The sequence below is a fragment of the Nothoprocta perdicaria genome, unplaced genomic scaffold, assembly GCF_003342845.1.
Source record: "Nothoprocta perdicaria isolate Ctin4 unplaced genomic scaffold, notPer1 scaffold_20, whole genome shotgun sequence".
Classification (NCBI taxonomy): Eukaryota; Metazoa; Chordata; class Aves; order Tinamiformes; family Tinamidae; genus Nothoprocta; species Nothoprocta perdicaria.
The window spans coordinates 3296732-3440910 of NW_020455205.1; the positions used below are offsets into that span (position 1 = coordinate 3296732).

The 144179-nt window shown below is 40.0% G+C and overlaps 3 long non-coding RNA genes across 3 annotated transcripts; all 3 read right to left on the bottom strand.

Annotated features, from left to right (window-relative positions):
• Positions 1 to 5528: 5528 nt before the first annotated feature.
• On the bottom strand, positions 5529 to 65162 carry LOC112946245. Its single transcript, XR_003249189.1, has 5 exons — positions 65125 to 65162; positions 58446 to 58548; positions 40607 to 40757; positions 6099 to 6156; positions 5529 to 5562 (listed from the first exon to the last, which is right to left on the bottom strand). It is a non-coding gene; the product is annotated as an uncharacterized LOC112946245 (long non-coding RNA).
• A 13767-nt stretch (positions 65163 to 78929) lies between these two features.
• Positions 78930 to 85564, bottom strand: LOC112946110. The gene is made up of 3 exons (XR_003249154.1): positions 85403 to 85564; positions 85221 to 85308; positions 78930 to 78976 (listed from the first exon to the last, which is right to left on the bottom strand). It is a non-coding gene; the product is annotated as an uncharacterized LOC112946110 (long non-coding RNA).
• Positions 85565 to 102517: 16953 nt separating this feature from the next.
• On the bottom strand, positions 102518 to 128233 carry LOC112946200. Its single transcript, XR_003249181.1, has 4 exons — positions 128181 to 128233; positions 121596 to 121740; positions 120218 to 120283; positions 102518 to 102540 (listed from the first exon to the last, which is right to left on the bottom strand). It is a non-coding gene; the product is annotated as an uncharacterized LOC112946200 (long non-coding RNA).
• Positions 128234 to 144179: the final 15946 nt, after the last annotated feature.

Genomic DNA, 144179 nt, shown 5'->3' on the forward strand with positions numbered 1-144179 from the left:
GCAAGCTCAGCCTATGTGCTGTATTCCTCCTGATCACCTCACCCTGCTCCCACCTCTTGCACGTTTCCTTTTTAAGAAAAGCTTAATTTAATAGAAAGTTAAGTCAGTGATCTCTATTTTTTAAATTTTATGTGGGTATTTTCCTTATGCAATTGCTTTTCTAGTCGGCACAATGGGGATAGCACACTCTTGTTTACAAATTTCAAAAAATAAGAAAAAAAAAAAAAAAAAAAAAAAAAAAAAAAAAAAAAAAGAGAAAAACAACTCTGAACACCATTCTCTGCATCCCCACTCTCCCCTCCGGCACCCTGCAGTAGACCTGAGCACCATGACCAGGAGGCTGGACTGCAGTGTTGCGCTTTCCAGCAGGTCATGGTTTGTAAACTCTGAACAAAGAGTGATCAGTACAGAACTGCACTGTGCAACCTGTACTGTGCTCATAAAATAAATTAATGAACAAATAAATATTCCCTGATAGATGAGGCAGCCAGGAAAGATCCCACAAGTTCCTCCCTAGCCCTCTTCCCGCAGGTAGGCTGAGCAGCAGCCAGTGCCTATGCGCACTCCCACACACAAACCTGCCAGGACACCTTGGGCCTCCTCTGCTTTCTTTAGCCTTTCCTGCCTGGAAAGAGCAAGTGAAACGTGAAGGCAAAACCCGACTCGGAAGCCCTGTTGATGCCAGGTGTTTCTGTGCCCTGTGCAGGAGCGTGGCCCCTGCTCGCAGCTCGTCATCAGTGCAGCAGCAGCAGGAGTGCAGGGCTGCCCGTGTCGAGTGCGTGCAGCCCCCCAGCCCCCTCGCTGACACCCGCAGGGATCACTGCATGGCCTGGGCACCCTCAGCTCCATGAAGATACCAGCAAAAGCCTTGTGCACACATCCCAGGAAAGCCAGACCTTCTGTCACCTGCGGCTCGCGTTCCCTCTCTCGAGCCTTTTGGCAGGCACAAGCTCTCTGTCTGTGCTCTGTCTGGTGATACAACCATTAAGTCCAAACTCTAGGCTGTACTGCTTTTGCCACAAATACAATAGATTCATCAACAGGCTGAAAAGTTGCCCTCTTTTTCACGTAAAAGAGAGCTGCATTTTCACCTGGCTGTTAACTGCTCTTTAAAAATACATCCTATGAAGTAATACTTAAGGTCAATGAGTGAAAACAGGCAAGAGTCCCTGGTGGTGCAAAGCAACTGAGCTCACTTTTGCCATTCAGAGGTCTTTGGCACACTACTGATTCCGAGGGGCAAGGGGTGATCTAGTCCATTAGGGCCCTGTATACTCTATTGTATATATCTATATCTATATTGTATATATTGTATATATTGTATATATATTGTATATATTGTATATATATTGTATGTATATTCTATACTGTATTCCACAGTTCCCAATAACACACAGTTTACCTAATGCCTCAAATTCTCCTCAGAGTTCAAAGAAATCCTCTATCTGGCTAGCACCAAGCACACACCCTTCTTTCTTTGTACCTTCATCTATCAGAATATGGGCTGTAGCAAATCTGGACTCCATATTTTCCAGACCAAAGTTTGAGTATTGTTACTTATGATGGGACAAACTGAAAAATCCATACAGATCACTAAACTCATGAGGCAATAACAAATTCTCACTCAGTGCTGAGTAACTCACCAAAAAAGTTTTCATAGCTATACCTCTCTTTCCAAAATATTTTTTTAATAACAGATTTATGTGAAAAAAAGGAAAAAAATCAGTCATACAAGTGGCAAAGTTGGTTTCTATTTCCTCTTGCCCGCCCACCTTAATTCCTCATATAAATACAGGCTTGCAGTAACTTCCCTAGTCAGGTACGTCATTCAGAACAGATACTTGCCTGAACTAATACTGGGGTAGATCAAGTAAAGATTTTTAAGGATTAATAGCTCTTGTTTATTGCTTAGTTCTCTGATCATGTGAAAATGACTTTTATGATTAAAGCCTTTCTTCCCCCATATATACATCCCTGCATATATATATTTGATGTTCTTTTCCTTATTGTGTTTTCTTCCAGATTTTACCATAGCAATCTGGGCACCCATCCAAAATTTGTAAATGAAAACCTCCTCATGCAGCACAGCATCAGCACCACATACCAGCAGCTAAAATGGTCCCTCTCCCAACCTCTTTTTCTCTCTCTCTCTCTGTCCTCAATCCAAACCTGGGAACATCCCGTCACCAGGCTGCTCCTCACAGGCTCCCAGGGATACAGTTGGGCAGGAGGTCCCAGCTGCTCGCACCAAGGAGCACCTAGGCTGGCCCCAGGAAGGGAAGGGGTTCCCTTGGAAAAGCAACCGGGAGGATTGTCGGGGCCGCCGGCTTCGCCCCGCGCAAACCGGCTGCCCGTGGAAACAGCGGGCCTTGCTGCGCGGGGGTCAAATGCAGAATTATGTGGCAGCTTGATAAGCTACAGTACACTAATTTATTGGCTATTTCAAAAAATGTAGAGGAAATTTTATTAGGGATTACTTTGCTTTCCTGAAAACTTTTTATAATTAAAAACATCTGGAAGACATTTCAATATATCATAAACAAGAGGAAATCCAAAGCACGTGACTTCTAAGAAAATGATGCAAATACCTTTCTGTGCCAAAATTTACAGTAATCTGTTTTTCTTATTTTGTTAAAGGATGGAGGGAGAATTGATGGAGGAAGAGGCAACAATGAAGAAACTATTAGTATGGAGAAATACAAAATATGCTATATCAGGAACCATACCTTAATGGAAAATAATTATGTTTATTTAAAACTGCAAAGCTATTAAAATAGATCTTTCTTCCCTCCCCCTGCCTGAATTAATCAGTAACCTGAGAAAATATCCTCCTGGAGTGGATAAATGATTACATCAATACAGCCAATACTAGAAGGCTATCAGTAAGAAAGAAGCAAAGAGATAAGAAAATATTGTGGATGATTCTAGGTGAAGGAAACTACTGTTTTAATCTACTGAGTATTCTACTTCTTAATGGAGATCACTAAAAAATTCAGACTATGATGACAGTTTTTTAAAAAAATAAAAACCAAACCAAAACACCAACACAGTTCAACACTGTTGACATTACTAAATGTCTTAGTCTGAGTAATCCATTAACTTATAAAATAGAGTAAGATTTATGGGCTCTTAAAACAAACATAGTCAAAGAGCTTTACACAAAATCCCCCGACAGTTAAAAAAAATAGCCCAACAATTAATAACTAAGTTTCACAGTAATTAAATAAAACATGGGGAAAACTGTGAAAATTTTTATTATGAAATCAAAAAGTCATAAGAAACTTAAAACTGGTGTTGGGTTCACTGTAGACATAGAAATAAAACACTGAATTGTTCCAGAGCTCAAGGTATTTTGTATCTAGAAGTCTGGTTCAGTGCCTGGGGAACAACCATACAGGTAATGCTGGTCTGCAGGTATAAGGTCCCCCAAACTCTCTGTCATTCCCATTAGAATTTCAATCAAAGCCCACAGGTGGTTTTGTCCAAATCTATTGCTTGAGAGAATGAAGCTGTTCTGATACGGAAAAACCTTTTCCTTTTGCTTTCTAGAGCAGAATAGGAGTGAAATGGCTCACAGGCCTCCATGTCAAAATGGCAGGAGAGGTAATGACAAACCTGGTCTAAGGGACATGGTGTTTGCTCTTGTTTTGGACCAGTCCAAAGCCAATTAAGAACTCAAAGCTACAGGCTGCTAGGGCTGTGGCATATGTGATTCATCAGCTCTTTCCCAGAAGAGGCTGCTAGATATCTGCTAGAGCAGAACCAGAGGACCTGCACGGACTTCTTGTTACTGGGTTTGCTTCATTCCATGGCAGTTCACTGCCATTCATTCAGAGGGACACCAAAATGTCCTTTATTGTGGGGGCCTTAAAATAGGCTTTAGAAAGCCAAGTAACCTTACGCATGTGGAGCAGAGTAATGGCTAATCGCTTGTAATCTAGCTGCACTATCTGCAACACTGTAAAGTCAGCTCGTGTGAGACCACTGATATTTTATTGACCCTTTCTTATCAGTCTTACTGGTCTTAAAATAGTGAAAAAGGCCATCATTTATTTATTTTTTTTTAGATTACTGTCATGAGGTACCTGAACAAGTCTTCTATGTGTTACAGTGATTTTTGCAAATCTTACCTTTCAGTGTTAATTTTTCAGTCTTCTTCACAAACTCAGGTATTACTCTTTGCACTGGCTACACTCACATCACATTTTAGAGTTTTTTTTTCCCCCCAGTACTACTTACTTTACTTAAAATCAATGTTAAAGTCCTTCTTAAGAAGACAATGGCAATTTCAAGAACAATAATCCATCCAGCTCAAAGAAAGTCCTAACTAGATAATTTTAATATATCAAATTTTAGCATTTAGAGAGAATACAGTGCTTGTTGGTGAGCCTTACCATATAATTCAGGGAGGACCAGATGAACTATGTTCTCACAATCTGAGAGTCCTTCAGTTTGTTAAAATAACTTGAGGCTAAGTGTTTGTGGCAATTAATGTCTGAGGTGTACTAAGCGCAAAGAAGGCCTAAGTCGATTGAGTGCTCCAAGACTGCAATGCTGATCATGCACCATAACAAAGAATATAGTTCATTGTGTTCTCCTCATATTTTGAACAGAAATTACTTAGAAATGAGGGGAAAAATGTTCTATTAAAGAGTACATACTTGATTCATTGCTGTGTAAAAACTGTGGTAACATTTTGACTTTTTATCCTTTAATAAGTATTTTGTGGACCATGCCTGACTTCTGGTAATATTCTTATCAATTCAAAAATCAGGCATTGATCCCTCCGGTGTTTTCACTGATGAATAATACCTAAACTAAACTTTGCATAAAATCAAGCATGCTTGTATTTAAATGAACAAGTTTCATCTCACAGGTTGCCTGCAAAGAAAGACAGTGATGATTTACAGCTGTGATTGTGGTTGGTCATTGAAATCACCTCATGCTGTATCCGTTCTCTGGTTACATAACTGAACCTGGAGAATTCTGAATGACAAGAATGAATATAGAAAAATGAATGTTCTTCTTCATCATTATGGCTGAAGTTTGAATGAACTGATCCTTAATAGGGAGTAAATAAACCTCTACCCAAACAAAAACTGTTCATGCAGATACTGGCAAATAGTGAGCATAGGGGGGTACCTATTTTCTTGACCCAAACAACAGTTCTGACAAATATTCAGACACAATGTTTGAGCAATATTCAACCAGCTCTGTCACACAGTATCTTTTGTGTAACAGAAAAAACTTGTTAACATTTTCCTGTGAGAAACCTGAGTTTGCAAGGATATTATATTTTCATGGCATTATCGCAAATTGACTCCCTTTATCCAAAGCAAATTAAACATTTGTTTCCTGGAGTACAATACTGCAATGAAAGAACAATTCAAATAGCTTAATCAATAACTTTTTAATTTTAGGACTTGTCAACTTACCCTTTCTGTTTCAGTTTTCTTCCTTCTAGCATCAATGATGACTGATTGGAGGGAAACATAAATGGCTGAAACTCTCTGATTTTGCAACCCAGATGGAAAATACAGCGTCATTTGGGAAATCTCTCCTCTGCAGACAAGTATAAAAAAGTTCCAATGTGTTACTGCAACAGGTGAAACAATCTTCTGGCCCACTAATACCTGTCAGGGACATAGCTGCACTGGCCTTTTGTACATCCTGGCACAGAAGCCAGTGCTGGGAAAAAGAGGATCTATAGCACCAACAAGGCCTGATAGCTCCTACTCTGCTGCCTCAAGTTCCTCTGACAAGCCCAGAATGGCTACTATTTTTTTTTTCTGTTTGTTTTGTTTTGCTTTTTTACTAAAATGATTAACTGCTCATGCTGACAGCCACTGCCCCTGGGCAGCACTGACATGAGTCTTGCAATAGGGAGTAATATTTGGTGGAGAGTAGCAGGAGAGAGACACAACAGTTTCTGCCACTTTAGCCAATTTTGTAAGAGGTCATCCTGTATGATCTCAACTGACGTACTCTTTATTGTGAGATGGGAGGCAGGGTGTTTTCATAGATGCTGCTCCTTGTAATACGCGTTTTCATTCTGCAGTGAGGTCTCAGAACAAGAGGGAGCTCGAGCGTGCGCTTACCTAACCCAGTCCCCGGTGTCCGGGCATCACAGCGAATCCGACTGAAGTTCTGATGAGTCTAAAATAAACAAACAAATACATAAATGAAGAGACCCTGTATAATTACTGAAATACAGCATGGTAGTTTTTAACACTTCAGTGACAGGTGATCTACAGGAAAAAATACTTAAGGCTGAATGCTAAAACTAACAGTTTTATTTAACAATGGTATTCTCTCTTAATGAGATAAGAATAACACTTGTACCCAGCAAGGTAGGACTGCAACCAGATCCTGCCCTATACATATGGTTTTCCTGACAGCTGATCAGTTCATTTGAACTCTTCAGGAGTGCAGCCAGGTTGTGGTGCTTTAGCATCTTCTGTTTATTTCTTCCACCAGGCTCTCCCTCCTCCCAGAGCGGTGTCTCGCATGCCCTCCCCATACTGCCTCCTCATTTAATCACGCACCAGAAACCTCCTTCCGCCCTCCCACCGCACTGCACTGACTCCAATTTTCTCATTCACAGAGGAGGCTGTTCCCTCCTCCCTGCTTTAATTATGACTTGGCATTAAAAATAAAATAATAACAACAACAACAAAGGCTCATTCTTCCTGAGACTTAAGTTATTGATGCTCTGGCCCTGGAGAAACATACACACTTTTATTTGAAGTCATTTTCAACATTTTGTTTCCACCAAAAATAGGCGTTTAAGTAAATGAGAGCTGGGAATGCACCTTCTGCGTCTGGCTGGCGGGCTGGCCCCCTTGGAGCCTTGCCGTGGGTGAGTAACTGAGAGACGGCCACTCATGCATGCAGGAGAGAGCCCTAATTAATTGGATTGGAACTGCAGAATGGTCCTTGATGTGGGGAAGGCACATTCCACACTTGTACCCCGTAAAGAATGTGACATTTTTGTGGAAGTGTTGAAGAGTGGGTCCAGGAGCCATCAGATGGATGAGACTTCATTAAATAGGTACAGCAGGGAACCCCTAGTCCTGGGTCTCACACAGACTTTCCCCACTCATCCATTTAATTAACTCTCAATCTGTATCTATGGTTCTAGAACAATTCTATTTAATTTTTATGTTACGTGTAATTTATAGTACAGAATAAATAGTTTGCGAGAGGTGGAGCCATGAATAGTTGGAAACAGGTTTTCCATGTCCAAATCAAGCTGCCACAGAAATCATTTCTCATTTCTGCCAAACTTAAGGGTTTTTTTTTTGCTTCAGTCTTTAAAAATGTTGTTAAAAAATCCCAAATTATCCAGGAAAGTTGATCAGGTTTCAATAAAATAGTGACCTCATTGTTAGCAACTGCTTATTTCAACTTTTTCATGAAATAGCTCCTTTTTACATTATAAGCATTACATACAAAATAAAAATATATGGCTTCAAAATTCTGTTTAATGATACTTATTATAAAAATAAATTAAAAGGCATTTGGGGCCCTCTCTTATTTCCTCATAAAGTGCACTTTGCCTCTATTTAAAATATACTCATTCTGTGAAGAAATCAGTCTCAGAAATGTCACTTGCACTTTGCTACATAGTATAGGAAGGAAGAAATAACCTCTTACAGGTAACTTCATCTATTCCTAACAATAAACCACACTGTTTTGTGGCAGCAAGTATTTTAGAAAACAATTACACATGCAATAATTTAATTTTTTTTCCCTTCAAAAAATGTTTCCCCTGTAAGCTCACTGGTTCTTTTCTTTTGGGTTTCTTTTAAAGATCCCTGAAGCAACTCATCATATGTGACAACCCTTCATTTTGTGCCCCCTTACCCTATTTCAAGGCTAGAATCCATGTTTGTGCTCTTGCATTATGCCATCCATAGTCAACGAGAGCTTTTTAAGGAACTTGCAATCAAGACTGAAGTGCAAACAGCAGGTTCACTGCACCTATCTCCTTAGGGACAGTGGCCTAGGCAATATCTTTTTTTTCCCTCCTGTCATCAAAGACATTTCACTGTGGAGATCTTCAGCGTGTAGATTCTTTTCCTTTGAGGCTATTGAGTTTTATGAAACTGTTCCGCATATTCAGAAAAAGATTTAGAAAATAAAAATATATGTAGTAAGTAGAAAAAGGTTTAAGGTGCAGGCGAATTTTTGGCAGGTTCATCTCTCTCTCCTTTTTCCGTTCAATGCCTTAATTTTTAGCCCAGTGGAACCAGAACATCATTACCCATGAAGATGAGGATCGAGTCTTTATCCCTACAAATGTCACATCACAGCTACTCAAACAGCCTGGTCTGAATATTACTCATGTTATGTATTGCTACCTGGTTTGAAGCCTTGAATGGTTAGCACCCAGAAAAGCCAGATAAAGCTGTAATATGCAGTGACACTAATCGTCTAAAATAAAGAATTGTTAAAAACAAGGAAAAAGGCAAGAATTTCTCTTTTGTCCTTTTTTCCCAGTTGTTTTTAACCTACTATTTTGTCACCCTCTGAAGGTTCAAATGCTGCATCTGAGGAGCAGCTTTGAAAACCTAGCTGTTAGTATAGCTAACCTTGTATATGTAACCCCACCTTATATAGATTATGTAAACATGTTGGTTCTACAAGTTTGAGCTGGAAATCTGCAAGCTGTCTCATGAGACTTTCAGTCATTGGTTGGGTGGAAAAATTTTGCACGTCGAGCCTTTCTTGTGGTAGTCTGGCATTTCATGTTCAGGTCCAGGCAGAACCGGGATGTTGCGAAAATGAAGGAAAAAAAAGAATGACAAAGAATGTCTCTGGAAATCTTTTAAGCACCAAGGCAATACTCAGGTCTGAGGCACTGCAAGTGGGTTGTTCTTTCATTATCTGCCAGACCTTAAAGAAAAAAATCCCCAAAGTTTCCTTGCCTACTTCTTCAATGCCTCATATGAAAAAAAAATCCATATTGTATGTCATATATACATACAGCAGTGAGGCAAACAGTAATTGGTGTTGCCAATGGATACTCACAGATAGCAGGAGCAATACTCTCATCTAATTGATAATAGCCCTAAGTTATTAGTGTATTGCTTTCCAACTGAAGGAACACCATGGATAAAAATGTACTATTACTTATTTTTATTCTAAGGCCATTTTAAATCTAAATTTCATGGTGAAAGCGGCCTGTCTTCTTAAGAATCGGAACAAGCTCCATTCTCGTTTCTTTTTAATAGATGAACGTGAGGGTAAGAAAAAGCATCTAAAGAAACAATGTATATAACAAATTAGAATACAAGTAGATTGATATGCTTTCAAGATGGTGATATAGCAGTCCGTGCTGAGTTTACAGTGCCTGTGGTTTATTGCATGTGCCATAATTACTTCAGCTTAGAGCTGAATTGACTTTGAAAATCCAGAAACAGTTACTGTGACTATAAAAAGTGAGACTTTGATTTTAGTGAATCTGTTCCAAGAGGGAGAAGTTAAATTTAAAAATGAAATTTCAATTTGCATGCTGTTTTCTGGGGCAGATCCAAGAAAAATGGTTCTTTGATTCAGCCAACTATTTTGCTACATTCCTAGGCTTGATGTCAAAATCTCAGATCAGCAACCATGTAGGGAGAAATTTATACGTTACACAGATAAGAAAAGCGTAAGAAGCTTCCACAGAAGAAGGTGAAGGAATTTTCTGTGGAAAAGGCTTATTTATGCAATTAGTAGTTGAGTTAATAAGACCTTATATTAGAACAGTGTTCTAAAGACACACAAGATTGCTAAGTTCATTAGAAGTATAAACGCAGAGCCAGCGAGGGCAGTTACATACGAACAAAAGGTCCCTGTTCAGCCATGGCCAAGGGACTTGCACAAGGACTAGGGCTGCACAAGGAGCGCGGCAGCACGCGCGGAAGAGGGAAGTCCATGTCCTAGCACTCTCTGAACTACACTTTCGACTGCGCTTACCAGAGGAACCCGCCATACTTTGCAGGGCTCAAGTGAACAAGGTTATGCAAACATTTCCAACTTCAAAGGCTTTGGGTCAGAAGAACAAAATAAGAAAAAAAAAACCACTAGATTCACCAAAACAGGTGGTTTTTTTTTTTTTTTTTTTTTTCCCCCGTGGAGGGAGATGATACTATTCTAAATGCAGATTGGCAAAAATACGGTCATCTCCTGCCTTAGACATGCACAAAATAGCACACAAGACCACCTGATTTCTAAGACCTGGACAATTAGGACCCTTCAGTGGTTGACATGCTCCTTCCTTCACAGTCCTGTCAGAAGCACATTATACCATTCCAAGAAGTTCTGTAAGGTGTTATGGATGCCCCTGCCTTTTTTTCTTTTTTTAATGTGATTTGTATTTTCCTGCTTGAGCAGGAAGGTTGGACTAGATGATCTCTAGAGGTCCCTTCCAAGCTTAACCATTCCATGATTCTGTGATTCTGTATTTAACTGATTTTTCATGATCTCATAAAATTTTTGCCTGCAATGCGGGAGAAAATTTATATTATCAGCACTGCAGTTGTGCTTGGTCTGCGGCTAAAGGTCTGATCCTGTTTATTAGCTGGACTGTGTTTCCTGGATGAATAAATAACCTTCTTGATCTACAAACGAACACAGAAAAATACCAATGGTGCAAAATTCTGATTGAACAAGCATTGAGGAGAAGAAGCTATATTCTAGTATATATAAATCCAGTGCTGACTTGGTGGACTGAAGAGCCTTTCTGTTGTATACTGGGACAAGTTCAGGGACATGGATGAAAAGGCTATTTCTGTACACTGTGTTTTGGAGTCCTCAGTGCATCTGAGGATTGGAAGGCTCAGAGAGGTTTGTTCCATATTGAGGGAGTCAGCCATAAAATCGTTTGGCCACGAGCCCCATCTCTTGTGTACTGAGAGGGTTTTGAGCAGCCACAGCGTCCTACACAGACGTAGGAGGAACATCTGCGTTCAGGTAGACCAGTGTTGTTCAGGCAATCAATGTTGTCCTTTTCTCATGGCCAGTTTGGGCCTACACTGTCATTTTAATTGTTAACTGGCTTCAGTTTCAGCAATTCTCCTTGTACAACAGTACAGCTTTCTGTCATCTCTCGAGGCATCTTCATCTCTTGCCTCCTTGAAGGAGGAGCTGCCCAACTCATTTACTCCCTCTTCCTTGGTCTTTTCCTTCCAGGTCTTCAAGTTAACAAGATAAATGGCACGTATCACCACATTTTTCAAGGCTCACTAGAGACTAAATATTACTGACCTAGCTCACTTTTCCTCCAAAGCATTAAAGACTTGCTAGAGTCCATTACAGGCCCATGAGAGTCCTGAGAGAAAATTTTGAGGGAGCTGCAATTGTGAATAGAATTTAATTCATGTCTGCAATGCAGTTGAACAACTACACATCTTACTTACCGAGCAACTTTTAACAAAGTAAATGGCAACAATATCAATTTTATTTTCTAAAACATTCGACTTTGTTGAGTAATACTGTTTTCCTTTTCCTGTTATGGGCTACATACACAATAAGGAACTATATATTTCAGTCTCTGAAATGAATGATGGGATGGCAGTATTAGTGATAACATGCCTCGATTCGAAAACCAAAAATAATTTTGCTATATAAATAACATTTTTTAGCTTGCACAGATTTCTATACTTTATTAATCTATTCATTTGTATCTGTATATGCTAACAAAAAAGCTTTCACAGTACAATGCATGCAGATTCGTGGAAATTCAGATTTATTTACAAGAAATCAGAAATATATTATTCTTACTAACTTAAACTGAAAGTCTTCATTTAAGTGACTTAATCACACTCAGAAAGCACATAATAAAATAATGACCTCTATTATAGATCATAAATAGCAATCAAATCTCTACAAAATAATGATCAAACCAGATAATAACTCTGATTACATTCACAATCCTGTGCTTCTCCTCTGTTTTATTTCTGGAGTGTGAAACAAAAATTGACTTATGAGAAGATGCTGGGCCAACAACACAGGGGAGCCGAAGTAAAGTGAAGAATACCAATGAAGGCTGGAGGAATTTGCACTGGGGCAGCCCTCCTCTTCTGCCAGAGTCCCAGTGTGTGCACAATCACACCGATTCGGAGCCCCTGACACACAACACCTAGACAAATACACTGAGACTTACTTCTTAGTCACTTACTCAAGTTAGGCACCACTTGCATATTGCCCCTGAATCCAACACACAGGTTCTAAGTCCAAATTAGTATATCTCATCTTACAAGAGGTCAGGAAATAAATGAGAATTAAACTGTTGTACTAAATTTCCAACCTTTAGAAGGAAAATTAGCAGCGGCTTCTTGTGCTAACAAAACCTGCTCCATTCCCCACTGGCTTCCTTCCAGAGGAGAGTGTCATAGAAGGGCCTATCACCATGCACAGAGCCCTCAGCAAACCTGCATAGATCTGTTTTCATTCCCACATTTGAAAACTAGAAATCTAACTGAAAGCCAAATGCTGACTAGTAATGCCATGAAAATAAAGGCCCTGAGAATACATTTTGTTGGCAGAATGGTGCTTGTGGGGGCCAGGTACCTATTTAAAATCCACTGCCTGTAATAAATACAGCTGCAGAAATGACTAGGGCTTGCAGGTGACAGAGAGCAAAGAGAACACATACAGAAAGGTGGAACAGATGAAAACAGAAGGCAGAGAGGCAGAGAAGAAAGTCATCAGAGGCCACACTATTAGAAGAAACTTTAAGATTTGAATGTAATGGCAAAAGTGAAACAAAGGGGAATTTTCTTTATATTTTCAAGAGCTGTGATTCCACCAGCAACCCACGGTCCAGGCAGAAGGAAATAGAACCTGATGACACTTACAGATAGAGAGCAAGGTAGTGCAGTGCCTTTTCAGCCCTCTTGCTATCAATCTGGACAGCATCTTATTTGCTAAAGATATATGCACACATCGTATAATGAAGCACAATGTAAGAAATAACCCGGTAAGTCCTTTATCACTCTCTGAGCAAACTAGCTCCAATTCAGTATGGATTTCTCGGCCTACAGTGCCTACATTTACACACACACATAGAGCTAGATGTAAGACGAAAAAGAAAAGTGATTTTGGTTTTGGAGCACTGCACTGTCTGGCAAAGATCAGTGGCACTCTGGGCTGCTCTAGAGAGAGTGTTGCCAGCAGGGAGATCCTTGCCCTCTCCTTAGCACTAGTGAGACCCAGCTGGAGGGTTGTGTCCAATTCTGGACTTTCCAGTACCGGAGAGACATGGGCCAACTGGAGTGAGTGCAGTAACAGGCCACGAAGATGTTTAAAGGAGTGAAGCGCCACAGGGTCAGTGATGCCAACTGGCAGGATGACAGGATGACAAGACCTGTATACGAAAATACTTCTTTAATGCGAGGGTGGTCGAATACTGGAACAGATTGCCCAGTGGAGATATCCTTAGAGATATTCAAAATCTGAGTGGACACAGTCCTGGGCAACCTGCTCTAACTGACCCTGCTTGAGCAGGATGGTTGTCAACAAGAGAATATCCAGAGGGCCCTTCCAGCCTCAGTTATTCTGTGATTCACGACAACCAGCCCCTGCACCAGCACTGGAATCCTACGCACTGTCTTTTTGTGCTCACAACAGCAGCAACCCCTAAAAGTGAACGCTACGTCATTTCTTGGAACAGCTCAATGTATCATAAGTAGGTCTGGAATGTCATAAAGACTTGGGAGGATGTTGTTAATGCCCAGGAAGGGGCCCTGGGCAATGAGAGGCTGTGTGGTGGACTCAATGTATCCACAGATATTCAGGGAAGCAGTCGCCAGTGGGGAGGAGCCAGCTAATTCTCTGAGAAGAGTTTACAGACGACTATGCAGGAGCCATAATTGCAGACTGTTCCCACCCCATATAACATTTCAGCAATTAAGTTCCACTAGCAAATGCTAATTGAGAGGTCCTTAATAATTTAATAAATACTAAGTAATAATTTAATAGCTTACTTTGTTTAAAAATATCTGTATGCACTACACTAACACCACAAACATTGCCCATTTTCTTGCTAGTGCTGTTCTTTGGGAGAGAACTCAACAAAGCAGCTATGCTGTACTCTAGTATCTGCTACTGAAGTAACACTAGAAGTTGCAGCTTTATGGGTTCACCCTAAAAAGTAACCACACATATTGATTCTGAGTATAAATATTGTCATATAGCATAATTCTATTGAGTTACCTTTTAAAACTCTGTCAAAATAAATTTGGCAATTTAAGTTTCTCAGAAATTGAGCAAGATGCCTTATTAGCCACATTTGTTTTTACTGGAAAATCAAATAAACAAATAAAAATGCAACAGATTCCTCACATTCTACAGTAGCTTTTTCTGTATCAAACTGCCAGTACCTCAGGGCAGAGACTGCTTTATGTTACATGTACATGTAACACAGCACATATGCACAGCCCTCAGATAATATTAGTAATAAAATAATAACAGAAACAGAAAATCTTAACATGAATTCAGCAAAACAATCTGAAAGAAGAAAATAAAAATATATTAATCAGATACAAAACAAACCCAGTTCAGTGGGAGCCTGGAGTTGGGCTAAGAGTTGGGCTAGATCTTCTCCTGGTCATACACCAACCTATCAAACGTGCTGTTGAAGGTATTATCCTTCCCTCTATGAATGAGACATCAGTGTTAGCTTTTGTAGCAAAGATCCTGCAGAAATGGGTCACACTCCTGAATGGTTTTTCAAATGCTGTTTCACATACCGAGCGGATCTGTTTTTCCTCATACTTTGAGGCCTGGGAAAGCATGGGATATGCTTCTCTGTGAACTGATCCAATCCCCAGCTATGCAGAGCTAACGGGAAGCTCTTCCCTATAGAGGCACGAGGGTGAAAGGCTCCTGTCTGCTTTCACTCTGGTCCTTAGAAGCCGGCACAGTAACTGAGGACCTTCCAAATGGTTTTTCTGCACTGTAGGAGCTGGGCAATTTGGGAATTAGTCAATAAGAGTGCATGCAAGAGAACACTGAGGGTTTGGTGGAAGTGCTCTTAGAAATGTACTTGAGGAACGGCCTATGTTTGGTGTGATGATGAAAAACTAATGTTTGGATGTCAGGGAAGGAAAAGGGCTAATGATAAATTGCCACACTCTGAAGAACAGTTGGGTGCAGACCCACAGGGACTGCGGACAAAACCTCCTTATCTGCAAGTCTCTATCCAGACGGTAGAAGGCTGCAAAATTTCTCCAGCATGAGGAAGGTTAAGGGCAGGAGGAGGCAGGACTAAGCCCATGCACGAGCCAAGGGCACAGATTCAGAGCCGCCCGTGTGGAGGAGCTAGGCATGGAGCCAGGCTAGGAAACGGCCCGTTTCTGATAAGCAGGACAGCATTTATCAAGGTAGGCACATAGCTGGTGGCAATCAGCAGACACATGGGCAATGTGGGCAGGCTCCGGAGCGCATCGAGCAGGGACTCGACCTTGCCTCCTCACTGGGGAGCTCTAGCTTGGCCACACGCACTCAGCGCTGGCCAAATGCATGGAGAAAAATCAGGGCCTGCAGCGGTGACGGGGAGGACGCCGCGGTGCTCCCACCTGGGGCCCTGCCACACGCAGCTCCCTGCACGGCCGGGCGCTTGGCTTTCGGGGCCACAACATGTCACCCAGCCCCACAGCACATGCCCACCCGGGAGAAAGCCCTTGCAGTTAGTCCCGCAAGCCCACACGGTTTCAGGCCTCATACCCTGAAGCATCAAGTCACAGGAGAGCCTAAGTAATAGCTCACAGTGAGGGAGATTTGGGGCTTATTTTCCTGAGGGACACCAACGGTCTTGAGAGAGGCACTGTACTTTATCTGGTCACATGAGAAAGCTGGAAAAAGCATCTACATTTTCCAGACCACAGGACCTGCATGAGGTCATTTAACGTTTTGATCCTTTGAACATTACTGCTCTTGGCTCAGTTTGGGTACTGCGTCTTTCCAAGGGCCACTAATTGATTTGGCTCTGCACAGGATGAACAAGCAGTGTGACAACTAAAAAATTGTTTTTTGTGTAGAATGCTGCATTTGTGAGGAATGAGTATTATACCTCTTTTTCCACAAATTTCTCTACCAGGCTCTAATTAAATAGGCCATACAAGCGATAGGTAGGTTGCCTTGTTCAGAAGCAAGTAGTTCATCCAAGCAACAAATCTGTGGTACGGCAGCTTGGCATTTACCTCTAGCCTAGAAATTTGTACCAATTATCTTGCCATTAGTGGAACATGGTACATCACAGATTGCATACTTCAGGCATATAATTTCAAGGGCAGGAAAGGCATATCAAAAACATCCTTTTCTAATTCTGTAGATGAGGGTTTGTTTACACAATCTTATACCATTTCAGATGAACAGAGGCAAGATCAGGAGAAAAAAATAGCTTTCCTATAGATAATGTGTGCCTCAGCAGGCCTATTTCTTAAGGCTTATATTAATGTCAATACAAGTTTTAAGGGATTACCCATAGGATACTCTTGAAAATAAGATGTCACATTTCAATGAATTTAACCCAAGGCACAAATTTTTAAGTGCAGACTGTAAATATTAAATAAATTTGTCTACTCCCTTGTAGCTGTTGCTTATTGTTTGAGAAATATTTCAACTTAAAAACTAAAAACTGTGAAAATTTTGGCATGTGCCAAAAGAATTTTAGAATTTTGACATAAACTGTGATCTAATTAAACAATAAGACCTGACAAAACAGTCACCACTGTCTGATAATGACCTCCTGGGGCAGTTAAACATACCAAAGCAAAGCAGAACAGACTGAGAAGGTCAGCAGCAGCACGAAGAAACCTTTTACAAGAAGTCTAATCATTCTTATAGCTCTCACTTTCTTTTTTTATTTTTCTTCTATTTAAAAAATAAAATGAAACAGGCATATAGAATTATAGAAAAGACATTGTTCTGAATTATTTGCAAGGACAAAATCCCCTAAAATGTAACTGTATGGTCTGATAAATAGTCCTAGTCTCCCTGGCACATTACATTGCAAATTTCATTAAAGCATAATTATTGTTCTCACCCAGGATAATGGATACCAACATACTGGGGATAAAAAGAATGTGATAGAGAGAGACTGTAAAAGGTATTTATATTATCCCCAGCATATATATCCTCCTAACATGGAGACCATAATATCTGCAACCCTGCATCCTCTGAAAGGTGTAGGCAAAGGTTCAAGCTCACAGGGTGGAATGGGCTTCTCTACATGTTCTGCTCTGAGAAGAGTTTTTTTTGCATGTAATTGTTTACCTAGGAAAAAAACATACTTCCATGGGCACCATCCTTTCCACACAAACAAAACTAGAGCAGTTTCTAAGTCACTGAATTAATGCAGGCGGATGTTTATATTATTTCTCGTTGATAATGCTGTTAAGCAACTGGAAACAAGGCACAGCCAGCAGCTCCTCATGACTAAGTGTCTCTCGAATGGAGCAGCAGTGGAGCCTTTGCTCTTTGTTGTTTCTTTGAAAGACCACAAGTTGAGAAAAAATGCGACATGCAACATACTCAGAGGAATCCCAACAAATTAATCTACAAACCTGGTTTCTGAAGTCAATTAAAGTATTACACATAACACCAAAAAGTACGTCCCCACAGAAAAGGCAGGACCACATTCTAGTAGAGTCTCTTTCCAATTTGGAGAAAAAATCTTCACAAATAAATCTATGTGCATACATTGAAAGTGCATGTAACTTGCTGTTCTGTAATATCCCAGCAGCACTGCAATTATTACAGTAATCTTATTACATTTAGTCCCTCTAAGGATTGCTGTCCATGGGTACCAGAAAATGAATCCCAATATACTGTTTTTTCTTCTGCTAATTAAGAATATCAGAGTACATCATATGCAAAAAATGATCCTATTTGCTTTGTCTTTGTAAAAAGGACTCATTCACCCTGCTTGTCCTCTAAAACATTCTGATTTGTTTTTTAGTTTTTAAGCAGCTAATGCTGTCTTTACCTGCTGACTTCCAATGGGATTTCTGCACGGTTTAGTCTAATTACTCTTGACGCTGGACCTCTCATAGTATGAACTACTTCAAAGGACAGAACTGGAAAAGGGATTGCTGCTTCTAAAAAGCACAATATCAAGGAGACAAGATAGCATATTGTTCTCCTGATATGATGGACAAATCATAGAGAAAATCTATTAGAATGATGCATGGCATAAATTTTAATATAAAACACCAGCAGCGGTGCATTTCTTTTCTTGGAAAAGCTTTGAAATTGCACGGTCTCTGTTTTGTCCAAATTTATTGCTAAAGCCTCTAGTTGAAAAGTTCACCAATGAACAGAATCAAAGTAATCAGATTTTTACATTAGAAGAACTAGTAAAATCGTGGTTCACAGCTATGATTTCTTAATGAAGCACCAGTACTTGTAAATGAATATCATTTCCTGCCTCAAGGCTCCCCTGTGTCTTAAGCACAGTGCCCGTTTATCCATCAGCATTGACCAGATACTGCTGCATTATGAACTGCTTTTTGGAAGCAACAGAAAGCAGGTCCATTTTTAAGACGTTATGCAGCACGTAGTTCATTATATTTTTTCTGGTCAAAGGAATTTTTCCATAAATATACCAAAATACCCCAATCAAAACATAGTTTTGGTTCCCGGAGCAAACTTTTTTCCTGATCAACAATTGCTGCTTTATTATTAATCCAAACAAATATATATATATAAAAGTAATATTATGATATTTGGATTATAAGCAGCAGACTGGCAGTCAGTCAGCAGTATGGACCAGAGAATATTGGTGCATTTGTCTGACTAAAAGCCACCTAAGTAAATTTAACCTTTCCAGAACAAATTCAGACCAAATTTATGCTAGCTTCTATAAACACATGCCAAGGCCCAGTGCCCTGTTAAGTGGTGGCATCAGAGGAATAAAAGAGTATCACAGCTGACCAAAAAGTGTGCTAGACAGCCAAGGAGTGAGTGGCCACAGCAACTGAGGAATGCACTGATTCAGCAGCCGCTAACAGCGAGGCTCATATGAAATCCCAACCACAAATTAAATTAATCTCCTTCCATCATCAGAAAACACCAAAGGAAGGCAGAGTCAATCCCCTTAAGGAGCAATGAGCCATGCTCAAACAAGAAAGTGTTATTTATATCTTCCAGACCCAGCACTGGTGAATTTGGCCCTTCATCTATAAATTACCCATTTATGCCTTTAATAGGTATTTCAGGGCCAATGATTTGTAAGACAAAAAAGAGGTTTGAGACTCATGCTCAATGCAGTTGTGTGTTAACCAACAGCTTCAGCCTTTGCCCTAAACTTTCTGGGCCAAATTATAGCATTTATCAGATTGTAGTTAATAGAGTTGCAGGGTTCTATTTGAAGGCAGAAGCTAGTTCTCTGTTTTGGAGTTTGGGTGCCTTCAGCAGCACAATATATTCCCATGCAATATTTCAATGCATTTGTCAAAATTTGTGAGCTTCTGGAAAGAAAACATATTTGGGGCCATTTTGTAGGTTATTATATCCCAGCATTGCAGGTGTTAATTTGTATCACTGTTCTTGCAAACAGCAACATTAAAGATTATGCAAAGATTAAATTAAGATAATAAAAAGCTTTCTTAGATTTTAAACCATTCTTAACCATTAGTTTTTTGGCATTTTGTAAATGTAAAAATAACGCGATTAAAAAAAAAATCAATGCCTTGCAATTATATGGGTAAGTTCATCTTAAAGCGCAGGTTCTCTGTGCAAATAACAACTCCTAATAAACGTGGATTTATAATAAAACTAATGACAGACGTTAACCACAGAGGTGTCAGTAGGCGCCACTGCAATTATTACTGTGATCTGCTTATTGACAGCTTTAACAAATTCTAGCAGACGGAAGCCGAGATCTTGAAGGCAGCAACTGGACTATATTTAAGTGCCATTAGCTACTAATATTAGCAAGAAGTGTCAGGCTGGCCTTACCTCGAAACATAAGGAAAACGTTCCTGAGAGGAACTCTTTTTGAGCTCATTCCTTTTGCTCTCTCGCTGCAGGAGCTCAACAGCTGCAGCTCCTTCTCGAGCAGCAGCCGTGGGGCGGTGGCAGGAGCCGCGTGCAGCAGGCTCCGTGCCCCTGGCCCTCAGCTCTTCCCTCCTCCAGCCGCCACAGCGAGTGAGGCCTGGACTCCGGCCTTCCATGGCCGGAGCGCCGGCAAACCCGAGTCGTTGCTCTTCATCACATAGGGCGCCAGCGTACCATCAATTTTTAGGCCTAAGTCCCAACTGGAATCAGTTAAGAGATCAGCCTAAAAAATCAATGGCACAGTATGGCCCAGAGAGAGCAGCAATCCGTCCTGCAGACCTCAGATCTTGGCTTTTAAATCTCCTCACTTGGACAGACCTGGCGGTTTTGTTTTCCTCCTACTGTATCTGTGCTAAAATCAGAGGTGGGCCCTAAGTAAAAGATGGCCCTCAAATTCCAGTCACCTGGATGTGCTTGAAACATATCCTGACTCGGAACTCAAGCCTAACATCACATGCAGGGCCAGACATTGCACTTGCTGATCCTGAGTGCTGGGGAATGCGAATTCTCACTCCTAATGATGGCAGAAAGCAACTGAAGATCAGCAATTTTCATTACTTTGCAAGATCAAGCGCTTTATTACTGCGGTATAAGCAGAGTATGATGAGACATTGCACCTCTTAAAAGGGAGGAGGTCTCACTGTCAGCTGCTACCCTGGGCCCTCCACCAGCTCCAGATCACACTTGAGTCCAAGGGCTCAGCTCTGCATCTGTCCTGCCAAAGGGAATGGAGAAGGTCTCAGCAGCAGCAGCCCCTGTAAGGTACTTTCATGAACCAAAAGGGCAGTTACCTCAGCAGCGCGAAGGGTTTATGGGTTAACCCTGTTCAGTTCCCCGCGTGCACAGAGGAGGCTGCTAAGCGAACACGTCTCTTTTCAACACGAGCAAGCCAGCTGACAGGTGGAAGCTAGCAAATGCAAGGAAAAGCATCAAGGCAGTTCAAGCTTTCTTAAACTAAGTGCATTTGGCGAGTTTTTAAAACAGCAATCCATTCTGAAGACAGAAATGCCACTGTCAAGGCTGGCTATAACTTGTGCGAGGTGCGGAGGATTGGGAAGATGCTTGGCATTCCTGTCGCAGGGCCCCGGCCCACAAGCGCCCCGCAGCCGCCGCCGTGCCGGGGGGAGGCCGCCACCGCGCGCCACTGCCGGCACGTGCGCACGTGCGGCTTCTAAGCCAAAGGGGATTTACAATCCCATGGCTAATTCTGCCCTGCTTTACATCCGCTTTAATCCCCGCGAAGCTGGTGGGAGAGCCGGCGCGCAGAGCGGCACAGAGCCGGCCGCCGGGCCTGGCGATTCCATTCACTGCACACACTGAGGCACTTGTACTGAACGAGGGCCTTTCCTCGCTCCCTTCAAACCGCCTATTTTAGATATTAAGAGAAAATAATTACATCCTCCTCTTGGGAGGTTTATTTCAAATCCTTGCTAGGGCCCCGCTGTGGCCAGTGCTTACATTTTTCAAAATTGATTTTAGGCAGTATAAATAGTCTGAGGCTGCGCGTGACGTTTCCTCGCCCTGCCGCCGACGCGGCAGCGCAGAGGTGTTTCCTCCTGCGCCCGGCGCTGCCGTTTGCTGCCGCGGCTCCGCGGGCAGCCCGCTCGGCCTACACCTGCACGCAGCATCTCCGCCCGGGCGCACACGCGGGGCCGCTGGCAGAGGGGCCTCAGCCCAACGCCGTGCCATGCAGGCTCACCATTAACAACCATTGCACTCCCGGCGCTTCCCAAGTTGTACTGTTTGCCGGCTGAACAACAGGAACGGATTGTGTGTGTATGTGCATTTGGTTAGTCCTAAAATTAGAGTAAAATACATTAACTTAAATCACCTTTTTGATATTGTCTGCATGCAGAAATGTTCTGAACTGAATAGCAAATCAAATTCATTTGCCTCCTGATTCATTAAAAACACATTTTGTGTTATTCTTTATTAAGGTGAAGGCAGAACATTTTAAATTTTAAGTTTACTTAATGATTCCTTCTCTTCCTGACTCTGTATGTTCCTGGACAGCTATTTAGGGAAAACACAACATGTCTCTCAAGAAACAGGCCTTGCAGTACTTAGGTTAATTTAAAAGCAAGAATCAATGTAAGTCTTTATTTCCAGGTTGGTACGCTAAGCCCATAAACACAGGGTAAAAGACATATATATATATATATATGTATATATGAATAAAAACTTATTTAGTAACCTTTAATGACTGAGCATGTGGATCAAAGGTATTCAGCACGTTGTAACTTCTGGAGGTAAATACTCCAGGTTATAATATTTATGCTTAATATTTGCAGACTTTCTGCTGCTGCTAGCCACAGGGACTGCATCATCCTTCCAGCTTCCACCTTTTTTTTCCTGTTTATGTATATGTATTTTTAAATCCAGGATATTAGGAGGAGGTGGCAAAACTTATTGGGGTTTACGGAAATTCTTGACATCTGAAAGCAAACAGTGGCCATCGCAGCTGAGCACCACATCCACCTAATAGTTTACCTATGAACCTCTGAAGATGAGAGGCACTGATGAAACAGTGAAGAGTGTTTCATCATTCCACAGCTCGAAGGCTAAGACTAACAGAAGTTTCTTAACTAACCTGGCCAAATCTGCAGAAGTCTGCAAGGAATTCTAATGTTCGTGGGCTTCTTACTCTCACCACATGCAGACTGGCTCAGGACTTCAATTAAAATGTAATCTTAAAGGAAAATCCCCAAAGGCCAATTTCAGTAGAAAAACACTTCCATAGATTTTTATTGGCTCTAGACATGGTCACTGATACTCCTAGCCATGTCTTGATATGATTTTGGTCTGCGTAAGTCTGAATGCCTTAAATCCCTAAGCTTAAAACTCCTTCCTATGAGCTGAATTTAAAACACATTGGTGTGACTGTGTTAAGCACACATACACACAGCAGTGGAAAGAGCAGCAACTGCCCTTTGCTAAAACATTTGTCTATTGATTTTGTTACAGTATTAGTTACAGCCATATCTTGAGTCTATGCTGTAAATCTGTTGCTGTTTAAACGTTTAAATGATGGTATAAAACTCCGATCATATTGACATTGTGGGTATATGATGTCTTAGCTCAGTGAGTTGCTGGAACAATGCTCAGCCAGCTCTCCAAATTACTGTACTTCCTAGAAATCTTTGAGCTTCTGGAATGCAGGCACAGTTTCAGCCTCTGGTTTTCTAATATTACAGTAGCCACTTAGCAAGAACTCCTCACTCCCACAGCAAACCCTCTCTCCAATACTTCAGTTTGTTCACTATATTGCATTAACACACATGTGCATGCACACACGGGCACACACACATTTCATTGTTTATTTATAGAGCAAGGCAAGTATATGATAATATTCTATCAAAAGGAATCCAGGCCACAGCAGCTGTAAAGCATTTAGCCTGAAAACCTTCCATCAAACATCTCCAAGTGAAGTTGCTTTGTTCGTCACACTGACCTACATGAGCCATTATTGCCATTTGGCTCTGAATTATTAAAAATCAGTAGAAAGATTTAGCACACCTCCAACCCCAAGCTTGTCTATCCTCCAAGATAAAAACAGTTTACTCTTCCTGCTAGCTAGAAAACATCTGTGAGCACCCCAGCACTCAGCCTCGAGTGCTAACCTTGTTAGTGCTCCATATAACTGCATGTAACCACTCAGCATGACAACCTTTTGCATTTCTCTTTATGAATAATTTTGTTATACCTCATCCATTTGTGTGTGCTCTTTATTACGGCACACGACTACATTTACTAGAGTCCCCATCAGAGAATTCCTCTTCTTGTTCTCCTAAACAGCGCCGTGCACTGCCCTCTCTGGACTGTAAGCCTCAAAGCTTCTCAATGCATGTTCATTAGTTCAGAGGCTTTATGTTTGAAAATTCCCGCAAAGAATTTTATGGGTGGCAAAATGCTTAAAGAAATACTTGACACACATACAAGAAGCATGTTAAATGCAAAATGAAGAATTTCAGAGGCATGTAGGTTTGAAATGGAGCTGCCATAGGTGAAAGGTTAACTCTGTATTTCGATACAATATTTTATGTGGGATTCTGTGATTTTTCAAACAAAACTTTCATTTTCTTTTGGATGACAGAGTAGAGCAAATCTGGGTTCTATTCACAAATATTTTTTTGGCCTTGTTACCCTTTTATTTGCTACATAAACTAGGTGACTGAGAAGAGATTAGGAAAAATGCTGGCCATATAGCTCTAGTATGACTATGCTGACCAAACCGACCAATTACAGAGCTTTAGGGAAAAGGTAATGCAATTTGTAGGGGATTTCCATATTTGAAAATTTGGTTTCATTACAAAGTATCATGACCTTCAGGGCATGCTGCAAAGTTTAATGTTCCCAGGCCTTTATAGAGATTTATAGGTGGGAAGCAGGACCCAAGCTCTCTCTTCTCTGGCAATAAAGATGATATACTTTGGGAAATTGAGGTGTCAGGAGAAGAGGTTCTTGAGCAAACTGATAATTATAAAAACAATGAGTCAACAGGCACAGGTGATGACATTACACCAAGGGTTCAAAAGGCTTTATGCATAACTTGGCTACACTGCTGGCATAAGTCAAACTCTTATTAAGAGTAGCTCCTATTCCAAATGAATGGGAGTAAGTGAACGATGTACCTCCAGCACAAGAAAAAAGAACTCAGATGATCTGGGAACAAGTGTCTTTTAGCATCCATTATAGGCCTGAACGTCTAACTTTGATAAACAGACCAGGGATAACAAGGAAAAGTACCCAAGAAAGGAAACAACAGTCTCGCCTATCTCTGAAGGTTCTCCATGCATGTGCCAGCTGGGCAGTACGTAAGGAGAGCCGCTTGCTGCAAGGGACTCCATTGAGAAAGGGCCTGTGACAAGATTTTCATGAGAGGCTACCAAGTCGGCATGAAGCAGGAAAACAAATATAGCTGGAGCCAAAAGCTGTGCAGTAGAAAGTAGGTAAACCATAGAGTTCCAGGCAATTTTCTGTATAGTGAAATGTTAACAGTGAGATGTCTCATATTCTCTACCACATCTTGATTATTTCACTGTCTACTAGTGTGTTGAAAGGTAGAGCAGCAGTGGAGATGGCAACATCTGCCAAGACTCAAAATTATTGACCTGACGAGGTAAGACAGTCAGTCTTAGGCAAATAAGACTGCACAGTCTTAGGCAAGGAATGAGATACTGAATAATTAGACTTTCACAGTGGTCTGAAAAGACTGAGATTATTCACCTTAGATGGGAGATGAATGAGAAGGACATGATGGAAGTATATTAACAAAGTGACACAAAGAAGTTAAATCTTGTTTTTTCTTCTGTCTCATGATCAAGAATAAAAAAAAAACCCTCAATGAAGCTATAAATTGAGGAATCTGAAAAATTTCATACTGTTTATTCCCACCAGAAGTAGCTAAGACAAAGAACTTTTCAAGATACAAATTGACACAACTTTTAGAGTGAGAAAAACTAGCCATATATATAAACTAGTTTTTGAATACACTGTTGAAGGAATAGCAAATTCCCTACTTTCAAATTCAAATAACCCTCAGAACACTGTATCATTAAGACATTGAATACTGCGGGGAAGAGAAGTCATCCCACATCTTTCTAACGCAGGACAAATGAAGGCACTTGTTATCTCAAGTGTGTGCCATGGGTCACTGTCAGAGACAGATCTAAGGTCCCTTTCACTGAGCAGGCAGCTCCATCGCTGGTTTTGAATGTGTTTATTTCAATTTGCCAAGCGGGCAGCCCATAACCAACAAACAGAGGTGAAAGTTACCTATCTGCTGTCACTAAGTATTGATTTATCCACAATGGTCAGAATGAGAAAGTGATTATTTGCTAGTAAACTATACCTCACACCCTCCTCCTCTGCACAGATCTGGCAGTGAGAAACAGCCCATTCTTCCATATATTGGAGATGCTGATATTTAGACCCAACACAAAGACTCTGTTTCTCGTACACTTGAAAGCTTCCCTATCTATAAGGAAGCTATCCCTAGCTAAATCAGACTCATTGCACCACACACTTGTCTTGGTCAGGTATCAGAGGTGAGAATCAGCTTAGAACATCAACTACAAGAATATAAAAATGTGTTCCAAAATAAAAAAAAACACTTGCCAAAACACAAATGTCAAGTTTTGCAAAGGACAATGCAAAAATCTGCTGCACTGAAGGTGCAGCATCTGGACCTTTCACGTGCTCTTGGGTCTCATACCTCATTGAAAAAAAATAAGTCTACAGCTTGTATCATTTCAAATGAAAAGAATCACAATATAAAATAAATGAGACCAATCCAGAAAGATCTACTTGATTTTGCAAAGAGCCCAGAAAAATAACTCTAAAGCACTAACTGCTCTCTTCATGTCAAAATTGGCCTAAATGGGCTAGCAGCAACAATGCCATTTTGCATGTCAGCACCGGTGACTAGCTCGGCAGTGCATACAGCGAGGATGAGGAGGATGACCAGCAACCCCTGCCAGCGCTGCCAGGGTGCAAGGCGCGCCCGGGGGAGCGTGTGCGCGCGCGGCCGGCTCGCCTGGCGGCGGGTGCAGCCACGCACATCCCGCGCAGCGCCGCGCCGCGCTCACCGACTGCAGCTAGCAACAGCGCGTGAAACGCCACCGCGTCTCCCCAGCAGCCCGCATGCAGACAACGTGTGCAATATTCAGCACTACAAATGAGCTCCACAGAAACACAGAATGGTTGAGGTTGGAATGAACCCCTAGAGATAATCTAGTCCAACCCCATGCTCCAGCAGGAACACCCACAGCATGCAGCACAGGGTGGCATCCAGGCAGGTTTGAATGACCTCCAGAGAAGGAGACTCCCAGCCTCGCTGGGCAGCCTGTTCCATGGCTCTGTCACCCTCACAGTGAAGAGGGCTCTGTCACCCTCTTCCTCACCTGGAGATGGAACTGCCTGTGTTTTAACTTGTACCCATTGCCCCTTGTCCTGTCACTGGTCACCACCGAGAAGAATCTGGTCCCATCCTCCCTACGTTCTCCCCTCGGGTACTTACACACATCTGAGTACTTACACACATCGATCAGATCCCCTCTTGTTCTTTTCTTCTCTAGGCTAAACAGGCCCAGCTCACTGTCTTTTCTCATAAGATCAAGTTTCAACAATATGTTTCACAACCCAATGCAATAGCAGTCAGAAAGTGTGCAAAGCTACCATTTTTATAACACGTAAGAAAGGATTATAATGAATTTAGATAAAATTAATAAAGATACTAACAAAACTGCTATTCTGAAAGCAAATCTTAGCTTTCATGTAAAAATTTAAACAAAGATAAGAGCGAAATCTAAGAGGAAAAACCTGGTGTATCCCTATCAGTAAGAAGCATGCAAATTGGAAGAGTCCTTCAAGAACATCACACTGCCAGTAAAAGATTAGGGGCAGTGAGTTTAGAGATTACTTACATATGTCCATGGTACAATGAAAATACGATGGCTCAGCTCCTACTTTAAACTTTATTCGGACTGATCAGAGTAATTTTTAAACAATTTTGCTGCACAAACTTTCAGTCACACTAGATCTTTATGTCTTGGAGTGGGAACGCTTACCAACTCATGGTGATGTATTTTTCTAAAGCACTGTGATGTCCTTGGGCTCTAATGTGCACTTGGTATAACTATATATGAATGGCAAAAAAATCCTGTTTGGATATAAGGATTTTTCCTGATTGTAGCTTTAAGCATGAGAACTGCAGGGCTGAGCAACTGTTGCCTTAAAAAATCCACAGAAGAAATGGGGTGCACTTTTTCTCTAGAGTGTCAAAAGCTGGTACATTGATATATTACAAAAATACTAATTTACAATCTTTAAATATGTAAGTTGAGGCACAAATGGAAGTGGTTTTTGGTTTGTCTGCCTCTTTTGAAGTACAGGACTATATCCCTCTTAGAAAGGCCCTGTTCAGGGACTGCACTGGGACAGGGGGCACAGAGGGCACCGTCTTTGTGAGGCATCCCCCGTGCCCTGTGCTCAGCTCAGGGACTTCTGGCAAAGCATGGGCAGCACCTGAGAGCCCCGGGGAACACTGAACAGCGACCGGCTGCTTACGGGATGCACTAACAGCACAGCTTGGAGCAGCAGCAGCAGATGACTTCATTTAGCCACGTGCTTACAGTGACTCATTGCCAGGAATGGAAAGAGGCGACCACGCTGCTTGGTGGACTTGCCACGCAGCTGCTCCTCACCCTACCACGGCCTGGCTGCCAATGCCTTTCAGGGTATGAGCAGCAGTCACCCCAAACTTGCTTTGCTGTCCCTTCCCCAAGCACACTGACAGGAAAAGTCCCTCTTCCCTCTTGGGACAAGCACGATGAGACGAGGGTGGTGAAGACCAGTCCCTTCTAAACTGATTTGCTTTGTACGCCGTACTTGCTTTGCTGCCGCAGGCAAGAGCTGGCAGATGAGAGAGGGGGGAAACCATATCCCAAAGCAAATGGATCTATCCGTTGGCCTCTCAGGAGTTGGCTGTATATCCTGGAATGTCTAATGTTCACAAAATTTATCTTGGTAAAGGCTCAGGAAAATGTATGTTTTTATTTTACTCAAAGTAAAAATATTGGTCAATGTGAAATTAAAAAGTGAAAATAATACTCCCCCTTGTAAAAAATTCCAGCCTCCTACACTCACTGTATCTCATAGACTTCTAAAACAAATATCATGTATTTTATGTGTTTTTTTCTACTAACGTTTTATTGGTATTTATAACGTAGTACAGAAGAGAGTTTTAAGAGGGAAAAAGGCAAGTTACAATAACATACCAAAGCGTTTAGGAAAGGCTGTGATTGCAGAAGATACAGATCACGCTACCTTCCTTTCTCTTTCATGGCAAGAAACAGAGAATACCAGCCAAGTAATGCAGATCCTCTCTGCTGCCACTGGGGCTGTTGGGCACTAGCTGAAGTCAGACACACACTCAAGGAACTCATCTCGGAACATCATCTCTTGACCTCTCCTGTTCTGGCTCCAGGGAAAGATCTGGGTTTACAGGTCTGCAGGACATTTATCTACAGATATATCCAGGTTACTGTTAAAGCAACAGGTAGCAAATTCTCTACTAGAGGCCTGGCTGACTCCTATTTCTGTCATGCTGCCAGTAACATACATGAATCTGGGGCAGGTTTTTTCATGACCTGCACAGGATTTGGGGACTTGTGAAAGACAAAACACAACCCACATCAGAGGTCACATCTTTTCATCACTGCCCCTCAACAATGCAAAGTTCCTCAGTTCTCTGCCAACCCTGCAGCTCGATGCTATTGCAGAGAGGTAGAATGAGACTGCTCACATCCAGCAACCTACCCCTCATCTGCCACAAAAGCAGATCCAGTGACCAACTGTTCGCCCTCTCAGCCTTCCAGGGTAAGGACATTGCTTGGTTCAAGTTGTTGCAGAGTAAATACAGTGCACTACAGTAAGTGCTCCAATTAGCTACATTAGTAACTAGCTCCAATTAGTTATATTAATACCCACAGATCTCTGTCAAGCATGTCTCCACCATATTGCCCTTACATTTTATGTTCGTATATTGTTTGGCCTGGACTTCTCTTCACAGACTTGCTTTTTCTAAGAACCGCAGTCAAAGACTTCAATGTAAAAAAAAAAAGGCCTGCAATCCAATAATAATAACACGCTAATTCCAATACTACAGAATGGTAAAATTCCTCCACTTTTCAGCAAACAATCTGTCTTCCTTATGGGCTAGAACTGCCCGGATGACTGAGGCAGTCTCTGAGGGGCTGGGAAGGCAGCAGCCCTGTTCTGCGTGGCAGCTTCTTAACCACTGCAGTGGGCGCGGAACCTGCTGCCTCTGGTGAGTTCACTAACTATTTTAAAACAAGGATAGTGCAACGACTGTAGAAATCACTGCTGACCCCAATGCAGAGGCCTGGCTATTACTGCCGCTAAGGTAAAACCTCCTTATCATTAGAGAGCATCAAAGCAATTCTCATGGATGGCTATTATGCAGATACAGTTGCTAGCTCTTTCTCTGCTCGTTAGTCATCTCAGATACAAAAGCTTGTAAACGCATGATTTTTATACTGCACTGTCTCTCTGCAAGGTGTGACGTTTTTGATAAGTGCATTAGTTTAACTCCAAATATCAGGACTTGGAAAAAAAAAAAAAGAAAAAGGAAGTCTGTGTTATGACATCAGATGTATCTACCAGTAATACCTTTCTCGTGTAACAGTGAAAGTTAGTCTGAGGTTAAGAAAGACGTTGTTAGCAGAACATCAGGAACATGACGACCATCTGCATCACTGCATAATTTGGTGAGACATACAGGAAATGGAGGAGCCCTCAGGGAACCTGAGTAAGGGTTTAGCACAACAAGCACCTGGAGAAAGAAACCTGGACGGGGGGAGGAAAAGGAAAAAAGGCTGAAATATTAACAGGGGGAAATAGGGTTAGAAATGTAGCAGTGGTGTCCAAATGACTATGATTGCCCAAGAGAAAGACACCTGGGCTATGCAGCATGTTCAGTTCCTAAGGGCACAACAGAAAATGACTGAGAAACTTTAACAGATCATGAAGCTGTTAGTTTCTGTCCTCTAAAATGAAGCAGAAATGACAACAAACAGCCCTTTTTCCTCTGAGACTGCAGCTATTTGCTTTTTTCTCCCTTTACCGACTGACCAGCCAAGCAGCTTCATCTAGAAGGTGGAGAGGAGGTGGATTCCTACAGCTCTTGACCTGCTACAGAGTACATAGCATTTATTTAGGAACTTGCCTTCTGTTAATAACCTAAGCCTCCAAACAGAAAACTTCTCCCACATCATATTTTTGTACTTGGTAAATGCTGTTTGCCTGCATTTTTTTAGAGAATAGCTGGTCTATACCCAGCAACATATGAACTATCTCAAACTGCTGTAATCTAGAGCTAATTGGGAATTTTCCAATAAAACTTACTGTTGAAAATGCTTGTTCATCAGAAACTATTTTCCCTATTTCTCTGTTTCAGCTAACATCGGATGAAACTCTGTCTATCAGGCAGGTCTTGGCGTGTCTGGCCTCCTGCCAACCTGTCTGCTGAGCTGTTGAGAAGTCCTGTTTCCCAGACTGCTGCAAGTCCTTGTAGTGGAGTTCCCAGAACTGGATTCTTATCTTTCCACAGTAATGCATTTGTCCTTGCAAACCTCTGGCAAACCAGAGCTTTTGGGGATCAAGGACCTTTGCCACATGCCTGAAATTGGCTTGCAGGGGCTGTGGCTTATAGATGTTTGCAGGATGACATCTGTCACTGTGTTGTCTCCTAAATCTTTCTGATTCCCAGTTCTGAGTCCATGCCAGCTGCTTAGCTCCTGGACTGCTCTGTAAACCGGGAGCCATCCAGGTGCCTGCTCCCAGGAGAGACCAGACAGAGGCTGGTGGACTCTGCAAGCCCTGACATGGACAAAATTCCTTCTGGTTGGAATTTGCCTTAAAACTGATCAGAATCATGCCAGCTCCCTTCGGTCAGCCCTGTGCTCCCTGCAGCACAGTTCACTTTGGATACATCACATTTCCTGTGGGTTTGGCTTTTGTCAAAAACCGGGGTAATTCTCCCCTCCAACCTCAAAGAAAACACTAAAATCTAGAGTTGAAAGGAAATTTGGTTTCCTGGCCAGCTCTGCTTCCACTGTGAGAAGGGGCTTATTTGGCTATTTCATGACAGTATCTAGAGATGTCTGTAAGGCAGACACTGGTATTTCAACTTCTGTTTTTCTACAGCTCTTCTCTATTAGGGTGAGATTTATTTTCCTTTCACCAGGCAGAGCAGAATGCACCTTGCCCTGCAGAGGCATTTTTAAGTTTTGAAATAGGCCCTTCTATTTCCAGCATTTTCTTTGAGATTGCTTCAGTCAGTGCTTGATGAAGTAACCTGGACTGTATCAAAGTGTCAGTGCAGAAGCCTCAGGAAATCGTAATTTTCTGAAACTTTTATGCTAAGTCTCTCCAACTCCTGCTACAGTAGCTAATACAGTATGAACAACATTGAGTCACTCACCCTTTTAAACCTTTGGGTCCCTGTGTTTAAAAATTAATTCCTTTAGGGTTCATTTCTAGATATCATGGGCCTGGTCCAGGATACATAACACTGTGCCAAGACTATAAAAAAAAATTCAAAAGCATCTTCAGGAAGTATAATTGAAAGCCTGGCAGAGAGCTCACAGAAGACCAAAATGGGGTACAACATGCCCAAGCTTGTTTTTCCTTTCCAGTTAATTGAATGTTAGGCATAATTTTAAGAGCCTGGTTCAGCACAAAATAGACCCACAGTTTCTGTACAGCAAAAGCTTGCACAAGGCTTGTGTACCGCAAAGCCTGAAGGAGCTCTTTGCTAAATGGGGCCTTTAGGGCTCCAAGGCGGCCAATGCAGCCCCGGCTGGAAGCAGGGGAACAAAACGGGCAGACTCCTCAAGGCCGCAGCAGAGACCCGACCTGCGTCGCAGAGCAGCCGGTCACAGCGGAGGCCGGGAGGAGGCCGCGTTCTGCTCCACTCGAGAACAAGAATTTTATGTTTGCTCAGAGGCAGGAGGAACTTGGAAACTCCATGTAAGGGCTGAGACTCAGGCGCTGCTGGTAAAACCTGCCGGAGCTGTGCTCTGTGCATAACTCATATGAACATTAATGAGAGTTAAACGCATGCAATGAAAGAAGAATAGACCCCTTAGTGATTTGTCAAGATAAAATTCAAAATAACTTTGAATGCTCAGAGGTAAATATTAGGTTTAGGAATTAAAACCAGGAGAAGAAGTGGAACAATTGCCTATAATGAGATCCAGGAACAATCTACCCACTGTACCAGGTTTTCATTAGAGTTATGGCCTGCAGCCATACCACCTTGTGCTGCGATCTGAAGAGCTCCGAAAGGTTTGGCTGGTTAGTAGTTGGAAGGGAGACCTCCAAACTAGCTTACCAAGGCAGCAACACCTTAGCGCTGCCATACATGATGTTCTTCCAATTCTGTATCGGGTCCAAGTGTTAGGAGATCTGAAGATCTTTTGTATGAGTCCTGAATCTAAGGATCTGATGATCTATAGTCATTAAAGCCCCCATTATTTCTTGGAAGTATCACAATGTCACTTGGGAATGGCTACTGCCTTTCACTGCAGAAGTGGATGTATGACAGCGACAGATAAGCACCATCAATAGAGTGTGGTGAACTTCATGGTGAACTTCAAAGGAAGGCTGGAAACCTAAATTTTCCACTAGAGGGAAAGTGGTTTAAGTGCCAAAAGCTTCAGAGAGGTGCAAAGGACTGTTTTCTGTTTGATCATTTGTTTGTTTTTTTGACCGTGAGTGTTCCAATCTAACCTTGAAATGTAGCTCCATGCTGGAGCTCTAGGAAAGGAGGTTGCTTTTACCATGGGGTGCTCTGTCACACACAGCTGAACTGCCTCTGCAGCAGCCAGCAGAGTCCACAAAACAGGCTTTCCACCACTGAGAAGACCCCTTGACTCTTAAATCCCTTGGACATTAGACCTGCAAGGAGTTAGGTGCATATTCAGTTGTAGATGTGGAATGGTTCCCTAAGTCAATGTGACAACTCACAGCACACAGTTAAAGATGCATCTGTCTCCAAAGAACAAAGACATAAATGAGCAGCACAGCTACACAGAACATCCTAATTGATGCTCTTGATTTATTAACCTTCGTGGTGTGGGCACCGCACTGACACTGCTCTGCACGTCCATGTAGGACCAGATCCTGAACACTGCAGAGAGCCCTTGAGTCTGCCGTGCTGTGAGGGCTGACTGCGTCGGGAGCTCACTGAGATTCATCAATTGGAGTTCGTTGAATTCAATGGGATTTAAGAGCATTTGGCATCCCTTAGGAGGCAATTAGCACCTTCAGAAACAGGGCCTTAGACAATCAGATGTGGGAAACTGAGACAGGTTTTCCTCTGGGGTTTGGAGCAGTTGCTATTTGTGTAGAGTAAGCAGCCATTTTAATTTTTTTCTTTCATTTTAAGATGTAATTTTGAACACAGCTTGGGTTGTCCATTAACATTTGCTTTCACACTAGGACTGGACACAGCAACAAGCCTCACTGATACTGGTGAATAATCTACTGGCCAACTGCCAGAACTGGATTGGCTTGAGTTACATATACTCAATATACTATAATGTGACCAAAACAAAATCTCTCTCTTCTTTGCCATGATGCTTCTATTTTTTTTTCCAAGATTCTCACCCATACAACTTCCAATCGTTGCTCATTTCTGACTTCCTGCAGTGGCAAGGAGGAAGCCACGAGCCTGCTGGCTCACAGTAACTCCCAGGCTGTGTCATAACTGGTATGTGTACATAGACCATTTTTGCTTAATATCTTCATTTTGCTATTGACTTCATGGGAACAAGCAGGGACACATAAACCAGCTGGCGATACATATTTGTGAGGAGGAGGGAAAGCATCAGCCCACACTACCCGCTGTCTTATATCAAAAACTCTTCCAACTTACTGCAGATGAGACTGGAAACTGAAGGCATAAGAAAAGTCCCTTCTTAATTCTGATATTTTTCTTTGCACTAAATAAACTTAGGCCTCCACTCCTATTGCCACAGGAATTCTTCTCAAATGTGTTCAATGTCTGTGCATGTTACTGGAATACAGAGAAAAAGTGCTGGGGCTGTTCAACACAGTGAAGACTTTCCTATACAAAATACTGGATAGGCTGCTTTGAGCTGACAAACTGCATGTGAAATCACAGTTATTCAGGACAGCCTGGTGATCTGTTTGAGTGCAAGGACCTTGAAGGGGTTTCTATAGACAAAATAGGGGTCAGAGGAAGAGAAATTGCTAGTTGAAAATATAAGTAATAACCACTGATAATGGTGATGCAAGCAACTTGACTCCATTCAGAGATGATTTTCAACAGTGCCCGGTGTTTACAACAGCTCCAACTCCGTTTCATTTGTAAGTAGAAAAACAAGATTTCTGCCATTCCTGGGGGCCTGATACAAAAACCACCGGTGCCCAAAGTTCTTTGAATGCAGTTCAAAAATTTTTGTGTTGGTCCTTTAAACAAGAACAATTTTGCAGAAAAATGAACTAGCCTAGCTAGCAAATATATGAATATTTCATATTCATAAACAGTAGAACCTGCTTTAAGTTTGCACATTTTTCCTTCTTTGCTTTGTTGCTTATGTGTTTATAACTACACTTCCTACTAACAACAAAATATAGCATCTAAGGAATCGTGTAAACGCTCTGTACTCGATACAATCAGAACAACTAATGGAAGCATCTTCCCACTTAGTTTCCAAAAGCTGCTCTAATCCTTCCTAAAGTCCTAATAGCACCTACAGCACCGCACAGGAACCCCTATATTTCACAAATACCTCTTACTTATCCACACAGCAGGCAGCTCAAGGCAAAAGAAAAAATCCACATTAGAAATAAGAGTGTAATACTTTCATAGCATCCTACATCAGCCCTCACATCAGAAAGATGTAAACCACCAAATGTCGAGAAAGGGTATTATCCAGGATAAACTGAGCCCTGCTACCACTGTAAACTGTTTTAATGTATATGCACTCGAAGCACTGACAGCAATAAGTGAAACTCCTGTTTACATTTTTTTATAAGAAACACACATCCTTTTTTTCCCCCTTTTTATCCAGATAACGCTGTAAAGTTCTAGCAAGAGGTTACACAAAGCAGCTACAAATAAAGTGAATGTACATAAATAACTTTGTCTGACTTCTTGTTTAATGTCCAAGATGATTGGAACAGATTGTATCATGAACTACTTTCCCTTTGGCTAATTAAATAGCCGTCCCCACTTACCATAAAGCATATTCTTATTAAAACAAGTATCTATATTCACTCTGTTGGATAAATTACTTCCAAGTAAGTGCCATAAAGCCCATTACACTCCTGCTTTAGAAGTGGATTAGGTCCAAACAGACAATCAAAGGATTTCACTGGGATTATTTTAGATTAGAAAAACTAAGGGAGACATAAGGCACTGACAAGATCATAAAGACATAAAGGATAAATTAGCAGTTACATACCAAACAAAGTACTTCAGTGGTATCCTACCACATCCAGAAGGAATTAAAAAAAAAAAAGAATCCTATTGTATTAACCAAGGCCCAAATGGAAATCTGTTTATGTAGAAATAAAATGACATAAGTAAATGTTATCTCCCATACAAATCAAATGGCTATTTCAAAGTTTAAAACCTGGTAATATTCATCTAGAACCAACTTCACCAACCAGCTACGTAGGAATTTACTCTTCCTATAGGCTCCGTTTCAAATTTAAAGCAAAGACCATGTTATGACTTACCATATTAATGAGCCATTATTGCATAACTGTATATTTATTGCAGATATATTACCTGCTAAATGATGCTGTTTTTCCAGAAAAAGTTCACAGTACAGATTCTATGGGAATGTTTCCTGCTGACAGTTCCTAAATCTTTCAGAAGCTGTCAGCAACCTCAGAAATCAAGTGTGCAGTACCCTAGCAAGCAGAAGCACATGCATAGGCCCTCTATTTTTAAAGTGCAATCCAAACCATTAAAGAAACACCTTAAACATAACAGATGATTGAAAATAAGATCATCCTACCTCACTTGTCAATCTAAAGGACACTGTCAATTACCCATAATCTAACACACAATTTCTATAAATATAACTCAACATCAAAAATCTAATTATTTTTGCTAACTTCTGCCAAAACTCATCATCCTCAGAACCATGTTAACAAAACCTTGATATTAGAAATATTTGTGGAGATGTTTATTTAATTTTATTTTTTCTAATATCAACACTGATTTATGGGCAACATCCTTTTTTTTTTTTTTTTTATCGGTATCCAACCTGCCTATCAGGGACTTTTCAGCCTTCAAGCTCAAAAAAAAAAAAAAAAAAAAAAAAAAAAAAAAAAAAACACAGAGAGACAGTCAGAAGCTTACAATAACTTAAGGGAAAAGGTTGTGATTACAATTAATTACTGCAGATGACCCATCAGGCTTTTGACATGTCCCCAACTCTGCTTCCCTGTAATGCTTGTCCCGCTCGCAGCCCTGGTTGGGACGATGCCCCGGAGGACGGAGGCTCCCGCGGGGCTGCAGCCCTTCGCCAGAGCTGCGGCCGCAGCAGCGACGCGACGTCTCGGTCACACCCGCAACGGGAGCGCCGAGATTCCTCAGCAAGGCTTGCTAGGAAAGCTGATTCCCACTGCTTCCATCAAATCTGATTACTCCCTTTTTATTATAGTGGCCATTTGCAAAGTGGTGCTCAAGAGTTTACAGGCACAAACTCCCTTATTGGTAAATGGGATTTTTATGGCTAATTTCTCCATTTGCTGTTTGTTATGAAGATTTGTGCACATTACTCTGGTACACCATTTCATGACTATATTTTATAATGTTCTTTTGTTTTGGATATTAGCTAGCAGATAACTTTCTCAAGAGCATAATGTACTCCTCTAATATACAATATTCCATGCTGCTTTTTGTCTGGTTTGGGCAGAGAAGCCTGATAATTGCCACAGTGGAAAAGACAGAAATTTCCTTGCCACAGCTAAGAACTTGAAAGTTTTTATTTCTAAATCAACCTCTCTTTTTGTCTGTGAATCAGGGTAAGGGTATTCCAGGAATGCCAGATTATTTTGTATGAAGACTGACTGTTTTACCTCCTTAGCAAGTGGTGATTTAAATCAGATATGGAGCAACCTCAAGGCAGGTCAGAAAAGGTGACTTAAGGGGAGGCTCAAAATAAGTCACTTAACTTGCAGGTGCTGCTTTGAGACCAGATTTAACAGCACGGCCTGAAATCTATACATATCTGCGTGAATGGTGAGATGTCCCAAAAACTGATGGCTCTTTAGGGCAGGCAAAATAGGCACATTTTTAATCCTACCGAAACAGGAGCTGCAGGTTCAACAGCACCATGCTCACTGCATAAACACAATTTCTGCTTTCACTTTTTAGTATTTAAGAAAAGTAATGAGGAACTTTTTGCTAGTCTCAATTAAGCTTTTCAAATAAACATGGCTTAACTGCAGTTGGCACTATTAGTAAAGCTATAAAAGCAAAAGCCATGGCCAGGAGGGTTGCTTTAAAACTGAAGCTTAGGAAAGAAAGAAGAGAGGAAAAATGTGGATCACAGTTTGCTACAAAGTGAGGAAGGAAAGGATGGATCATAAAGTGTAAAGTATGTACATACATGCATGTGTGTGTTTTTATATATGTATACACACACTTGCATAAATATATATCCTTCTGGTCTACACATTGTTGGACAATACATATGTTGTTCAACAAATAAAGAGAATGAAATGTAAAGTTTTCATTACTTATGAGATGTGCAGTAAGTCCAGAATATAGGAATATTTGCATTTTTAATGATTTTATTATTGCCTGCAGCATCTCCTCAGCTATAGACTGACAGAAAGATCATCAGCTGAAAAACTGAAATAACACCTGACTTGGGTTAGAAAACCTGCAGCTGAACCTCATCTAAATAGCACCAATCCAGCTAACACTGCACAGAGCTGATCTTATCCAGAGAGGAGTTTGCCAGGGAAAACCGAACACTTTTAGCAAAGGTTTGGAGAAACCTGGGCACAGATGTTTAATAGACCTGGCTTGTCAGATACTCGCTAAGGCTTTTCCGAAAGCCACCCTCACTGGGTGTTGAGAACTACTTTTAGGTCTTCGCCGAATCTACAAAGCCCTGATTAGTTTCAGTTTCCCTGCATGTAAAGTTGAGAAATGATGATACTTAACTTTTTTCATAAAAGGCTTTGATACCTATTGAATAAAAACACTCTGTAAGAAACTCGCATATATATAATTGATTTTATATATATATATTTATATATGAATTAAATCTATTGGTATGGATGCATGTAGACAAGGGAATAGCAAGTTAATGTTCCTACAAAATAGAACTATAAAACTATGACAACATTTATGGTCAAACTTTATTTGTTTTGTAAATCGCACGGAGCCTTAAGCCAAGCTTGAGCATTATGCTCCGTGCTGCGTATTCGGAACGGCGAGAATTTCTAAACAACTACCCAATAGAAACCTACTGCACTTCTGAGCACAGGCTCGTCTTCAGCTTCAAATGAGGGCTTGAAACGAGCTGGCCCTCTGAAAACCTGATGAGCATTGTTACAGCTAAGTTTCTCATACAAATCACATATCATTTCCATATCTAACTGTACATACTTGTAATTCAAATAAGTTGAAATATTTTGAACTTTATAATTGTTTTCATTGGAATATATGGAAATGCAATTATTTTTGCTCCAAAATTTTGTCTTATTTTTAAATGGAGATATTAAAACACTTCTCAAAACCACTGCTCAGATAGTTTTACAAAACTGACAGGATATTCCAAATTTCAAAGCATGATAAAATTTTATTCTGAGTGAATCAAGTCTTTGAAGAGGACCGACTGCCTATGGTAAATATGAGCTACTTTGGTAAACTGCTTATTTTTCTTCTTAATTTTCTGGGATGAACATTGATATATAAGCTTCACGGCACAACTACTGAGCTAAATCACTTCTGGAGGTAGTACATTTCTGGTGAATGTTTACTAGTTATATATATGCAAACATTAATTGGTGTGGGAGGAGAAGCAAGATGAATGCTGATATTTGTGAAGTTAAAGGATCTAGCAAGCTTGGAAACAGAAGCATTTTGTTTATCCAGAACCCAGCTACGATCTACAGGGTGCCAACGCAAACTTCTAACTACCATGCAAAAAATGACAAGAAACAGTGAGAGCCATCTCAGTTTAAAGTCTATCTGTGGTTAAACATCAGCCATTAAACCATGCTGTCTGTTACATGGCAGATTTTTTAAATGCTTTGTATCCGACTTTCCCCATATTTTTATCTCAGCAGGAATCTACTATCAGCTACGCTGAATGACTGTGTCCTCTAGCCAGCCCCTGCAGGCATCAGAGGTACAGCATGTCCTTCAAGCTTTCATCCTCCCAGAACACCTGGTTCAGTAGTTATCAGAGAATCTCTCTTTTGGTCTCTCCATGGTCCCTCCTGACTGAGGCACAGTATTTGCAAAACCCTTGAGATTCTCCTCTCCTAGGGGCTGTAATTCCCATCTTCCTTACAGACTTGTTTCTCTCAGTTGGCAACATGCTGTGCTAGAGGCCAACATTTTTCGTGACATTTTAACAAGCCCTGTCAAATGCGTCACCTCAAATGTCCTGCTTTTTATCCTAAAGTGAATGCACTACTACTAAATGCTGGGGAATTGCTAAAATGGGAAGAAAAGGGTTCCCCTTCCACTGCAGTCTCTAACTCATGTTTAATGGAAAGGCTCTTACAGCCTTTCCCAGCAGCAAGTCCTTCTCCCTCTCTTCTAGTGCCTTCTTCCTACATAACTTTGAAGTCCAGGGGGCAGCTATTTGCTAGTTCCTGTGAGCTTATCTCATTATACCCATCTTTCTCCGGCTCAACAAACATAAGAGGCTCTATAGCTGAAGTGGGAAGTATCTTCTGTCTTAAATAAATGAAGAGACCCAATCTCTCCTTTGGAGTGTTCCTGCATAGAGAGAAATGCACTCACCTGACAGGATGGTCTTTTGGTCTGTTATTGCCAGTGCTGCCAGTTGAAGTTAGGACTCACTCTTTGCAGTGTAGAACAACTTTGATTTCTTTTTTTCTCTCCCATGGATTACAAGGAGTGTCTCCTTAAGAGTTTCAGCCCAACATGATATCTGAAAGGGAAGGAGATGGAGTTAAACTAGCAGTTCCCTAGTTGTGGAGAAAGAGAAGGTGTCTCTGAATGACCTCACTGACCATTTTTGCCTAAATTTAACAACAAGAACAAAAACTATTAATCATATAACAACAGAGTCCTAACAGCTTTCTGGCTTCTGCTTGCTATTGAAATAAAATAATAAATCAATGCTATTGAAAAAAAATAATAAATAGTTGCGATACCCTCCTTTTTACTGCCTGAATACAATTCATCAACTCTGAGAATAGATCACAATTTCTTCACAATAATAAACGAAATTTTCCAAGAACATAGGCTATTTCCAAGACATAGCCTATCAGATAGCAGAGTTTATCTTCCTGTCATTAAGGTGCTGAGGACAAATATAATGGAATAATTAAATATTTTAGTAAAATAAAGATATTTCCCCAGGTTTCTTTCTTTTTGCAGTATTTAAGATTTGCCAAACTATGTCAGATAAAAGATGAATCTAGTCAAGTATCCCGTCTGTGACACCATCCAGCAGAGACTGAAGAACACCTGGGCAGAGGTAGGTATGCAGTGATCATTCTCCAGAATACTGTCCCAACAGAGACAACAGAAACAGTTTATTTATATGCAATAGCCCACAATGGATTTTCCTTTGTGGCTCTCTCCATCCTACTTCAACTCGTGCATAACTTCAGCACACTACAACGTCATGCAGCAAGGACTCCCACAGTATCCTGCTGCTGTGTTAGAGTGGATCTTCTTTGGTGAGGTATTTTGCTCAGAATTATGGATTCTTTTCAAATCATATATCTTTTTAAGAATCATTCATTACATGTTACAGCAAATACTGTTTTCTTTAGCAATTTAAAACACAGAAGCACTTCTGTTATTACATAAAAATCAAAAATAAAGCATAATGAAACAAAAATGGACAAAGCAACTAAGCCACAGCTATTACAAAACCAAAGAAATACCTAGAGAAGACAATTTTAATAATATTTTCAGTTTATCTGATAGGCTGCTAGGTGCCATTAAGGAGTTAGGATTTCCTAATTGCTATCATGGAGTGATTATCTAGAATGTCACATTTTGATCCCACAGTTTCACTGATGCCATTCTGTAGGAGACTGAGAAACTGAAATGCACCACACAGCTGATGAAATGAAGCTGGCAACTCATTAAGCCAATCAATTACACACAAGTTCTTTGTACTTTGCAGGCAGTATCATCCACAAGCTCTGTCTTCTTGGACTCAGATGATCTCTAAGCATACCAGGCGTTAGGAGGATTTGGGTACTGCACCTTTCAAATCTGTTAAGCAATGTAGGGGTTTAGGCAGAGGCTACAGTCAAGAAAGGTGAAGAAGAAAAGAAAAAGCAGCTTTATGGCAAATGCATCTACTTCCACCCTAAGAGGGGTCTAATGTAACGTTTGAAAGAAATGACTGCTCCTTTATATTTTTATTTTTGCTACATCCCAGTGAAGACTGTAGTTTTCTGCTGTTCTAGCAGAAAAGATTTTACTTCATTACTGAGCTTCTAATGTAAGCCTCAAGTCATCCTGCTTGCTTGCAGGACTGCAGTGAGTCCCTTCAGACAAAAGCAGCTGGAAGATGCTCATGACCCTCACACGTGCCGGAGGATGCAGCAGTTTCCTGTAAGAGCTGAACTTTTCCCCGTTCCCTCCAGGCAATGAGCCGGGAGCGCTGGCCTGCTCTGGCCCGCGCTGTGCCAGCCCTCGGTGCTCACTGCCTGCTGAGCCATGGGAGATGCAGGCCAGGTACCTCTTCCTCATGGCAAGTTCTGGAGCAAGAATCCCAGTTTCTCTGGATTTCTTTGATTTCTCTGCACTTTTTGGTCCCACTTGAGTGTTCTGCTCTCCTCCCATACAGGGCCCTGACACCTGCCTGCCCCAGGCTGCCACCCCTCGTTAGAAATCCTGCCTGAAGACCTCCCTGCTGCCCCTCCTACTCAGCGAGTGCCCCGACTCTGCTCCCCAAATGTGTGTCACACCACACCTGGGCCTTCTTGCAAGGCCGCGTGTCCTGGAGAGCATGGCCCCATGTGCCTACGTCTGGGCCTTAGGACATCAGCACTCAGTGCAGAGCGCGAAGGAGGCCCAGGGACACCGGCCTGGCACTAGCGACATGGCACCTACTTGCCATCATTCCCATGGTTCTCAACTAGTCTCCTCTGTAATTGCAGGGAGAAGTTACCATGAGCCGTTTGGGCCTGTTTGCATCCAAGAGATATTGGTGTTGAAAAGAATCTGGCCCTCTCCTTAGTGAACGATAAACAGAATGACAGAGAGAGAGTTACATCCAAGTATTATGAGATACTAGAAATGGAAAAAAAATACTTCTGCCTACTTGAAACTGTACCCTGCATTTTGCTAGAGGGACTAGCGGAGCAGAATGCAAGTCCCACTGTCTCACCGTAATTTCTTTGGAAATCTTTACCACAAAGGCAGGGTAGCCAGGGGAGTGCTGAATGGAGCAGAGCGCTTTCAAGAGATGCCAGAAGATGTAAAGTATAGGCAGGACAAGTGCCTGGCAAAGGTAAGTACCCCCTCTACTGACCTTAAGCTGATATCTCCCCAGCAGACCAAAGTATATACCCTTGTGTAATGCATGCACGGCATGGATGCACACACATGTATTGATATATTGACAGAAATGGAAAAAACACAAGTCAACTATTAATACGGCAATATATCTTCTCTAGTGATGTATCAATACTGGTTTATTCCCAAGGTATACAGCTAATTTCAATGCTGGGCCATATAAACTTCATTTAACAGGACTCCTGCTTATTAAACAGGCCATACTACATCATCTAGAAAACATGCTGAGCCACCTTCTGAAACTGTTCCTTTTGCCAACAGTATTTTGGACAATGCCACCTGCCCAAGGAATTATTTCTGCTAAACTGCGTCTCAAACTCCTATCAGCTGCAGCACTGCTTCTGCTCTTCAGTAAAATCAATGAATACCCTTGACTCCAGTGACAACAGCGTAAGGTTTCACGCTATAAAAATATAATGCCCGCAATATTTGTCAAAGCAACTTCGTTCTGAGATCCCCTGTCACAGCACGGAAAACCCAATTACTGGCTCCCTTCGAAACTGAACTTACTCAGTTTAACACCAAGTGCTAAATCAAATTCCGTCATATACAACTAAAAATCTAAATGTGTATTTTAAAAGCAGAGCTAAAGAGCATTTTAGGCACCACCTCTGCCAGCTAATCCATATGTAAAATAAATCTGATGCAATCTTGAGTACATGGTATGTCTGCATTTCAGAATGCTGTGCTAACTGGAACATCTGAGGCAATTCAATGTCAGAAATATATGACATAGGATAGTCCAGCACTCAGTGAGTTCAATATACTCAAAAAAGTTTGTTTAAAACTAGCTCAAATAACTTCAAATAGTACAGAACCAGGTGAAGTACCTATAATTTTAAGATCTACTAGGTAAAATACATTTGCTCTTATCTGGTGGAGTGGAGCTGTAAGTCATCCTCTGTCCTAATTCAGACAAGGCCTCAGAAATGATGTATGAAGAACAGCTAGACTAAAATGAGAGAAAGATGTATGTTCAAGAAAGCCAAGGATGGTGAAGAGATGGAACATGCCAAAGGAGAAAAGATAAGGTCTCAAAAGTTACTTGAGTTTGAACTTTCTTTAAATTCATTTAAAATGTTCCTAGACTGGTCCTAGTCCTAGACTAGCAAACTGTATCCTTCCTTCAATGCCCATTCCAAATTTCAATATCTTAATTTTAAAATTTCTACAATTATTAAATAGTTAGAAATACAGTATCTGAAGAACATAGACCACTGAAGGCACAAAAACATAAATACAAAACAAAACATTATTTTATACAAATTTAAATAGAGATAATGAGATAAATTGATAACAATCACTTTTGTGACTGCTAGATTGCTACAGAATACTTGAATGCCAGTAAAGACAGAGATTTATATCTAATTCATCCTTGAGAGACTTAAATGACAAGCACAACCAGAAATACTTTTCAGTATCAACAACAGCATAAGGCGTTGAGGAAAGACTGCTGATACCTATGAAGTCAATACCCCAGCTATCCCCTTTCACCACACCTTAATTTTGTGTTGATCCCTAGGTAGGGCACTGAAAGCTCTTGTGTTGATGAGAAACCCCAATGCTTCAGTCAGCCCTTCAACAGTGAAATGTACAATTAACAGATAGGACTAACCTAAAAGTATCTGGTAACTCTTAAACCAATTGATTCATTCTCACTAGCAGCACCTTTGTACCCAAGTGCAGTAAGTGTTAAGCCTCACAAACAATGAAAACTTAGATAACAGTGGCTGTACATCAAGGTCCATCAGGTGCTGGATATCAAACTGCTGTTCTCAGTGCTGCAGGCTCCATATATTAACACTCAGAATAGTTGAATCAGCACACAAGTCCATTTCTTGAAAGGTATTAATCTTTTTAAAGGTGAAGAATTAATAACACAGAGAGAGAGAAAAAGGATGAGAGAAATGCAATCTGTTACAGGACTGGGAGAGTGCAAATGAAGATTAGAGCTGTAGTTAGCTGTCGTAAGAGATTGCAGCCTCTGGTGAACAAACACTCCCAACTCACTGGCATTTGTCACTCTCCAGCATTCAAGCCTAAAACACATTTAAAGTAAATCTGAGACACCGGAACAGTTCAGAATTCTGTATAAGGGAATATGAACATGTCAGGAGGCTGGAAGTAAGGAAAAGGTGTGGGGGGATAGATTCTCTGTTCATTAACATGCACTCCTTTCAAGAGAAATAGGCAGATGGGAGCAAAACAGTATGTGTTTTCTAGCTTCTATTAAACAACAAGATGGAAATAACCACAAGTACAGAACCATCTGAAAAAAGTCTGGAGACTCAGCAGGATTTTAAAATCATTCATGTTTCTCTAATCCCTGCCTACTAGTTGATGTGTTTCAGAGAAGGCAAACGGCAGTCAGGAATGTGAGCAGAGATGCAGGCAGATCGGACGTGTCCTAACGCAGGCGGCCACTCCACTAACCCCGCTTGAACAGCCGTGACCTCCTGGACTGCAGCTGAAGGGACAGCAGCGGGAACCACTGGTTGGAAAGTCTTCTCACACTATGGCATTTTTCACTATTTTCATACTACACAAGTTGTTTTGGTCAGGGGAATGGAAAATAAGGATATATAGAATTTTCTTTTCACAGCAAATACCCAACCATGAAGAAGCTACAAATAACTTAAAAGAAACAGCCTGCAGGCAGACTAGTTAATGTCAAATCCCATAAGGATCATGTTTGGGAGTGACAGGGATGTATTTGTTTTCCCTATGGCACGAGGACTGAAAGCAGTTATATCCTTGTATCTTTACTAACACAACAGATATCAACATACATATGTATAGGTATCAGCCCTTGTTGTTTGTTTGTTTGACCGAACTAGGCCTGCAACTTCAATGAGAACCTCTAGCAAGAAGGCCCTTAGCTTTAATGTGTGGGAGAAAAAACAGCTCTCAAGTTGTGTCCTGTCTTCTAATGTAATTCAATTCCCCTTTACTCTTGTAATCCTCAGGCAGTTTCAGGGGTGCACCTGAATGAACTGGCCTAAACTTCAATCTTTTACATTGGCCTGTATTGCTCTTTGCTGGAGTGTCCCATAACCAGGCCTGTAACTTTTCAATCTCTTCCAAACTCAGTGGGAGAACCCACATATGGAGGAGTTTTCAGGATGAGAGTCTGAGCAATGACATAGCATAAAATAATTGAATTCTTTTTTCCATGTTTCAGAGAAAACCATGCAAAAATCTCGGTAGAGTATTGTAGAGTGCAACCATGTTACATGGTAGCTTTCACACAAACTGTGGCTAAAAACACTGTAGAGAATTATATAAAGCAACGTTTTAAATTAACTTAATGCAGTTACAAAGACATTCTACGTGAATAAATTAAAGTACTTGGTTATAAATCCACTTAAAGCATAAGCAATGCTGGAACATACATTTTAAGATGGATCTGAGAAGAGATAGGACATCAGTGAAGCACAAACACAAGACTGTGGGTCCCTATTGCTCACAAAGCACAGGAGATCTCGTATTGTCAGGAGCTGGACTGTGGTGAGGAACAGAAAAGGTCTTGAGAAAGTGGGCAAAAGAGCTAACAAAGCATGTGTGGTCCACTGCCTCGTCCCTTGTGCTGTCCTTTGCCCTCAGGCAACAGGACAAAGTACAACCAAATTGGAGCAACAGTATTTGTAACAGTCCATACAGCAAGGCTGAAAGGCCAGCACACAGTAGAGAAAGCAGCAGAGAGGTTTCTGAGGAGGCCACAGACCACAAAGTTACAGGAGAGGGAGCAAAGGGAAAGGAAGATGAGAGAATTTAGAGGGTATAGAGGACATAGTTGTTTTTGCACCACTTACTTTCAAATTCAGAAGGATAGAAAGCAGAGTTAGTTAAGCATGTGTGCCAGAGTAGTGACATTCAGAGGGGACATGAAAGGTGATGCAAACCAGGTCATATGCTCTGAAGCCAAAGCACTGCAAATCAGATGCTTGCAGCAAACTCATGCTGCACATGCCCTAATAGCCCAAGTATAAGCCCCTTACAGGAACTTTAAAAGGGTGTTCTGAATAACAGGGACAAAAAAAAAAAAAAAAAAAAAAGCTAACTATGACAATAAGCTCAAACCTGCCCTATCTGGGAACCCAAAGACATTTCTCCACCCCTTTCGAAGATAAAATACTGCTAAGAAGCAAACCAAGCAAGGCTCTGTAGAAAGTCTGACACATAAGGAGCGTGATGCCTACACAGTGTGCTGTGCCAAGTCTTTTACAAGGGCGCTCAGGCCTCCTCAGGCTTTTGCACCTTCACACAGGAATCACTGCTCCAGCAACAAGCATCCTTTTTACCTCACGGGTCTCCTGCCCTCTCCGCCTGCCCCAAACCATCAGCTCTCACCATCACTCGAGTCTCCTTTGTTTGGAGCAGAGTGTAACTTCTGCAAACTCCACTGATCTGTGTGTGCCCCTAGTTCCACTGGAAGACAATCAAAGATTCAACATGATTTAAAACAAAAGGGTGTTTGTATATAAAATCACCTTAGTAGATGCAGACTAGATGACAAATGGAGAATTTGTCCCAAGATACCTTCAGTTAACCTTTCATCATAAGCTGCAGTGACCATGAGCTTGCATAACCATTCAAGTCTACCACTAAGGTAGACTAATCAGACCACTCATGGCCCCCCTCTCCTCCATTTGGCATTATAATGAAAATAATCTTCACTGTGTAGGCAGTGCACCTTGTCTTTGAAGCTAGGATAAAACTAAAAAGAGAAAATGTAAGAGGGAAGATAGGACGCCAACCCAGTTAGGTCTAATTTTTAATGGAATCAGTGTTTTTCACTCTCGATGACTGCTTACTTATTCAACTCAAGTTCATTCTTAGGGGGATCTTGTCAATAAAGTCAAATCAGGCTCTCTGTGAGCAGGGAGGTTTTTGAGGGTCTTTTTTGAGGGCTTCATTAAAAGCAGACAGTTTCTCTAACCTTTTAGCAGAACCTGTTATCTGATGACGTGAATTAAAGTCTCTCAAATGACTAATAATCATATCAAGGCTGCCATGTCAGCTTGTAGATTTGAATAAGAGGGTCTGAAAACATTTGCATGCCTCGATGTGCCAGTGCTAAGAAGCTAATGTGATAGTGCTGTCATAAAGCACTGGAAAGACATGACTTAATGTAATCTGTCATGTCATATGCTAATCTTCAGCCATTACTTGAGTGCTGTAAGTAAGTAGAAAGCATTTGGGAGAAATCCTTTTCAATTTCTCTGAGTACCACTTCTGCTGCTGGTCAGCTCAAATGGGTTTTGTGCATTTAATGCAGAGCTCAAGTCAAGTTGGTTTAGGTCACACTTAATTAACCAGCACATTGATGGGTTGGGCTGGTACAGCACTATGGAAAATGGGTATTTTTGATACTGCCTAGCAAGTAAATATTTCATAGGCTGAAAGAAAAGAGACTTTCTCAGTCCTTGGTAAGAATATGTCCTTTCAGAAAAACACTGACTCTTTAGTAAGACATTGTTTGCTGTGCCTCACTTACCTTGCTTCTATGTGGGAGCACAATTTAAACCAAGATGATTATAAAGGCATCTTTATTTGTAACTGCAAACTTTTAAATCACTTGATGTAGACTTGTCATTTAGACAACAATAGACAGAGGCAGCTTTAAACTCAGTGTACTTTTAATAAGAACAGAAAAAATGATCAAAGGGAAAATTTCACTTGTTTGTTTTAGGAAAATGACACCAACCTTTTTTAATATACAGTAAGTAGAAGTGGGGGAAATTCTTGCAATGCTAAGTACTGCATGTGGGACGGAAAATGAAACATATTAGTGAGAATGACAGAAATTTCAGGACAATTTTAGCAAAGTGTGAAGGGATTTTCAGTCAACACTTGAAGGTTATTTTAATAATAGCACAGCCTATTCAAATAAAAGCTTAAGAACCCTGTGCCTTCTGCAGCTATGAGGATGTTTAGCAGGGCTGAGTAGCTTGCAACCTGCCCCAGCTAAATCTGAGTGCTTTGCACTCCGGTATTTGAGATCATTTAGGTTAGGTCTGCTATGAAGAAATGTGGGAACATTACACCCACACCAAGAATAAGAAAACTTTCCTCACTCTGTTTTCTTGGTGGTCACACTGGAAACAAATCCTGCCCAAGTCAGACATTTCATAGACCTACAGGAAACAGAGATAGACAATCTTTACAGTATTAGGTCATTTCGTTCATTCTCTTGCCAACATTGGATTGTTCTCTATAGTAAATTATGAAGTGCTTCATTCAGTCTAAATCTGAAATGACTCAGTCTAATAGGGCTTCCACCATTCTCAAAGAAACCGTGTTCTCACCCCGCAGCATCAGGCAGGGCTGTTCCTCCTTCCAGAGCTCAGCTGTTTTTTCCCCTATGCTGTGGCACAGGGGCAACCTATGTAATAACTTACAGCCTCACTTTCCCTTGCTAGTAAAACATCTGAAAGTTTCTGATTAAGAAATAAAGCCTTCCTCTTCAGGAAAAATAAAAAATCCCAAATGTCTTGTCAGCTGTCTATGGGATCAGTAACTCTTCACTCCTTTAATCCTGTGCTATTCAATTGTCCTCCCAAGCTAAAGAGATTCTTCCTTTGCATATAATGGGTTGTAGTTATATTTCAAGCACTAACCTTTTAGAGACTTTTTTCTTAAGTTCCTTATCTGCAAATAATAAAACCAATGAGCTAAAGCCCCCAAGCCCTGCATCACAGAGGGAAGACATCAGGTCTTCCTCCCACCCTCACTTAGTACCAGCTGGATGTGACCACAGGACCTTCAGTCTTACCAACTCATCACTGCAGCAAAAAGAAGCTGTGGCTCTGGGATCTGTACGTCCGTAAGCCACCTGCCTCCGCATGCTGGGGAGTAACCCACGACCAGAGCCAGACAGCCTTGAGGACCATAGTTTTACAAGGATAGTCTCCCTCTCTATTGAAGTTCAGTCTATAGCCTAATAGATGACACTAATACAAAGCTTTTTCTGATAGTTAGCCAAAATATGCCAGTCAGCCAAGCTATTTATATTTCTTTTACTCATTCAGAACATTCATTATTCCAACCTGTTAATCATTTTTGTTGCTGTTCTCTGAACTCCCTCCAAATTGTTGACGACCTTTGGATATAATGGTGCCTGGAATGATTTGTTAAGCAGAAGCTCCTCAGAACAGTGAGAAGAGCTGCACACTCCCAAACGGACGCTGACACCTTTCACTGGCCTTTCCTGGGCCTCGGGGGAAACAGGCCATTTCATTCACCACCAGATGTGGGGACCACAAGGGTGGTTTCACTAGGTGCTCATTATCTCCTTCCTCTCGCACTTCCTTCCATCTGCTCAACTGTATTCTCTGCATATTGTTTCATTCATCAATAACAGATCAAATCTTTCTTACTTATCTATCCACCTATTTTTGTAAGCTGATGAATCTTTCTAGGCACAGACTCCTTATTCAGTTAGACTATCCCACTGCTCCTTGCTGAACTATTTCTTTTATAATATCTGAAATATTCTGAAATATTTAGTTTAAAAGTATTGCCTGTATCTTTTGCACGTTTTCATGTTTTTTTCGCTCATCAGCTTGTTTTCACAAATGAGCAATCTGGACTTCAGCTGTATTGACCTGGAGATCTCATACTGATCACTAGCAGGTAGCATGTTTTATGGAGTATTTGCCTTACACTAGAGAGAAATATCTTTTCAAACTAATATTAGGTTGTCCTAACTGCATTATCACCTTGAGCTGTGACTCCATTTCGTATATAATTTGAGTGCCATGCACATGCAGGTAGGGGAGTTTTGGTGGTGGATCCAGCACATACTAATTCAAACTAACTGTTGCAGCGAGGTGACTTGCAGACATTTTAAAACACAGTGTATATCCTCAGTGCAATTTCCATTGCATCACTGTCTCCTGAAAACACCAGCCCAAAGACCATGACTGCAACTCACACTTTGGTTCCCCTGCTGAGGATACTGTGAGGGGCTGCAGTCAGCACCAACTTTGATACACTCTGATAGAACAGTGGGCTAAAACTACATCATCTCACTTGTGGCAAGATACAGCCATCCATCAAGAGGAAACATTTTCATTTATTGTTGTCTGCATAGGCAAGGCTATGACTCACAACGTGTATGCACACGATTACACACACAAGTTATCAAAACAAAGCAAAAAAGCTCTAAGCTAGATCAAAATTACTATTTATTGGTCTACAGAGTGATATTTATTGAGTGTCATAGAAATATGGAGCATCAAAAAGAAGAATATGAAGTCATTCATTATTATAGTTGGTTTTCAAAGTTTGCAATAAACTTTTAAAAGAAGATGAAATGTATCCTAAATTTTTCATGGTTTATGATCAATAGGCTAAAGGAAATCAGTTCAAAATGACAGTATTAAACTATGAATGCGTTTGTGTGTACCACCGCAGATAACTACCTGAAAGTAAATCAATAATATAACAGATGGGGAAAAAGAGAGATTATTTTTGTATGCAAATAGAATGACTTAAAGTAGTACAAATTATGTATCAAGACTGTTCAGCAAAAGGTTTTTTGAAGGTTATCATCAAATCTATATTTATTAGTGATTTCTCCTTGTCATTTTGGGGGGAATATTAAGATCACAAAAATACAAAAGCAGGCTCCTCTATATTGCTTTCTCTCACACTAATATGAGCTCACTTTACAGAAATATGATGCAGCAGTAACAAAAGGAGATAAAGCTCACGGACAGCCCCAGTAAACTAAGATACTCAATTAATTAAAAAACAAATCTAGATTATTAAACACATGCACTGCACAGAGAATCAAGTAAAAGAAGAGAAGAATACAACTGTTCAAAACTTCCTCAGCCCATCTTAAAATTTGATTTCCTCAGCTTGACTTTTTCAGCTTCATCTCTCTCTATGAGAGGGACCACAGTGGAAAGCAACTTACAGGACAGTCTCTCCATGGGATGCTGATAACTGGATAAGAAGGACAGAGTTTTGAGGATCCCATTGTACCTCTTTGCATCATGCTGGCATCAAACACCAGTGAAAGAATCGTTTTGTTTCACTAATGCACAGTCAGACATAACTGTTTGGGTATAGCACAAGTAATGCCTCCTCTGTATTCTCTAGGTCTCACAACAAAAACCTTCAGCCCACAAATGATTACTAGGAAAAAAGACAGTGGTTTCTTCACTTGGGAAACTGCACAGTTACGATGTCAGAAGACTCAAAAATACTTGCATACAAAGAGAATCTTCCCCACAGTAAGCTAGACAGGTTATATACTTCTAGAACTACAAAGATAGAGTTTTGTGCTCTCTAGACACATCTGCTAATGCCATTAGGCACAGACACTGGGGTGGGTCCCCCATTTTCTTTGGCTCAGGTTTCCACCTCCCCTAAAAAGATGTATTAAAAGCCAGTGGGCACTGATTTAGCTTCTTGCTTTTCCACCAGCAGCAGGGCCAATGGCAAGCAGTCAAAATATTCACTTAGAAGTTTGAAGTGGCATTAATATAAGCTTGGGACTTTACCAGGTCTTTGAATACAGAATTTGGACTTTTCTACTGTAACACTGCACATATGAATGTTCTGAAGCTTCTATTACCTGCAGGCTTTTTTAAGATACATAAGAATGTTTAATTTGGATAGTTGCATTAGATTAGGGGATATTAATGGATTATACCCACAGCCTTGAAAGTAATTGCCAGTTGTCTACAAGTGACTATTCCTATATGAAGGCCAAAATTATCAAAGCAAACCACAAACAGTAACTCTCAAGCCTTGAACATGTGCTCCCTGTTTATCTTTCTAGGTCAGTGCCTACAGTCTAGGCAGAGATTTCATTACTTCTTGAATACAATAGACACCAGTTAGGATTCATAACTCAGCCTTTTTTTTCTTCCCCCCGCTCTCCCAGGGAACAAAATGTCCTATCTGGGGGCAACTGTTGCTGCATAGACACTCTAGAGACAAATACCCACTTATGTTCGGACCTAAAATCAGTATTTTTTGGAGTAGTAAGAAAAATGGTAGAACTGGAATTTCTATAGTAGTTCTCTTGTACAGAGAAAAAGACAGTTTCAGATTTTTGGTATATAGATTCCTTCACAAGCCCATCATCCAAAAAGAACAACAAACGAAAGATGCACGCATATATATGTATATAGGCACGTGTGTGTGCACCCACGTGCACGTGTATATCAAATATCCTTATAGATCTGTTGTTTCTACTATGTAGTACTGCAAAAAAAAAAAAAAAAAGAAAGAATAGACTGCAAAAGGATATTAGAAACAAAGTGGTTTTTTTTCTTTTTTTAAGAAAAATGTTCAACTGAACCTCTTATGGTCTGAAGAATTGTAACATGAATTGCCAAACACCATCATCATCATCTGCACAATAAAGCCAAAAAAAGGCGTATCAGTTGAAAAGTCTGAAGAAAATGCAACTAAATAATGACAGAGGTCTTGTTTATACACAGAACTTCAAGAGAGACTGATGCACCTTAAACCTTTTGCAAATAGCTAACAAGGCAGTTCTGCCCTCATTGGAGCATTGGGTCGGAGTGCTGTAACCAGCAACAGAGCCAGTTTGCCTGTTCATGAACAAGTGCTGCAACTCCCGTAGCCTGGACCCACATGTTTGGATCTGATCCCCAGAGCTAGACATTCAGCTTATACAAGTGTGCCATGCATTAGCACATAGCTTCCTAACAGCTCCTCTCATAAAAATATTTTTATATTTTGCAAGAGTTAGGCATAATATAGATGAGCAAGGATCTGCACCTACATAGAAAGGTATTCTGGGCATTAATACATGGATGATAATGCATAGTATATCTATTTTCAGAGTAGTTAGAGCATGAGTAGTCTGAACACTTTTTGTTTCTTTACAAGACAGTGTAAATGTTTTTGTACTCTTTAAAATACAAATACAGCAAGATCTCTAAGATAAAGTCACATTTGAAGGTGCTCACAAAGAGCAACACCTCTTACTGCTTTTCCACTATAGCAGCCATAAATTAGCAAAGCCATTCAATTCATTCTTTGGAAAGCTGCAGCTGGGAAATATGGAAGAAATGTGGGTGAAGTCGTTCAATTTTCTGGAAAACATTGGTATCGATCACCCACMAAAAAAAAAAAAAAAAAAAAAAAAAAAATCACACAAGCCAAAAAGCAGGTGGAACAGTGAGAGAACTTGAGACCCCTACAGATCTGAACCTAAAAGCTTGTCTATCGAAAGCCAATCGAGCCAACCATCAGAGCAACTCTCAAAAGACAGCAATGGCCCAAAACAACCTGAAAAGCAGAAATTCAAATGAAAGGCCTCCATAAAGTAAAGAGGAGCATAAGAGTCATTCCCAGGAAGCTGACAATCTCATAAGAAGGACTTCTATTTCAAGATCCTGTTTTTAGATAGAAATTTGATTTCTGTTCCATCATCCTAAGCATGCAATAGTATCAAACTGGAAGAAATAATAAAATATGATCACATACAGAAGCCTTTTCATCTTTGGAAGATCCAAGTTAATAGATTCTAAATGTAATCCACTGGAAGTATTCATTCACGAAGGAACCAAAAGCCTCCAAATGATAAGATACTGCAGTCCGTTGACTAAGGAAGAACTACTGCAGTCCGTTGACTAAGGAAGAACTACTTTGAAAGTATTGAACCGATTGCTGATAGAAAAGGAGATGTTTGCTAAAAGGCAGGCAGGCAGACAGGCATTCTCATGGGAATTCAGCAGTCTCCAACCCCATGGCTGCTGTTAGGGTATAATGATCTAAATTCTGCCTCATTTTAGGTGTGAAATTGGATCTCTCTGGGATGTCAGGGTCTTTGCTAGCTGAGTCATAGCCAGCTTCTTGGTTGGAGAAACACAGTGTTTCCAAAGGAGTTCAGACTTTGGAGCAGCAGAAGAATGGGATTGTTCCAATTGATGACCATAGGAATCAAGTTACAGTCATATGGAAAGTGGGATTTGGGACTGGAATGGGATTGGTCCACACAGATACGCACATATATAATGTGAGGGACATACAACCAAATAAAAACATCACTGGAATTCACAGGCGTTACCATCTTTACAGCAGCCTACACATTATAAATTTGCCTGTTTTGAATGCTATTTGATCATTTGCAGAGCATGCAGGGTAGGTTTATTCTAACCAGATATGCATATAAAGTATAATTTTATTAAAATGGACCCAAAACAGACTCTTCTAGAAGTATCTAGACAATTAAAACACAGTACTAAAACCACAGAAAACTTATAGAGGCAAAAATTATGGGGTGGAGAAGAAACAATTGTACAAAGTCACTAGCGCTGCCATCGGGCGGCCATGTTTGCGCAGGCCCCGCCCTTCCCTCAGGTGCCCTGGAGCGCAGCGGGGTGAGGCCAAAGGCGAAGGCAGAGCTACAACTAGTGCATAAAGTGCTGGGGACTGGGCCCACGGCGGCAAGCAAAGAGCTGATGGAGGCAGCAAGGCAAGAGAAAGGGGAAAAAGCGACAGAAAAGATACGGAATGGAACGCACAGTAAAGACGAGTCAGATCACGAGTCCCACTCTCCTTCCGCCTCCACTAGTTTGGGGGTGCTCGTGTAGCAGACCAGCAGTCTCAGCACTGCTGTTTTTTTCCTGGAGCTGAGAGTCATTATTCCCTTACACTTTCTTTCTATGTTGTTGTGCTTTCTTTGGCACAAAAGAGAAAACAAAGTTAATAACAAAGAAAGGACTAGATTTCTTTAAAAATGTTTTACTGTCAATTGTAATTCAGCTTTAAATGGACTCTTGTCATTTGGGGAATTGGTCTCAATTATACTTTTTCCTGCATGTGAGAACACAAAATGTGAACTACAAAATATGACTTTATTTATCAGCATTGTGTGAGCTGTCCTGGGAGATCTCCTCTTTCCTTTCCATTCCACCCTCTTTGGAGTGCTTTTGTTGTTATGGGTCCATAGCTCAGGACTGCTATTTATTTTCAGCCTCTTTTACAAGGAAGAACCAGAAACAAAACTCTTATAATAAATAAATAAATAGTTTCTGGTTCATGGCTTGGCCTTTGTGCTTGTGTCCATATGCTTTTTACTTGCCACTAACTGAATTTTTAAAACCATATTCAAGTTCTGCTACCATATTGAAACGTCACTGTCAGTTCCTCAATCTATCACAACTACTACTAATTTTAGTCTTTAAATAAGAGTAAATACTCTAGCTCTTATATACATTATTTGTACAAAAACACCTAAAAAACTTACTAGTATTTGATTCACTTTCTCTTGAGCTTCACATGGACCACTTAGTTTCTGTGTAATAGTTGCACATGTAGGTGCAATTCATCTCTTCCTGAGAAGGAAAGGCTGTTTATGAGGAGCACTATTCACTTTCATCTTCACCTCAGAAGGAGGATGTGCCAGAATTTGGCATTTGGTAGATGAGACTTTTGACCAACCTGCCTTTCACCACAGAGGATGGTTTGAAAGACCACAACAGAAAGTCTGATCTAGTCTTGTTCTGCAAAGCAGACTGTAGGTGCAAATTATCGAGTACATCTTTACTAGTCAAACTAAAAAAAAGGACAATCTTAAAGAACACAGCGAGTTGTTTCCTAGACCGTATGTTCTTAAAAATGATTTATCACAACAATGTAAGTTCCAATATTATACCAAGGATAAAGGACCACACTAAAATTTGTAAAGTGGAGCAAGACACTGGCTGACTGGTTTAACAGCATAGTTACCACCACAATGCTAAACAAAGCAAACCAACTCCCTGTGTCAAAAGCAAACAGATATGGTCCTCTGAGGTTCATTCAGGGGAACAAAATCATCCTCATTTTGAACAGTTTTCAAGCATTTCCTTTTTGTTTTTCTTGCCTTTTTAATTGAAAATATTCAACTAGGCCTCGTCATGGTAGAGCTAAAGGAAAATATCTGTCATTTTATCTTTCTTCCAATTAATTGGACCACGAAGTTGGATTTTCTATTTGTATAAAAAGAAGGATGTGTTCTGCAAGTCCTGGAAGATGCTAAGTGCTCTCAGCTTGATAACTTTGTTGATCAGCCCATCACTTGGCAGCTGTAAAGGTGCAATTATTTCTGAATTACTTATAGTTTGACAGCTCTCTGTCTCTCTTAAGCAGCCTTGCCTTTTCCGCTCTCAGTCTGTTTACCCCCATCTGCTTTACACCTTCTCTTCTTGCTTCTCCTCTGAACACCCTCCAGTACAACACTCTCCCAGTTCTTGCCTTCAGAGAGATGGCTGAAGGTGACAGGAAGGTGTGGGCGGGTGGGTTGCCTTCCCACAGAATTCACAGCCTTAATATCACTACAGGTGAAAGATTTCAAAACAGCAACATCAATGACCGTACTAGAGACCCTTCTTGTCAGAGCAATATGGCTAATTCCTCTTCCCTGCCAGAGCATGGCCAGACCTGTGTTCCCCACTACATCATCCAGACTCTGCCTTTTGTCATGGCTCTGTAGCACTGAGGCAGACCTTCCTCCTGAACAGCATTCATTTTGCAATTTGCCTTTTCTTAAAGGTCAAAGTAGTATTTCTAAACAGAGAATCACATATTTTCAAACTATATTTTGAGCTATAAAAATAAGTCTCATTTTTAAATCACATATTAAATTCTAACAAGCTGCAGTTTAGTAACAGACAAATGAAACATCAAGAGCTTCATGAAAAAGTATCAGTAGGAGTTTGGTTGAAGACAGCATTTCAAAAGACAGAAATGACATGCAATTAGAAATAAACCCATTTTTAGGCTTGGGTAGCTGAAGACTTTAAGCCTAGAAAGAAAGTCGCAGACTGCAGTTTATTCCAAACTCTCCTGTCTCCGTGATATGCTGTGTGAATTATATAACATTAACCAATATTTAAAGGGATAGTAGCAAATAGAAAAGTTTAAGCTGCCTTTCAAGCAGTATACATGATGCTATACATCAATTAGTTCATTAATCAGAAGAATATTATTAACATTTTCCTTCACCTAACTTCATTTTCTAAGCAGTTCAGTTTAAAAAAAAATGTGTTCTTATTCATTGCTGTGAGCTTCATATGTTAAACAAAGACAGACCAACCTTAAGCCTTTTGATAAATATGATGCTGTGGTAACTGCAGCATTCACTTCGTATCCCATTTCTCCAAGTTCCTGTCAGCCAGATGTCACTTGCAATGCAAACACTAGAAAAATATGAAATAATAATTTCATACATCATCTATGCAAGCACGAGCCAGTCAAACATTCAATACAAATTCAAACTGCTACTACACATAAAGCAAATATCATCCAAATAATATTTAAAATGATTGAAAGGCTTTTGATTTGGAAGTGTATTCTCTTAAGCTAAGTGGTCCCCACAACCGTCTAGAAAATTCAATTGTTTCGTTTTAAAATGTTTTCTGCCCAAAATTATATCAAATCCTAATGTCTCAGTAGAAACACATGGGATTCGATTGCTGACTGGGCGCCTGATGTCAAAGAGGAATCTAATTTTCCGATGGCATTTCCTCATACTGTCTCACCAAAACACAAAATTGATAAAATTCTAATGGATAATTTTCAGAGCAGGACATTAGCCCTTATTCTGGGAAGCAGTGCAGAACACCACCATGTAGCATCAGAAAGGCAGTATATCAGAAGACAGCTTAAATAAATATTAATATAGAAAACAAGCCTGCATTTTTCTGTTTTAAATAGAAGCAAAATTCGCAAGGTAAATTTTGCAGTAATGGGAACATATCTCTTTCTCTGTCCTTTTGCAGAGCACTTTGTGCAGTGATCTTTTAAAAGTATAGGTGCAATACATTATTTAAATGTGTTCATCTTTAACTAGGTTGACACAGTCACAGTAAACAGTCCTCCTCCGATTGAAATCATTTTCAAAAGTCATACTGACTTCAATGACTACATCACTAACCACTTCATTTTTTTTTTTTTTAGTGTAATTCTGTATTAAAAGACTGCAGTGATGGAATAAATGAAATATTACCCTTTTACACCTCCTGATGGGGCTACGTATTGCAGACACTTAACAAAACACCCACAGCCATGACATAACACAAGAAGAAAAGGACTACATTTGACTCCTGCTGACAAAGAAGTTATGCTATGGAAGAAGGTTCTCATTAACTGTATTATGTTCTCACTCAATAATGATGCAAAATATGTGCATGACAATGTGTTATCTTAAACATGTTCCTCTCTGACTAATTTTCCTTTTTATGAAGTTAGGTCATGGATCATATAAGACTTGAGAGGTATTTAGAGAATACAAGTGGACAACTGAAAAAAAAATCAAGTGAAAAATCAGTTTTTACTAACCTTTTGCATTTACTTAGAATTTGTACTGAAAATGTAACACAGTGGAATACAAGGTGTACAGGACTGACCTAGCTTCTAGGCAAGCATTTAATGTCACTTGTGAGTAGGTATGTTTTATTGTTGTTGTGTGCATATAAACATACACAGATAAATGTAATGCTGATACAGGGCGTTAGACTTCTCTATATTCATCACTGATCTCCTTTGCTGTGGTCTTTTTAATGTTCTGAGGGCCTTCGTAAGATATTTGTTAAAGCTTTTTAAATGCTCAAATCTTAATGAAGGTAGGTTAAGGTTTCTAAAAATCCTGCACCAGCTAATTTTGTGGAGAAAATCCTGCACCAGCTAATTTTGTGGAGAAAAAGACCTCTCCAGTTTGCATGCCAAATTTGTCACAAGTTAGAATTGGGCTTTCATGGTGATCTGCAAAACATCACTGAGGTCCTTTGACTGGTTACAAATGAGAGCTCATCAAGCAGCCAAAGACGTCACAAAGGGGTAAAGTGGGGGGAAGGTAAGATTAAAAAGATTATTTTTCTAAGTTATTCTGGGGCTGACTGCAGGCTCTCTTGCAGTTAGCCTTGCTATAAAGCTTTCCTAGATCTCATCAGCGAGATACTTTGGGCACAATGCAACAGCCACGCACGGTGGCTGGTACCACAGTGGTACCACTGGTGACCACATATAGGACTAGCAAAGCTGGGTAGACCTCAGCTTCGTGAACCACCAAGTGGCATGAGTAGAGTAGAATGGTCCCACCGCTGTCCATCTCACAGACCCTCAGTTAGTTACGCCCTTTCCCAGGGCTCTCATTGTATTCACCCCAGCAGCCTCCAAGACCGCCACAGCTCTTCTATCCTCCGTTCCAGGCACCCTCATTCCTCCTGCAACTCACAGGAATTCCCATTCCCGGTAGTAACAGTCAAAGAAAAGGAAGAGGAAAAAGCAGGGAGCTTAGACTGACAAATTTACTCAAAATATATGTGAGGATGCAAGACTCCCCAGCCTTGAGCAGGGCACCTTTTCTGCTGCTCTTCCCTGTTTCCTCTTTTATTCTCTGTGAAGAGAAGAGAGCCTTCATTCTTGCTGCTCTTCAAAGACCACAGATGCCAGCCCTGTTCACACACTGCAAGGGTGAAGCTGGGAAAGGGACCCAGTGCAAGAAAGAAAAGTACTTTCAAACAAGACTCTTTGAGAGGATTCCTAAAACCCATATTGTCTTGATATGGCTGGACATAGTAATGAAATCTAAACAGACTTTTATCAAGAAGCCTTTTCACACCCCCTCTGTTTTCATCAGCTGAGCTCAGCATGGAGAGACAGGCTATAACACGGTAACGTTGAAAAGCTTTCTGTGTGTCTCTTAAATGGACCATGCCCTGGTTACCTAACAGTGCACGAGTCCAACACAGCACAGACCTCAGCTCCTGCCAAAACTGTATTACTGGAAAAAATTGCAAAATTGACAGATTTGCCATCCTAAAGTCATAATGGCCTAAGAAAAAAGGAGAGTGAAATGGCCAAATGTGCCAGCAAGCTCTGCTGTGAATCCTAGCTGATCTAAATTTATATCCCTTGGTAGTTCAAAGGCCCAGAAGAATTCTTTAATTATCAAATTGGCTTAAGATTTTCCTTGCAGCTTTGAAAACACTGCTGAACTTTTAAGTGGGAAAAAGCACATCTGTCAACACCATTCTAAGTCTACAAGTAGTAGTCTCATTCTTTCAGAAACAGTCTCTCTCTTTTCCTCCCCTGAATAATTTTACTTCTGTTAGTAACTGCCGATTCCCTTATTTGTGCTGTTCATTTCCTAAGACCTTGGACTTTCTAAACAAGCAGATTAGACTGGTATCTATCCAGGAGCTTAAGCCCTTGTGGCCCATATTCCTAGTGCCTAATGCAGGGCAGGTAGGCTCTGGAGCTAATGGAGCTGGAAGCAGGCGCTGCAGAGGCTCCAAGTTAGCAGCCTGACTAGCTGCTGCATGGGCACAGCTACACAGCACAACTACATATTTTGCCATTTCTCAACAACACATCTTCTGGTAACTTGTCAGTTGTTTCCAACAGCAAGCATTTCGTCAAGTAAAGTCTGAAGCTATCACAACAAATTGTTCATAATCACAGTCAAGATGGGGCCCTGCAGAAATGCACTGTACTGATTTATGCAAGCTGAATTCTTTGCATCACCACAAAATAAAAAAGGCATCAAAAATGCTCCATTTTCAATGTTAAACTTTGAAACTGTGAAGCCTAACTATAACTAGCCCGGGCAGAGGCTAGTTATACATGTTTGCATTCTTTTTGCTTAAACATTGTTTAGATACACCTGCATCTGGGAGACCAAGTACCTGTTAATTACCTCGTGTTTGCATTTTGAGGAGGCAGAAAGCTACCTACTCACTAAGTACTATTAACATCACCCTTTTCTATTTTTCTCCTTCAGCTTTTAAGTGAATATAATGCTTGTGAAAGTTGTTGGATTGACAGCCTTGGAGACTGAAGTCTAAAGTGCAGCACACCTGCTGAGCCAAACAGAACTAAAACACAGAAAAGCCTCTCACCAAATTTTCAATGCATGCTTCATTTAGTTATTGCTATATGGCTGGGTGTAATAGGAACGCCAAGAACTTCACTGCTCTCATTTATTTCTTCTAAGCATCAGTTCAAAATCTTTCTGTATTTCCTACTTTTCTAAATAATTTCTTTCTGATGTGCAACACTCCAGAGACCTCTTTCCTACCTTCAAAATCCTACATTAAAATGGAAGGCTGCTGAGGCATAACTTTATGCTACTGCAGTCAGGTACAATGCTGTGTCCCGGCATTCACTTTGCACATCACAGAAAAGTACATTAGCTAATCTCATAGCTTTAGTACTGATCACACTAAGTGCTTGGCTGCAGAAATGCTCTTCTGTATTATGATCTGACTCTGAAGCCTAGGAGCCTTCCAATGGAAGTCCTGCTCCTTTTGTTAAGATTATTGATGTTTCTTAGAGGACTAAGTCAATACTAAACCAACAGTTCAGCACTCCAGCTGAAGCTGGCATTTTATTTTGGCTATAACACTTTAAATTTCCAGGATTGCACTTTTAACTGCTAAAGATTTTTGGTTTGTGGTTTTCCCCCCCACCTTGTTTTAAAATTCCTTTTAACAAACCCAAACACAAGTCTTACCTCCTGAGAAATGTCTTTTTGGACAAACACATTCCACTTGCTCACAAGATTCCCCTGTGCTCTCAGCAATGATCTTCCCTCCTTCCAGTGTCCTGCCACTCCTGCTTTCTTATAAATGAGTTTACTGAATTGTATAAACATTTTCTGGTTGCAGTTCTTTCCTACTACCCATATTCTGCTTGCCTCCACATTCAAGTCACCACAAAGCAACTTAGGAGAAAGACTAGATTCCCTGTAAGTCCCTGAAATCACCTCAGATGCAGAACACCTGTAGTGCACAGAGCCATTCCCAACACCTGCTGTTTCGCACACTTCCAGAACATTCCTTTACCTGTCTTGAAAGCTTCCAGAAAGTGACTACAGTGGTGCAGGACATTTTTAGTCCTAAGCAACTTCAAGAACAGTCCCCTACAGAAAGTCATTCCTTAATATTCCCAGTTATGTTCCAGTTTAGGATGTTTTTCATCCTAAACTGGGTTCTTGCCAGGGCAGTCTAGTAGTTTATGATTTTCAGCCTGTAATCCTGTTCCTTTCTATTTCACCTTCACTTAATGTCATTAGTCTTCCTTCACAGAAACCTGAGCATTCATTTTCTAATTCATCTAGATGATACCCTGACAGAGGCTCCCTTGATCAAGACGTTGCCATTTATGTCTCTCCTTCAGTTAATCATTCTCAGAAATGAGATTTATAGAGAAAAAGGATGAAATCAAGCCTGACTGCCTTCAAGTTTCTCAACTTTCTATGATTCTGGCTGCTCATTCAGGTCAGGTGCTTTGCGGACTCTGTGCTTACTATGCTTTATTAAACAGGCCACTAGAGCTATTTTCCTATACTGGTGGTTCATAGTAGGCTTTCCCACCGTAAAACTAGATAAAGATTTGGGTGATGCAGCTCTGACATCCACACATCTTGCTGTTTGCTACTTCTAATGAGTATCCATCTTTGCCCACTTCTGGCTATATGTTAAAAGCTTTGAATGTGTTGTGATTAAATCAGAAATGATCACCCAGCTTCATCAAATACCACTGATCTTTATGAGAAACTGGCCTACAGCCTGCGAAATTCAAGGCAAACCCTCGTCCAGTTTCTTGCAGTACAAATAGCTGCATTTAAAGCATGTTCTTGCTATTAGGTCTAAGGCATTACAAGACCAAAATGTTCTGTATCTCATCTCCAATTTTCAAACAATCCAATATCCAGGCTATATATAGATATATTCTTGCTGTTCAATCTCTTAAAAATCAATCAATATTAATGTGTCTGCCTTAAACTTTTAAGGTCATTGTCTCCCTTCTGACATCTTTAACTACATCAACATCACATTATATCATTATAGACTCATGAAGCAATGTACTTTTACATTTTTGCAAGATAATGTCTCTTTTGTGTTTCGGTTTTTATCATAATATAAATCTTGAAATGTCATTTGCATATCTTTTGTTTAGCAAAGGAGACCCCCATTTAAGACTCTGTCATTTTAATACATAGACTTAAAAGCAGATGACTTTTTAAAGAAAATGCACCAAAATATTCCAATTTATTCTTCAACTGAAGCGGCTGCTGCATCAGTAAATTAGTAAATTCCCTTAACAATACACTTGCGAACAATTATGGTCTGCCTGCCTTTGGGCTCACTTGACAGTAGGGCTGCCATCTGTTGGGAAGTCCATTCATGGATTTTTAAAGGGCTATTTATAGGGTTTTTTATTATTATTTTAAACATTGCAAAATACCTCTTTGCTCTTCACCCTTCTGCCTACTCATTTTGTCTCTCCTGCCCTTGGACCTGGCTTTCATTATAGTCCCAGCGCTGTGCACCCCCAGCCGCATCCCCAGCCAGGGGCTCTCGGGCACGTTCCTTTTGGAGGCACCACTGGCCCGTTCCCCCGCCGAGGTGGCCAGGCAGAGCGCAGGGAGGGCACTTCTGCACACCAATGGACGGAACTGAATGGATTCACTCAAGAAATTCAAAGCAGCCATGGAGGAAACAGAATCAGGACAATGAACAGGAAGGGGATGCCAGGAGCCCCAGCTCTGGCTAGGTGGATATTTCATGAATTCCTTCAACAAACAGGCATCCTCTAGGGAAATTCAACACCTGGCAATCTTAGTGGATAGTGGTGCTGCAAGGAAAGCACAATGTTCACCCCTCTGGTAAATTCAAGTAATTAAACCCCTCTAAAAAAGGACCCTCTTAGGCTTTCTGCCCAGTAAATTCACAGTGAAAGGCAACTTTAATAAATGTTATAAATCTCACCTCTGAGCCAACAGGAAATTCGAATGTTTGCATGTGCAGGAGCCAGGGAGCTGCAGAAACAAAAGGTAAATGTGTGTATTAGAGTGTGTTATGCCCCTGCGCTGCGTGGGCGGCAGCAGCAGCACGAGGCCCTGCGAGGTGTCTGCGAGGACGGCGCTGGAGCCGCCCTGGTCCCTTCGGCTGCGCTGCACTGGGCAGGGCTGCCTGGCGGCCACGTTGCCACCTGGAAGAATCCAGGGTCACTTCCTATCGCACAACATTACTGCAAAGTACTTCAGAATTTCAATGTTTCAGACATAAAACTAAATTTAGACACTGCAACAAATATCTACCGTTTGTAAAATGAAAAGATCAAAGAACAGAGACTGTAGAGAATTTCTGATCAACACCCTGACAAGGGGTGTTAGTTTTAATAAACAGTAAGAATTTGAGGCCATTATGAAGTATGAGATGCAGTCTCGACTGTGTTTCTAATTTCCTTTCTTGCCTTTACTGCTGTTATATAAAGCTCTGTAGTGACGACAAACATTTATTGCAAAAGCCCGAGTGCCCTGCTCGGGATTACATTACTTCATCTGCATGGGGCATTCCCAGCCAGCGAGGAATATTTCCCTCTCGTCCCTCCTCAGTGCTGCTCGTGGCACGAGGCGCTGCACATAGATGTCAGTGATGTGTCAGTGAATGAGAAATGTGTTACTAGGTCTGAAGAATAAATGCCTGTGGAACATTGTTATTTTGGGTTGTTCTTTTAAAGTCATAGACAAACATACCCAGAGCTTTGTGCACATTCTTTACAGTGAATGTACGTATATAAAAGCAGTAGATATTTGGCTATATCAACTATGCAAAAAAAGGTTTTCTGCAAAATTTCTGGTAACCTGGTTTCTGTTGTGGCTACAGGAACTGTACTTTTTGTGTATTACACACTCCACAGACTTACAAATCACAGAAGGCCATTGCAATTAAGTTGAGATGAAGGAAAAGCAAAGGATGGATGGGAGGATGGACAGAAGGGGTTATATTGGTTGTGTGAAGTATTCACAGGAATGAGGGGCAGGGACAGTTCAGCCATTACAGAAATTCTCCAAGGAGGCAAAAAGTGTTTTCCAGCACAACTGGCTTGGTCTGTCTCCCTGTTCAATAATGTGGTAGTTTTTCACTTGGCAGACTGCTAGAATGATCAGCATAGCTCCCTGCTACATGATAATTTTAAAGGCATACTCAGAGTGGAAAAGAAGTAATTTTGCCATTTTTTACATTTGTTTTCCAGGTTTTCTATCAAGAAAAAAATGTCTTTTCTCTTTGTGTCTTCATATTAGCTCTACAGTCATCTATGGACAACCATCTAGATAGCTCTTCCATCTTGCTTCCCATCTTCAGACTCATGACACAGTTGAAAATATCTGGTGTGCTTTTCCACTAGGATACACATAACTGCTTTTGTAAGCAGATTTTATAAAGTTGCATTTTTAAATGATGGTCTTTTCTCATCTTAACATGACATCTGAATCACAGATCTGTGTTTTTATAAATATATATATTTCCATATGTGTGACTATATAGACATATACATATAGTTATTATATACGTCTATCATTACAGATGAAGAGATGCTTCAGACAAAACACGAAGGCAGAACTGTTCACGCCCCAAGATACAGGACTTGCAACTGCGGTCCTGCATGCACAGCCAAAGGCGGGGAGCCTGGATCCACCCTTCACATCCAAAACGCGTCCCAGGGTGACCCGTCCTGGCTGTGCCTGGGTATTCACCAACCAGGGGTCACCACAAGAAACTGGAACCCACCTCAGCAACAGTGACCAGAAACACTCTGTACAGAAGTACCTTTCGTTCTGCGTCAAACAAGGAACTGGAGGTTACATCCTTCCAAGCATGTCCATCAACAGGAAGAAGGTATTTTTCTAAAACTCTATTAAATAACTTTAACCCCTCCCCCAAAATGGAAGGTGGTGGTTATCCCACCTCTCTACCACCCTGGCATTACATCCACTTGATTTCTGGTACAACCCAGCTGCAGCTGAAGTTCAATATGCAAACCTTGGCTATCCCAGACCCCATATATCAATTTACATGAGTTTAACATAGTACAGGGCTAAAAGGGATAAGCATTCAGTGCCGGAAATGCCTAGAAGCCACACAGCACTGGTGTCAGAGATAACGCAGCGGCTGAGAACAGCCATTGGCCACCTCAGCTATCTTACCTACAGGACATTTTCCACCACCTCATTCCCAAGCGCCAGGCAGGCCTGACTGGCCGTATCTACTTGCAAGGAAAAGCCTGCTCTGTAAGGCGCTCTTGTGGATTAGGTCACGGAACCTTTAAATTAATCTTACCACAGGTAAGGATGGTACTTACTAAGGAGGGGAAAAAGCACATCATGGGGGAGCCTCAACTTTTGGTAAACGGTTATTTTTGGGTTTTTTTTTTTTTTTCCACTAGAATTTCATTAAATGGCTTTGTTATTTTTATCCCATAGAGGAAAGAAAAACAAAAATTTAATGAAGACGTGCTTTGGATCTGAAATTCTGTATAATATGTTGCATTTTTTTCAGAGTTAAATCTCAAGAAATTCCTCCAGATTTTGGTGAAACGAGTTTCCCTAAAGCCAAAATGAAATATAAAAAAGTAAGTTTTGAGATTTAAGCCACAAGGTCATTTTGACATTTGCCCATTTCTAATAAACAAAGCATATTTACTGCCCTTGTTCTGGATCACTCATTAAAACAGACACAAACTAGTTCTTTGCTCTGCTGCTGCATGAGACCTTGCCTACCTTAAAATTTTCGTTGGCTCCCTAAACGTTAACTTAGTGTATGGTGCAGAGCATGACAGACAAGCTGCTATTTCAGACTTGAAACAGCACCTGGAGGGCTAAGACCTCTCCCAGTTTAATAGTGGACAGAGCATCACTGCAGTGATCAGGGTCATGCGGCGGGTGAGGCAATCACGCACACTGAAATATCACATGTCACTGTGACAGCTGCAATAACCACCGCTTGCTTCCTTCAGCCAGGACATATCCACGGAATATGGTGAATACAGTACATGGCAGGATCTACCTCCTCGACCTCTGCTTCACGCTATAAACGTTTTAACGCCTGAGGCTCAGTGGGCAAGGACAGAGCAACCAACTTTCACACCGTGTTTTATATGATAAGGGATGCATGACAGGCCAGGAAGGAACTTCTTTTTTCAAATCTTGAGAATTCAGCAGAAAAGTTATTATTTGCTTGTTACTGACAATTGACTCCGCTGAGATAGAGTAACTTAGTTACTAAAGGATCCCAAGGAGACAGCTAGCAGTGATGAAACAACACCACACCATCCACAGCAAGTGTACATCATAAAACAGGCACCACTGGATTAAAAATAACCTTAATCTGTTTAGTGTACACAAAGGCAGCCTAGTCAAAACACTTCAACAATGATTTAAAATCTCAAGTTGGAGGCCAGTTTGAACCTTCAGGGAAGCCTCTCTATTCATAAGGAGCTTAACTAATCATAACTTTCCATGACTTATCGGAACTGGCTGCAGTGTGTCGCAGCATGATAACTGAGCTCTGGAAATGTAACAAAAGATGCCTTTTTTTTTAATAAAAATAATGGTGAGACTAAACCCAAAATTTTAATCTTTGAACTTTGTGGGGGGAAAACATCCTGTTACTGAAGGGAAGTGTTTCCATTTTTGGGGGTAACAGAGCAAGGAGCTCCGGGCTAGGAGCCCCGGCTGGGCCGCAGAGCCCGGCGCTCACGGCACCAGCAGCGATCAGAGCAGCCCCCACCAGACCCACATCTTTCTGCGTGGAGCTCAGCACAGAAAAGCTACCTGAAACACAGCACTCCTTTTACTGGCTTAATTGCTCAGTATTAACGACCTAGTGTTTAAGAAAGCAGGCAGTATTAGTTTTTTAATGTGCTCTATGCTATAGCTGTATGAAAGCTTCAGAATGAGGGTTAATGGGGCCCAAAAAGGCCTAGATTTCTATCTGCATTTTCTTCAGTGTAGTTCCAGATGCGCGGAGACCTCAGCCGAGACCTGCAAGCTTTATGTATGGCTTTCTTTTATCTTCAAGGAAAAAAAAAGGGGGGAGGAAAAAAAGAGAATAAAAGAATGAAGCAGTGCCAAACATTACAAGAAAGGCTTAATAAATAAAGCCCAGGGTCACAATGCTGCTCTTATTGCCCTGAAATATATCACGGAACCTCAGTATATTCATATTTGTTTACATTATAAATGTTCTAAATGAGCTAATTATAGTGATCATAATTTACAATTAAAAACAAACAGTTAAGAAATTTCAAAGGCTTTCAATATCTTTTCTTTAATCATTCACCCAGGCTCAAAATATGCATTTTTTAGATTAAAGCATTAAAGTTGCTAATTATATTCTCAGAACTAACAATTATTTCTTTACCCTTTTACTACCTTCTTCTGGCAACAAAAAAAAATGTCAGCACTGATTTAATTTTTTGTTATTACAGGATTAAAAGAAGTTTCTAAAATGCAATTAAATGTGCCCTATAGCTATAGTAACTTTCCTATCAGCATCCAAAACCTCTTCGCTAAAACAACAGCATAAAAAAATTATTCAGACTTTCTAGACATACTTTTTTCTCCTTTTATAACACATTCCTTTGGTGATTATCTCCAATGACAACTCAACCATCTTAATGAGACTCTGTGCACATCAAGATCGTGGCGAAAGTAGATTAATAGAAGAAAATGAAAGTTAAAGAGGCTGTTAAGAGTGCAAAACCCTGCACATGTCAAGCACTGGATCTTCACCTTTGGGAGCTTGGTTCAAGTTCACCCTGAGGCCCTAAGTGAAAAGTTCAATAGTCTCAACTATGTCCCTACTTGATATATCACAAAATCAATTATTTTATGGTGGTACATTTGGTAACCTATGCTCAGAGAGAATCAAGATTTTTCCCACTAGGAATTCACCAATTATCTGCTCAGTGAATTATTCTCAGATAAAACAGAAATACCTGCTGTCAGCAGGAGTTTCTCATTATACCGCCTATCAGTTTAGTAGCCGATCTGTTTGGGAACACGGCGCTGTTGCACCTGGCCCATGCCCCACTGGCCACTGTGTCATCATGGAAATGTGTGGTGTCAGCACACCGAAGCATGACGCAGTGCCCAAACTGGGACTGCTTTGTAGAAGAGAAATAGTCCTTGAGAGCAACCAACATTATGCCATGGAGAAAACAGAGCAGGGCATTTTATTATAGATTTTCCAGTTCTTCAAGGAGTCAGGTCCTAAAAGGTGACCCAGGAAGGTAAGATCCTGCATTTCATTTTCCTAGCTACAAACACCATTTTCTAACAGCCATCAACAGTGTACTTGGTCCAGGCCACAGGAACATATCTTACTAGCAGCACTCTCAGATACTTAATATGATATGGCTGCAATTGAAACTGATGTATTTACCTTAATTACTTTTACAATTTAAAATTTCAATTAAATATAAAAGGGTTTCATAAAAGGAATACCATCCTGAAAAATAAATCCAGCACACTCAGATAGGAAATAAGCACTCTGTGTGCTGGTGAATGCCTGCTTAAATGGAGCCCCACTCATTGCCAGTACCACTTCATGGCCTGCCATGGTCTGTCCAAACTAGACTCCCCACGCTTCTCAAGGGTTAAAATTTTCTTTCATAAAGCCACCTTCAACACCATTAATGGGGACTAGCATCCTCTGGCAGGTTCTGCTAATGGCCTACGTAGAGGTGTTTGTTGTCTCTGAAAGATCCCTGGGCCCTAGGACGAAGGCAAGTGCATAGGAAGCCAGCAGTGATGCTGCCCTTGCAGCAGTTATTTTGTGAACTGCCATTTGTTTAAAAGAGACTTCTTTCAGACTGAACTATTCCAACTATTTTCTGTAGTGGACAATTAAACAAAATCCTGATATATAAGATAGAAATGTCTAGATTTGGCTGTGGAAATGGTAGAGGCCCAAAGGCTAAGTATGAAGAGATAAAAAAGACAGACTGACCAAACAAATGATGGCACAAAAGCTGGAGATCAGATAATAAATGGTAGAAAGCCAGTCAAAATTCCTATCTAGCCTTACATGTAATACAAGAACATAAGGACATGCACTGAAGGAGCACAAATTCAAAAATAGTGCAAGGATGAGTTTTAGTCATGCTGACATCTAACTGCTGCTCAGTTAATTCACATTTCCCCAAGTATAAAATGGGGATAATATTGTTGGCACTCCCCATGCAGATGAATTCATTGCTACTTGCAAAGTATTCAGGTAATTCTGTACTGAAGAATTCCATTGAAAACAGTAAAAAGACATGAAGAATTCCAAATGGAGTGCAGGTTTGGATTACACTAACCGGCACAGTGAACACTAAATAAGACCCAGGACTACAGACTAATCAATAAAGTTAAAAAAAAACTATTCAAGACCTTCCTTATTTCCTGAAAATCATCCCTCTTGCACACAAAATGAAGCCAAATAGTAAGTGATTGTGCAAATGAGGATGTTATCACACCACGTACCTCAGGGAAGCTGACTTAGGATTCTATTGCCATCTTCTAAATCGAGAGTGATGGATTGTGCAACTCGAGTGACTTGCAATATATATTTTTAATACATAGTTACAAACAAGTTATCACTTCTACAAAAATAACCTGTTTATTAGATTTATTGTTGGCAAAATAAATGTGAAATGCTTTCATTGCTTCTCTAGAGAGATGCAAAAGATTTCATTCATAGCCTTTGATTCAGTGAGCATTTAGTCAGTTCCTCATAGGAAAAATGCACTGCTAGGAGCATTTCAATGCCACTATAAATGCTACATTCCTGTAGTGAACTCCATCAACAAACCCACTCAATGCTCATGCTCAGTTTACTGTGTCTTGCCCAGCAGACTCTTTCTTCATCAGGGCCAGGAATATGCCCATTAAAAGAGCAATGAAGAATGATGGGACAATTCAGAATTTCACAAGTGCAGAACCTAATGTACCTGCTCTAATTTAGGAAGGCCTCTGGACAGTCATCAGCCCAAAATCTTGATGGAAGGATTTTGAAGACTGAATAAATCACTTAAAATAAAGCAAAGGAGTAAGTGTACCAGAAGTTATAATACGTACTTTATTGAATGTGGAGTGCTAAACAAAGGGGACTTACATCTGGCTCTAAAAGCCAATCTTTTGGAGAACAGCACACTTTTTCTTAACAGTCCAGAGGGAATACTTATTGATATGTACCAAGATTTGAAAACATAAAGCTCCAAGGTAAAACTCTGGATGAGATAGTTACAGCATAAATTATGCTGGTGACACCTGATGCCAGTGAAGCAGATGAGATGGAATGCACTGGGATGTGTCTAAAGGGTCAAAGCCTTCGCACGAGAGGCTGCACCTGGCAGAGGGCAGCTCAGGTGCCTGCCCTTGGCCTGACATCCTCCACATGATCCCCAGCCACTGGCATCATCTGGAAATTTACAGAGAAAGTAAATTCTTGACACTGTGAATTATTTCAGTGATGTAACAAGTGTGATCATCATGAAAAAAGCATGGGCTATCACTTCCTAATCTGCAGGTTGCATATTCCCTCCAGACATTCCTTCCATGCATTTCCTAACTTCCCATGCAAGCAGCTCCTCCTCCTGTTGATGGTGTGAAATAGATATTAGTACCTGTGATCAGATGGCAGTTGGCCCTAGTAAAGCTATTTATCTCTCTTTGGAAGGCAGGACAGAATTGTACAGTTCATCCGGAGGTACCAGAAAATTTAGCTACGAGGATAGGATACTGAACTGTCCCAAGGTTAACAATCCAACTTCCAAGAACAACATGGAAAATGGGAATGTTGCAGAAAAAAATAACACATATCTCAAGGTTCTGTTTGGAGCAAAAGTCCTAACGCTTTGGAACAAAAATGAAGCAAGATTCATCATTCCTTTCGTGTGTTTTCTTTCTTGAATAGTTCTTAAAATTCAGTTTAAGGATGGATGTCAGTCCCACCCATGGCCTTTCTCTGGAGTTGTAGGAATTTGGATCTGAGGCTTTAATATGGCTCTGATTTCACATTTGGGACTGGATAGGTGAGAACAGAAGAGTAAATATGGCAAGAAAAGCTCTCCAAGAGGCTGTCTGCAAAGTAAATATTAATGCTAGGTAGAGATACTGCCCATAGTGAACATTTTTGAAAATAAAAATGTGAACTTAAAATCTACTAATTCCACATGCATCTTAAGAAAAAATAATACATCCAGTTACATTTTTACAGGTGGTTACCGAAACCTATGTCCTGAAGACATTGCTCTGGAATCTTGGAATTATCTGTTTAACCCATCAGCCTGGTCAGCATAAGGCTCAACGTGAGCCTTTCCTCTCAGGCTACCAGCACCTTCATCTGCCTGAGGCAGGAGCTGCTGCAGGTGACGTGCAGCCGGGCAGTGTCCCTGGACATTTGGTATCTCCTCTGCAGGCAAGCAGGTACCTTTGGCACTGAGGACACGTTGTCCCACCACATCGAGACTGAGAGCAGCTGCAGGCCAGGAATGCTATTCACAGCAGCTATCATTCTCAAAATTCACTGGTAATCCTCCATTCAGGCCAAATTTGTTCACTTAAAAGAGATTAAACATATTTGCTCTCTGAATAAATGACTTAAACCAAAAGGTTTTCAGACTATATATGCAAAAAAATTCTGCATAATACCTGAAATGGAACACATATCTGGTCTCAGTGGGGCTAAGATTTCCACTTCAGTGAACAGTAAGGAAATTCTATGAAGGAATTTCCTAGGTCTCTTGTCTACCTATCAGTGACTATATCTACAGTCAGCAGGAGGATACATTACAGGGAAAGTCCACAGCATAATTAGGAAACAATCAACAAAGTTTCTTATGTTGATTTTTTCTTCACTTTAAATTGCTTCATTGACTTTAATTAAACTAGCCCTAGGCTTATGAATCTAGCAAGCTGCTGAAACACTTAAAAATAAAATAAAATAAAATCATTTTTCTTGGCAGTAGGGCTTTTAGCCCTTCACTTGTACCAAACTCAGCCTGTTCACCTGTACCAAACTTCTGATTTAGAGGCTTTTTAAATGATTAGAAATGTTGCATGTGATACTGCAAGACTCCTTGTTGTTTTTGCTCTTGAATTAAAATGACCTATTGACACAGCAAGGATCACAGAATGATATTGTTGCGATTCTCTCCACTTCTGTAGTGTTATGGCAGAATTTCTTTGCTGATTTCTGAGAAGGGTTGCCTTTCCCAACTTCTATACCAGCCCTGCTCCTATTTTGCCAAAGAAAGAGAACATGGTACATTTAGAGTACTAGCAATTTACATACCAACAGCTCAGCCCAAGATCACATAAACATGGCTTTGGAGGAGTAAAATAAATTTTATGTGTCCTGCTCCAACCTGGGCCTGCCACATTAAAATATAATCAAAAGTTGTACGAATGAGACTGAATGGACTAAGTACAGAACATAATCATCAGTGGAAGGAGAACAAACTGGCTTGTCTGTTTTATCTATTTGATATGGGAATATTTATTCTTAAAAATTGCTTCAGCTTTCCCCACTCCAAACAGATATGAGCTAATCAATTACTTATTAAGAGTATGCCAGAGTATTATCTTTTCATTTACACATACAGAGCTAGGAGACAGACATAGACGTAAAGGACAGCTGGATCTACTTTTCCTCCTGCTGTGCTGAAGTTGCAATATCCTAGACTAGTTTAGGTTGAGCAGAGATTAGCTGGGGAAAGCCAAAATAATCTCACTTACTGCAAGAGGTAATTGCTTACAAATACTGTTTATGTCTCATCTGTACTGTAGATCTCTGCCATAGTGTCTTGTGCTCCTACCTTTTTTCCTGATTTCCCTTCGCACTTTAAATTATTTTAGTTGTGTTTCCTAATCACTTCTATTCAAATGTTTACAAGGTGATTTGACAGATATAGAAAATATTGGGTGTTATGGAAAATTTAGGGTCCTGACTCTATCAAACATGCTCCACCCTCGAGTCATGTAGTTTCATTAGATAGTAACTCTCATTTTATTATGATATTAAATAAAATCAGTTTGGTTAGAGATGGGCCTAAGTATTCTCAAAACACTGAGAAAGATGAGGTCTGGGTGAATGTGTTACAATTTCATCTATCGCAGTTGTTTTGTGTTGCTGAGACACATATGCTCCATTTTCTCTCAGGAATTTCTTAGCAATAAGTGAGAAGAGTTCAAAATCCTTACTTCTATGTCCAGAAATGCTTCTCAAGAAAAATACGTTTTGTAAAAATTCTAAACTCTGCTAAAAAATTATAGTGCAGCAAATATTTGTATTTCTTTTCTTTCTCTGAGCAGTAGCATGGAGTGGCTTATGCATTCATTTGAGGCTTGAGAGAACTGAATTCAATTCTTGAACCAATTATTCATTCCTGTTTTTTTTCCTGCACACATCCACAAAACCAGGGATTGCTGCACTTGAAGCTTTGCTGAAACATCTTCCCCAAAGTCAGAAAGATTTTTTTTTTTGACATGGGGATCAGCCCTATATATCTGTAAATAGGATCAATATGGTAATCGCTATTAGTTGTGTCTTGCACATGCACATCACCCATTTAATGCTGATTAAAAGTGAAGAGTTTTCCAAACTAACTGGCAGATATATTACACAGAGCAGGTAGTTTAAAGTAAGTTTCAGCTTCTACTCATGTCAACTCAAGCTGTGTTATTACACAGCAGTATTACACCATAGTTTATGAAGTTTTTCCTTCATCAAAAAAAAAAAATATCTGGGAACTTTACATTAACTTCAGTAGATGCCAGAACAGGCCCTAGGGCAGGAAATGAAGAAATATACTGTACCCAAATGAAACTGCAGTGGGAATTTAGGTAGGCAGAATGTAATTATTCACACTGGAATGTGGCTAGAGCTCTGGGTTAATATCCCCGCTCCAGCAAGAATATCGTGAGATACATAATTACCCAGGGTAGCAGGGCCACGGGCTCACCTCTCACTCAAAAGACAAGACAAAAAGGAGAATGATCTGCTGGGACTTTGATTTGATGTTGAGTAAAAGAAAAGAGTGACATTTACTGCACCTGCGACACTTGCCAAGAAACAAGATGTATTAAGTAAATAATCACCTTTTTGGGACCTCCATCTTGAAACCAGTCATTTCTTGTGAAATAAAGAGGGGTTTTGAAAAATGAGAAACTTGGCTCCTTGCTGGTGAAATACAAGCAAACATTTACCACTTCAATATCCGTGCAAGTCCTAAATGCATGGTTTTCCTCATTGTGTGAGCAGCTGTAGGGAACAATCTCCGGAAATTTGTACCTCTGCAACATGCTAATACTTATATTTTTATATTCATTGATATAGATGAGGACACCAAGAAGCACTGAAAAAATAATGGTTTCTCTTGCACTGAATGGTAAGGTAACAAAAACTTTCAAATCTTGTAATAGAATTGCATTACATTCCAGCAAAGTGGTCCATTTCTGAGGTAGAACATGACAGCTTTTTAACTTGCTCCAACAATATGTGACAGGAAGAATACTACATTCAGTGGATACCGTAGGGCGATTTATCGAGGCAGAATGTAATAATATAAATTGAGTTTCAGAAAAGACACTGTGACTAATCTTACAAAAAAATGCTATGGATTGTTTAATAATCCTGGTAGGTAAAAAGTTGTTCTTTAAAAAAAAAAAAAAAAACAACCTCTCTTTTAAGACTGATTGCCATTAAAGTATGCCCTGCGTTTGGTTCATTCTTCATTTAACCATATAGTCTAAAACTGCTGTCAGGTGCAAACACTTGCGTTGTAACCGGATACCCGCAGTAACGGAAGTGAGTTACCAATTTGTGACCAAAACTGCAGAATAACACTAAATTTACGGCAGTATCACACTGAATCTATGGCAGTAGGTGCCTCTCAGAGAGGCACCAAGCCAGTGTCCATCCCCACCTCTCTAGTGATCCTCACTACTTCTCACTGGTGTCTGTGGTGCTCCATTAAACTGGGACAAAGGGGAATCAGGCTTCACCCCCAAACCTCCTTGCTTGACCTTGTGCTCTTACCTTGCCCTGGGCTTTACCACAGTCACTGCCTCCTTGCACGTTTCCGGCCATGGCCCTCAAGCGCTAACTGTGGGGACCAAAGTGAGCAGAGGAGAGAGGAGAGCAGCCCGTAGCGGGCTGGAGGGCTTGGCCCCCATCCCTTCAGAAAGGGGTGGCGAGTCTTTCCTTTCCTCACCTGCACGCTGGCTTCAAGCGCTGGTTGGGAAGCGCGGCACTTCCCTTCAGGGCCTCCTCGCAGCTCCGCAACGTGGCGGCCAGTCACACGCATCCCGAGCGCCGTGCTGAAACGACACCGTGTCCCATGGAGGTGGGCCAAGGAGCAGAGGCTGCTCCAGGCTGCGGCCTCCTGCCAGCGCTGCCATCCCCACGGAGCAGCCAGGGCTCCCCGTCCTGGCACCAGCACTGAGGAGATGGTGGCCAGGCCAGGGTGCAGGGGGCCAGGGCAGCGGCTACCCTCAGGGCCCCAACATAAAGAACAAAAACCCACAGAGGGAGAGAGAGGAATCTTCCTTCCTTTTAGTCTCACCTGGTCTGCATTTGGTTACGATTGCACGTTCGTTAAGATTCAAAATCTCAGCCATGGTTTTCGGTGCTGATTTTAGATTCAGATGCTTTTCAGCTCATTGTTAGCAGGAACAAATGAAAAAATAATATTTGTGCTTTTCACAAAGTGTCTAGATGGGCTGCCGCCTGTCTGCATGCTATCCATTCCCTGGCTACCCCAAAACCCAATGTTTTTGTAGCTCTGGAAAAGCTGCTCCACCCAAAGGTTTGGCCGACACTACCATTTTCATCTGGGGCTTTGGGCTCCCTGTAATACCAAAAAATTTTGCTAACAAATCCACCAAATCCATGAGTTCTTTAAAGATTTTTTTTTTTTTTGGAAAGTAAATAAGTGTTTAATGTATACAGTGTGTCAGGTGTGGTCCTGGTGTCTTTGTTGCGGTGTGCAGCCTTTCCCACCACAGGAAGCAGCATGTGGCAGAGACCACCCTGAAACTATTTTTTTTCACTGTATTTTACATTACCTCTCTGTTAAGTTTAGTGGTAGCCTTCAACTCCATAAGGTAAAATTCCTAGATACTTAATACCCTGTGGTTTTCAATCTATATTTAAACCTTGTCTTATGCACTGATTGCACAATATGTTCAGGGACATAAACTCCAACTTACCTCAGTTTATTTGCCATTCAGTTTTGCTTGCAAAACTCTCAGCTAGCTTCCACATATTTTTCTTTTAATGTTCTAAGAGCTGAAATAAAAAGGGCATTTATCCTCCATGATACTTATTAGAGGTAAATAAACAATGCATAAGAAATAACTTAGAAAACTATTTTGTTTGCTAAATATTATCATGAGTTCTGTGAATTTACTCAACATCCTGTGGTTGCTGCATTTTCACTCCTCGCTTTTGAAGCTCTGTACTTCAAGTGCTCAAAGGGCATTAGTCCACCTATGAGGGCAGCTTAGATGAACATGCCTGAGCACATTCACAGAAAGTGATTTTTAATATTTTTTGACTGTGAAATGCGATCATGTAACTATTGGTATTAATGCCTATCATGGTTTTAACAATAACCATATTTGCAGTGGCTCCTCAGTTAGTTGTAACAACACTCAGAAGTAGCAATACAGTGGAAAATTTGAAGCTACGCAACCTCATCAGTGCACTGCTATGTCTAATTAATTACCAGTGTCAAGTTGTGCTCCAACAGGCAGCACTGTAGGATTGCTCCTCAGACAGTCCTGAGCTGAAATTATAGAAAAGTTATAGATGTCTTTGAAAAATCTTTCTCAGAACTACCTTTTCTTACTTAAAGGTATGTATCGTTAAGCAATAGGACCAGAAATAGAATTGGCATTCAATAAAACCAATTTAAAAAGGAATACATTATATATCTTAAATCTCTATGCACAGAGCTACTACTACTAATGCAAATGAGAAAAGGAGACCAGAAGGCGGCCATTAGTTGATTTGTTAATGCATATAAGTGTCAGCAGGTGTGGTCAACTGGAAAGAGGCAGGTGTTACCAATGTATTGTTGCTGTCATAAAAAATGATATCCTACAGAAGCCTTAAGAGTAAAGTCAAAACTGAAAGGTTGTTGAAATCCTGTATCAGCCTGCACCTTATAAGTATTCCATGTTTGATTTAAGGCTGGAAATATGCCAGGAAAAAATAAACTTACTACTTAAACATGGATATTGAAATAATTGAACTTAATTCTGTCATCTGCACATTTAGATTTCTGTATTCCATGAAGATGCCCTCCTTCAGGGAGGCATCTGATCTTATTTCCCTGAGATTCACTTGTGGCTTCAGCTAAACGTAGCACCACCACATATCTGTCTAGCTAGGATATTTCTTCATGTCTATTTACATGATATAATCCAAAGAAGGATTAAGATCATTTTAAAAATGAAGATTAAAATGTCTTTATTTTGAGATCGTATAATTTAATGAGAAAAAAAACATACAATATGAAGAATAAAAGAGAGGAAAACACTTATAAAACTGGCAGCCTAAAGAAAGAAAAAGCCTGAGAAAAAAAGACTGCTACTTTTATAGCAAAATACTTAATCCAATTAGTTTCTAATTGAGTTACATAAAAAAAAATCTTTTTTAAACATTTTCCTGAATGTACATTATTGCTTGTGAAAGCAGGGGATTAATACTACTTGTGATAGCAAAGCAGAGTGTAGATTGGCACAGAGGAAATTCTTCCTTAGAACAAGGCTATTTTCCTCTACTTCAGTCCTGGTCTGCAAAAGCCCTTTACCACTCCGCACAAAAGTTAAAGGTAGACAAGACTCATGAGATTTCCTAATTCCAGGCCACTGGTATCAACATCAGTTCAGTCCACACAGTGACACTTTTCATAGTTCATTGTGCACTCTGAGTCTTTCTAGCGAGGAAGGTTATTTTAGTTCTCAAAAAAGTCTGTTCTACCATCTAATTAGATAGCTCCTAAGAAAATAACTTTTCTCTATATTAAGCCTGTTAAAAAATCCACTTTGTTACTTCTAATCGCAGATTCTTTTAATAGTCCTGGATGGCGACAGCCAGTTCTAGTGAGCTGTCCCAAAAGAAGTAGTAGTTTCATTATCCAGATCACCCAGATTTACATATCTGACCTTTTCTAAATTCAAAATAAATTCTGCAAAGCAGAAGAGCTATAGCATTAACTCAATTTGCCCATGTGGTAGAGAGACCAGTAGTCTCTCGAGAAGGTAGAACATTAAAGCCAAAGTACAATGTGTGAAATTGATGCTGGTGCAGAATACCGTGTAGATTTGTGATGGCCAGATCCCAAATAACTTCTGTTTTAGGGCTATTGTTATTTGATTGGACACAACTTGCTTGGTCTTCACACATATACATTTCATCCAAAAGGTCTAAAGAAAAAGAACGGCCCCTCTAGAAGTTGGCTGATGTGCCAACAAAAGTGTCTCCTGAGCTGTTATCCAAGCTGAAACATGCCTCCATGGAGTGAGCAAAGACTAGGATCATCCGTGTGCGGGTTGCTTTCTTTGAGCCCCATCTCCATTCCACATTTGCTCACAGCTATTGTCTCCAGAGTTGCTGAGTGACTAACACTCATTGAAATCAAGTGACAACTTGTTGAGGAAAATATTCTGAAACCGTGAGGGCATCAGCATTTTCTGTGTTGGACTAAATTATTCAATTTTAATTAAAAAAATAGTATGAGTGGTTATTATAAAAGCAGGCAATTAACAAAATCTACTGAACAAAACATTTCCATTACCAAGGAAATTGCACTATTTGAAGAAAGCAGTTACAGATGAGCAAAGAAAGGTACTTTGTAACAGAGAGATTTTCAAAATTTGCCTTTTTTTTCTACTAGAAATAAAAAAAGTGAGCAACTAGGTGAAGGTTTTATGAAGAAGAGTACCAAAGTGCAGATCAGACATGCTTTAAATAATCAATTTATCCTTAGAAATGGGAAGATACTATTGAGATTGGAGCTATTTGGGAGGAGGAGCCCTCATCTCTCATTTATCTCACATTCTAGTACAAAACAGTTAAAATAATAATGCTGATAAAAAAACCCACAACTTTGCAGATGCTCCATTAGCTCCTACATGTGGGCCAGGCCCATTCAGGAAGAATTAAAATTACCTGAATTGTCTGTTAAAGTCTAACACTGTGTTGTGCACGATATGAAAACTAGTGCCTTTGGTGAGGGCATTTTTTGCCAGTACAGTTTCTCTAACTTCAAAAGATCTATGTCATTATAAACCTACACATGATTTTTAAAGCTTGATTCTTGACCACGTGGGCACTAAAATCAGGATTACAGTACAGGATTGTACTATAATGTACAGACATATATATGAAGAAAAGAATCCTACTCTGGCTGCCGTGCTGATATCAATGAAGCAAAAAGTGTATGGCAGAACTGAAGGTTTTGTGCTAGAGAACAGATAAGTGACATGGATTGAAATTATGGTAAATTTAAATTGATGGCCTAATTAGTATTATCTCTTTTTTGTATTCTTTGTAAGAAATATTATCCAGGAGGAACTCATTTTGCATTAATGTTGATATAAAGTGTAATTCTGTAGCATTTTCATTGTAATCTGGCATTAATTAATGCATCATTATTCTAAAGTGTTAATTAAATTATTACAAAAAGGGACATCTGCCCCAGTTCAGAAAGAAAAAAAAAAAAAACATAGTGCATGAAAATTAGACTTTTGAAGGTTTGATGTGGTATATGAGGTCCCACAATACTTGTAGAAGCACAAAAACAAAACACAAAGACATGATGAGCCAGCTCATGCTCTGATAAAACGAAATCTGCATTTGCTCACTCGTGATGGAGTTTTACAACAGCATCCAAACCTCAAAACTAGGCAGGACATCAAAAATCTGAAATAGGAATTTTTTATTACGGCAAAAGAAATACATTGCACAGCAGCAATGAGGAATTTCTCACAAGCAATCCAGGGAACTAAACCAGGACAGTGACATCTTTGAAGCTCCTGCAGACTCTATAAAATCCTCCCCTCAGCATTCAGGCAGGAACTGCAGCTACATATAAGCAATCGGTGGGAGTGGTAGGGCACTATCCGGATTCACGTCACACAACCCAACACACTCAGTGGTGATTTTCTTCACCTTCTGCCTACAGTCCTAACTGGCTTCCCCAAAGTTAGTTGCTGTTCTTGTTAGTCTCACCTGGACAGCAGCTTTCTTCAGACGCAGACAGGAGTAAACCCAATCCTCTACCCAAGACCTTGCGCCCACCCTGACGCCCAGCCCCATCTCCAGGCGTCCCCCCGCCGGCACCAGGGAAGGGGCGCGCGGGCCGCAGCCACAGCAGGCCCAGGGCGGCCCCCAGGGGCTCAGGGGCTCTCTGCAAGGGGCCACCTGGGCTCCATGGACCTGGGGTCTCAGTCAATTATTACACACAATGAATAATTCAAGCAAACACTAGCCCAGAGCCTGAAGCAAATTCTCTGTGATGTGGCCCACCTGCCAGCTAGATGCCAGTGCCAGCGTTGCACAAGGTGCTTCCAGGATGTGGCTTCCATAAGATTCAATGTCTACACTGTTCAACAACCCTGCCTGTTTCAACAACTATAATTTTCTTTTGTTACATTTGGGCTTGCATTGAAAGATCTTTAAAATGTAAAAGTTAAATGAGGCTCTTATAAAGAAGTGGTTTGGGTGCAGTATATTATGAAAACTTCAAAGGAGCTCAAGATACCTTTCAAGCTAAGGTACAAAAATTTAAACAAGAACAAAAGCCTTTCTTGTATTTTGAAGCATTAATTGTTCCACTTCTGTTGATGTAAAGTGAAAGGAGAAGCTTTTAGTTAAAAGCATGTAGTATCTTCCAACATGGAACATTCCAAAGTCTCATGGAATAATTTTAGCTTTGATATAATGGCACAGGTGAATCCCAAATTACAATGCCTTCTGCAGCATATGCAATAATTGTTGGTAACTGAATCCCTTCCATAAACATTAGCGCTTGAAGAGATTTATTGGCATAAGTTAGACTTTCACCTTTTATATTTATAACATATTTCATATTTATATTTCATGACTTTGTCAACACTGTTTGCAACAGAAATCTACAAATTAACTTTAAGAGGCTTTATCTATCATTTTATCCTGTTTTTCAAAGGGTAAAGAGTTGGTGACATTGCACTGTCTGATCATTTGTCAATATGTCTTTTAGGTCCCCTCCTTTAAGGGGCAATATTGTGGAAACTACAAGAATACAAAGTTCACAGTAAGTTTCATGAAAACAAGACCCTGGCTAGCTAGCACAGAAGGAAATTAGGGTTTCCCTGGAAGAAAGAAAAATATATATATATTGCAATGGTGAATTCAACAGTTAGGTCGTCTGTTGGCCTATCAGCTGGCCAGGCAGCACGAGGGTAGCTCAGTGCCAACCACAATACGTTAGCTTGCCCATTTGTAATTAGTCAAGGATACTGTGGAGGGATTTATGAGACTGAGGAAGTAATTAGAAATCCCATATGTGAGCACATCATGGAATACATTCAGAGAGGAACATTGGGTACTTTTGCTGCAGAGGTGTAGGAAATTAAGATACAACGTGCAAAAGCTCTAAATTTATCGGTGCTGTTGCTCATGAACAACATTTTATGGCAGAATCTGAGCACATCTGTTGACCTACTCATTAGACAAGGCACAAATGCCATGCCTGCTACCTTCTGCATTAGAAATACCTAAATAATGATTTAAATCTCTAACACATCTAACACTGGCACCATGTCAGATGACTGTGACAGGAAATGAATACGTGTTGCTTGTCAGCTCTGCTTTGTGTCACAGCAAGACTATTCCTCCTTTACACAGCAGCTAGGTAAAGTGAGACACAGAAGGATTAATTAGTTTTCATTGACTTCCATATGGTTTGTGTACACTAAGAATTTTTGAAAATGGGATCCACTGTCCTTCCCTCAAGACTTGCAATTACTGGAATAATATGTGCATGCGAGTTAGAGGTTCTGCAAGCTGCATTTCAGTACTTCTTTCTCTATTACCCTGTATGTGAACTCGGTGTGTGAAAGTCATGAGAAAATGTGCTTGACAAATCCATGAGAATCAGTCATAACTATAAAAGAGAAAGTACCATAAGCCAACAAATATAAATAAATAAATGTAAATAAACTTCCAGTCCTTCCTCTTTCCAGCCACTGGGCACAAATCTTCTAGTTCCCAGAATGGAGCTGCACGATTGTCCATTTTTAATTTGAGTTGATAATACTACAGAATTGGTACAGCAACATCTAAAGTTTGTTGCTGAGCTCAAGACCATTAACTTACAGCATTATCATGAACCTTACTGCCTTGAATGCTGCTTATTTTTACAGTGAATAGTGGTAAAAATGCAGGCTTTACGGCATATAGATAAATTATTTTACTATTCAGCTTTTCCTGCCAGATGTTTAAGTGGCTAGCCAAACCTCCAGAGATATATAAGCTTGATCTACATGTATGCAAAAATTAATTGAAAAAGTGACCTAATATTGTTTTATTCTTTAACAAAATGACAGGATATTTTCATTATTTGCTGAGTACTTACAGATAATAACAAATTAAGTGTTGATCAATCAATATAATGATCCATTTGACCCAGAAATAATAACAAGAGAAGATATGCAGAATTTCTAATAAAATTACAATCCCAACAGAATTTGAATTCATTACTTTTGATATATAAGGCAGTCAGTTCCCCTCACTAACATGGATTTGAACTTGTAGAAGGTAAATTATCAAAGCGGCCCTTGTTGCTCTCACGCTGCAATACAATTTTATTATGGATTATAGGGAAAACATAATAAACACTGCAGAGTTCGGAGTCCTGAGGTACAGCATGATGTAGATCTTGGTGTAGACTTGGGAACATGCCCCGACTAGGGTGCGTATTCCTTCAGTTCACATACTACTGATTTGGGCAAGATTAAAAACTCAGCTTGTGTCACACATACCTGTGAGAAGCCTCAGAACCTGCCACGTGGTCTGTATTTGTCAGCAACCTGTGCACCAGGAGCAAGTTCCTTCCATGCGTGTTCAGGGCTAAGGAACAAGTTAAGGAAGCTTCTTAATGCCATGATTTACTCCAAGGAGGAGTTAGTTTTTCTGTATGGTGAACTACCTAATGCAAACTTACCAAACAGCAGTCTCAGTTGCTACCAGGATAATCATTATCCAAATCAGACTCGATGCTTTGAATTCACATACTTCCCAAGCACTCACTGCTGCAGGTCAGAGATAAAGCTCTCCTTTTGACCTCTTTGCCAGTCTCTCCTTCTTTCAAGAAGGCACAAATCTTCTAGTTCCTGCAATGGAGGTAGACGATTTTCCACTTTTAGATTGAGTTGATAAGGCTACAGAAATGCCTGATTATAATCCATGTTAATCCCAGCAGGGCCTGCCAGGTTTATCATCTGTTACAGACCAGTATAGGGTAATATACAGATCCTGGAACTAAATTTAAATGAGCACTGTTACATTCTGGAGGAAATCCAGGCATTCCAGCACAAAGCTCCACGCTGCTGTGGCTATATTGCTTTCTGCAGTGTACTGCAGTTCAAATGTAACCAACCATTCTCTCTATGACCATCATGAAATTGCAGCACATGGTATCCAGGCAGAGAACAGGAATTATCTATACAAATATCACAGCAGAAAGAAAAGGGCTAGAAATAGCCGAAGACTAAATACATATTCTATGTATAATTTCAAGAGGGTATACAGTTAAACTTAGATTTCCTTCTTCTCATGTTTTTGTTTTTCTCTAATTTCTTTCAAGTTCTTAACTTGAAAGTGTCTCCCTGCAATTCCAGCCAAATTCCGATCTCATGATGAACCAGTCCCAAACTTAAGAGGAGGTAAACTTCCCAAAACCATGAACTTTTGCTGTTATTGAGACTGTAAAAAACTGTTACCTGAGAGTATTCTTCACATCTAAGGCCAGATGGCTCATTTACTCTGGGATAGCACTTTGGTAGCCATATAACAACACAGAAATAGGTGCCACTCACAAAAATACTACAGTATTGTAATATCCAGACTTCTCAAACACACAAAAAAGAGGAGCAGATACAAATTCAGGTAAATTTGCTAAAGTAAAAAAAAAAGAAAAAAAAAAAAAAAGACTGTTCAAGATAATCTCCTTTTCAAAGGGATTTTTCTACTTTTAAGCAAAAGAACTCAAACTGGAAAACTTCCACTAAACATTAGTGGAAGAGAACTGCAAATATACCGTTACCTAGTCTGCAATTGTTTATTCTGATCAATTGAAAGTCAAGGACTTAGGATTTTTTCTTCAATCTTCAAATCTAGTTTTTTGAGAGTTCTTGAAAATACAGGGGATTATAAAATCTGTCTTTTCCCCTGCTCTTCTGCTGTGTCCTTGTTCTCGTCCAAAAAATGGCCACCATCTCTTTTGGCCCCTGTGAATTATATGCCCAGGCTAGGTGAGGTGAATACCAACAGCAGTTGATGAATAAGTGAGTATTATGGGTCTGGGTGTGGGTGCTGGAGATGGCAAATATACTTCAGAAGAGCAGCTGCCAGAAGTAAGCATACAAAATATGTCTCCTACACAAAAGAATGGATTTTCAGAGAATCTGGTGGAAAGCCCGACAAGTACATTTTGTTGCTGCTAAAAGAATTTATTTCTGCTGAAACCTATAACTCCTGGGTTAATAAAGTGAACTTTGATGGGACTAGAGGGAAATATGGGCTTCCCAGGAAAGTTAGGACAAACCTAGATGCATTTCTAGAACACAGATTTATGGAAGTGATTGAAGCTGATAAGATCAACCCCAAGTTAACACTTTCCTTTGCCTTCCTATCACACGCTAAATAGACCTCTGCCACAGCTGGCCTGCTACCAATAAAACTAATGATGCCTGTAAACAATAAATTCCATAGAATCATCAAGCTCACACAATTAGTATCTATTCATGTTGTTTTGCTTTGACGTTTGAGGGATTTTACAGGACCTATTATTATGATAAGCTTAACTGACTATGGCAATAGCCAATGGCTTGTCAGGTTTGACTGGTAAATCACAAGGCTAATGGAAAAAAAGACATAGAGAATCTGAGTTAGTCTAATCAGGTCTGTCCATTGAAGTCATTACCTTGATAAGAGTCTCCACAAACAGTAACAATGAGGGATCTTGAAAAGGCTGACTCTGCTCCTAGTCCTAAAAGAATATGCACATACCCAGAATACATTTATAACGCTCAAATGCTAAAAGAGGTGCATTCTTTACTCTATTCCTTCTGGCTCATATCACCGTCATTAGTGCACTATCTAAATATATGCAAAGCAATAAGCATTTGTCATGTTCTTGTTAGAAGGATAGTCAATAGACTGCAGGAAACTTGAAAACAACGAAAAACAAGAGTTTAGCAGAGGTGATAGCCATGTTAGAAAAGAATTATCTGTCTCCATTGGGATGGCAAACCCTTCAATATGCATCAAATCATACATTGCCTTCTCAAGGCTCCAACGTACAGCTACATGGCCTTGCTCTTGACACGCGAACAGAGGAGCCCATTCTGAAAGAAAAAACAAAACCCCAGTGTTCACTAGGGATGTGGAAGTTATACACATAAATATATACAGCTGTACGATAGGAGACAACTACATTTTAGTCATGTGATGGGCATATATCCTTTCATTCCTCAGGGAGGGAAATGACAGCTCTAAGGAAAAGAGCCCGCCATGAGCTGAATGAATTGCTCTGATGAGAGAGATGCAGCCTGTGGGCTTGAGGTCAAGCAAAACAAGACAGGTCTAGGGCTACCATGTTCTCTATTTCTCATAGATGAAGAGCACAGATTAGTTTATGAAATTTAGGCAGCACAACAAAATTATCACTACCTCAGTGCTTTGTAATTTGAATATTGAAATGCCTACATCTTTTTAAATTTGTCTCTCGTTTCAGGCATAAGATCACAGCTTGCTTTATTTTCTTTCTCCTAAAATTCTCCTTTTCCATAGGAAGCGTTCAAGTCCAATGCTAATTTAATGGCACTGCTTCTTAACAATTAGGCTAGTCCAGGCTTCTATTTCAGTATTTTATTGTATTTTCTCACTTAAGTTGGTGCTATCAGCAGGTAGATTATTCAGATATTGGAAAGGTAGACAATGTTACTATACATAGATCTAAAGCAATAAATAGGGAAGAAAATAGGTTCTCTTGTTTAATGTGTATATACATTCATGAGAGTGTGCTTATGTGCATGAGTATTTATCAACTGACTCATGGACTCAGATACATTAATGCTTCCAAAATACCCATTGCAAAAGATATTTTTCATCTTTCTAGTTCATTCATTCTATTCTCAATATAAATCAAACATCAGAGGCATGATTAGACAAAAATCTTTCAAACATGTTTCAAAATTAATTGACTCGGATGTCTGAAAATGAATGCTACATCTGAACACTACACACTGCTTTATTTCCTGAGGACTTGCTTTCTGAGGCTCTTGTCAGAAATTGGAACAATCTTGCAAAAAAAAAAAAAAAAAAAAAAAAAAAAAACCTACAGTGATTCAGATACTATATAATTACTGTATTTTAGATTGCATCTAGAAACAAAATCTTCATTTTAGGATAAACTGCAAAGCTGAATATCTCCAGCTAACAATTAAATACCCATGAACAAAAGAATACCAGTGTTTTTTCATAAGCAAAAATCTCTAACCAATGAATATTTCTTAGTCTCTGAACTACTTCAGTCTATAGAAACATCACATTTCCAAAATACAGCACTGAAAAGAGACAATTCAAAATTGATTCTGTGTAATTTGAAATTTACCATGAGCATTTAATAAAAAATTTGGAATTATTTTTATTTTGTAATAAGTATATTATAGTCCTCTGTGGATTCTTAGCTCTGAACTGAAACAGACCATGTAACTTTATTACTGGGGAGGACTGGCTTTCACAAAGCCCTATCTGCTCTACAAGTTTTGTTGAGACAGGCTTTAAAAAATGATAAATCAGGGAGATATAATCTCTCGGAATTAAATCATCACACCTACTAGCTTTCTAACGTCCTCTCTATGAGCAGTGTTGAAAAATGTGCGCGCTTCTACCCTGAAGAAAACATGCTTTGCTAAATAACTTTACTCAGTTTGAACAATACCCTACTTAAATGTTTCCTTCTCTGCTAAACCGTATTTACATAGCTGTCCAAAAGAACTCTCAAATACAGAAAAGTACATGATACTGAATTCTATTATTAACAGGAAAAATTTAAGAAATAATATACTCAAAATTACAAGCATATAATTTCTTCAAAAGCCATATTTGGAAAAAAATCTTTATGATTTTATAAAATGTATTTATTCACAATTTAATTGATACTACTAGGGGGCATAACTGAATATATAGAAGATACAGAACAAATTTCTGTCTTGCTCTACTTTTCCCAAATTACCAGTTACACAAAAATGGATGAGTAGAACCTCAGTTTTATAAATTAATTCCATTCAAAGCATTTTCTAAACCAACTGTACTGAAAATTTCTATGAATCGAGCATCTTGGGCCTTAAATCAACAACACATCTAATTCATGTTATAAACCAGTCTGTGTAAGTAGCTGTATTTCAGATCTGCGTTAAATCTTACATATTTAGAACTACAATATGGTAGTGACACAGAAAAATCTTGTTTATTGAGATACAAAGTAGAATCTAAGAAACTCATATCACAGTGGAAAGCAATCTAAATTGCTTTCACAGAATTTCTACTACTTTCAAGTAATAAAAATGTTACACTCTACTCTCTAAATAAAATCTTAGTTGCTATCGACAGTTAGTATGAGATTCAGTCAGAACTACCAAGCTGTGAAAATAAGGCCCAACTTCTGTTGTTTTTGTTGATACATTTGGCATCCAATCATGAAAAACAATGTCCATGTCACTAAAATGGCCTCCAGGCATTCAGTATATCTACATCGAGGTTAAACATCTATGTGAAGATGTGACAGCACACCTTATAAAAGATATTATTGAGTAATATAGACTTTCTGTAATAACCAAACAGTAAAGAATATAGCTTTTTAAAGGTCTCCCCATGGCTGATCTCATGACTCAAAGATGAGAGACTGTGCTGCAAGCTAAGTAATAAAATCTGGTGGATACTGTGGGCTAGCTTGTGACAAATCATATCAAAGTATTATTAAAGAAGGAACTTGAGACCCAAGACTATTATTGATTCTTGACAGAATTTCTTATAAATAAATGTTGCAATCTGATCCTGGACTCCCAAGGCCCTGGTAGAAGTCTGACTATTATGGGGCAGGTTGCAAAACAGTAACATTATATTAGTGAAAGTCGAAGAAGCATATTCAGTGTCAAACAGGTAGCGAGGGCTAAAAAGCCCAATAAGCAGCTGTTTTTTCACAGGCTTCCTACCCCTTTAGCTGCAGATTACTGCTTAAAATGGGGGAAAATTTTTGAGCTTATAACAGAGCTGTGAACGCGTTAGCGGATTGAATCCGTGTGACCCTTTAGAGCACTAAGGACACACCTCCATTAGTGTCCATATTCCTGCTCTGAAGAGGCTGATACAGTCAACTGAAATGACAGGGTGATAAATATAAAACCACTATCATCAATAAGACTGGAATGTAAAAGCACTTAGTTTCAGCCTAAGTAACTCACAGAAAGTTTGGTTTCGAGAACCAATGTATCATCCATCACTACTCTACCTTCTGTTGACAAAGTAATTGTAAGATATCTAGAATGGAGGCTCAATATGAACTGACATTTTTGAAAGGAGGAATTGTGTGCTGCACTTACTCATTAAATGTATTTTCCTCCACTAAAGATGTTTCCTTTTTTAGTTTATGTATGAATAACTTTAGTTAAAGTTCCCCTGACACACTGACTTTGCTTTGAATAGCACCTATGTTCATTAACATAAAACCTGAAAGAAAATAATTTTAATGCAGCTTTTTTAACACTTCAAAAGCCTTTAACAAATTGATCGAGCACAATTATGTATTCTAAAGGGAATTATAAAGAGATCAAGCAAGGTTGAAAAGTTCTGGTTAACAAAAAATATCCTAAGTAAAAACAGGCACTCTATGTGGAACTTTGATGCACAGTAGAAGGAAGTAATGCAATTTTAGATAAAAAAAACAACCTCTCCCTCTTTCACTGTAGACACACAATTCTTGTATGCATTGTTTAGTGCATACAAAACACCATGGTGGGTTGATAATGGAAAAAGCAACTGCAGGAGTCAAGACAGTCAGAAATTAGATGGAGCTGAATTACCAGGCCTCTTATTAGCCCAACTGGCGAGTCTAAGTAGGAACCTGAACAAATACTCGGTAAGAAGATCACATCAATTTTTAAATATGACTGCCTTTGGCAGGGAATAAATCTCAGAAGCATGGCACTCTTCTGTTAGCTAAGGATATAATAATACAGGTATTATTTCAAAGTCTGCATTGTAACAGCAATTGCTCCAAAACCTTATAAACTGCAACAACCACCCCGGCAGCCCAGCTGGTATTGAACGAGCAGTTTCCAAATAGGAAGCAGACTGAGATCTGCAGATACCTCCATGTTTTTTTTTTTCTTTTCATCTGTATTTATGGGCCTCAATTTAGATCTGTGCATTTGAAAAGCACATTTTAGATGGTGGCATTGTCAAGACAGATAACTGAAACTCAGCCACGTTGGTTCAGCATAAAGGAAGTGCAAACTGGCAGTAAGGGGCAATCCAGGGCTCCAAAACTCCCTCCTTTGCCCCGCTCCTGAATCTCCAGCCTTCTTTTTTCCCTTCTCTGCTGAGGGGGCTGAGGCCACGCTGGTGTGAGCAGGACAGGGCAGTCAGATGCACCCAGCCAAGGAGATGAGCAAGGAGGATTTGCCCTGAAGGCTGTGGAGTCTCTTCCTTTTAGGAAGAGATTTTCACTGGTGGGTGTTGCTGCTAATTGCTTTGCTTATCCCTCAAATGACCCTACAAGACTGAGGTCTTGTCAGGCAGACTCCAACGTGCTTTTCTGGAGAGGCTGGGAGGGATGTTTACTTGTGTGAAACTCGTAGAGCTCTGTTGAAGCATCATTAAAAGAAAACCCAACCCAAACCCAACTCAGCTTAGTGCCAAGCTAGCTTCAGAGATGATAAAATGAGTATGATTGAAGTTGAGATTTCAAACAACAAATCTGTGTGTCGATAAATATAGTGATCAGGACGAGTGAGAGGTGTCAGACAGAAAAACCTGCTGCAGTGTTTGCTGCTGCCAGCACATATAAAATAAAGCTGAGCAGAGATTGATGAAAAATTCTTAGGGAATTTTAAAGAGTATTGTGGCTTGAGACAGAGGCTATTTGCAGGGGAGGATCATTTAGGTGCAGAATTCCTCCAAACAGCAACAACACGCCCCATACACACATCACCTCCAGCAAGGTACCTGCCCCCTGCATCTCCAGCAATGTAAGAGCACAAGTGCTGAGTCCTGCTCTCCTGCATGTCATCCTAAGAGACAAGGGCAGCTTGGGCAGGTCCTGGCCTCTCCCAGCACACACCTTCTGGCTTCTCCCATCCCATATCCATTTCCACACCCTCTTGTTCAGATGGACACGGTGTTTGAAAGGGAGGCAGGCTATGAAACAGATACCCAAACAGCTGGGGTTAACATCTTCTATCCCTCACTGTCCTCTTGTCCCCACACTCAGCTCTCCCTCACAGAGAGGTCCTGGCAGAGCCAAAATGTCAAGAGGTAGCACAGTCACAGGCAAGGAACTTCACCAGGAAACTTCACTTTAACAGAAAAAAATCTGCAGTTACACTCCCATCTTGTGAGCACAGACCTCGCTATTGAATTAGGAAACACCATCAGATTTTAAATCACTGTTTACTTTAATTAAGTGCAAGGTGCTAATGTATTCAGATACTAAATGCCAGTAACTCTTTGTCTAAACAAGGCAATGCCAAGCAGTGGCATTCTGGCTACCTCTAGGCAAGCAAGCATGAAAAAGCATAGCTGAATTTTTTCTCCTTTTCTCAGTGCTGTAGAAATGGCTGCAGAAATACTACAAAGACAGTCAAGCTCTGTCTGAGCCCCTCTAGTTAAGGTGGGTAAAAATAGACAGACAGACACATATGCAAAGCCCAAGCAGAGAAGAGCAGGTGTCATATGGTCATCTGAGGGTGGGAGAAGCTACTAGATTATCAGGAATAAGCAGACAGGACTTTGAGACATTCATCAGGAAATGAAATGTAGGAATAATGGCAGCAAAAAGGAAATAGGGGAAGACTGAAAATTGGACATGTTGCTAAGAAGTAAGGAGGAAAAGCTGGATATCAAATTCATAGGTCTTTTGAGCTCTTCAATGAAGAATTTGGAGAAGGCAAAATGTCATCTTCATTAGTCCCAGCCGACTTGCAAATTCTATTGCCAGATGGGACCCTTATTGTCTGACTAAATTATAATCATGCCAGACTTGTACTTGGATCCAGGAATGATCCTGAGTCCAGGCAGAGCTCTCCTGCCTTTGAGAGCTGCAGAGCACATGAACTGAAACTGGATTCAATTCTTTGACTCTTCGAAACATAATGTTGTGCACATTTGGTACCCCAGCCTTCACCCTGTGAACCTCATCTCTATGTTGCTCTTCTCTTCCTTTCTTCCTAATAAATCTGTAAAGGATTTTTTTTTCAATTCACCTGTAATTCCAGGAAAAGAAGGTGATTGGAGGGAACTTGTTTTGGATTGGTCTGAAAACAAATAGAAAGTAAAATATTCAGCCACTCAGAAAGCCAGATATTTTAGGTCACATGAATATTTTACGTAACATTTCAGCATTAAAACACTTTTTTTTTTCCCGATACAAGGATTTTTCTAAAAAGAGGTTATTTCCTCCACAAAAAAAATGTTTTGAAAATATTCTGACTTCTAAAAAATTGAGCACTTCTTGACAAGTTACTCTGCAAGAAAAGTCAATGTAAGCCTGAAGTATTTCTTGGGATCATTAAATTTGGACTTTTCAATGGCAAATAGAGGGGAAATGCTGAAGTATACTTCCAGGCTGCTTCATTCATTTCTTCTTTGCACTGTTTCGGGAACAGAAGCAGAGGTTGCAGAAATTACATTTATTCCAAGAAAAACATCAGAACAACGACAGTGATGGTGGTAATTCCCAACTGGACATAAGACATTACATTGCTGCTAGCATAGCTTTCTGTTTACAGGTGCAGAAGTACGAATCCTCACTCGCAAAGAAAGCAGATCACTCAATAAAGATTATTTCAGTTTTGATTTTTAGATTTTATGAGAATGAAGAGATTCTAGCAAAGTAGTGTAGAAACTGGCATAGCCTCTACAATCTTTTACATTTACTGCTGCTGGAATATGTGCAGTTAGGTTTGGGGAATCTCTGGATGAGCTTTGAGAGTCTGTTTCTGTATCACACATTCAATATAGTTAGCTAATTATTGCCTTTTTCTTTTTATTGAAGCTTAACAAGTGTGTTTTGCAAACTTTACATTAGTCTTGTGTGCTGGAGCTGATCATGAACCACACAGTGAAGCAGCCTCCCTCTGCTTCCAGACATATTTGGAGAAATTGTGTCACAGTGTCACTGGTTTTTCTTCTGAAAACCACCTTTTTAGCATGTCACAGATTACAGATAATCTGAAATCTATGATGATTTATTCTGAATACAAGTATGTCTATATTTCCAAGCTGCAAAGCACTTGCATCTTCACCACGCAAATAACAGGCAGTGTAGAAAACAGCATATACTCATTAATGGGAAGTTCTATTACAAAGAAGCTATCCTGCTGAAAACACTTTTATCTTCCCAGGCCATATAATCACAAAGAACAAGGAAATAATTCTCTTTGGCTGGGATGAGGGAAACGGGTGCCTAACTCCCTTAGACATCACAGACTGCAACAAGAGATAGCGGCTCACAGGAGTGTGTTTCATTTACAGATAAAAGCAGAAGAGGCTGGATGCAGTTTTCATTTCCAGAAGAGCTTTGTTGTGGTTACTCTGCTGACGAGAAACTGTGATACGTTGAAACATTTAGCCCTTGAGAAAGAGAAGCAGAAGACAAATCATGTGAAGTGTGGTAGGGAATAGTAAAAGACCGAACACTTCTTCGAGCTTGAACATGTTTTACTAAATTTTCATCTCTGTTTGGCCAGGTGGTAGTTGAAACCCATTAAAGGAAAAGCTACGTGGGAGTGTAACTCTATGCTGCAGTTGCACTTTGCGCATCCACTTCTTATCTTTTCAGGAACTTCTTCCAGATGTTGCGGTAGGAGAAAATAAAACAATTATCTTGGTCATGTTTTAAGATAAGCTCTCAGCAGGTCTGGAAAATGTTTTAATCCAGCCTTCCAGCTCCTTCAGCAAATTCTCTCTAAAGTTGCTTTTCTGAAGCTGTTTATGCCCCATTATATTTCTCTGCTGTTTGATGTAAGAAATTCAGCAAACATGCTTTAAAAAATAAATTGTATTAATATTTACTAGTAAATATTTTTTAGAGTTTTACTGTAGTAAAACATGGCAGTAAACCTTTGTAATGCAGCAGTACATAATTAAGGAAAAGCGCTTATGATTTTAATTTACCACTGCCTTCTGATATATAGATTACAAATTGAGTTTTAAAATAAAGAGCATTCATTTTAAATCTTCAAACTGAAAAATGATAATTTTAACATCATCAATATTTATCAGCCTGTGGGTCAGCTTCTGCTCGTTAAGAATAGAGGGAAACAAAATCTGGTGAGATCTTTGAGAAGCAAGAGGAAAATGATTTCAGCAACATTCATTTTCCCCTTGTAGGGGAGACCTACAGAGTGCACAGGGGGCAGAGAGTCTGAACAGAGCAGCAGAGGGTCTGCAGGACAAGACAGATCATTTGCTCCACACAGAGCTGCGGGAAGAAAAGCACTTCTAGAAGCAGATTTCCCTGGTTTGCTTTTTCTCGAGAAGCAGCGGGACACGGAGCTGCGTCACCTGCAGCTGCCGCCACGCCGGGGTTTTGCCCGTAACACACAGACCTCCCGCTTCCCTCAGTGACCACCTACGCACTTGGACACTTCTCCTCCTGACATCACTTGTCCCTTATTCCCTGCCCCTCTCCACAAGGGCAGCACAGCCAGTACCAGAACTCTGCTCCCTTCTCTTCCCATTTTGCTCATTTGTTCAGTTGGAGCAACTGAACACACATTTCAGTGTGTTTCACACACACATTCCTGGTGCTGAACAGCTGCTCCGAGCTCAGCACGGCCCTACGATACAGGACATCACAAATCTTGATGAATTGTCCTTCTTCTCTCCTGTCTAGGCCCCTTTCAGACTTTTTTTCTAGCCATCCTGATTGCATTACAGAAAATGTCATCTCTCCTTTAGCTTACAAATTCCCCGTCAGAGAACTCAGGCAGCCACTTTAATGTAATGTAATGTTAAATTTTTAAAAATACTTTCACGTTATACATCCATTTGCTTTTTAAGAGTAATTTCAAAATACTGTTATGTCCTGACCAATTTTATTAGTACTTCTCCCCCCTTTCCTACAATCAAAATTAACATCTGTACAAAGACTACACCCTCCCTTTTAAGGGATTACTTTTCATCTTGAATCATGCACAGAATATGCCTTCTAACTCTATCCAGTGTAAATAATGTGTAAAATAATCAAAGCACCATCATGACTTGACAGCAGAAGCCTTTTGATGAATAGGGTTTTATGTAGGATTATCATATGACATTTCCAAACTACATTATATTTGAGTCATATACTATTGCATTAAATTCCTCTATCATGTGGGATTTGTACATTTAGCAAGTTATCACTGTTCTCATTTGTGGTCAGGTTTATACAGCAATTGCAATCGAAAGCACCAGAAGCACAAAAAAAGCAAAGTAGAGCAGCGGAAGCATTTTCTACTAATGAAGAGTCTGCTTCTTTTTTTGTTGTGATATTTACTCCTCTCTTTAGCCCTGACAACATTCTTGGATTTGTTCAGAGCACCAGATACAAATACAGTTCCTGAATATTTTATAATTTGGAGTATTAGATATGCTGCAAAAACAAACAGCATAACTACATAACAGCCAGGTTGGAAGAAATGCCTCTCGCTTCCCCGTCCCAGAATCCCATTCACAGGAGTCAGATTCTTCTTGATCCAGAGCTTCTCCAAGTTTGATAGTGAGCAACAAACGTGCCATTTCCCCAGGGTCCAACAAGCCCTGTGCATGACGCCCGCAGAGCCTGTTTACAGCAGCAAACTGATACTTGGCTGGAACGGTGGCCACGCTCTCACTCCAAAAGCCACCGCACGCTTCCAGAAGTGGATAGTTTAGAAGTGGCTGGTGTGACGGGGCAGAGACAACAACTCATCTGGTCTTAGGCACCCTAAAAGGTCTACGATGATCAACTGCAATTTGACAGTTGTCCTCGTGATATCTGACTGCTATTCTGTCTTGGGCTGATTTAAAAAAAAAAAAAAAAAAAGAAAAAGAAAAAGAAAAAAAGCAAGAGAGAAAGAAAGAAACCACCGCAGGGCTTTATTTTATCTCCTGCAAAGCTGCTCCAGCTGGAGCGGTGGCAGAAGAGGCAGGACAGACGAGGGCAGGGAGGGCAGGCAGAGAGCGACGGCAGAGCCCCTGTGGCACCAGCAGCGCTCCTGGGGCTGGCGGCTGCTCCCACCCAAAAGGCAGCAAATGCCCCCGTGACGCCCCTCTGCCCCCTACACGTGATTACTGGGAAGCAGGAGTGCAACAATACCGCACTTCCCGGTGTCCCAGGCAAACAAACCTCTGAGCAATTTAAAAATATTCAGCCCCTTGCCCTCAGCTGTGGTTCAAAACCCACTGCCCTTCAAAACCCAAAACATCACACAGAATCCTAACTAAAGGAACGGTCTTGAGCTCTTCCACACTGGTGTGATTCTGTCTACTCTCCATAAGCAGAAAAAGGATATTTAAAAAATAAAATAAAAAAGAAATCAATAGCTCTGAAACGCTCTATAAAGCTCTCAATCCATTCACATTTCTCTATCAGACCAGGGACTAACCAGTCTCTACAGATCTCCTCCAGAGACAGACCAAGAGGACCGTGGCCAGAGATGAGGCCTAACTGCTCACCACAGTTTAGGAAACAAAGAAAGTTGGCACATGGTGTAAAGCAACAGGGTTCAACTGGTATCAAAAAGAGAAACACTGCTTATCACAATGGTTTCTAAATTAACTGTATATTCTAAATTATAACCATCCTATCTACAGAGCGATAACTTATAATTTACCAAGTTAAATTGCATCCAAATTATTCCAGAACATTAAAGTTCATTTTGAAACATTCTGTTCTAAGCAATGATTTGCCATAGCTAGGTTTTAGCTAGGAAAAAAGCAGTACAGGGCCTCTGGGCTCTGGCTGCAAATATAACAGGAATACTCTGAAAACATAGCAAACAGTCTCTCCCACCTTAATATAACTATTTCCAGTTCAAATGAGTATAATCATGTCTTAACTAGAATACTTTAATAGCACTAGTGATAAGGAAAATATTTAGATGAATACAGTAATGAAGAGGTTAAATCTGATTGTAATTAGATTTCAGTATGCATGGTCATGTGGCTAATAGTAAATTTTCCTTGATTAACTGATCCTGTTTGTTAAGAGCTCCTATTAACATTAGCACACTCTGTGTTGGCTGTAGAGACACACCATGGACCAGTGCAAGATTAATGAAGGCAGGTACGCATGCTGATTAGAATGTGGCAGTTTAATAAACTCTTCTAACATTAAATTATTTAATGCATTCATGCTCATGTAGGCTATTCGATGGTCAGCTTGACCACCTATGTGTTAATATTGGGAATTGAAATGCAGAGGATGGAAGAAATATAGCTGTGGATGAGGTAATTAGCTCTCATGTCTGATAAATGGGGCAATACCTATGTGTATACATGTTTAGCACATCACAAATGGTGCTTTCATTAACTGGAATCTCTTGCTGAAAATTTTCTGAACATTTAGTCTGATTTTGATACCATAAACAATTCAACTAGCTACTATAGCCAGTGTCTGCCTAATATTTGAAAGAAATTTAAAGTAAACTATAGAGATAAGATGCATGGTTAATATATAAAAATTACCTTTGAAGCTTCACAAGCGTTTGGATCATCTTCCAGTGTATTTACTCATTTGAAACACAGACAATGTTTAGTAAATATTATTTGAAAAGTTACATGCTGCAGACTAGTACTTGTTTTGTCCTGTTTGTTCCCTTTTGTGTCCCTGGCAAGAGGTAACTAATTTTGTAGGAAAGACTGAGCTGCATTTCCACTTTGCCACGGGCCAGCAAGTCCCGTGTCATAGACTGTGTTGACACACATTAAAAGCAGCCTAGAACAAAGGCAACCTGCACGTGTCCTATAATCCATCTTCGGTGGTGTCCAAAACAGGACAGCAGCAGTACTCATGACTAACTGGACAGACCTTCCGCCCAGCCCTTTTTGTTGATATCTGGATCTCTTTTCAGACCATTTAGCAAATCTAAATAAGTGATGGGAATGGCTGATGGGCTTCAATTCAACACTATGTCCAGCTTCAAGATCTTTAACAAAATATAACCTCGCTAAAGCACTTTGGTGAATGAGCACTTTACTTATTGACTGTGGTCTTTGTCCACTCATTTACAGTAAGCCACTCGTTTTAAATGGCTTTTGTAACATTTTAAAGATTAAAATGATGTAAAATGAATAGCTTTAGTACTGATAAGCCACGTTAAGTGGCTTAATTAGCCAAGTTATTACGTCATTGCCCATAGTGCAACCTGACAATATTTATGAAAACATCCACATCACCTCAGGCCTAGGAAAAACTAACCTAAACATAGATCTATCAGACAGGAGGGCAGAAACTGGCTCTTTGCTGGTAATGTTTGGGTGCTAGCATGGGTGGGAAAGAAAAGAAGTCAGGATCTGTTAGACAACAGAAAGGGAACACAACTCTGCAGCCCTGCAGGCAGGCCTTGATGTGGAAAAGGAATCATAGGTTCCTGTCTTTGTTAGCGTTTTTATTTATTTCATAATAGCTCAGCCTGAAGTATGCAAGCTACCAAACCATTTCTTCAAGCAGGGACCAGAACCTAGGAAATCCCTTTCCCAGGAGAGCATTTGATCTATTTTTGTCACGTTTGCTCCCTGCCTCAAACTGCAGCCTTTTCTTTCACTGAATAGTTTAAAATATATATTTTGACCAAGAATGGGGTTTTCTACTAGCACTGCCATAGATGCCAGCAAACCAGAAACCAGTGCTCAGAGCACCTCTGAAAAAAGGGGAAGAACCGCAGGGTGGGGGCCTGCAGCTCAGCTGTGCCGAGCTTGCTGCTACATTGCAGCCACATCCACTCCAATACCACGCACTGTTTCCCTCCCACTGCCTCCAGAGAGGATACAGTGTTGTAAGCCCAGGTTCAAGTACTCAAGATTTTGGTGTTACCACCTCGAGGATTTGATCCAGTTTTCAAAGGGCTTTTAATCCACCAGGGGAATCACTGCCCAAGGCTCTGGGCAGCCAAGGCTTTCGCCAGGCCTGGACATCCCTGTGGAGCTTGGCCAGCCTGGACGCTGAAACTGGGCTCCTTATCTTGCCCTCCACCTCAGGCTAGGTCCGCTGGACCGGGGCCATAAATTCTCCCTTCTTGGTTGCAGGCTTCTGTGGGCCCTCTCCAGTGACACTAGATGCTGGCCTCTGTCTGATGACTTCTGCAAACTTTGGATATTTATTGGCACAATGCTGGATCTATATTTAGCTCTGCGTGCTTTGAAATTATTATACTGTCTGAACTATTTTTATCTAACCACAAGATAGAGATTTTATTTAAAATATTGCAATGTATACACTGGCATATGTAAACATATAGTTGTTATCATTTTGTTTTACTATGGTTTGGCCACGATGCAAGAAGACTGGAAGGCTTCTTATTAAATTAAATTGACTAAATTAAAGGAATTAAAATATATGAAAGAGACAAGGAATAAATTTTGAGGAAACCTAGTTACCTACAGCTCTGCAGGTTCCCTGCAGTTGAAGGTGTATGTTGGATAGAAACCATCAAGTTCAGGCTGCACTTAAAAACAGAAAAGTAAGATAAGATCAGAAAAAAAGTAGATGTCTAGTAACCTACATAGCTGCAATGCCCACTCTCCACTTAGGACATCTGTAAGACTCAGCATTGCCCAGGAGGAAAAAAAGAGGGAGATGAAGCTGTTCTAAAAGAAGAGTTTTGCCAGATCCTGTTTGAAAATAAGGGAGATGGGTTAGGAAAAAAAAAAAAAAAAGAAAGAAAGAAAAAAGGAGAGACTGTAAGGAATAATAAGAAAGCCAGATTCAGCTTATGCAAGAAACCGACTAATGCAACCTGGGGAAAAGCCTCGAGACTCCCCTGGCAACGCTGGTCCGTGGGGTCTCATGCTGCAGGCCAGGGAACTCTTTCTGGCTGGCTGCTGCCTCTCACATGCAAGCACAACAGGACTTCATCACAAACAAGATTATTTCACAGAACTGCCTATCACCAATTTCTTTCCTTAATAAAGCTATCAAAAGATGCTAAGTTTCCAGCTACTTTCTTGGATCAAATAGAGTGAAAACATTTTTCATCTGTGTTTGCTCTTAGAAATTATAATAATAAATAAAAGCAGAAAAATATCTGTCCAGGCCTTCATTGTCAGGAAGACAGATTTCAGGAATTTCCTTCCCTCTCCCTGCAATACATTTTATTTAAAAATCTGCCTTTTCTGACTTGTTTCTCAAGGGGTCATGCTGGATTTCATCTTTTTTTGCCATGCTGTCCCTCAGGGCAGTGTGTGCTCCCGCAGACTGGAGCTCTGCGTCATGCCAAATTCTGCTCACATCATGGTTAGGAAAGGACACGCAGGCAAGAAGGCTGCTGGTGCGAGAACTGCATAGAGAACCACTCCCAGTGCCAGGAAGAAAAAGACCAGGCTGCAGGGAGAGGATCGAGGATCGAGGATACAGAACTAAAGACAATAAAAACAGAGTTGGGAAGAGGCAAAGATGACATTGGGAATAGGAGATGGACATAAAATCACGAAAAAAAAAAAAAAAAAAGAAAAAAGGAAAAACGACTTGCCTGCCTTCAACTTGATTTAATTCCTCTCTCTGGCTCCTGAGAACTTGTTGGAATTCACGCACTGCATGACCTGGCAGAGGAAATCCCAGGCTGTGGAGGATGTCTGGATTCAAGGGAGCCTTCTCCACAGGTGCATTCAGAGAGGCTACTGGAACAAAAAGCAAGATGGGTTGTTAGAGCCACCTCACAGATGCCACCTGTGAGGCCAGCTGCTGCAGGATGTACAGATGAGCGTCCTGAGCTGTGGTCACTTGTCCCACACGGACAGATCTGAAGAGAGGGAGGGATAGTTTAATATATGGCAGGATTAATGGGAGCCACTGCCAGACAAACTGCCTACATCTTCCTAAACTGCTTCCTTCAGCCTGTAAAAGTTTTGACAGTTCCCATTTTCAGATGCAGATTTCTGTAACAGACTGAAAGGTCTGTAGTACTGCACTCTGACAAGCCTAGGATCATGAACATCATAAAGACACAAGAACCACATTGCATTAGGTAGTTTTCTGAAGTTGCTATATTCATTCCTCTGCTTGTCTAATCCTCTCTTCTCTCTCTCTTGTAATCTCTCCAAGTCCCCCTCCAATGCCCCTCCAATTACATTTCTGTGCTGCCCATCATGTCATCAGTTGGAAGACACTGGGTTTGGATTAGCACTAAATTTGCTTAAGTCTTTCAAAGGCTCCACTTGGGTATTAAGTAAGCTCAAACTTTAATTATATCTGCCCAGCAGATACCAGTTGTTCTTTCCAGTTAAATACTTGTGTTTCGGAAGACCAAACCAGCTAGCTTTTATCTGCTGAGCAGGGGCTAGCAAGTGTGAATGAAAAGCTCCTTGAACAAATGAGTGTTCATATTTAAGAAATTAAAAATAAACTGTTTTCTCACTTCTTTGCAATGAAAGCTCTTTGATAGATTGCTCTTCTCACTGGGAACAGTGACATTACTTGCCAGTTGGGGAAACTGAATCAGAGCAGGTTGAACTTCCATCCTGATTCTGAAGGTATCACTTTACTCAAAAAGAATGTACTGCCCAGGATGACTTACAATAACCACAACTAGCCCCTAAAGATAGCTTTTTTTTTTTTTTTTTTTTTTCTTTAAATCAGCAACACCTATTTTAGAAACACCGATAAATGAGGGCAGTTCCCAGTTCCAGGACAGGAGCTGTGCACCCAGGCTCCCCTCCAGCTCGTGGGGGGTGGCAGGGACCCACGGCTCTGGCTCGGGAACATCAGCAGCTGCTTGTTGTGCTCCCCTGCCCAGCATTCCCTCTGCGGTGCCAGGCTCTACTCCCATCATTTCTGAGAGCTTCTTAAATTCAGCAGAACCTTTGGAGAGATATGGCTTTTTTATTCTATTTCAGAGATGAAGTCTCCTTGATTTTATGTCCTATTTTCTAAATTATAGTTTTCTTTATTATATGTCAGGAAGACTTTATAGTCCAATCTGACCTCATTATTAGTCTAAATATAATATGCTTAATAACAATACAACAAGGCAAACCAATCAGGTCACATGCAGAAAAACAAAAGACAACTTCACTGCAATGCCTTACCAGAATAAAATCAAACAATGACACCCAGCCCAATACTTCCTTTTTTTCCCCCTAATTTCCTTTAGAAATCACAAAGGGACACCAGGATATCAATGTAATTCTGGTTTGGGTTTGTTTGTTTGTTTTCTCTCTTATTTTTCATGCTGCCTCTAATGTCTATTTAAGTGCAACTACCTGGATCAAACAGATACATAATTTGCCTCCTAACAGCACATGCCCTCGCTTTATTAATCTGGTTAGCCTTAAGAGCAGGTTTTCCAGGTCAAGACCCTGAGGCAGCCTCTTTAAAAGAACGCTCTTTGCTGGCTTACAGACAGCCGTGCTGCGGCTCCCTCCTCCCCGGGGGCTCATTCCCCCAGGGAAGCTGGGCCCACTGGAAGCACCGGCTGCGCTGCTACCCCAGGAGTTCTCACCCTTCCCATCACCTGCAAGGACAGAGACTCCTGGATGCCTCTGCAGCAGAGCCTGGCTCTCGGATACCAGCCTTTCCCGAGACCACAGCCACAGGGCAGCAGAAAGATTTTCTGATACAAAGAAAATGCCTAAGTTCCTGCTACAGACTGAGGATATTTTAGGAAAAAAAAAAAAGAAGGGCATCTTTATTTTGTTCCCTTCTCTTTTTTGGGATGCTGGGTGCACAGCTGATATAGCACCAGACTTGCCATAGCAATATATTCCTAACGGTGGTTTTTCTATCAGGAGTTTTTGAGAAGTACTACTATAAATAGTCCTTAGTAAGCACTTTGTAAAGAACACCTAGTGCATTTTATATATTTTGACTATGTATACATTTCCAGTGCAATGTGGAGGAATTAGCCAGACGATTACCATTAGTGAAATGGCAGTTCTGCCTCTGACATCGCAGGCTTGACACTGAACATTACCTTCACATAACAAAATTCAGGAATAAGCTGAGTTGCAAGGTGTAGCTTCCCGCTCCTCTTTTTATTTTTCCTGTTTCTTTTTTCTATTTTCAACTTTCTTCGAAACAAAAAGTTGCTTCCATTTTTTTTTAAAGGTGTTTCAATACCCAGAGGTGCTGCAAGGCTCCTCCAGGAGTCCATTTCAATTGGTAACCTGACTTTGAGGAATACAGATATTAATAACAACATTTCTTATTGGTCAAAAACCCTAGATTAAAGAAGCACTACTGTTGTAGAGTCAAGCAAAGTTAGGGAACGTGAGAACTAAAGTAGCTTATCGTAGCTGTAAGCATGCAAGCTTGCACTAACACTCATATAACTTTAATTCATCCCTCTTCGATTCATGATTTATAACACAGTTTTAAATTATATGATTACATTATCAATTTTTCCCATAGGAGTGTCGCAGGCAGATGGTGCTCAGCAAATGAGCCGGGCAGGTAGGCAATATTTTGGTGTTACCTTCACCGTTCAGAGCGTTGTCCCTCTGGCTTTCTCAATGCCCATTCTCTTCAAATCTGATTCTACAGAACAAAGAATTTTCATTTACTTTCCAAATAGTCTATTACCCTCCTTGGTATAGCATCTGAATGTTTCACAAACCTTAATGAATTTATTTTTCAGAACATCCCTTTGATTCATTTAATTGTAAACAATTTTACAAGTGGGAAGCTGAGGCACAGAGCTAATAAGGTTAAAAATATCTGCTCATCTTGGGCTTTCTTAAATGCCTAACACTGTTTTTACCTACTATTAAGCATTAGGCAACAACATTTTTATTCAAGCGTATTTCTATTGACCTATCATAGTTCCTAAGCACTCCACTGAATCAAAGCATCCTCTGAGAGACACCCAAATAATGAAAGCAAACTTCCTTTGTGTCAGCTGATGCAAATGTAGCTGTTGCCATTGGCAGCTGCAAGGATTGTGTTAAATTTAAGGGAATTACAACAAACACTCAAGTCACAATAATGAAACTAGAGAAAAAATGTAAGCATTCTGGAGGTCATACACTTAATTTCCCCACTTGGAAAGACACAGTTTAACAGCTCATTTTCATTGAAGATAGAAGAGAAAGCTACAGCCATGCACATAAGCAGGGTATGACAGTGACTAATTCAAAAAACTGTAACTTCACTCTTCTCTGCCATAAGTAGAAACTCTTCTCCTGTGAGACAAGAGATCCTGCAGGTTCTATCTCCCTTTGAGGACACAAGTCCCCTTTAGCACAAAGGCCCTTTGAACACAGTAAAACACCACACACAAATCCACAAGTTTCAAGATGGAAAGAGCTCATGGCAGATCTGTCCTTCCTTTGCTCTCACCTCTTGGTTGCCCTGGCACAAGAGTCTTGGGGCACAGGAGGAATGTGGTGGTTTTGCTTTTATTTTAGGCCTCAGTTGTCTGGTGTTTTAAAAAGATTTCTCTAGTTTAACAGACACAGGATGAGAACCCAGTTCTCCAGGACAACATTCAATTGCCATTAAAGGCATTTTCATTACAGACTTTGCAACATATACAACAGATGAGGCAGATAATTCAATGGAAAACAGCATCTATCACTGTACAGCTCTAAGCGCAGGCACATTCCCATGCACCGAACAAAGTCCTCTGGGAATGGCATAGGCTCCTTTAACTAAAAGCTCTGTCATAAGACATATGCAGAGGGGACTGGCGTTAGGTATTTGACTTTGCAATTTAAATTTAAGCATGTGTGTGTGTGTGTAACTCTGCAGATTGTAAAAACACGAAGTCCAAAGCAGAAGAGATTCATTATATGGAATCACGTTGACATCTGCATAGGCTCTTTGGAAGCCTGGACTCGGTGCTCACAGTACAAATCTCTGCAAGCTGAACTAATGTTCAAGCAATAGCAATAGTCCCCATCAGCTCTGGTGGCCTCCCTGCTCTACCCAGCAGGGACTCTTCACACAACTAGGTTTCCCATAAATGCTGATAGCAGGCAAGCAAGGAGAGCTGCATCCCACATCAAGCTCCTTAACTGATCTGCCTTTTACTTGTCATGTCTAGTCTGAGTCCTTTTATTTACTATTCTTCATCTCAGTCTCATCACCTCACTTTTCCTGTTATTTTCTGCCAGCTCCCCTCACAACTCACCAGCCTACCTCTTCTGTACTCTTCATAATGAAACAGAGTGGGCTCTCTGCTGCGTAGGATATAGCAGAGGGGCAGCAGGATTATAGGCAAGTTATCTTTGCTCTCAGTTTAGTCCTCAACAACCACCTCTCGCTGCTGGCAGCAGCACTGGGGCAGCAGGGCACCTTGGCTGCTCTCCGGGGATGGCATCTCCACGCCAGCTCATGCCCCCTGATGCCTCAGCGCGGTATCAAACGCACCCAGCCTACATTTTTCACTTTGACAGAGTTCAAACACTATGGACCTATCTTTCCTGTTTCCAACTTTTAATTGAAAAAATAGTTTAATTCTAGCTTTCCTGCTTGCAAAGATAAACTTCTAATTTGTGCACAGAAGCAGTCTTGTCCATGTGTACAGCAAGAGCTTTGAAGGCAACTGCCCTCATCTTTCAATTGTTATTTGCTAAATTTAATGCTTCCAATTGCCCAGATACCAAATGCATGGATACTGAACCTGAATTAATCCTGATTTATGTTTGCCTTAGAGTGGAATAACTCCAGTTTTCATCGATAATGATGCTTCTAATCAACCCAAAAGGGTTTTGTTTGACTCCCAAAAACTAAAGTGCTAAAACCAGAACCCACTGTTTGAAAACTCATACAAAATCACACGAAGTCCACATTCATTACTACCACTGTAGCTTGAAGTTATCACCTAGTTATAAAAATAAACTAATGTTTCAGCCCAGGGCCAGCAATTTAAAAACTTTCTAGGCTGGTTCTATAAAATGGGTTTGTAGTATTCATATTCTGAAGCATGAAAGATATTAAACTAGCATTACCTTTATATATAAAAGGCTCATCGATCCCATGGAAAGGTGTTAGAAATAATCATTACAACACATCATTCAATGCTATGCTCCATCCCAAACTTGGGTTTCACGACCTTAATTTAGCTTGGAGACATCAGTAACTGAACATAACGCACCCCTCTATCTCCCACCAACATACAGCTAGATAGTTACCAGCATAGCACAAGCCACACTCCTGGATTAGCAAAAAACACCTTCAACTCCTCCTGCTCAGTTCATAGTGTGATCCAGTTCTGAAAAAGTGAACTGCATGTAAAAAGCCACCTGCTAGGTTGTATGACATGACTTCTTAGGAACAGGCACACATGCTATATTAAAAGTCATATCAAGGAAAATTTATCAAGGAAAGAAACTTTCAGGTACGAACGTAATTCATTAAATAAGAAGCTGAAATTATTAAAACGGTCATCTGAATTGGTTGCCTAATCTCTTACCTGTAAGATGGAGGAGCAAGGCTAACAATGACTCAATGCTAGTGTATTTTTAAAAAACGCCAGGCTCTACATCCAGGGGCTCTTTGCCCTACCACAGGACCTGTGCCCTGAGCTCACTGGGGCATCTCCATGGAGCTTTCTCCCTGCAACAGGAATTAAGAATATACTCATCTGACTTTCTGAAGTAAACTAAAAGCATCTCAAAAAGGGGAGCATTCTGAACAAAAGAGCAATCTTCCATTGCTTTTTAGTGATTTTTTTGAAGTAACACAAACACAGCAGAGAATCACCCAAACTACTGCACAGTTAATTGCTGAAAGAATCTCCATCTATTTAAGCAGAATTAGAGTAAATGACACAGCAGTTCTTTTTGCAGTAACTTTGATAGGCAATAAGTGCTCCTCCAGATGTCAGTCTGAAGAAAGCAGTGCACATCTACCTCACATATTTGTCTCTGGGACAGGTGGCAATAGATTTCTACTTCTCTGCTTTAATTTTGATGGTCAGACAGGCATTTGTTTCACAGTAGATTCCTTTTTGTCAGCATTTCAGAATATTATCTCTTCTCCAGTCTTCCTAGCATCGAGTGTTAGTTGGAGTTTCATGAACACCAGCAGCTGGTTCACATAAAAGTCACTTTCCTGGGTTTCATCCTTCTCCCTTATATTGATTCTCATTGGGCCACATGCAGTGAGGATGCAAGCTTACTTCTGCTTCACCACAAAACCTTCTGTAGGATATACAGTGGGAAAATGTACAAAGCTGAGCTGAGCAGTTTGGGAAACTATGTTAAGTTATGAGGAAAACTGGACTGATGCTGCAATTACAACTAAAATCCACTATGGCACAAGAAAATGAATGGCATTCCAGCTAGACATAAATCTCAAGTAATTACAATTAACTCAGGGTGGGGGAACCTCAGTTAGTACCTAATACATCACAGCACTCTTCAGTCTTTAAACTCTTCCTGCACTAATGCTAGTTTAACGTTCATAGTAAAGTCAGACTTTTAGTGTTTAAACAACATAGTATTTTCAAAGAAAAGTTATGTTTCTGATAATAAATTAGTATTAATGCATAATGACAATTATGTCTTCAGTAGTTGATACTGGGCTGTGATACTGCTAATATCACTAAAAATATGACTTTGGAACCATTTGAAATAGCCTTTACAATGACACTGTAAGTAACTTTAGGGTATTGCTTAGAGGTTTAACTAAGATCCAGATACAAATTTTTAAACTATTTGCTCATAGTCTGAACAGAGACTTAAAGCCCAGTCCCGCTGAAGTCAACCAGCGGGCCAGATCTTTAATTGACATTTAGTTAACGTGTATCATATTATGTTCCCATCTTCTATGCAGATACCCCTTATATGTTAACTACAAGAGCAGCAGCCAATGCAGTCACTCAGGAGGTGCTGTGCTGACCCTTTCTGCTATGCTGCTTCAATTTCTGTTTAGGAAGTCACAGGAAGAACCCTTGCTGGACACCTCCGCCTTCCAGACACCCGGGGCATTACTCAGCTACAAATTGCCTGTGCAAGTACTACAAGACACTTCTGAGTACTACTGGAATACTACAAGCTATCTGCTAAAAGAAATAGGAAACATAATCACTTTTAAGGGAGCAAAAACGGCAGGTAAGACCAAGGTATGCTACAGACCGCACAGTTACACTTGCTGGGCAGTAGAGTTACCATAAACTATTTTCCAGTGCCAGTACACCTATATGAGGCCTTACCATGGCAAGGGAGTTATTTTAAATGAGATGAATTATAAAGGCACAAAACATCATCATATAAAACCACCATTGGAAATCTCCTCTTTTTTTGCCCATGAACGTCCTAGTTTGCTTTAGGATAGCGAGACCCCTACAGTGAGACACCCAGCACGGACCTAGACTCTGCAAACTCCTTTTTACCTTATTTGATAACTGCTGTTATCAGGGACACAGATTCCCTCCTGCACAAACTCTCTCCCTGTCCCCAGACAAGCTGGGGCAGCGCTCGGGAAACCCTGATATTGCTACTCACTGGCTTCCAGGTTGCATGCTTGATGACCAGGGTTTGCTTCAGAAGGAACTGAGAAAAAAAAAAAGTTATTCCTATAGAAAAATTAACTAAAAATGGTTACAAAATTCCTCACAAATGTTTTCAGATAAAAAAAAAAAAAAAAAAAAAAAAANAAAAAAAAAAAAAAAAAAGGAAGAAAAAAATAAAATAATAGGAACGAGAATTGCAGTAATGGAGTGATTGGAATGTGGAAATGAATTGAAGGATTTAAAGTCAGCAGGAAATAAACGTGGAGAGAAGCTAGCAAGAAGAAAGGGGATTTCGGCCTCCATTGCCACAGCTGAATCTGGCTACTCCCAAAGCCCCAGGGGTGGCCTAAGCAGCGACTTCTGCCTTGGGGGTCAAGTTAAGCCCAAGCACAAGCCCAGACAGCTGCCCATAGGACCCGAATGCCGGGAGGTTCCCTCCCTCACGATCATCCCTGTCTCCTGCTCCTGGAAAGGTGCTGCATTTCCCTGGACAGGCGAAGGCACCAAGAAGGTGCCTCCTGAGGCCAGGAAGCAACGGGAAGGCACACGGGGGTCCCTGGGACTGCTGTGGAAACAGGCAGAGTGCACACCCTGACTACAGCACCTCGGCAGCACCGTGAGGGAAAAATATTATTTCAGCTGCAACCACAAATGCTTAGATTGCAGTGAAATGGTACTTCTTTCAGTCGTATACCTTCTTTTAAGAAATGAGTGATGTTTATTTGTTAACACTGAATCTAAAAGAAATTTCTTGTCATAAACTAAAAACCTCTCACGAAATGTCTGATTCTTTGTCTTATTTAATACAGTACATTAGCAGTCATTAAAAAGCATGGACTTAAAGCAGTATGCCTGATCAAACATAAAATACTGCATTAGAGGTAAATACCATATTGAAATAGGGACTTTTACTATAGAATTACATTTTTAACTTCTTTTTTTTTTTTCCCTCCGAATAAATTACTGAAACTTTTGCACTATGAAAGCTCTCAGGCAAAATTAATGGTTTTGTTTTGCAAATTAATTTAGATATTAAAAAATTATATTTTCAACCAAGATCTCAGTTACTCAGATTAAATATTAACCAAAAGCTGTCTTCTGCTTAAATAGAATTTAGCCTTTGAAGTGTTTTTATTAATCTCTTCTGATGTAGGTGCTTGAAATTCTATGAAAGTGCTGCTGCTACCAGTTCTGTGCATCACTTACTGTAATTTATTTTCAGAACATAATTCTATTTATAAATGAAAATCCTATTAAAAGAAGACAAGAAAAATTAGTCCTAGACTTTGCATTGGTAGAGTAGAAACAAAATGAGCGGCCTAACCTGAAGTGACATTTACAAATTACCTGTTAATTTAAACTGGGTTGAAGGATGACAGAGTTTAGTCAGACTGACAGGAAGTACCGAAGGACTGACAGTCAGGCCTGCCGTGGCCGTAAAGCTCCCCTCACAAGCACATTTATTCGTGTTTTCAGGGAAAAGCTTCCCCCATAGTAAATAATACATTTGTAAAAATATTTACCTCACAGCAGCCCGCGGAAGGAACATGTCAAGGAGCTCCAAGGCCCCACTCCTCTCTCTCCACTCTCATTTTCGGCGGGGAGGAGCTGCTTGAAGATGGCCGCCCGCCTTTGGTCATGCGGTGGCTTCAAGGCCACCCCTGAACCTCAACTGTGTGACTTTCCTAATTACACGGAGATGAGGAGTGACAGGGCTCGTATCCTTCAGTTGCTGCTGGACAGCACCCGGCCCTCAGAGCAGCTCCTCTGCTCCCAACGTGTCATCTGTTTCAACATGAAAGTTTTTCCAAGGGCCCAAACAGTAAATCTTATTTTATAAGCTATTTAATTTATAAGTGGGATATATGGCAGTCTTTATAATAATTCAATGCCAATTATTTCTGAATCTGTCCCAGTCCTGCTAATTAGGAGAGCAGTGTATGGCAGTGCTATTGTAGCTCCTTCCTCTGCAGAGGAGCATCGCACGTATGTGCAGAGAAACGCAGACTATAGTTAGATAACTCTGCCCACATACAAGATGTTCTTGTGCACGCTTAATAAAATTTGCTTTAATATTTTTAAACAGTTAGATGTATGTTACAGACATACATAAAATACTGAATGTAAATCTAAGATCTTACACCTTGGTTGAGGGAGCTCAGAAAACAGAGGCTGATCTCATGAGCAGCCACCTCTGACCAGGTAGCCACGGGCTCCCCACTCGCATCTCATCCGCACCTCTCATACAGTCCACAGGTCACATTATAACAAATGAATTAGGAGGCATTATGCACACTTTAATTTTTGAATAAATCAACATTTAGCCCTGAGGTAGATAACTAGTGCTGATATAATGCACCAGACTATAATTAAAAGTGCATCTATCAAGTCTTTCTCTTTAACAAAGTGTAAATTGCTATGGCCCCACAAGCAACAGCGTATTTATAGGTCCAAAACAAACAGTACTTGGAGATTGTGTTTATGTTCCAGAACAGAGGCATGAATTCCCACAATCTATTAAAAAAAGTCCTTATTTTAATGCCTTTTCCAGAAGCCTTGCTCTTGAAATCAACATTTAAAACACAAAAACATCAAACATAACCAAGTCTGTGATGCCAACCTAAAGTCAGGCTTTCTGTAGGCTGTTGTAGAAGACTTGCTCGTGGGTACCATCATTTTGCAGCAGGCCTCTTAAATGTAACTCATTTCTGATTTTTAATCTTAGCACAGGACACCTGATTTTTTTCTTTTTTAAATAATGACTTGACAATGATGTAATTTTACACCTCCTGTACAAAAGATTTTCCTTATTTAATAGCAGAATATAAATTGTGCAAGCAGAAAAAGATCTTATTATTATGGAAGAATAGTAAAATAAGATCTACAGTATCATTATTTTTGAAATTAGATATTGTACCTTAGTCAAAAGATCCAAATATAGACTATGCTCTGGTCTGTAATACGTCTTTGATGAAAAATGGTCCAAAGTTCTACTTAGCAGAATCCAGAACGCCACAATTAATACTTTGATTTCTTCCGGGAAAAAAAAAAAAAAAAAAAAAAAAAAGGTATTGCAGCAGATGAAAGTACTAACGCTCTAATGTTAGGAGGAGGAGGAGGAGGAGGAGGAAAAAAAGCAAGAGAGCTTTCATGCATCTTTGGAGAGATGCTCTTCCACCTAGACTTGAAAACAGAACTAATGTACAACACTTTAGCAATTCCCTCCCGTACATCTTTGCCCAGCAAACCATGTATATTTCTTTGGCCAATCACAATTATTTTTAAAGGCTTGTTAAGTGATCCTATGCTCTTAAAACTGACATCCTTGCCCTTATACAGTATATCAAGGACATATGATAATGATAACGATCAATGTTATTTTAACACTGCGCAAAGGCCAGTATGTCAAGGCCATTTCTTCATTAGAAAAGAGGACTATTGATTATCAACTAGAGACCAGATAGAAATGAAGAAATTAATAGGCAGATTACCCATCTACCAATTACCTGCAGAGTCTTAGTCAGGTATTTGGGACCCAAATTAATTACATGCAGTGGTGGAGGTGGACTTGTTCATCACTCAGCACCATTATTTTGATTGGATGTATTATGGAAAAGGGAATTCTGGTCTATATTTGCACCAAATGGAATGAAAAAGGTCACTTTTTGTTTTAGTAATGTCATGTCTACAGAAGATCGCTACTGAAAGATTGCATGAAAAGTTTCATCAACTCTAAGAACAAGTTCAATGTACTTCTGCAGATAGAGCTAATATGGTTGTGCCTGGAGGGTCATTATTTGTTACCAGGCACTGAGCAGTGCAAAATATTCTGCTAGAAGAGGCTGGCCTCCCTTCTTTCCAAGTATCTGAATGATACTTTAGCATAACTGTGGCTCCAACCATAGAGTTCCTACCATAACTGACCTCTGCCCAGAGACCCTTCTGTGCGTTTCTCTAATGAAAAGACTTTATTAGGTACTACAGACTCAGAGAAAGTTAAAAATCATTGCTCTCTATTGGCTTTTATTCTTTCAACTGCACGAATTTATACCCTTCATACCATCATTCATATATTTGTTTCTTCACTACCTACATTTCATTGAACTTTAGAAGATTTAGAATTTTAGCATTCTGATGCTTTGGCAGAAAACTAAAATAAGATCTACAGGCATTTTGCAGCTGAGGCTGCTTCAGGGGGTTGTGTTATTAAATATGAGGCCATTTATGTAGGGCTTTAACCAGCATCCTGAATTCCCTGCTTTCTCTTACCCCAGGGAAAATGAATGCAAAGAAAGTCATGTATATCAGCAAAGGCAGGAGACTTCATTTTTCTAAATTTACTCACTAAATGGTTAATCATCTTTGTAAAGATGATCCCAAGTGTTTTTAAATTTTATTTCTAACAGTATCACTGTAAGCCTAATGTAAACAACTGACTATTTTCTGTGAATCCTTTATTTTCAGATGGAGTTCATTTTAATTGCACCTTCTATTTTAAAAATACACTTTCCTGCCCCTCTGTTAACTGGGTATCAGAGCTCTGATCATCCAGAATAAAGAAGGAATACGATTTGGATATCTTCCTAAAATACTTTTTCCGTTTTTACCACATCTATAAGCATTGCAGGAATTATTTCAGGGAAATTGCCTTGCCTATACATACATACATATCTAGCCTCAAAACTCTGGAAAATGGGAAGGAGAATTCCAAGGAGAATTCCAAGGAGAATTCTGCACCTCAGTGATGAGGCTTGTAGGAGCATTTCAGTATTTTCAGGCTGTCAGACAGACATGTGGCGAACACTGCAATTTCTTACTTGCTTATTAGCATCACCCTATGAGGGTAAATGGGATTTAGAATCTTAAATCCAATATTAAGTGCCATTGGGATTCCTAAGAATCACTTTTCTGTTGCCTCAGGGTAAAGGCCTGTAAAGTTTCTACTGGCAGCAAGGCTGACCATTGCTTAAACTTGACTATGTGAAGCAGCTTGGTGCCTGGCCCACACCTCAGCCTGAGAGCCATCACAAATTAGACCCCAGTGCATCACCTCAGCAGCCTCTCCTCAGACACTTGTCCACAGAGCATTCCCAGCCCACACAGACGGCGCTCTGCTGCTGCCTCTGAGCTTTGTAAATCTAGCTGTACTTCTTCAAGGCCCACTATCGGTTTCCCTGTCTGATCTGGAGGAATGATTGAATTTAGGTTGCTCTCCTCCCAGAAGATATAAGATACTTAGAGGCAAGTCTTTCTCAGCATTGTCTATTGAGGCTGTTCTACTCTAAAATGCCTAAACATCCCTTGGGGCAAAGAAAGAGGGAGGATGCCTATAGCCTGACAGTCCGAACAACATCTACGAAACCCAAATATTCATTATTTCACACAGTTTTCTCTGTATCATTCAGACCATTCCTACACGGTAGCCATTCAGCAAATATTTGATGAAACCACTAATAACAGTGCAAGAGCTTCCAAAGACACCTTTTGCACCATGAAGGCAACACAGAAAGAAAAGCAGCAGCACTAAGATATACTCTACATGATAAAAACAAGGCTATCCTATCAGCACATTACTGGACCAGCCACCCTATCCAAAGGTAGTGATACCCCAGAGCTGTGTTGCAGCTGGGGGAAGGTGGATGTAAAAGATCTGGAATATACCCCTATAAGAAAGGGATGAAATTCACAACAACAGCAACAGGTCGCATGGTGCCTTCTACAGCTATGGAGTGAGTCTTAACTTACTGTTCATATAAACACAGGGTTATTTCTGTGATCGCCAAAATCAACAGTGAGTTTCTTTCTTTGCAAAGATCTGTGTTGTCTTATGCTTAGAGTCAGTGCTTGAGCAAATGTAGCTATTGACCACTAAGGGCAGTTAGCAAGAGCACCTCATTTTAACTACTTTATTTAGAGGAGGCTTAGCCTGATGGGTTTGCTGATTTCCAGAGGAATCTTTAAGTATTTGAACCAGACCCCTACTGCTGCTTATAACAAACAGCAGAAAGGCTATAAATGTTTTATTCCCACTGGAAGGTGGGAAATATTTGGAGAAAGTCTCCAGCTTTGGCAGTATCCCTGCACCTTTATGACACAAGTCCACATTATCAGGGCCACTTCCATTAGGTTCTTTTTAGCCATCTGGAAGACAACACTGCAAGGGGCAGCCTTTCACCGCACCTGAGCTGTGCTGCATGTAACCAGGCTGAGACCTCCCTTCCAGACTGAGTCATTTGCATTTATGCTCCAAAGGCCCCTTTACCAAATCTTTAGACAGATAACCAAGGCAAGACTGAGACATCTATAGTTAAGATTTTTAGAGTGCTCTTTTAAAAGAAAATGTAGTTCTAGCTCTATTAAAATTTAAACTCCACATGCCAGAGTCAACCAGGTGGTTTGTGACATGCAAATGCTTACTTGCCAATTGCTTTCCCTTTTCTCATGCTCATTAATCACATTTAGATGTTTCTATAATAGAAAGCTGATACACAGAAAGCAAGGAGCAGGATTCACAGAAGTCCCCAGCCCTCTTTCCTATGGGAAAGGGATAAAATAAACATCTAGTATTTATACTATTTGTGTTTTTTTTTTTTTTAACCAGTGAAAATTTAAGATGAAAATCCTGGCACCTCCCATGAATCTCAGTAGTCTAAACTAGGAGAACAGCTTAATATAAGAGTTTTTTGGTACTTATTAGAACCCCTAGGGCCCTTACCGGGTAGATTCTGGCCAAGATATGCAGTCTAAGGAGGTCTTCCGGCTTTGCTGTGATTAAGATACTATCTAAGTAAATAAATATTCTTACCACCATGGGCCTTAAGGGATGAATAGCTGGTCTTATATCCATAGCAAAGGCTCTTGGGACTGTGCACTGGCCAAACACCATTACTACTGACAGATCCAGCATCAGCAGTCAGTAAGTGTCCTTTCCAGGACAGCCTGAAGGGTGTCCTGGAGTTTGAATGAAAATTCTGAGGAAGTAGTTGTTTATATTTCCCATATTTTTTTAAAAATAAAAAAGTTTTGAACTGTAAATGAAAATAGATAGTAACTCCTCTAGGAACCACACGTGGACAACCTCTGGAAAGCTTCTCTAGTGGGCATATCCCTTCTAGTTTGACATGTCTGACCTTTGGTATGGTCAGTTAATTTGTTCATCTTAATAGCTGACTGGCATACAAGGTAGGTACACTAGGTAGAAATAAACACATCAAATTTTAGCCCCCTTAATTTTAGCAGACAGATTTAATAAATGCACATAACTAATGGGTATATAATGACTTCCCTAAACTCCTACTTGTAGATCACGCATTCTATTTCCCAGTGTATTTTTTCCCCATGAAAAATTAAATTGGAAAGTCAACCAGAGAGAAATCATACTGGGGACATTTTCAATCCATTCATTTACATTTTCACTCTTTCCAGAATGTGGATAGTGTGTTTTTATGGCATGTTTGGTTGCTATTCAAAACATCTTTTTTTTTTATTGAATAGCAAAATTATTAGATGAGTAGAATCCTGTATGCATAATAAGAGCACAATTTAAAGCTGTCCCTAGGCTAATTTATGAAGCACTAAATCAATCGGAAAAGTTTTCTCTTTTTCTTAAAGAGACACAAGGTTGCTTTTTTCAGCTGTTTTTGTCTGTTTTCATGGTCTGCACACTGATCATAGTCTGCTACAGATAACATACGGAAAAAGAAATATCTGAGGGATGAACGTAATGATACTCTCTGTCAGAGAGTTACTCTCTGTCAGTTTGTTACACTTCTCTTTATAAATTAATTCCCTGTAACTAGTGCACAAGTCATTACTGAATATGGTTCACAGGCACTAACCAACATGTAGGAGAACATAATTAATGCATAGTAGTTTTGTAAATACATGTTTGTGATTGCCCTAAGTCAAAGCTTGTAAGTCAATCTAGTGAAATGTTATGTGAAATACCTCTTTCACCTCCTACCATGCATGTATAAGCACAATAAATTTCAAATGAAATGCTGGAATATGTGCATACCAGGCTGGGCATTGTTGCTTCTTAATGCCAGTATGTGAAAACAATAATAATACTTAATGCGTGTACACAAATCTCAAAGCACATGACAAAAGCAGACAAGTATCATTCCTAAATATACTGATAGGAAATGGAATCACAGAGAAGATAAAACTTTCCTAAATCATCTAGAAATAGAAACAGAAACCAAATCCAATGCTCTTACCTAGATCAATATTGCAGCACTATGTTGCCTCCTCCCATTTTGCTTCTGTGATTTAGCTGAGGCATTTCTAATTTACTTACAGGAAAATAGTCTGAAGTGGTATTTCATCCACAGATGATTGCTACTGATAGCAGTTACTGGATTTCTCCAGTCTCTGAGTTCTCTGAGGGGAAATGATCTGCAGCTTGTACACTACTCTGCCAATAGTCTCGTTGGATATTTTAAAGATCGTTAGTCCTAACTTCATGCATAAGAAGTTACACAGAATACCACTATGTTAGTGGGACCTACACGATAGTTCTAGCTTGACTAATACATATGTATATTCACCTCAGACAGGTGAGGAGCCTGTTGGTCTTGGGAAAGAGGAGGAAAAGACTCTTCAGAGATTTTTTGGAACTATAGTTCTGACTGTGAAGGCAGGAAGTCTTTTATTGCTACATCCTTCTTTGTTTTCATGTTTGATTTAACAAGTCATGTGTTACGTTATTACGTACTCACATTTTGGGATTTTTTATTAGTCACATTTTGGAAATTCAAATTTTAAGCATTCTTTATTGCCTTGCTAACATTTAAATCCTAAGCTGGAAAAATAAGCATGACTTTATCAGTGAAAATTGCAATATGAATCCATAGAGTCGGTCTTAGATTTTCTGTTACTTTTTAATGTCTCTCATTAGCTAGGGGGAACCTAAGGATTTGGACATAGGTCCATGAAACCATCTTGAGCACAAACCATTTTACACAGTTAAATCAAAGCCAGACCAAAAGCTGTTGAACCAGATCAGGTTTGTTTAGCACCCACTCAAAACTGAAAAACTTGTCTGAAAACTCCCTTACAAAATGTCCAGCCCAAAACACAACAGGCATAGAAAAACGCAATATGGAAGTGCTTAGCAGTGCAATATGAACTCAAGTATCTCAGCAGTACAACTTTGTATGTGTACATTTAATTTTTTAGGTAGGTGTTGAAACCCTCAGGCAGCATGTTTGGACTGGTTGAACAGTCAGTGTCATTGGGAGATCTTCCTATAAAGTTATGCTTGGTTTTATCACAGGAGAAGATAACTAGACAGATAAAACTCATCATAGGTTTTAATGACCTCAGCACACCATTCGAGTGACACTGAGGAGATGTGACATCATTTCCACAGGCTGAAGTTGCAATGGGTAGTAGGAGAAATATTCCCTGAATTCTGCAGATATTTTACTATTTGGAAGTAACTGGGCACTCGGAAGGTGCCCATTTTGCATCATTTTAAGGCCTATCAAAACTCTCTTTGAAAGCATAAGCATTGCATCTGCCTTGTGCAGACCTTACATAAGTTAAATTCAGTGTCAAATACATCATGCAAATCCTACAGAAATTCTGTATTTGCAAGAGGAAAAAAAGGACTGTTGTTTTATGGAAGTTTCTTAGTTCTGAACTAATATGGAACCACTTTGTAAGTGTTGCCAATATCCTCATGAATACCTGTGACAAGTGCCATTAACATAAAATACAAAATGGAACTTGGCATGATGTGAGATTTAAAATTTAGACATGTACTTGCCACATTTAAAAATGTACTTCACAGAATGTATTTTTAAACCGCATATTTTTTAAAAACAAGCCAATTCAATGTCTTATATTTTGAGTTTTAATTCCAATCAAGCTAATTTCTAGTCATCACAAACACATACCTGCCAGTAATGAAGGTTGTTTAATTAGGTCCAGATAAAATAGCTCCAATTCTGTTTCTGATCCACCTGTCAAAGCAAATCAGTCTTTTACACGACTTAAAAAAAAAACAAATTAGACTAGCTGATGATTTTTTGAATATTCAAGTAGACACACTGAAGATAAATTCAAACAGAACTTGTGACTGAACAAAAGCCTGGAACGTGACCCCAAAGATGAATAGATCTTGTTCTGCCAGGAGCAGATTTCTAAGCTTGGCATTTTAGGATTATGAAGTCAAGGACAGGGTGCTAAAAAGCAGCTACTGGAAAGGATAGCAGTATCTTCTACAGCTTGGGGCAAGGTAACATTTCAAAGCTATGTAAAATTAAACACAAATAACAATGTTAAAGGTCCTAGTTAAAGCCCCAAAGACAGGTGATTTCAGAACAGACATGTCCAACCAACTCAAGCCATTGTAGCTCTGTGGGAAAAAAAAATGCTTGGCTGTTCATGCTACTATTACAGAAACAAAATAATCTAGCAGTACTGACAGAACTGAATGCCAAAAAACAGGTACTTTTTCCACTGTTTTTAGAGACAGCCTAGTAGTCTGAACGCATTTACTGGGAGGCAGTTAGCCACCCAAACTGGCCATCACAAGGGGAACAACCCAGTACAGCTCCCAGGGATCATCATCAACACTTGCTTAATTCAGCATGAGCTCTACTATCAATCTCTATAAGACACTAATGCTAGGAAGTAGATGAGAGATATAATATTGATTTAAAAACTCTATTCAGACACATTATTCGCATCCAGAACACACACACACAAAAGGTAAACCAAATTTTAACATAGAAAATAGCCATCATCCTCTGGTAAGCAAATCAGTCTGTACCTTCTTGCTGTTTCTGTTTTTATTCCACTAAGTAAGAAATCATCAAAACGCCAGGGTTTCACAAGGTTGCTCCTGTACCAAGACTACCATTTGCTCTGCTGGAGTGACACTTCTTTCTCATCCTTTGAAGCTTTATCAAAGTGGTTCTACTGATGTTACGTAGCACAGCACCAACTTTTCTATGGTCAGTTATACATATTGGAACATGCTGCACCTTCAGATGATGGGCTTGTTCATTGTGATTGATTTTCAATTCGTGAATGAAGTGGCTTGTTTTTTTTCTGAATGGCATTTCAAATCCTATCCTCATTTCATCTTCAATTTATTTAGATTAGACACTTTGGTTTGGTTTTCCAAATTCAGTGCCAGTGGTCTGGCCCCCTTGGCCCCTGCTAATTATATTATACAAATGAAATAGTGGTGACTTCTGGCAAAAGCTAAAGTCCAAAAACTATATAAAACTACAAGTTTACTTTTTCTTTTGCAAACAAATAGCTCACCATTGCACGATTGTTACTGCTTCTTTGAAAGGCCTGCATCCCGGGTTAGAGGAGTTAAAGATCCTCACAGAAGTTGGCCAGTGATGGATTCCTGATGCTCACGCTTTGATCCATAACAGGAGCCCTCGGACATCAGCTTTATGGCCTGCAAAGGAGTGACAAGGATCTGAGCAGCTGAAACTGCCAGACCCGAGTAGCACATTTGCTTATCTGAGCTCCACTTACTGCAAAATCTGTTAAGCCCTACAGCGCTTCCCAACACCAGGCATCTGCTGGGTCCTCTTTCCTGAGAGGTTTGAGGGCAGCCCTGGGCTGCCCTTGCCCCATGCAGGGCACAGGGTAGTGCACAGATCTGGCTGCCCTCATTTGGCTTGTTCCTGCCAGCATTTGTGGCTGGTAAGGCAAACCAGGTACAAACTAATCCCACCAGCACCGTGGTCCACCTCTCCAGGATTTTGTGTATTCCAAGTAATTTTTACACCAGCCTTAGTGTTTCTGTTCCCACTGGTGTATCCTAACACTCCCCGCTCCACCACCACTAGAATCCCTCAGCTGCCAGTGCTCAGCTGTGTGCTCAAGGGAAAAGGGCCACCAGGACTGGCAGCTTTAACAACCGAACTCCCTCCACACGGTCCTTTTCACACGAGTGCCATAACAGGGCGCAACGTCACTGTTAATCAGATCACCCCCCTGCTCACGCCTGTGCTAGGAAGTTGTTGGGACTCCCCTGTTGGGATGTTCTACAAGATGATCATACTCTTCATTAATCCTTAATGAAAGTAGTATGTCTTAGATGCCACATATATTAGAGTCCATAATAGTTTATGAATATAGAAACTATTTTTATGTATTGTACCTTTTGATATTGAAAAAATGGCATTATAAATACATAAACTACCATCAAATCCTTATTCTCCTCTAAATCTCATTTCTACCACTAAGGAGGAGGCTACACACACCTGAAACTCTTGTTTCATCACACAATTTCCAGTATATGCTGGCAGTACCCAGCTTGCTTCATTACATGACAAAAGCAGGTTGGCCACTGGCACCACATCACAGTCTGTCAGCTCTTCTTGCTTCAAGCATCCATTTCTCTGATTCTATTACTATGTAATCAAACATCTTAGTACTTGAACTGCCCGCAGGGTCTCAGCACATTTTAGGATTGGTCCCTTCCACATAAAATTCAATAAAATTAAACTGAAAAATATGCATAATGCACATGTCAGAGGAACAAATTAACCTATAGGGTTAACCTATAGGGAACCTGCTCTTTGAAGTGGGATGCTCTGCTGGCCCTATGGAACGTGAAGTGGCCAAAGGTTGGACTCGTGCAGAGGGAAAGACCGGCCAGCAGCAACGTCACTAGATCTGCACGTGCGAGCGCTGGTTTAAGACACTCTCCTTTGTGCCTTGGGCAAGGTAGGGAGGTCGTATCCACACAGTGGGGTTAGGAGCACTTCCTGCAACTCCAGGGTGTTTCAGGGATGTGTGATTAAAAGATTTTGGCACATTTAGACAGTTTAGTAACAGAAGCCCCCCAAAGCATATTGTCTAAGGAGACTGTACATCAGCTGATGCATCAGTGAAGGAGGAGGAAGAAAAACGCTTTTCTGAGAGGGGGATATATCCTCCTGTGGAAGCAGCAGCTGTCACAGCTTAAAGCACTGCAACCTAAAGCTACCAGAACACCAGTACCTTGCATGGGTAAAAGCGGAGGTAGGATATAAGGTGCACACTACAAGAAGCAGCGCCTCACTTACAGAAGGAATATCAGGTTTTCCCACTAGTCTGTCCTTCATATAAGAGACTTTTCAAGCCTTTTACAGTTTTGCAAATAACAACTTGAGGAAATAAATATTAGAGAAAGCTTAATGAATGGCATAATAATGATTTCAATGACCATGACCCAACCAAAAGCAAAGGAATCTTGCAATTAGAATAGAATACCAAACTTCTCTTTATCCTATTGTCAGAACACAAAGAAATGCCACTATTAATTATACCCGAGACTGATTACTAAAAAGTTGTCATGTATCCCTTTGATGATGCAAGATGGTTGCTATGGCAATGAGATGCTACAAAAAAATCTTTGCAAGACTTAATTAGGTCATTTGTTTAATCTGTTGGGCTTTTTTCCATTCTTCTCTTTTCTTTCTACTTCTCTACTTTCTTTGTTTAATTGTTTGCTTTAAAAAGATAGAGGTTTTGGGGGGTACTTGAGAACTTCCATGCTTTATCTAAGTTTAGATGTTTCAAATACTGAATTCATAACTTCTAGAACAGTGCCAGCAGCTCTCTATAACACACACCGTGGGCCAAAACACGGAGCAGATATTGTATGTAGATATGAAGCAGAAAAATCCCCTTGAAACCAGTGACTTGGATCTTCTTTACCTTCCTACAACATAGAGAAGCTCCCCCACAATGCACACTTCTGTTTGTTCATAAAGGCATCCACCTATAATATAATGTATGTAGTATCTGCTGAATATTCGGTACTATTCATGAAGTTAAAATTAACTTCTTGTTTTAATTGCTTATCAGTTTCATAAGCATAATTCCCATGATTTAACTTGCTTTCTTAGGGATCTGCTACCTTTCCATATAGAACTTCACTTTTTTCACCAATTTTTACTGTTTAAAATGTATATGTATGTAAATTATTATGCATCTGAGTCTTTCACATCAGAGGTATCGTATAAATACTAAATCAATGTGGAAAACATGTCTGCTTTAACTTGACTTGATTATACCTAAATATAAAATATAAATTAGCATTTTAGTCTATTTTTAGTTGTCTTCATTGTATTATACTGTACAGTTGTTCAAAGCATAGAGATTCCCTTGCCAACTATATCCTATAGATTTATGCAAATAAAGTGAAGCTTATCTTAAAAAAGTTCAGGAGGGACAAGGAAAAGAAAGTCCAATGTCTACTGCAGATATTCTCTAACTGAAAGACAAATATGCTGGGAGCCTTTGAAGGTTTCGAAGTACTTTCTTTTCTCAAAATAGAATTACGGATGGCCAACTTAGAACAAGTTTTACTAAAAAAGGCATGTTTTCCATAATTTATTATTGATTACTCTTAGATTTATTACATATATTTCAGCTAACAATTTAGCATTCAAGAGGTTTTAAAAATAAAACAGCTAAAAAATACTGCAATTTGACATTAGTGTCAAAGACCATTTTTCTTGCCCATGGACGTGATTGACATGTCAATATGACTCAGGAAGAAAACATTATTAATATGAAGAGAAGTTATGACTTTTGAATGATGTTACTTTGCCTTGTAAGTAATTCCCTGGCTTATATCTGCTTTGTATATGTGGATAAGGATTCATAGTCAGGTTTGTTTTACACATTTCAGTTTCTTTAATAATTTTGTTCTATGATTCTATGCAGAAGAGGGGAAAATAAAGACATATTACTAATAAACAAGCAATTTAACAGGTTAGGGCAACAATGCAATGCTGGTCATTCAGGAACCTTGTGCTAATTTTAATTAGCTGCTTTCCCTTGCTTTCAAATGTAATTAAAGCAGCTTAGTTGTGCTCAGTGATGCAAACCACCTTATTTAATCACTAACATTATTTCCCTGAACTATTAATGATTTTCAAAACGCTTGTTTATGCAGAATTAGAACAGTAATTATCTTACCAGTTAATTTTGTACCTTCACATTTCACACCTCGCTCAAACGTCATTCACTTACCACAGCCTTTCTGTCAAAACAAAGAAATGCTTGTTCTAAATGTGCTTCTGACTGCCAAATTGAAAGCCAAGTTTTGTAACACTAATAAAGTAGCTCCCAAGTGAAACAGGTGTAGTAATTTAGACCCTTCCTGTCTCGAGCTTGCACGTACATGCTATGTCTTTTCTTTATTAGCTTTAAAATGAGAGCTTGGTGTGCAAAATAAGCTATTTAATTCAGACTTGTGGAGCAGAATATAATCTTTAATTTAAACTAGAGCCGTAAAAAAAGGCCTTTAATTTTAACTGGCATGTGCGTGTGAATTTGAATTAATAATCCAGAAAATTGAAACTGTTTTGCTGCTGTTGCTGGATACTGACTGTTCTTCACATGCCCTTAGTTTCACTCACTGTTTCTCTCTCTCTCAAGCTTTGGAGGGTGCCTGTTTTATGATGTTGCTGTCTTGCAGAAAAAGTAGTACGCTAAGAAAGAAATTCTCTGTTGACTAACTCTTGCAAAAAGGAATGGGAACTAGAGGAATACTTAGATCTTTATTAATTCAGTTTAGGAAAAGAATATAATTGGTGAATTCATTATATCTACTTAAGACATAATTCAAATACACAATGAATTTACACTTGATGATTCATCAGATTTGAAGAGGTTTTGTGTTACTTTTTTATGGCAAGTTAACAACTAGTTGTGTACTTAACAGCCATAAACTGTGAGAGCCTACAAGCATCAAGTAACTCTTCCTCCCATCTCCTTTCTGGGAAAGTAAAGCCTGCCCTGTTTCAGGGCAATTCAGCAGTAGCCCCATGCTACCCAAAAGAAAATGCGCGGCAGCCCCATTAATCCTATGGAGTTCCAGCTTTGAGCTGCTCTGAGCAGGCTGCAAGCTCCAGGTAAACAAAACTCTGCCTACTTGTATTTTGTCTACAGTTCAGTTCAGTGCAGGACTTCAGGCCCAAAGTAGAAGGCAAACTGAAAAGCCCCACTGAAAATCAGGGTCTATGCTTCTGTGCTGCACATGTGGCTAACAGGGATGCGCTTACATTGGGTACAACCTCGTCCAGAAGGATGTCAGAAAAAGGAAAGGATTTGATATAGTGTTTCGGCCACCACCATGCGCTAACAGTTGTTTCTGCAGCTAAGGTTAATTGCAAAAAGAGTATTAGATCTCGCCCTTTAAAGGCTCATTTTCATGATTAAACGTAAACATGGAAGTGGAGCATTTGACCTCCACTGGACTGCTTCCAGAGTTACCCGCATAAGCAAGGGACAGCAGGACGGACAGCTAAGAGCATAGTAATACTAGTGCGTGTGTCCTTGCAAGCACTGTAGCCCAAATTTTAAATATTACATCATATTTTGTAAATATCCTTTCTAAATACTTTATAAGTTGTACAGAAGAAACCACAGGCCAACGCACAACAGTGAGTTAAAAAGCCACATTTTGTTTAAAAGCTTTACATGCAATCTAACAAAGTACTTCTAATATATTTAAATATATTAAAATATACTTTTAGAAAAGATTCTATAAATTTGCAACAAGTAAATTTATTTCAATATTTTTAGGTGCCCGAGATGTGTGGTCTCCTGGCAACTAGCAATCACATGGCTCTCTAGGCTTTGGCCTACTGCTACAATGCCGTTCTGTGTTTCGGCAATGATTTATTCAAACCCAGTTTCAAACCTGCTGTTAGCTCCCTCATTGCCTTAATGCAGCTAGTCTACCATTCATAACTGTCAAGAACCCATTCACTGGGACTTGCGCTTATTAAACCCCCGAACTGGGTAGTGGACCTGCTCCATTTTGTGCCTGGGAATGTGAATACACACTCTACTTTCCATTGCTTTAAGCTGAGCTTTAAAGTTTTTAAACATCACGTAATATTTCTATTTGTTACCGTGATACTCAATCTCCACTTTGAAAGAATACTTGCTGTGCTGGCAGGCAGCAGTAACCCCCGGACATGGCCGGAGAGGCTGCTCTAGGTCTAGCACGCTGCTCTTGCCCTGCTCTCAACGTCCGCCTGCCACACTAGGTTTATCACTTTCCTAAGAAACCAGAAGGACAGGCTCATCTCTGGGTTCATCTCTATAAACACTGCACTTGCAGAAGCAGCACTGGCCTCCTTTGCTTTAACAGTAACTTCGACTTTCTTCTTTGAAAGGAAAAAGATGGCTCTAGCAATTAAAGAAGTAATCACAGCAGGTATTTACCCTATCGAGAACAATATATCAATTCTCTTGGTCAAACAGCAACTGTATAAATAACATAAGGAGAAAATGGGTATTGAAAATATAATATTATTTAACAAGTATATTTATATTTTAATCTAACTCTGTTAATTCAATAGTTTCAAAAAGGCATATTTGAATTGGAGCCTTTAATAGTTTCTCATATTGAATAACATGGTAATGCGATTTTCTCTGTTCTGTACACACAAGGAGCATTTGAAAATGTGTTGCCACAATTACGCAGCGGCAGTGGGCATGCTAGAGAATATTTAATGTGAGCCTGGGAATAAGCTGGTTCACCCTATTTGGTTTAAAATAATCATAAATAGATATTTTAATATAATGATTGTAGCATAATATGCTTTGCTTTAATTTTAGGATTCTAGTGGGGAAAGCATAATATTCTGAGGATTAGTTTGATTTAAATTAGGGCTATTGTAAAATCAAGGTTCTGACCAACTGGCAGTTAAATAAAGCCTTTTTTTCTTTTTTTTTTTTCTTTTTTTTTTCCCCCAGCACAAAGGACTTACTATTTCTCAAAAAGAAAACTATTTCCAAAATATTTATAAAAAGATGCCAACAAGAATAACTGCAGGCCCAGGGAGTCTTTTCTTGAGTGTTTGCTGATGTTTGGCCTACCTTACTGGGAATCTTGATGGAGGAACAAAATGGCACTATCTGCTGGACATCTTGGTATCTGCCCTTGCTGTCAAGACAAAAACAATGCGATTCCATTCATATGGAGAAGGTCAGAACACCATCACAGGTATATTACATATTAAAGGATGTAGATTCCCTCTGATAAAGAGAGACTAACATACATAGCCTTACATAGACCTAATTGAAGTTTGTTAGAAACATACATATTGTCTTAATAGACCAACAAATTTTCATGAAAAGGTTATATTCATGCAAATAACTTCTTACAATTGTCCACAATTACTGCAGCATCAGTTAGCTGCAATCTGCTTCAAGCCTGATGCCGGAAACACAACAGCCCATGCTGTTTATAGCCAGGAGCAGCTGCAACAGGACTGCTCAGGTCAGCTCAGTACTCAGTGGTCCTTGTAGAAAAAATCCTTTAAAATTTCTAAAAGATAGAGTCATGAGATAGATGTACAAGCATAAACCTAATTTTTTCAAAGGGATAGGTGCTCTGGAAAATTATTCATCATGCATTTTATACAAGGCTATTTCAGCTCCAACTCGTGGCTTCCTTTAAAATAAACAGTGGACTCAATTCACCAGGCTGTTACATTTGCTTTGTGGCGATATAAGGTCATTAAATTTAACTAGCCTGGAACTGGCAAATATATCCTGTGCTGAGGATTCATCTTTAGCTAAACACAGCTTAGTGCTGTTGGAGGTAGATTCCTCAGAAATTATGAATTACTTTACCTTGCTTAATGAAAACAAAACTCCAAGTTAATCAAAATCTTTTGCAAAGTTAGAAAAAGTTACTTAGAGGACTTTCATCTTGAAATCTTTCTGCATATCTGCCTATAAAACTGTCTATTCTCTGGAGAGATGAGGCAACATGCAGCATTCTGAAGTACTCTTTTAATGCATTATACTGAACGCTGTTAATTTTTTAGATGCATGAAAAAATTAAGCATTGTTGTGCTTTCCTGAATGCCTGCTCACGGCATCTGATGGAAGTTGGAAGTTCAGGCAGAATCGATGCTGATTAGAATTTTCTACAGTTTTTTCACCTATAGGATACACAGGTTTCACGGAATAATGGCTAGGACTTTGAGTCAAACATTTCACACCTTGTGGATATACCCAAAAACTGTCCTCCTTGCATCAGTTCACTAAATTAGAGACCAGGTAATTCAAGGAATGACAGGAAGGAAAACAAGTTGAAAGAAGGCAATATGGAACTTAAAACTAGATCCATACATTGGCAAAGATTATTACTGAATAGTGGTTAGGTCAAAAATAGTGAACAGAACAGTACGTGGGCAATACGACCAGTAAAAATTTAACATATTTATCTCAAACCTGAGCATTTAAAGAGGCAAAAGGTAACTACACAAGTCGTGTAACATTAGTTTGCCTTTTATGTGCAATTTGAACTCTGAACTTCCCAAATAAAATATTTTCTGGGGGAGAAAAAAATAACAAGTATTCATTAATTCTTCTCTTTCTTTTCCATAATGGAAAGATATTTACAACATGATCCTGATCTGAGTAGGATTGGTCCTTGATCATTTAACAGTTTTAATCATATCTCAGGGCCTTCTACAGAGGTTGAAAGCCATGGATTATTACATCTTTCTCTTTTCAGAGTTACCTTCTGCAAAGGATGTCCTCTTTCCATTTTAGTTGTCAGAGTACAGCTAAAAGCCTTGGCTCTTAGCTCTGCCTGTTCAGATCTTACTCAAACATTTTCACCTTTCAGCTCCTCACAAGAAGGTGAACTTTTGTTTACAACCTCAAGGCCACAGACTGCAATTAGTGTTTCCACATCCTTCCCTGAGAAAGAGCAGATCCACATATTTCTATGAAGTTTCTTGCTCAGAGTATGGTACCTGCCCCTAAAAGTTGTCTAGAAGCAAAGTCTTCAATTCTTCAAATCATCTTCAAATGCTTTATAAAGATATAATAAAATCATATTTATATTTATATATTCATATATAGTAGAAATATATATATTCCTATATAAATATATATATAAACTATATAAATATATTTATATAGAAATATCAAAATATTTAGAATATAGAAACAAAAAATATTTACTTATTTTTTGAAAAAAATCATATGCTAACATGAAGTTTGGGAGAACATTAATCAAAATACTTAATGACATCTTTAAATACGAAGAGATTATCACACTTTTGTTTTTATAAAAAGGACAGCAGCAGCAGAGAAGTAAGATTCTTAATTCTAGGCAAACTTAGAGGCAGAACTAACAGCAAAGGAATTCCCATTTGTATAGTGAGGTCCCAAAGCTCTCGGAGGGGATGCAGATGTATGTATGTACTGCCTGTCCATAGGAATGTGGCCTTCCTCACGAGCCACAGACCTGGACTTGCTGGGCACACTGAGGAGGGCGGCCAGGCCGCGCTCGCTGCAGGGGCCAAGTTCAGCAAGGCCCCTCGGGCCCAGGTGCTTTCAAGAGAGCAGATGGTCTCACACGGCTTGGGCCGGTCTCTCGCTCGCCCCCTTGGGCACTCAAACTCTGCTCGGAAGCATGGCCAGCTTAGAGGAAACGCAGGATCCTTTTGTAATCTGTTTTGACAGTGTTGGAGTGGACTGGTGTGATAAGCAGAGAGCCTAATAAATCTTACTACAAGTTAAAAGTTGCAGTCCGATAGCCAAAGGTGCATGAAGTAATGTAGCCACAGTTTTCAATCACAATCTCCTTCATCATGGCCTTTTTCAACTAGCTTAATCTAAAATTAATACCTTTTTTGGTTTTGTTTTTTTTCTCTCAAAGTTGCAGTCAGTGTTTCTCTGCCCTTCCTCCTGATTTGCTCAGTAGCTTGGAAGCCTAAGGGAAGGGTGGATTAAATTGGAAAATATAAATAACAAATCAAAAATTAAAATTGATTGGATAAACAATTTCCCTTAGTCTGTTTCTTAATAAGTGATCGATTTTTTAATCAATATTCATTATTTCTCAGAACATACCAAACTGTTTATCGAATAAATGAATAGCTGGAGCTACAATGACATCAAATCAAAAAGGTGAACCAATTTCTTTAATAACATGGGCTGAACAGGCCACCTCATCTTACCTGGCTGCAACTAAAAGTAAGAAATTCAAGACCACTGAGCAGGTGATTGAAACACAGGATGCAGTGTGTGTTAGGGAGGGTGTTTCCGTGTTTTGTATGCAGGGGCATGCGGCCACACACCGATCTGCATGACATTTCTAAGTTGTGTTTGAAGGTTTCTTTCCTTTTGATACAACTTTTGTGCTCTTGCTCTCAATTCTTCATTAGTCAGCATACTGTAAAGCTTCTGAAATTAAATTCAGATCTGAAAAATGAGATCTGTAAAACTGTTCACGGCAAAGTCTTCAGGCATGGCAAATAGATTTCTCTAATAAGTTTTTATTCACCAGTATCATATTCAGTGGCACATATAAACTATATACTGTATCCTAAAATATACTTCAGAGTATTTCATATTGCTTAGCATAACGTAAAAAATAATCTTATCCTTTTGAGGTACAGACTTCCTGAAGCTTTTCTGTTTAGTGGAAGAAAAAAAAGCACTTCTAAAGGTCTTTATATGACTAACCTCCCTAGTATGAAAGAAAAAATACTTCCAGGATCAAGTTTAAGAGAAAAACATACAGCTTTATACTCCAGACAAAGGATTTAGTGGAAATATTCACTAATGTGCACTTGGTCAGAAATTCTCCAAGATACATTTGCACATATATTTAAAAATGAGCAAATATATTAATATTTTTCTACTTAACATAGATCATCTTACACATAATAAACATCCAACTCAAAATATTTCTCAGTATGTGGAAATAGTTAAACTTTCTCCTCATAAACATGAAACTAGTTCTTTTGAAAAATATATATACTGCACTGATCAACTGTTAGTAAATGGGTAGGACCTTTCACTTTAACATCTATTTTAACTTTTCACAATAAAATGAATGTATGACTAAAAAGTGACATGATTCTATAGGTCTCAGTGATGAAAGTATGAAATAACTTGGGCAATGAAGAGAAGCTGAAGAAGATCAGGCTCAGTTCATACACATTTTGTAGATGAATTCCCTGTGTTTGCTATCATCGCAATTAATTATACAGGAATCAAGTATCACTGTCATGCTGTCATCTGCAACAATTCTAACCAACATAGTAAGAGCCTTCATGCAACTTTCTTGCAGTAACCAGATCATAAAACATTTGTGCAAAAGATAAAGGCCCACAGTGAAACAAAAATCAAATCTAAAATCTAAATCTTTGAATCTAATTTCACTTTCCGCATCAATTCACTGTGCAACATTGCCTCCCCATGAGAAATCTATAAATCGTGTAAGCAGTGCTAAAATGATCAGTCTCCAAATACCTTATGTGTGGAAAAAAAAAAATAAACAAAGAGAAATCAGCAAAAGCAAGAAAAAGTTTAGCAGTAGGTCACGAGGACGGAGTCCTTCACGTGGCTGCTCTGCACCTATGCAGAACTGCAGCAAAGCAGCCCCGAGGGGTTGCAATCAGGGAACAGATGTCACATCATGCTAACCTTAAGGTTAAAGAAATATTAACTACTGAAATGAAACTGCTTCCTGCCACAATATATAAATATTTTGCAGGGATGCTAATCTGCCTGAGCACATAAGAGTGATAATCACTGATCAAAACCACCTTTCCCCTAACCCCATGCACAGCATCCCAGATACCAGTGCTCTGGCTGCTGCAAGTTTGGCATTTGCACTGTCCCCTGCAACACAGATCTACATGAGCTTGCTAAGGCCCAGTTGCCCCTTGGAAATGTTATAAAAGATGTTATTTTCCAAAGTGAGATTGCTTAAAATGGCTGTGACTGCCCATATTTTGGTGGAGGCAGCATGGGAGGAAGGCCTGCAGGGCCCCAAGATAGGCTGCCTTTCGTCCCAGGGGCTGGCCAGGAGATGGTGGTAGCGAGCAGCCAGCCCTGCCGCTTCCTTGCTTGGGTCCAGCAGGCTCATTTCAAACGTGCCGAGAGCGTGCCGAGGTCTGCTGGACACCTGGACATCGCGCTGCAGCAGGAGGCTCTCATGACTTGGCCACCAGCTGCTCAGAGCCCGGCCGCACAGCCCGTTCCTTCGGCCGAGCTCGCGGCGGGCAGCGCGCGTTCGCTTCCAGACAGCCATCCAGCTCTCCCGCAGAACCGAGCACGGCAGCATCGGCTCTGCTAGTGATAAAAATCAAACATTTTCTGGAGCCATCATTGCCTAAAATGTTAATGCAGTTTACTTTTTTAAAATGTGATCGATGGCTGGGGGAAAAGTGCCCATAAATTACTAAAGGCAAATATCCTTCTATTAGCACTCAGGAGATTTTGCAACATTTGCCAGTCGCTGTTTTACTGGAAAAAAAATTAATTTGCTGAAAGCCTAGGTTTTTTTTTTTTTTTTTTTTTTTTTTTTTTTTTTTTTACCTGTCTTTGTCTTTCTCTATAAAAGAGGGATATTTTTATCATGAGTCATTTAGGAGATGTAATTCTAATGTACTATAGCTATAGGTTTCAATTAATGCTCTACCTCTCTGACAGTCTTTACGTTTCGTGTTTTACAAAATCATTAACTATTGTCATGTTTCTATTACGATACTATTAGGAAATAAAGAGACGTATGTAAATGGTGATGTAAAATAAATGCATGACAGTTACTAGGAGCAACATCTGTGCACTACCATACATGTTTCCACTAATTTCCTAAAGATTGTTCCATTCATTACAGAGCATTGTTACTCGCTGTGGCACAACCCTTATTTCCCTGTGTTTAGGGAGTGAAGCAAAGAGAGGGTAAATGAGAGCCTAATCAATACCACTTTTCATTTTGCTTCTAATGTGCTGCCTTTCCCTTTCTTTTCCTCATGCACAAATCCAAAAAAGATCCTGACGTTACAGTCATAAAATGTAATTCTTCTACAGAAACACAGACAATAATGCTTTCTGTATTCAGGCGTATTGCATATTCTAATGGCATTTGGCTAAATTGAGTATGGATTTAACATCAAAGGCTTCATGAATTTTTCAAATGAGATATTAAAGTCAATATTTCAAGTGAAAGATATTTCAATTTAGTTGCATACACAACAATAAAAAACTTCTACAAGGCAGAGGAACTAGTGGCTATGGCAGTATTAGTTCATTCAGGAAATTATTAGTTTATAAGAAAATCAAACAGAAGGTTGCGATATGGCAGTGACACTGAATAAATTAGACTAACCGATACGCGCTAACGTACTTTATCTCTTGGAGTCTGAAGCAGAACTTGCCACCGGCTTGTTCAGTGCTTCAAGTGGGGCTCGGTTTGGGGAATTTTATTTATTTATTTTGGCAATTCAAATCATTAGCATCAAGATTTGCATTCAGAACCTCAGAAATCTGCTCATTTTCAACCCTGAAAGGGCTGGGCCTATTGTGTGGAAAAAGTCCCCAACCTTTTTTATTTTTTAATCTAAGTGCTTCAAATTGTCAATGCTTGTGCAACGGCTTCTGCTTGCACAGTGAGCTATTGAATGCATGAGCTCAGTGCCAGCCCAAACACTACTAAGCTCTGAAAACTTCATGTGCTGGCAGAGAGACCCACAAAGGTTTGCAGACAACGAGAACACAAGACTCTAGTGGTTCATTTCCTTTCCCATTTCCTATGCCCTTTAAATCAGCAAAACGTCGTATTATGATGCCTTGACATATCACTGCAGAACACATGCATTTATATCACTTAACGCAGCATGGGAGAGCTTGATGTGCTACGCAGCCATGTGGCGCTTATTTAAGCAGTTATAATCACAGTGACATGGTGGTGTGCGACCAAACACGTCATCTGCACACAGGCAGGGTAACAGCAACCACACATAGCAGCTACCAAGGACGCAACAGTTGCCAAATTTATTATTAAGGGTTATATTAATTAAAATTAATGATAATAAGTAGTAATAATTATAATAACGTAAAGAAGTACTGCACCTGCAGTCATCCCACACTGCTAACACGAGCACAAGAAGGCGCTCTCGGTACCCAGCACAGTCAGGGAAGTGTCGGGTGGATTTTGCGAGGGCCCTTGGACACCAGTGGGAGCCCAAATCTCTTGGGATTTGGAAAGGTACATCACCTTAAAACCATAATTTGCAGGTAGTTTGGGCCACTACGTAGCCCGGCTACAAAGGCCCTTCATGTGAAAAACCTTTTCTTGAAAGCGGGGGGTGTCTGTCTCCACAGCAAGCACCTCAAGGGCTCGCAAGGTCCAGAGCAACGAAGCAGGCGCTAAACGAAGGTGAAACCGCCAGGCCCATCTCGCCCGTCCGCAGCGACGGCTGGGCAGGAGGCAAATACTGGGCAGCAAACCTATCATTCAGAACGGTCACTGTGAATCTAAGACTAGAAAGAAGGAATAAATAAATAAACAATTTCTTTACCCGTATCTCAGTCTTGGTCTGTTAGGAAACACATTCCAGAACGAATCAAACCAAAGAACAAACTGATGGTGACTGCCTTCATCACAGTTGGAAGAGTTTCCATTTTGCACAGTACTACACAGCGTGTGGCTCACTTTCTCCAGGGCAGATTCATCCCTCCTGTCGGGCACAGTGGCAGGGGAGGAAGGGGCCAGGAGGATTCTGGATGATCAAAGGTGCCAGGTGACCTTTCCCCATCCTGCAACTCCATCAATAATTTTCTAAATTTTGTACCACATCAAAACTGCATCGAACAGAACTGTCAAGTTATGTTGACAACAACGCCTACATGCTTTATGAAGTTGAGCATTTTGAGAAAATGTCTTCTTTTTCTCTTCCATTTGTTACAGGTTAAGGCCACCGCATAACTATTCCATTTATCTAGAAATAAGATACACAGAACCAAGCGGGAATTGGTCAAATGGGACCAATTCTTTACCTGGGAAACGCATTTCTTATAAAGCCTTAGGTGGTTCACAGCATCCGTATTAGCCTCGTGAGCTAGGGTGAATTTTGTACACTTTTTACAGAGTAACAAACAGGAAATAACTTAAGAAAACACCTTAGTCAGTAGAAATGAAAATAAAATCTCCATACAGGTTCACTGAAAAGCCTAAAGGATAATCAAAGATCAAACTGTTTACCAGGCACGCCAAGCCAACTGTATAAACAATCTCAGTGCAGAGTATATAATAAACAAATTTCTCTAGTGCTGCGAATTATACATACATTTTGTCCATCAATTCTGTACGTAATCTGTAACCCACGCACTCCCAAGGAAGACAACAGGAGAACTGAGCTGAGTTCAGTCCTTCGGCACTGAGCTCTGTGTTCACCCATCCACCTCCCTAAAGAAAAGAAATGCTACATGTCAGGAATGAGTCCAGTAATTATCTTCTACAACAGGAGCAATGCCAGCAACGTTCTGGTAATGGCAGCATTAATGCTGAAAGTTTACATTTTCAAAAGGGAAAACATTTACAGGCACAATCTGGATATTTCAACTGTCAGAAGCTCCAGTGATCTGACACTGCCTAGCCTTGTGGCCAAGGCATTAATTCCCTGGTGTCTATTAGCCACCATAATCTCAGTATTTCTCTAATAAATTTAATACTTAATCCAACAAAATTTAAAGAAAAACAAGGACCATATCATTATTAACAAATAAGATAGAAGCTAGGGAAAGCAATGACTTATTTTCCTAAAAATAGATTATGAAAATATTTTCTATGATATGACCAGAAGATACCTCAAAGCAACAAATGTCTCTCAAAATTCAAATCCATTGGACTCATCACAAATCCTCACATGCAGCAGATTAAAACAGCTACTGGGTCAATTATTTCTCTTACCTGCTGAAAACAAAGCAAAACAACAACAAAAAGGCCCCAAAGCTCACTCGTACAGGGGAAGGACACAAAGAAAAGCCAAAGTATCTACAGTATATGATTAATCAAACGCAGGTTTGTCCCAGAAATATAAATAAGGGACACTGGAAAAAATACTTCAATAATAAAGCCCTCTATGCAACTCCAAGGAAAATTAGATGAAGGATACCTGTGTACACAATTCATTACACAGACTATGGTAATACTTGGCTAAAACTAGCGTCGAGTTCCTCACTTTAACAAGCACAGCCTTCACACGCAAATTAAAAATAAACAAATAAAAAAGATACGAGTATGACCTCACTTATTGGCAGTCAATCAAACTGCAATTTGTCCCACGAATTCTGAAGCCACTTCCTTACAACACATCAAGAATTGGGGCTTACTGAACCAATCTGAGTAAAGCCTGATTTTTTTTTTCTGGCTACAGCAATTGGTTGTTCCTATCAAAACATTTGGTTTTATGTAAATGACTGCTTAATGGCTAGATGGAACCATAGTATGATGTTTAAAGTTAAATCATGCTCACTTAACTTGGTAGTTTCAATGCATCATCACTTAATAAAAGTACATTTCTTTAAACAGAGGATTGAACAAGACAGCAAGTAGTCTGACGCTAGGCTGCAATGCCACTGATGTTAATAGCAAACTTTAACAGTGACAAAGAATAGTCTTAAGTCTTTAACATACATACATTACCATAACTTTAAAAACAGCAGTTTTCATTAATCATACAATGGCATGTTGTTTCATTTGCAGGCAGCTGATTAAAATACAGATATATTTTCTTGAACATCATGGAAATTGCAGGCACTCAGCAGTTCTTTCAAAAGGTTTTGTGGTTTTTTAATTTTTTATTTTAAGCTAAAATAAACAAAAAATCTTTTTCTCATCACCAAACTACATACTTTACACATATGGTTAGAAATGTCAACATAGCAATCGACAAAAAAGTATTAAGTAAAACAACATACAAAGTCAATTTTCTGCTAAAACAAGAATAAAGCGGTAGGTAGAGAATGGCTGAGGCGGTGCCCTCCATCCTACTGCAGCAGCCACGTGTGGATAGGTACTTGCAATTTTAAATTTTTATTTTCCTGAATCCAAACTTTCTAAAGGGTTTGTAATAGAGAAATCTACACTGAAAACAAAATTCTTTTTTTGGGAATGGGAAAAGAGTCTGGGGACCTTAGCAAGTTTATTGTCCAGGTCTGAGTGAATATCAAAAAGGGCAGATAACTCAGCATCCTAGGGACCCCTTGAAATCTTCAGTCTGAATAACCAAAAAGAAATAGTCAAGCTCCAAAAGACAACTTCATCCCAGGCTTATGTCCTTAACGTATAATTGCCTATTATTTACTTCAGAGATGAACTACACATTTACCTCAAACTAAAGATATATTTTTTTGCCTATTTCCAGAAGGGATGCAATGCACATCTCACTAAGCTCTTAATCGTATAAATAGGAAAAAAAAAATGGTGGTTATGGTAACTTCAGAAAGTAGATAAGGCAAACAAAAATTACCAGCTTGTGGTGTAATGATCATTCCTTTGCTTATGTTTTTGAAATCTGTACAAAGGAGAAGCAAGGAGCTATCAGAGACTTTTGCCATTAGCTTACAGGAAGCTGAAGCGAAGGAGGATTTCTGCAGGTAGCTGCAATTGTTCAATATTTGCATATTCAGAAAAGATATGGTGGGTGGATGCAATGAGATTTGGGAAAAGGCAGGCAAGTATAGAAGCTGAGAATGGTTTTAAGCTTGAAAAACTGTTTTCCATTCTCTTTATAGAAAAAATTCTCTTATAATGAAGTACTTCTTTTCATTAATGGAACATATTTTCAAGGCTTTTTCTCCCAGATTTTTTTTTTCCAGGAAGAAAGTTGGCATTCTTGTGCTGTTATTTTTCTGTCTAGTATTATTTACCATCATTATTTAGTGAATAACTGTACACTTACTGAATACATATACATACATGCAATACTTTGCTACTTATTGAATCACTGTTGCCATTTCCATGGGTCAATTGTTAAAGTATTACTTTGCTACAAGACCATGTAGCTAACAATTAATAAATTAATCAATTTACCAATGTACTTCTTACACTGAGTCCTTCAAATTTTGTGCTGTATACTTTACAATCCCTACAGAGATTTCAGACTTTTGAGAGTCTGATGAGAGGAAAAAAAAGAAAAAAGAATACCACCAATTGTACAATACATATTGTACAATTTACCAATACAATTTTCAGTTAGATTGCGGGCACACTCCATTTTGAAGGAGAGGGCTGAAAATTTTACCTCTTTTCGAAGTTCTTTTGCCCTGTGAGTTACTTGGAGAGTCACAAAATGTTGTGAGAAAAAAAAAATCATCTGTAAAGGTAACAACCTGCAGATGTGCTCAGAACACCCCGTGCTGGGGAGCTAAAATGCTGTGTCACTACCCAAAGCTGCTTCCAGACTCCTCGATGCATCAGACTCCAGTGATATTCACTCACATTACCCTTGAGCCTGATATATCATCCACTCAAAGCTGTTCACAAACTTAGTGGCTCCCTTCCCTTCTCATCCCATGCTTCCAGACACTTTGAAAACAAGGTAGCAAAGTCAGTGGGCAGCGTTAGTGCTCTGCCTGGCAAGTATTTAAAAAAAAAAAAAAAAAAAAAGGCATTTTATACAACAGAAATAAAATCGTACTATTATCTATATAGGCAATGGAGATCCACGGAAATAGAAATTTGGAATTTATCATTCATCCATTTTCCACTTTTAACAAATAGAAATGTCATTTGTTCATTATAATTTGAAAAACAGAATGCAGTGTCTGCCCATTATCTCCCTGATAAACTCATTCCGATGAATCAACCGCACAACAGATAACACCAACAGCACACAAAAGATCCAGCGCAAGACCAGGTGCTGCATACCTAATTCTGTTTGGGCATGTAGCCCTAGGTAGCAAGAGCTACACAGTATAATAATCTTTTACAAAACGGATTATTATTTATAAAGCACCATAAGGATCCTTGGCCACCAACAGATAGGATTAGTTATTATTCCTCTAATATTCATTGTCTACCGGTGAATATATACTGGACACAATAACTACACATTTGTAATTATGATTTATGTTCATAGTTGCAAAGAGTTTCTCTGACAAGAGTGTTTTGCTGTGAAGTGAATACAGAACCGGGAACCAAAGCCAGCCCAGTCCTAATTTGCCTCCCACAGCAGGGTCTTCCGCAGCCTTGTGCAACCCACATCCTCCACCTGCAAACAGAGATGGAGCCACCTGAGAGGGGAACTGGAAAACTGTTCAGCCTTCAGAATGGAAAGCCAAGCCTGACAAATTCCAAGGGTATTTGGCAGAGGAGCACGGCTTCATGCTCTTCAGTCCCCGTGCCTCTGTTTTCTGTGTATGCTCCTCAGGACGAGTCTAAGTTGGGGCTTGACCTCTAAACCTGCCGATGGCTATGGCTGCTATGCTAGAACAGCAGTTGTCCCACTGACTTCAGCAGGATTCATCAGAGGTAAGACAGTAAGCAAATGTTTGCAGCGTGGGGGCTACGCTTGGTGATGGGCCAATATTGCCGTTTGAAAATGTATAAATAAAAATCATGCCTAATTTGCTTCCAATACTAATGCTTTATATACTATATAATTGGAAGCAATTTAGATCCTTATTTTAAATTGTTTACATACAAATCTTATTTTCTTAAAGAGTAGAAATCAACAGCCATTTCTCTTCTAATTTCATGCCGTTGTCACATACTACAAAGATGGAGCATAAGGGCTTTATAAAATTATCTAACTACATATTGAAGTGAAACATTTGATATAACACTACCCAACTGAAAACAAATTAAAAAGTACTTTGATTTGGAGAGCAGCAATAAATAGAAAACTAATCTCAAAGGCATTAGGATCCAGTTCAGTTTTGTATTTGATGCACACACCAAGCAGTTGCCCCATCCACTTTAAACATGCTGCTGGTATTCTTTGTACCTATTCCAAAAAGCTGACTCTTCATCATACACCGGCCTTCCTTGATTTTTGTATGCTGACACCACTTACGTTTCCTCTCTACGCTTCCAGGTACACAACCCCACGAGTCGGGTGACTTCTTTCTTGCAGTTAAGGTCACCACCACTTCTATCATAAGGAAAGGAAGATCCTGCCAGGACTGTGTCTTTGAGGACTCTGTCCTCCTCTTCTCTGACTTCTGGAGCAAGTTCCCTCATCTTGATAGGACTGCAAGTCTCTGGAGTTTGTTCCACCCTATGATGACTGAAGCTTGTCAAGGGGACACAACTCTATAAATCCTCACTTCTTCTCTACAGCAGAATTTCAACTCTATTATGTTGAAATTCCTTGCAAGGACACAAATTACCTCATTCGCAGCCAAATGTGAAATTGCACAAAACTTGGCAACTGTGAAATAGTTGCTCCTCTCCAACCATGTCATGGTTTTCTTCCATTTGGAGGATTCACAGCCATTATGAGATTTTGATACCTGTCTGGGTTTTGCTAAACTCCTTTGGGTCTCATCCCTAACAATCAGTCTCATAATTTGAAAGAAAATATTAAGAATTTAATCAGTCTGACATACCCCGCTCCTCAGAGAGCGGTGGTGTAAGCACTTAATGGCTGTGGTACTCCAAGCAGGAGGTAATGCTGGCTATGCCATTCAGTGGAGGAAGTGAGGATGAAGTCTGGCTGTCCAAGGAAAACTCCTGAAGTGAGAAGCACTTTTACAAACCCTTCCCATGCAGTTGGGAACCAACTAACTCCAACATTTCTAAGCACACCAGATCCTTAATGGAAAAACTGCTGCTAGCTATGCATTCATTAGAATTGGAAATGGAGAGTCACTCTTCTAGCCCCGAGCCAGAAGGTGGGCTATCTTGGAGGCAGGGTTGATAGCTTTTGAATACCAGATGAAGTCTATAGATACAAGACTGGTGTCAAATGACAAGAGCCTTAAGCAGATGGATGACAGTGTGTGTGCACTATAGGCTGTTGTTAATTTACCAGCTGAAGATAATGCTTCTTTAAAATTAAAAATGAGTCATTGAAAAACAGCCCAAGAGGCCACTGCCTGCAGATTTTAGGCCTCCTGGCAGGCCTGCGTTGTGGGGGATATGTTTTTTTAGAGCTATGAAAATTAAAATTACATGTTAGAAAGAAAGGAAATGTAATTGTTTCTCTTACCAGCTATTTAGGCAATTCTTAGACTAGATTTTTAATTCACAAGTACATTGCTTGTAAAATGGAGTAAAACATCCCTAGTAACTCGCAGACGAGCTATAGATAGAGCAAAGACATGCTCCATTAATGATTTGCAAATCGGTGAGATGTTTATAATTATGCTTTTACCATCTTAGCATGGTCATGTACAAGGTCCTTCCTTTCACAATTACCCTCTATGGTACTTTCATTACATTTTTGAGAAAGTAGCACTTCTCCTCCACATTGACCTTGGGCTGAACCTTTCTGTCATGTCTCTTCCAAGAGTGGCAATATATTTCCAAGTCATGACTTACACAGGGTCATCTCATTGGTGCCTTGCTACACATAGATAGTGAGACACCAGATCCAGCATAAAACTTCTAAGAAAGAAAGAATCCAGTGGGATAAAAAGGTTGAAAAAAAGAAACCCTGTAGAGCACGAGTGTGCAGGTTTATCACTTCTCCCGCTAGTCTCTGAGGGCTCCCCTTTGCTACGCTAAGGCTGACCATGTCACTCACTATCTTCCAAGTTTAGGAATACAATGAGGAATTCATAAAATCTCCCACCAAAGCGGCTGGACTCTGGCTTCCTATATAGCCAAAAGTGACTTTACCCATAAGACAGTCAATCCAGGCCCTGCAACCACTTAACTCATTGCCTTAGTTCCAGAATTTGACAGGCCTGAAAAAACAGGCAATACGAAACCCAACCCTAAACTGCTAGATTATGATTTATCATCATTAATCAAAGGTAGAAATAGCAATGTTTAACATTTTTATTGTGTTTTTTTTTTCACCTCTACAGATGTTCATGTCCCTTGCATATCATTATTCCTATTATACTACTTCAAAAACACTATCCCTGTAAGAATAGCTTAAAGTAACAGAGAGATACATTAGTTAGTGACAGGATCAAAAGTAGAGCCCAGCTCTTGTCATGCCCAGTCCTGCACTCTTAGAACACACGGTTCACATTAGTTTTGAAATCTTGGACTCCACGGAGCTACTGCTACTTCTTACTAACACACTCTGCACTGGCTCACCACCACTGACTTCAGTAGAATTACTGGTGATTTACATACATATGAATTATGGCAGAATTAAATACAGGATATTTAGAGTCATTTTTTAAAACTTAAAAAGAAATGAGAGGAAAGAATAGGGCAATGATAATGCATACAGTGAATTAGATAACCTGCATAATATACTACAATCAAGGTCATGTATAAATATTTACATGCAGTGCACTGCCCATGCACTATTACACTGGCTCCTCTCAGACATGACAGTGATGGAGTCCCCTGTGCAACAAGTGGCATTTTTCAACCTTAAAATACTTGAAGACAGAAGTCTCAGCCATAGCTTCTTCAGTCAGAAACTCGTCCAGACACTTCAGCGCTGCAGCAGCTACGTGAAAGCACTTTTTGTTTCCACTTGAAGGTGAACGGCTGACTTTACACAAAAGTTTCCCTCTGATTTTTTAGTCCTATACAACACCACCTGTCTCATCAGCAGGACCACTCTAAAGGGATGGGCCTCAAGGCACCTCAGTCCCAAGATTCTCCATGCCTCATTCTTCATCCACGCTGCTAGTAATGTACCATCACTGGCACAGTTACACCTGAACACTCTGGTGCTGCCAAACACCTGGCTTGATTTTCCACTGTCCAAATGAAAAATAAGCATAATCTGCTTTTTGAGGATACAGCAAATGAGGGAGTTCATGACAAATTGTGTTGGTTTATGCAGAATAGTGATAATAAGATACAAATGAGAATTTTTTGCTTAATGAATAATACTAATCACGTTTCAACAAATGCTGTGCCCTTCTAATTAGAGAGAATGCATAAAATCAGCTTAATTTATTTGTGACTAGTTATAC